This window comes from Podarcis muralis, chromosome 1 (assembly GCF_964188315.1).
Source record: "Podarcis muralis chromosome 1, rPodMur119.hap1.1, whole genome shotgun sequence".
NCBI classification, from domain to species: Eukaryota; Metazoa; Chordata; class Lepidosauria; order Squamata; family Lacertidae; genus Podarcis; species Podarcis muralis.
The window spans coordinates 104,911,740-105,030,185 of NC_135655.1; the positions used below are offsets into that span (position 1 = coordinate 104,911,740).

Sequence of the window (118,446 nt, forward strand, 5' to 3'; positions counted from 1 at the left end):
TTGCCCTGCGCACGCGCGCGCGCTCACCTGTACGCACTCTTCTAATTCTAAGGGTATAAGGCAGTGTTAACGTGCGTTCGCCATTATATTTAATTATTTGCAGGTGATTCGCACACATTGTCTTTTGTTTACCGGCAGGTCACGTTTTTTCCTGATAACTCAAAAAGCGCAGTAATGTTTTAGTACCCAGGAAAAAGCTTTTCCCCCAGGAATGCGTTCCATGGGATGGCGATGCGTTACAGGCAGTAATTGTTTGTTTTGAGTAAGATTTCATTGAATCTTTTTTTCCGTAATACAATAAGAGAAAAGAAACTATTCTGAATAAAAAATAAAGACAGATAAACATGCCATAGTAAAAAACAGTGGTACCTCGGTTTAAGAACTTAATTCGTTCTGGAGGTCTGTTCTTAACCTGAAGCACCACTTTAGCTAATGGGGCCTCCTGCTGCCGCCATGTCGCCGCTGCACAATTTCTGTTCTCATCCTGAAGCAAAGTTCTTAACCCGAAGTAATATTTCTGGGTTAGCAGAGTTTGTAACCCAAGGTACCACTGTAAATTAATAAAACACTGATACTAAGCCTTGATTTATAAGATTATTTAAATGCAAATTTAGAATTAGAGCACTCAAACAGTTCCAGGTGTCTTTAAAAGAAACACCACCACAAACATTTCAAGCGTTGGTTCATTCATTTAACAAGATTTTTTCCCACACAAAGCAAAGGTGCTCGTGGGGGGGGGTGTAGTAGTGGTTAGAGTATCAGAATTGAGACCAGTTTCAATCCACTGAAATAGAAATGGAGCACAGGTTGTCATTGTGTATCAGAGCTATTTCTCATATCCTTTCAGCTGTATCTGTGTAACTGGCAAATATTTACAGTGGTACTTCGGGTTACAAACGCTTTGGGTTACAAACACTTCGGGTTACAAACTCTGCTAACCCAGAAGTTGCAGGTTTCAGGTTAAGAATGGACTTCCGGAACGAATTAAGTTCATAATTGGAGGTACCACTGTACTTGGAACTATGAAATCCTGAATTAAAGTGACCAAGTGGAACTTGTGTCATGAGATAAACAGACACAACTAAATAGGGAGAAACCCCACCATGCTTCCTGGGTTGCTACAGATATCTTTAAGCTAAGTGGTTAGTCTGTTGGATGAGGACCCAGGAGACTAGGGTTTAAATCCTCAGAATTTAAATCGCCCAGAATTTCACTATTCATATGTAGGTTAGCAAGTAAAAAAATAAATGTATCACATCTACACAGGAAAACTGTAAGGTTAGAGTTCCATTTTTTTCTACCTTGTTAAAGTTATGCTTGACCCTTACCATTAAAGTGAATTAAACACATGGGAAATGTTCTCATTTCATCTGTGCAGTTCAAAAGTGAGAGCAGTAATTGTCAGGGTAGCAGAATTAAAATCTGTGTCACTGTTCATTCTCCTACCCACCCACCCTCTTACGTCTTTGACTCTCGCATCCTTCCAAGAATGGCCTCTGTGGTTGCGTCCATGCAGTAGCAGAAGGTTGAACTCGTCAGCTAGAGAATTAAACTTGGGTGCCAGAGTTCGTGACACAAAAGCAGCACTATGTTAATCGCTGTGGGCTACCACTGGCTTCTGCCCCAGGGGGGAAATAACGTGCATCCTTCTTATATTCAGTTCTTGAGACTGGTAGTTGCCTTCAAAATCTCCTTAGAAGTACAAAGCCACTCTGGACACCCCAGCCTACAGTTCTGCTTGGGAGCATACCTGGGGGTTTTTTTTGGGGGGGGAGGCATAGCCAAACTGTAGCAAAAATTAATGGTGGTGACTGGAAAGCACACAAATTGGAGACACTGTGTTTGCATAGCAAATGCAGAAAGCACTAGCAACGTTTAGCAAACTGCTGATCCTCCCTAGACGCTCATTGGCTGTTCCCTCCAAGGTCTCAGTGGCCTTCAAATAGTGAAAAGTATACTCAAGCCATTTTCTACCAGGTGTAAAACCCAAGAAATCAAGTTGTTCTTGTTAAGTTGTGGGTGAACATATCAAGACGACACAGCGATTTTTCAAAGAGCTCTTGTTTATTCACAGGCCAGAACAGAACTGAAGGGTTCAGCCAGCCTGCTTATATAGAGCTCCACTACAACGCAACAGTAACCACTTTCTGTAACTATCCAATCACTGAACGTCACTTTCAATCCCTTATTTGCATATGTGGACCTGAGTGAAAACTATCTACAGTATCCCCCTGCTGGCCCAGGGTGAGAACTTCAGTACATAACAGTTCTGATGTTTTTGTGTGTTTGTGCAACCAAGCACCCATTCCCTATAAACATCAAGCATGTAAAATGGACACAAGGACAACGAAGCCCTCTCATATTCCTTGCTAGTTTGTGAAGCACAGTCCTAATCTCACAGACCTAATGAAGTCTGGGATGAACCTAAAATGTGTCAAGTATCAAGTGCAGGAGGGACAGGAAACGAGTTACAAAGGGCAGGTTGGTTATTGGTTGGAACAGAACAAAGTTCACCTTTCTAGCTCACCGACAGCCAGTGCAATTTTAAGACTGGTGACACCTGGTTCCATTGGGTTGCCCAACCTACTGGCTTAGCATTCTACACTAGCTTCAGGCTCCGGAGCATCTTCAAGGGCAGCCCCACATACAGTGATTTACAGTAGTCCATATGGGAGGTCACCAGAGCATGGATAACTGAGGCCAAGGCTATCCTGATCTAGAAATGACCATAGTTGGTGAATCGTGTGCCTCCTCGAGAGGCCTGGAGGGTGGCAACACAAGAACAGGCCTTCTCTGCAGTGGCTCCCTGTCTGTGGAATGCTCTCCCCAGGGAAGTTCGCCTGGTGCCTTCATTATACACCTTTAGGCGCCAGGCAGAAACGTTCCTTTTTAACCAGGTCTTTGGTTGACCTGATTTACATCCTATGCCCTTTTAAAATGTGTTTTTTGGGGGAGGGGGGTAATTAGGTTGTTGTTTTTATTTTTATTATGTATTTTGTGGTTTTATATCTTGATTTTATTCTGTGAACCGGCCTGAGACCCCTGGTTATAGGGCAGTATATAAACTCAATAAATAATAAGCACTCTTGGCCACAGAAACCACTTGTGATTTCAGGACACAGGAACCACCCACCCACAGCACTTCCATCCTATCAGGATTCAGCTTCAGTATATAAAAAGGAACCTCTTCCAAAAGATAAAATGTACAAATAAAAATAGGTATTCACTCACTGAAGCTATTATACATATTATAATAAATCTTTGAAATTAAGGCAGAATATAAATATTTTGGGGACACGGGTTGCGCTGTGGGTTAAATCACAGAGCCTAGGGCTTGCTGATCAGAAGGGGTGAGCTCCCATTGCTCGGTCCCTGCTCCTGCCAACCTAGCAGTTCGAAAGCACGTAAAAGGGCAAGTAGATAAATAGGTACCACTCCGGCGGGAAGGTAAACGGCGTTTCCGTGCGCTGCTCTGGTTCGCCAGAAGCGGCTTAGTCATGCCGGCCACATGACCTGGAAGCTGTACGCCGGCTCCCGTGGCCAGTAAAGCGAGATGAGCGCCGCAACCCCAGAGTCGTCCACGACTTGACATAACGGTCAGGGGTCCCTAACCCTTCCCTTACCTATAAATATTTTAAATACATTGCACCAGACTGAAACAAGGTATCTTTAGAATAATGAGCACTTTTCCACATTGAAAGGAGCCGTTGGGAACTTTTAAAGTAAATACTTCAAATTCAGCTGAATAAAAATGGCACCACTGAACATCTAGTCTGAATGATATATATTAGAGTAGGGACAAAGGGACATAGTGGAGAATCTGCTTGGCTTGGAGACGATTCCAGGTTCAATGCCCAAGGGCATCTCCAGGTAAGGGCTGGTAATGTCCCATCTGAAACTCTGCAAAGCCACTGCCAGTCAAAGGGGACAACGCTGAGATAGATGGACCGATGGTCTGATTCCGTATAAGGCAACTTCCTATGTTCTTATGTAAACAAAGAATGGCCATTTCACACCTTCAGCTGAGGAAAAGCTATGGTCCACAGGAAGCTACATACTGTCATGTTTCCCTGTATAATACCTCCAATCCAGCGTTGACCACAGTCACACTTTTAGGTGCATGCTGACAATGTCCAAGGTTGCACACTTTTTAAAAAATGCAACGCTCTAGGAGTTCTTGCAAAATGGAAAATTTGGTCAATAATAAACAAACACTTCATACTACCCATTGCATTAAAGAGCTAGGAATCCATTACTACCATCCATTTGAAGCATTCATCTCAGTTCCCAGAAGATGCTCCTGCACTGCTGTGCAACTCAAAAGAGGCGTCCTTAAAATGCTGCCTCCTCATTGGCTGCTTGCAATCTTCTCTTTATGAAAACTTCCCTCCCAAGATTTACAGCTCTGCCTATCTGCTCCAGCTTGCTTAGGGAATAAACCTTGGACTCTGGAGCCTAGAACGATTTTGTTTGACTGGCATCTTGAAAATAATGGTCTATTGATTTCCCCTATGAGACACATTACTTATCAGTGTATTTGTTTTGGAAAGTTTCTGGTGGCCAGCTCATTTTCTGCAAGCGTGCTTTCCCCATGTGTGGTGATTGGGGAAAAGGGTTTTGCAAGTGCCAGTGCAAAGAAGGGCCATGAGGAGAATGAACAGAGAAACAAGAGGAGACATAAAGCTTGAACACAAAACAGTGCACATCAGTGGAAAGGCTATATCACCTACTACAGCCGAAGAACTGATGCTTTTGAATTATGGTGCTGGAGGAGACTCTTGAGAGTCCCACGGACTGCAAGATCAAACCTCTCCATTCTGAAGGAAATCAGCCCTGAGTGCTCACTAGAAGGACAGATTGTGAAGCTGAGGCTCCAATACTTTGGCCACCTCATGTGAAGAGAAGACTCCCTGGAAAAGACCCTGATGTTGGGAAAGATGGAGGGCACAAGGAGAAGGGGACGACAGAGGACAAGATGGTTGGACAGTGTTCTCGAAGCTACCAGCATGAGTTTGACCAAACTGCGGGAGGCAGTGGAAGACTGGAGTGCCTGGCGTGCTCTGGTCCATGGGGTCACGAAGAGTCGGACACGACTAAACAACAACAGCTAAGAAAAGACAATTGCTTGGCATTTAAGTTGGACCACAGGCACCATATAACCTGGGGCATGACCCTCCAGAAGATGTTCAACTACAACTCCCATCAGCCCTCCAGCCAGCATGGCCAATGTTCTGGAACTATGAACATCTGGAGAGCCACAAGTTCCCCATTTCTGATATAATCCTTTATGAGAATGTGATAATACATTTACCACATATGGTACTTCCATCAGCTTATTTAACATCTAGTGGTTAAGACACACAATGCAATGGCTGCCCTGGTTAATACAAGTGACCCCATTTAACAAGTTTTCTTTTTTTAAGGGAGATTAATTATTTTGTCACTTGTGAACAGCCCTGCACCCCTAACCATTTCAGCTGCAAGAACTGAAAGTTGAAAACAATCCTCTTCAGAAATAAAAGCAGGCTTGCATCATTAGGAAACAAGGGCAAATATAGGCCCCATCAGCATTATGCAGTTAAAGCAGTATTATACCTCCCCTACCCCGAAGAATCTTGGGAACTGTAGTTTCTTAAGGGTGCTGACAGTTAAGAGGCACCAATTCCCCTCCCACAGCTACAATTCTCTGTGTGGCTTAACAGTCAATTCCACTTCCCAAGGAATTCAAAAAATTGTAGGTCTGTAAGAGGCAAGAGACAGGACGCGGGTGGCGCTGTGGGTTAAACCACAGAGTCTAGGACTTGCCGATCAGAAGGACGGCGGTTCGAATCCCCGCGACAGGATGAGCTCCCGTTGCTCGGTCCCTGCTCCTGCCAACCTAGCAGTTCAAAAGCACATCAAAGTGCAAGTAGATAAATAGGTACTGCTCCAGTGGGAAGGTAAACGATGTTTCCGTGCGCTGCTCTGGTTTGCCAGAAGCGGCTTAGTCATGCTGGCCACATGACCCGGAAGCTGTACGCCGGCTCCCTCGGCCAATAAAGCGAGATGAGCGCTGCAACCCCAGAGTCGGTCACGACTGGACCTAATGATCAAGGGTACCTTTACCTTTTAAGAGGCAAGAGGGATTTCCTGAAAAATTGCAAGGTCACTTTATCACTGTTATATCTATTGATTTAAAGTAACCTAAATTGAAGAATGCTACGACCACACATTACTGCTAAAAAATACTGTACAGCAAGAGTTCAAGCCACCAAGTTAACACAGGTTTTTTTTTAAAAAGCAATACATTTTAACACCAGGTTTAAATGAATGCAACTTTACACTTGTCTTCCCTCTTCCACTCCTGCTCAAATCATCAAAACTAGTGTGGCCACCTGCCTATTTTTATTCAAATGTCCAATACTATGGAACCAAGCAATTCAATATTTCCGGGGGGGGGGGGGGGGGCTTTAAAGCTATCAATGTGTCAAATGCAAGCTACAGAGGTTTCAGAATTAGCTAGCCAAGTTGGTTTGTTTCTTCTTTTTCTTAAAAAAAAGCCCCCCAAACTCAGTGCTTTAATCTGTAGACATTGAACAATAATATTTTCCCTCCCTTTCACTGGACCTCAAGTTCTATTTTTATATCTATTTTGCAATATGAGCAATTGCAATATCCATCTAGAGTAACCAATATGAAGGGGGAAAACTGCTCTACTCTGCCAGTCAAAAGGCAATTTCTACCCGACCACTGTCATTTTGTAAGTTTTGAACATTGTACTCTGGCAGACTTTGCTTGTTAACGGCTTATCCATTTGTGATCCCAACACTTTCCCAGTTTATTCCATGTATTCTTGCCATTGACAACATTTTACCTGAATGCACACATTTCTCAACGTATTTTCAGAAGCATTTCATCTTGAAATACACATTTTTTAAGAACACATATTGTTATTGATTTTTTGAGTGGAGAACTTTATTGCAAAATTCAGAGAAGTGTGAAATCCAAAGGATAACCACATTCCAATATGTACATCAGCCCAGGAAGCGCAGATCAGATCTGTTCACATTGGAATTCAAAGAAATTGAATTTCTCAAGCATCAGTTAGAACTTCACTCTCCCAAGGAATTGTACACACCCTTAGCTGACATGCTTGTTCCTGTGGTGTAGGGTATCAAATAATCATGGTGTAAGTGCACTGAATAAAGAAGAATGAGTGCTGAATTTGGTTTTTTTAAAGGAAACATTTTTGATAAGGGATAGAAGGAACTGCTAGCCTAGCCCATCATAGGATTACCAGAATCAGGGTTTAAGGCAGAATTTATGTCCACACACATTTTATTATTGCTGGGCAATTGAGCCTCCTCTAAACAGATGCAATTTTATGTCCTCCAACACAGTCCTGCTGTGCTTGTACTATTCCTTGGCACTTCCCATGTTTCTACCATGCATTAGCAATCCTGCAAACACTTAACTTGCCACTAACAAGCAGTAGATATTGTACTACTAAGTAAGCAAACTTGAAGCAGTAGTACAGATGTGCCAGAACACCCACAATTCATTTAAAAATGTTTAATATCACTTTCCTTGATGAAGACTTTCATACTGTTAAAAGAGGACCTCATCATTAAGAAGACATTCACAAATTAGGTTATTTCAAATTAACCATACAAATGGTAGAAGAACTAGAAGTTTGCTTTTTAAATATAGATAGGTAGTCTGGCTCACCCACCAACACATGGAAAAGTTCACTCTGATTAACCAGACAGGAGGAGATTTTTTTCTCCTCTCCTCCACCTGCCCCCAGTTTCCTTATCATCATTTATTATTTTTAGCAGGATGAAACTTTCTGCGGCAAGCCATCATTCTCCAAGCAAATACCAAACTTCATCTCAACACCCTGGAAACCTTAGGGACAAATGCATCCAAACACAGACTCTTCCCAGCATTTCTTCGCAACGTGTGACCAGATCATATTACCGATTCTGTTTCCAGCCCAGCAAATCATGGCACACCTAACCCCGTCTCAGAAGAGGGGCCATGGTTTGCAGCCAGTGTTAGACGTGCTCAGAGTAGACCGGCTGAAACTAAGAGCATGACTGAGTTCCATCAAGTTCAATGGGTCCAACTCTAAGAAGAACCGAGTTGGAAACAACCCCATATCCTCCCGCCCCCCTGTATACAGTGACAGGCGCAGCAGTGTTCCATGGAGCAAAGGCGCACAAATCAAAGCTCTTACAACGCTTCTCCCAAAAGAGCTTTCGTAAAGCAATCTGAAGGAGAACGGGGGAAATGGAAGCTACAACAGGGCCCTGTCTCGTTTGGAACAAAGTCCATTCAGCTCGTTTCCTAAGCTCGAGGCATCGTGCTGGTTTAACGGTTGTTAGGACACCCACTTACATTCAGCATCCATCGTTTTCACTATGAGGGCTCCACAGGGAGAACAGCTACACAGTTATAAGGCAAGGCACTCAGATCAAAACTCTTTACTCAGGAAACTCAAGATTATTATTTTTTTAAAAAAAAACAAAAAACACCACGGTCAGAACAGCATGATCTGATTTGTTCATACATCATCACACAATAATTTGTGTCCTTGCGAGGTCATTGCTCCAGCACAGACCCCAGCTCCCCAACAACAACTGCCCGGCACCCAAAATCAGCATCACCTTTATGAAGAATCTCTCTGGTGTTTTTCAGTGGCGTTCTGTCCTACACCACCAGTTTGTTGACACTGCTTCTGACTTGCAGAAACAGCAAAGGCAGGGAGAAGATAATCAGTGGATATACGCTGGTGATGCAAAACTTTACGGCATTTACCTCGAACCACAAGAGGCACTAACAGAACGAGGGGACATTTTCTTTCCATTTGACTTGAAAATATTCTATGTCATTTATACAAATAACTGCTAAATACAAAAAAAGGAAGTAAAATTTAAAAAATAGCTTTCTCCCCGCCCCGGTAGAGTTCATATGCACATTACGTATATAGCTTAGATGAAGAAAAATGCACTTTCCCATAATACGATCCATGGCCTACCATTCTGCCATTTTCTTCTGCTGCTGCTCCCCTTTCTCTAGGATCAATAAGGTACTAGATGTGGCATCATTTGGATAATGGCTTTATATTTAAGAGATATATATATATCTATATAATATGCTTTCGTAGATTTTCACGGGTACAGGAATGCAGGTTTTGGTGTCCTCGGGTGTCTTCCCGTGTAAAAGTTGGGGTGTCTAGGCGACGTTTCGACGAGGTCTCACTCGTCATCTTCAGGCTGGTGCTTTCGGCTTCTTGTTACTGGAACAGAGCAGGATCTCAGTGTTTGAGTTCCTATAAATACTGTTGAGGAGGTGTGGCCTCTAATGTTCTTGGGCAGAGAGGAAGTTCCCAGGCTAGTGTGCCTTTTCTTCTTTTGTTTCTTAATTACTTGAGGGATATCTTGAGTGATTTCTTGAGTTGTATCCTGAGTACCACTTAGGTGGGTCATTAGGTGTGGATTAGTTGCTAAAGCCTTTGTGTCTTGACCTCTTGAACTTTGTGAAGAGTTTTTCTGGGAAGATGGTTGTACTGCATTTTGTTGTGCTCTGGCTTGGCTTCGTGTATAGGGGCGAGCTGTGGTTTTCTGGTCTGTGCCAGCCAGATCTGTGTAGGGATTGCAGGGGGGTGCAGCATCCGGAGGTGCCACCATGGTTTGGCTACTGGATGGTATCTGTAATTCATCTGTGGAGAGGGTCTGGGTTTGGGTCTGGTGTGGTTGATTGGTGATGGCGTTCTGTGTGCCTCTGGCTCTGGTGTCAGTTTTTGTGGGGAGGGCTAATTTCCAGATGTCTGGCAAGCGGGATGTGTCGTCACGCTTGTTCATGTTGTGAGGGTGTTTCTCTATCTCGATGGCTTCCATGATTATTCTCTTGTGGTGATGTTCCATGTTAAAGAGCAATTTGGAATCTGCAAAATTAATTTCGTGTCCTGTTTCTTTCATGTGTTGGAAAAGAGAGGAAGTTTTTTCTTCTTTTTTGACGGCATTCTTGTGTTCTGCGATACGTGCATTTATTCGTCTGTTAGTTTGTCCAATGTACGTGGCTGGGCAGACTTTGCAGGGTATTTCATAGACCCCTTGGTTTTCCAACTGGATTTTATCCTTGGGGTTTCTGAGGATATTGGCTATTTTTTGGTTGGTGCAAAAGGCTGTTTTGATATTGTGTTTATGGAGGATTTTGCTAATTTTATCTGTAGTGCCCTTGATATAAGGAAGGAGGGCCATGCCATTGTTTTCTTCTGTGTCTTGGTTTTTGGGGGGTGTTTCTTTTTGGATTAGCTTCGTAACCCTGTTTTGCTGGTATCCATTGGCAATTAACACATTTGAGAGATTCTGTAACTCAGTTGTCAAGTGGTTTTTGTCAGCCAGGCGTTTGGTTCTGGAGATGAGAGTCTTGGCTACGGAGTTTATTTGTGCAGGGTGGTGGTGTGATTGTGCATGTAAGTAGCGGTTGGTGTGTGTTTTTTTCCGGTAGATAGTGTGTCCTAGGGAGCCATCAGGTTTTTTGTAGATTAGGACGTCAAGGAAGGGAAGTTGGTTGTTGGCTTCTATTTCCATAGTGAATTGTATTTTGGGGTGTAGGCTGTTGAGATGTGTGAGGAAGCTATCCAGTTTTTCCTTCCCGTGTGGCCAAATTACAAAGGTGTCGTCAACATATCTGAGCCAAAGTTTGGGTTTGTGTTCTGACTTGTCTAAGGCATTGGTTTCAAAGTGTTCCATGTACAGGTTTGCGATGACCGGTGAGAGGGGTGATCCCATAGGTGCTCCTTCTATCTGTTTGTATCTTTGTCCATTGTGGATGAAGTACGTGTTGGTTAGGCAGTGCTTGGTCAGGTCCAAGATGTATTCGGGGGGATTGTATTTGTTTTGAATGGCTGTCAAGGCTTCATTAATGGGCACTTGTGTGAAGAGAGATACAACATCGAAGCTCACAAGTAGGTCATTGGGATGTAGGTTTTGCTTCTTTATTGTTTCTATGAACTGGAAGGAGTTTGGAACGTGTGAAGAGATGGATTCTGCATAGGGCTGAAGTTGCTTGGCGAGAAATTTAGCGAGATTTTGTAGAGGTGAGCCTATGGAGCTGACTATTGGTCTGAGTGGTGTTCCTTCTTTGTGTATCTTGGGGAGGCCGTAGAGTTTGGGGCATCTGGATGATTTTTCTCTGGGGATGATTCTTAGCTGGATTTCTTCACTGATAGGAGAGGCTTTTATTTTGGATTTGGTGGTTTTTTCCAGATAGGTGGTGGGATCTGTTTTTATAGGTTGGTAGGTAGGGTCTTGGAGTAGATTTGATAGTTTTGCTTGGTAGTCCGATGTGTTCATCACAACAGTGGCATTACCTTTGTCTGCTGGGAGAATGATTATGTTGTTGTCTTTCCTCAGGTCGGAATGATGACCTACTTGTGAGCTTCGATGTTGTATCTCTCTTCACACAAGTGCCCATTAATGAAGCCTTGACAGCCATTCAAAACAAATACAATCCCCCCGAATACATCTTGGACCTGACCAAGCACTGCCTAACCAACACGTACTTCATCCACAATGGACAAAGATACAAACAGATAGAAGGAGCACCTATGGGATCACCCCTCTCACCGGTCATCGCAAACCTGTACATGGAACACTTTGAAACCAATGCCTTAGACAAGTCAGAACACAAACCCAAACTTTGGCTCAGATATGTTGACGACACCTTTGTAATTTGGCCACACGGGAAGGAAAAACTGGATAGCTTCCTCACACATCTCAACAGCCTACACCCCAAAATACAATTCACTATGGAAATAGAAGCCAACAACCAACTTCCCTTCCTTGACGTCCTAATCTACAAAAAACCTGATGGCTCCCTAGGACACACTATCTACCGGAAAAAAACACACACCAACCGCTACTTACATGCACAATCACACCACCACCCTGCACAAATAAACTCCGTAGCCAAGACTCTCATCTCCAGAACCAAACGCCTGGCTGACAAAAACCACTTGACAACTGAGTTACAGAATCTCTCAAATGTGTTAATTGCCAATGGATACCAGCAAAACAGGGTTACGAAGCTAATCCAAAAAGAAACACCCCCCAAAAACCAAGACACAGAAGAAAACAATGGCATGGCCCTCCTTCCTTATATCAAGGGCACTACAGATAAAATTAGCAAAATCCTCCATAAACACAATATCAAAACAGCCTTTTGCACCAACCAAAAAATAGCCAATATCCTCAGAAACCCCAAGGATAAAATCCAGTTGGAAAACCAAGGGGTCTATGAAATACCCTGCAAAGTCTGCCCAGCCACGTACATTGGACAAACTAACAGACGAATAAATGCACGTATCGCAGAACACAAGAATGCCGTCAAAAAAGAAGAAAAAACTTCCTCTCTTTTCCAACACATGAAAGAAACAGGACACGAAATTAATTTTGCAGATTCCAAATTGCTCTTTAACATGGAACATCACCACAAGAGAATAATCATGGAAGCCATCGAGATAGAGAAACACCCTCACAACATGAACAAGCGTGACGACACATCCCGCTTGCCAGACATCTGGAAATTAGCCCTCCCCACAAAAACTGACACCAGAGCCAGAGGCACACAGAACGCCATCACCAATCAACCACACCAGACCCAAACCCAGACCCTCTCCACAGATGAATTACAGATACCATCCAGTAGCCAAACCATGGTGGCACCTCCGGATGCTGCACCCCCCTGCAATCCCTACACAGATCTGGCTGGCACAGACCAGAAAACCACAGCTCGCCCCTATACACGAAGCCAAGCCAGAGCACAACAAAATGCAGTACAACCATCTTCCCAGAAAAACTCTTCACAAAGTTCAAGAGGTCAAGACACAAAGGCTTTAGCAACTAATCCACACCTAATGACCCACCTAAGTGGTACTCAGGATACAACTCAAGAAATCACTCAAGATATCCCTCAAGTAATTAAGAAACAAAAGAAGAAAAGGCACACTAGCCTGGGAACTTCCTCTCTGCCCAAGAACATTAGAGGCCACACCTCCTCAACAGTATTTATAGGAACTCAAACACTGAGATCCTGCTCTGTTCCAGTAACAAGAAGCCGAAAGCACCAGCCTGAAGATGACGAGTGAGACCTCGTCGAAACGTCGCCTAGACACCCCAACTTTTACACGGGAAGACACCCGAGGACACCAAAACCTGCATCTATATAATATTTATATATAAATGTTCCGCTTATTTTGAACTGAAAAATATATGTTACAGACCACACGCATATAAAATGTGAAGCACTTTAAAAAAGGTGATTAAAGTGTATAACTGATAATACGAGGGGGGGGCAGGGAGAAGGACCATTTCAGGTTATACCGTGTTAAACCTCCCCCCCCCAAAAAAAATACGTCTGTAAGAAATAAATGATAGAAGCCACATAAAAATAAGCTTTTAACTATTCGCACTTTCCTCAGTATTTTAAAACTGTTAAGTGCACTAATAATAAATAAAAGTTCGCAGTTTCCATATAAACAATAATTCCTAGCGTCCAGCATTATTGTAAACGGTACACATATGTAAAATGCAGCTTTAAAATAATAATAAAAAGAGTCAGTTACAAGTTCAATTTCCCAAATTGGATTTCCCATTATTATTATTATTAAAAAAAAAAAATATCAATGAGTACAGGGCCAATCATATTTTTGGCAAGTCATGTCTTTCAAATTAAACCGTAACAGTGCAAGTAAGGAATGCAAGGAATCCCTAGTGCAATAAAGAGAAGCGCAGGCAATATTGCTGATTCGAATTGACCACTTCCACTTGGGAGCGAGAAAAGGAGACACTTTCCTTTTTCTTTCTTTTTATGAAATAAAAAAAAAAAAAGCCATGGTTTTAATGCCCCAGTTTTGTCTTAGGACTTCTCTTCTTTCCTTCCTTCCTTCCATAGGCCACCATAGATTCAGCATTAAGTCTTTACAGATTGGCCATTTGTAAAATACCACGGACAGTCACCGATTAAGGCTCACATGGGTCTATTTCCTTTTCAATGGCTGGTTAGGTAAACAACTCTGCCTCTGTTTGAAGCCACTTGTGGCCGGATCCTAGAGTTCATCAAGACACTCTTCCATGCTGGACACAAGCCATGATGTCCTGTCAGCATCAGGTGTTGGTTATCAACAGTCAGCTTTGAGCTTATCTAAGGAATTGTCGATTTTGGTCAAAGTCTTTTTAATACGCAGCGCTGTTAATCTGGCTGATGGGTTGTGGTACCAGCATTCTTTCATCAACTTGGCAAGGGAAGTTAACGTCTGAAAAGGAAAGGTAGATGGGTGTTCAGATCAGATCAAGTTTTGAAACACTGTCCATGCAAATCTCAGTAGACTTCAAGAATCTATATAAGATCATTTCAGACACCACACCAAACTGTAGTCCAAAGGTGGGGAACAACCAGTCCTGGGTCATTCTTGGCCTGCCAAGGGGTCCAAATAAACATGCAAAGCAGTTTTCTGCAAACCACACCCACCAACCAGGTGACATCACTGATGATGTCAGCTGATGGGCTAAAGGGCATGATTAATCTTGCATGGCTGGAAATGCCTGTTCCCAGCAGGAAAGAGGCTCTTACAGGCAAGGCAGCAAGACTCAACCCCAGGGCATAGGCAAACTCCGGCCCTCCAGATGTTTGGGACTACAATTCCCATCATCCCTGACCACTGGTCCTGTTAGCTACGGATGATGGGAATTGTAGTCCCAAGCACCTGGAGGGTCGGGGTTTGCCTATGCCTGCTCAACCCCCTACTCATGACAAACAGGGGTTAAATTCTGCTCAGGAAACAGGTGTGCGCAGTCAAAGAAAGGGGCGAAAGGAGGTGAAAGAAAGGGGAATCTTTGCTCCTTCATTCCCCTGCCACTGCTGTAGCAGGGAAGGGGAGAGGGGAGGCAAAGCTTTGAGCAGTAGACGGGACAGCCCACCTGTCAAGTCTTGTGTCATACTGACATTGTCTGAGCGGCAGATGAGCACTCCCACACACCTGTCAAACATCACCTACAAGGCCAAAAAGGTTTCCCCACCCCCTTCTATAGTGATTGAAGCTTAATGATTTGGCATCACTGTTACATAGTTAGCCCCCACCCCACCCTGAGAAAAATAATAGCTGGATTAATTTCTGTGACCATGCACCCCATGTCCCTTAAGCCTTGTCCCTTAAGAGTAAACCCATTCTTAAGGGCACATACATTGCCTTTTAGGAACACACAAATGTTCTTCAGCCTTGAGTCCTTAGATGTTACTGGACTACAACTGCCATCATGCCTGACCTCTGGCTAAGCTGGCTGGAGATGATGGGAGTTGTAGCCCAATCCCATATGGATCCCCAAGGTTTAGGAACACAATAGCAGAGGTCGTTTTGTTTTTTAAAAGATGATCTATAAGAAATATGGCAGGATGTGATGGGCTGGGCACTTACAGGATCTGAAAACCATCTGTTGGGAATGTTTGGCCTCTGCTGATCCACACAGACCACTTTTCTCATGTCTTCAAAGCTGGGGTCATTAGGCACTACGTCATAAAATGGAGGTTTGTAGTCTTCGACAATACCTACGGCCAAAACACAACATAGATCCTGTAGTTGCATCGATACGTTTCAGAATCTTCATTAGCGAGACAAAGTTCAGTGCATTATTACATAGCATGGAGCCTTAGCCAAAGCTAAGTCCTTGTGACATCTCACCGATATTATGAAACGAATTTCTAATAGCACAATACAATCAAGACATTAATCAGCCAGTTCTCCCTGTGGGTTAGAATGCAGTTCCTTACTCTGCAAAGAAAAACATATGTACAGAAGGCAAATACAGTCACAAACAAGGCTGCAGAGTCTTGGTAAATAATCTGGAGACAGAGGGGAGGTGGGGGGAGAAAGAACAGAAGAACTCAAGATTCCAGGACAGTACACATATGCTTCTAAATCCACACTAGACAACACAGGGCCTGTGGAAAATCAGAATGGGATGGGGCAGTCATTCAGAAAACAATAGAATGAACCCCAATTCTATGCCAGGCATCAGGCTCCCTAAAAACCTGTTTAAAACCATCTTCCAAGTATCAAGATGAGTTTCATTGGTATGCTGGCAGCAAATACGAGATTTATTTTGCACTGTGTGATTTAACCATAAAATTAAACCAGGGTATCTTGGATGCTACTTGGGAAACAAAAATAAAATGCCTACCTACAGTATTCCATTTTAAAAGCACCTTAGTCATTTTGAACAATGAGCAAGTCATTGTATCTCATACTATTAAGGAAAGAGGGGGGGGAAACTTGGCAAGAATAATCCAGGAAGGAATTCAGAAATGTTCAGAAACGTCCCTTTGAGTGATATTTTGCTCCATCTACATTTAAGAAAACAGGCTAGACATGCAGACAGACAGTCAGACAGACAGGCATACATTTAAAAAAAAAATACTATTTTGTTTATTTGCTTCCTGGAATCCTTTGAAAGAAAGGACAGGATTGAGATTTACTAGAAGGGGAAAAAATCAGTAACAACAGAGAATAAATTAGCACATCGGATCATTTATGTCATTGCCTTTCAAAGCTTAATGACTCATTATATACTCTATATTGACAACTATTTGTTTACACAGTTCAGCAATGATAACGATTTGTGCATGTGTTAGGATTGCTTTTGTCTGTTTATAACTTGATCCTGAAAGTTTTTGCCACTGAAAGAACATTCATTCGTATCTGGGGAATTTCCCAATAAAACCCGGACATCTGGCAAATCTAGACTCACAAGGTACTACAGTGGTGCCTCGCAAGACGAAATTAATTCGTTCCGCAAGTCTCTTCGTCTTGCGAGTTTTTCGTCTTGCGATGCACGGTTTCCCATAGGAATGCATTGAAAATCAATTAATGCGTTCCTAGGGAAACCGCCTTCAGACCAGGTCCGGGGACAGTCTGTCCCCCGACCTCTTCTGAAGGCTGGGGGGGGGGACAAGGGCCTTTCTTCCCACCCCCAGCATTTTAAAAAACCCCGGGACAGCGGAGGACGTCTCCGCTGTCCGGGGCAATCTTAAAATGCTGGCGGGCGGCATTTTAAAATCGCCCGGGACAGCGGAGGACTTCTCCGCTGTCCGGGGCGATTTAAAAGCCCCTGGGAAGGCAGGCAGGGGGGACAAAGACTTTTGCCCCCGCCTGCCTTCAGAAGAGGTCCAGGACCTCGTTCTGATGCCGGGCGGCGGGGTGAGAGGTTCCCGCCCCGCCGCCCGGCATCGGGGCATCGTTCCGAAGCCCGGCGGCAGCGAGAGAAGGTGTCCCCGCCCCGCCGCCAGGCTTCGGAGGAGGTCCGAGGACAGCGGGGAAGACGCGCTGCGCTTCCCCGCTGTCCCGGAGATTTCCCTATGGGCTGTCGTCTTGCGAAGCAAGCCCATAGGGAAATTCGTTTTGCGAAGCGCCTCCAAAACGGAAAACCCTTTCGTCTAGCGGGTTTTCCGTCTTGCGAGGCGTTCGTCTTGCGAGGTACCACTGTACCTGAGAATCAGAAAAAGTAGTAGAAGGAATGCTGATTAATATGATGATTTATATGCTACCCGTCTGGCCGAGTTGCCCCAGTCAATCTGCACAGTTCCCAACAGAATATTAAAAACACAATAAAACATCAAATATTAAAAACATCAAACATTAAAAACTTCCCTGAACAGGTTAATGATGTTCTTGCCCACCAAGACAACAAAATGACCTTCACACCCGTAACATCAGATGCTGTTGTAAATACACTTGACACTAATGCATAGAAATTTTCTTTTACGGTTAACCAAGTCTGCATTAATTCCTTCTAAATGCCTCCTCCTTTGCCAGCCTTTTGTATCTACTGCCTTACTGAAGAGTCCTTTGGGGACAACGGCTCGTCTATCATTTTTGACAAGTCCACAGGATAGGATAGGCAACACATGTAAATAAAATCCCCAAGAGTAGGGAGCTGGCAAGAGCTGGTGGTGACCCCTGGTGTCTCCACCAGCAACTCCACCCAGCACTGCAGTGCACATACAACATGAGTCACGTTTCTGCCAGGTCAGTGAGGCCACATGTATCTATGCCAACACTCATATTCAGCTGCCAGCTGCACTAAGGCGCAAGGTTCATGGCGTTTTTCTCTCCTTTTCACCAACTTCCCTTGGCCCTTAAGTTCACCTATGTATGCTGAATCCTCGGCCAAGGGAAGCTCTCTTCCTGGTTGTGACTTGTTTAAATAATAATAATAATAATAATAATAATAATAATAATAATAATAATATCCCACCAATCTATCTGGGTTGCAACACTTCTGATAGAAAATTGTAGAAATCTAGAAGGTAATCTCTTAAAAGCCTAGCGGTGATGTTCATAAATTATTTCTGCATTTAATTTAGCTCATACAAATCCTTACGTATTTATTTTTACTTGGACTGGCCACACATTTATCCCATTCTTGTGCATTCATGCTGGCATCTAAACTAATCTGCAGCTGTCCTTCCTTTCTCCTGATCAGAAAGACCTAGCAGTGGTATTTTACCAAAGGGAGAAAAGGTACCCCTTTGCAAAGATGTGAAAATATGCCTGATTTTGCTAGTACGAGTGCTGACGACTGCTGGACAGATCACTGATTAATATGTTCCACAATGATTATCAAGATTATACCTCGATGCAGGCTTCAAGGAAGGAAACCAAGGCACAAAATGAACACTCAAACCCTTCAAGATCCTATTAAGTGGGATTGCTTCCAAATGACTCTTAAGGACAATCTATCTGCTTTGAGGAACAGTGGACCAAGCTCAGAACATCCATTATTGCAGCCTGCGAACAAACTATTGGATACTAAACCAAGAAACACCAGGACTGGTTTGATGAGAATGACAGTGAGATTGAATGCATTATTGACAAGAAAAGGAAGGCCTTTCAGATCTGGCAAAGAGATAGAAAGTGTGCCAATAAGAATAAAACTTATGCCAGCGCTAAGGATGAGGTTCAAAGAAGAACCAGAGAACTAAAGAACACTTGGAGGATAAAAAAAAGCTCAAGCAATCCAGCATTTAGCAGACACTCATGATTTACAGAGTTTCTTTAAAGCCACAATGACCATCTATGGGACAATAAATCATGGCATATGCCTCCTACACTCAACAGATGGTACCACACTCCTAAATGATAAAGAAGCTATTGCACAGTGCTGGAAAGAACATTACCATCATCTCCTTAACCACAACTCCCCTGTAGCTGCTGAGGTCCCCTCACAAATTCCACAAAAACAAATTGGAGATGAGCTTGCAGTATCTCCAAATCTGGGAGAGTTGTGTACAGCTATTAACCAAATGAGAAACAACAAAGCCAGCGGATCTGATGGGATACCTCAAAGTGGGCAAAACTGAACTTACACAAGAACTTCACAATGTCATCGAAAAATATGGGAAAGAGAGAGGAGATCCCAGCAGACTTTAGAGATGCCAAAATTATCACTCTCTCTATGGCCTTCAACACTGTAAATCATAATGACCTGTGGACTGTCCTTCTGAAAATCGGCTGCCCAGATAACGTTGTGAACATCATTCGGCTCCTCCATAGTAACATGGCAGCAACAATTGCAGATATCAACGGCTCTCAAAGTGGACCAGTCACAGTGGGATCAGACGTTAAACAGGGTTGTGTTATTGCCCCAACTCTATTTATCATTTTCATTACCATGATCCTACACTTTGTTGAAGGGAAACTCCCCACGGGAGTAGAAATCATACATCGAACAGATGGAAAGCTCTTTAATCTGAGTAGGCTGAAAGCAAAGAGTAAGGTTACTATAACTTCTGTCATAGAGCTTCAGTATGCTGATGATAACGTAGTGTGTGCACACTCAGAGGATGACCTCCAAACCATCCTAAATATATTTGCAGAAGCTAATGAAAAGCTTCGCCTTTCGCTCAACATCCAAAAAACCAAAGTGCTGCACCAACAAGCACAAAACAACCCCTCTGCAGCGCCACAAATCCAACTAAATGGTGTAATGTTGGAAAGTGTCAATCAGTTCTCCTACCTGGGCATTTATCTTTCCACAAGGACCGACATTGATGCCAAAATGCCTGAATTTGACAAGTGCAGCTTTCTCCCAACTGAAGTGCAGTGTGTTTGAGGACTGGGACATTCATAGGGATACCAAAATGCTTGTTTACAAAGCTAATGTACTATCCACCTTACTGTATGCTTGTGAAACATGGACCACTTATAAACACCATCTCCAACTCCTCGAAAGATTCAATCTCTGAAAAATTTTATATATCACTTGGGAAGACAGGTGAACTAATGCCAGTGTACTGGAAGAAGCAAAGTTCAACAGTGTAGAATCAATTATTCTTCAACATCAACTTCGTTGGACTGATCACTTTGTTCAGATGCCTAATTATCATCTTCCAAAGCAACTACGCTATTCCGAACTTGGAAAGCATAATGCTGGTGATCAACAAAAGAGGTTTAAAGACTCTCTTAAGGCAAATCTTTTAAAATGTAGTATAAAAGGTAAAGGGACCCCTGACCATTAGGTCCAGTCGTGACCGACTCTGGGGTTGCAGCGCTCATCTCGCTTTACTGGCCAAGGGAGCCGGCGTACAGCTTCTGGGTCATGTGGCCAGCATGACTAAGTATCTACTTGCACTTTGATGTGCTTTCGAACTGCTAGGTTGGCAGCAGCAGGGACCAGACAATGGGAGCTCACCCCGTCGCAGGGATTCAAACCGCCGACCTTCTGATCGGCAAATCCTATGCTCTGTGGTCTAACCCACAGCGCCACCCGCACCCCAAATGTAGTATAAACACTGGCAATTGGGAAACACTGGCCTGCGAACACTCCAATTGGAGGATAGCCTTTACCAAAGGTGTCATGGGCTTTGAAGATGCTCGAAACCTATGTCCCCACTGTGGAGGGACGTGTTGATCCAGAATTGGCCTCCACAGTCACTTACGGACTCACTGTGAAGACCGTGTTCATGGAAGACAATCACTAAAGAAGAAGGAAGTGGCTTGGCAGGCAAATAAGGCCCATCAGAGATGGGTTCACTATCCCCGCTAACAGAGACTTGCATTTATACAACTGAATATTCCTATGCATATTTTAAACTTTCTTGTTGACTGTATTACAGTAGAAGAAGAAGAAGCTGTTTGGCTTTTACTCCAATGTGTTTTTTTGGTGTGTGTTTTTAAAAAATACAATTAACAAAGCCAAAGTTTTAAGGCTCCTATGGGGCTGCTTCTGGCACCAGACCTACTGAAGAAAGTCACCATAACCTCTGATCTACACTGTCATAACACTGTCATAATGAACCCTGCCATAGTTTCCTTCTATTCAACCAGAATAAAATGGATTATTTTTAAAGATAAATGTATTTGAACTAATGAAATATAATCCATAAAACCAGTGATAAACAGAGAACTTAAGGCTCAACAATTCTAACCTATGTTGCAGGAGATGAGAGGAAATGCACCCTCATCTCATCCTCAATTCTAGTCCTGGTATGCTTAGACAGTGAGGAGGAACAAGAGCAGCTGACCCCTGGACTGAAAAAAGGCAGCAGCAGTCTGAGTGCCTCCTCTGAAGGTTCCAAAATCATAGTGGAAATTCTGGTTTGGATTTGCTTTTAGTAGATCATTGTCTGTCACTTCCTCCATGTCCGCACCTCCAGGATGCCACAAATTGTTTCAGGGGTTCTTGATTCATTTGGATCCAAGGCACACCCTAACTTGGGCATAGACAAACTCGGCCCTCCAGATGTTTTGGGACTACAACTCCCATCATACCTAGCTAACATGACCAGCGGTCAGGGATGGTGGGAGTTGAAGTCCCAAAACATCTGGAGGGCTGAGTTTGCCTATGCCTGCCCTAACTTCACCATGTTTCTGAGAAATCACTCGGAAACTTGAGAGTTCTCTATAGATGAACAATAGGTGATGCTGTGTTTCTCTGATTTTGTTCGGCACAAAAGAAGATTGGTCATTTAACGGTTCTAGGAGGACCCATACCAGTGTGGAATTCCCCCTTGTCCATTTCACACAACAGGTTCTGGCAGCACCTTCCAGGTGAATTTTGTCCTATGTTCCACTCAATCCCTACTCACTCACCTTTCCGTGGGGGCAAAATGAACCTTTTAAAGCCAAGGTGCTATTAAGGAACATGCAAAATGATGACTGGCTATGCATGACCATCATCAACTCTATGGCTACTTTTCTGGAAGCAAAGTATGGCTGTCTGTGTATGCTCTGAAGGTCACCACCTTTCTGAAGATATGTAAGTCTGGTCAGTGTCTGGATAGGAGACCACTTGGGAAACAAATGTATGTTCCATAATGGAAGAAAGGTGGGATATAAATGTAAGAATAAGCAATGGCCATCCTGGGTCGACAGGTACTGTGTCAGCCACATATTCTCCATGTGTTCCTCCCAGCTCATCCAGGCTTGCTGCACTGAGGCTTCCATTACCTCTTGAATGTCATGAGCTGCCCTGTATACCTTTGTTCTCCTTTCTCCATAAAAGCAGGGAAAGTGCTAGCTGAAAACAGGTACCATCTTCAATGACGAATGGGGCTGCCTTGAGTTGGGGAGCTTGCTCTTTTGACTGGCAGAGGAAAATCCGGGTGGAAAACCACTGCTGCGCTTGTACGGACACAGGATGGAACGTGAAACCAAGCAACTGAATGTGAAACAAACTGTACTGATTCCTGCATGTCTTGTAATATTTCCAAAGAAATGGGGAGAAACTGACCTATCACACACTTAAAAAACAGCAACTCTTGTTAGGGGAGAGAACGATCCTGTTTTCATCTCCACAATACTTGGCTGCTACTTTAAAATAGGGGGAGGAAACTCACTCCTGCGGGCCAAATCCAGCCCTCCAAGCCTCTCTGATCAGCCCTCAAAACTCCACCCAAGCCATTCCCTTTCCCAAGGTCACTCTACCCACAAGATTTGCTCGGTGCTGTCCTTGAGTGCTTTTGTCCCTGGAAAGAACTGTGATCATGGCTCTTTCTTGCCTTGATAGAGGATGGAGAGGTCCAAGTGAGTGCAAGTGTAGCGAGGCCTCTGACTTTTCTGTAGCTGGAATGTGCCCAGCAGTACAAAGAAAGAGTCACAGCCATCGCCTCTGGCGTGTGGCTCCCATACAACCCTCCAAGGGTTCCAAGAGCTAAGAAAGGTGATCACTGAAAGCTTATTACACACATCCGCAAAACAAAATGTCCGCCAATAAGCATGTAAGAATGATCCACGTACTACTTTTGAACTTTCCAATAGGGTGCTGCTCCAATTGGTCTTAAAATGTATTCTCACTTCTACAGATGCCTTAGGATTCAGTACACTGTTCTTTTAAACAGCTTTACTTCAAAGAACTCCTATACCATATAGATAATTGAGATTGTACAATGTTTAAAATGCCACCGACCCTGTACTAGTGCTGATGCTACCAAAAAAAAGCAAAGAAAAAAAGCTGATGCTACCAAAAAGAAAAGAAAAGAGGAGTCTTCTCCATGGCAAATCCATCTCCATTATTCCGCTGTCAGGCCATGCCTCAGTAGGAAGGCAAAGCAATCCTCCTTAAGCCATGTTGCTGTAAGGATGAATTCTCCCTGCCACAGGCATGGGATTCCATGAAACCCCAAGGGGATTTCCTTTCCTTACTTAGAACTTTAGCAGTGAAATGTTAATTATCAAGGAAAGTGTTTACTGACTGGGGCTGGTGAGAGATACAGTCCAAAACATCTGGAGGAGTACCAGCTTTTCCCCTTACAGAACTTGCTGCCCCCCTCCTGATCATTTAAGGTACGCCTCAGTGTGGTCCCATGTTTACGTTTCAGCTATATAAACTGAATGAATGAATGCTTAAACAGAGATGTTGTAAAGGCAAGTGGGGTAATCTGAACAGCTTTGACCCACTGTCATAAGCTGAGAAATCTGTTGTGATCTATGAGTTTCTGTATATCACCTCACTTTTTTTTTAATGCAGTTGGCGGCGAACGTAATAAAGAACATTGGAATTTGACTTGGAATTCATAAAGTACCTACTTTCACACACACACACACACACACACACACACACACACCCAATTTGAAATAGTATATGGGGGGGGGGGGGAGAGGCACATCAAGAAAAGCGGCAGCCCGAATCCTGCAAAGTAGGTAGGAGTTCAGTGCAATTTAAGGCACAAATACCAGGAGAGAAAACTTGAAACCACCTACTACTAAGGAAGATACAAGAGAAGCTTTTCACCTTTAGTGGCCAGTGGATTAATGCAACTAATTCTAGAAAGGAACAGATACTCACCATTGCTCACCATACGCCTGGCTACTTCCCAAAGGACCAGTCCAAATGCCCAGATATCAACCCGTTTGTAAGAGTCAAAGCAGTCCACTTGGATGGTTTCATCTAAGACTTCTGGCGCCATGTAGCGCTTGGTACCCACACGGGGGTTGTTTCCTACATCCAACTGATTGGTGCTTTGGGAGTGCATGACTGCAAGGCCTGTAATTGCAAACAGAAGACCTGTGAAGTCAGTGTTGGTCTTTCAGCTTGAGGGGAGCCCACCTGTTACCATTGCCATATATTTTTCAGCTACAAAGTGCCATCGTGTCATGGTTTTGAACATGAGACCTCCTGCATGGTAAGCACTGGGATATGGCCCTTTCCCCTATACCTACTCTAAGAGATTAGGAAGGCCTTTGTAAAGCAACAACACCTAGTCGTAGCAAATCTAAGCAGCGACAACACAACACCACTAGACTAGCGTTTATGTGGTGGGAATATATTGTGGTCCAGCAGACTGAGTGCTACATAGCCACTATCCTTTTCACACATCTGCTATAAGGGGGGGGGGGATAAATCTTAACTCCCAAGGTTCAAGGTGAGCTTTTGAGGAAATTGATGGAACCAAAAGTGCAGCGAAGGCTAACGCAAGGACAGCTGTGACCGTAAAAATGGGTCAAATCAAACACCTTCCAAAAATAAACCACAGACACATATGGTCACCAGAAAGTAAACACCTTAAAAAAATACAGTATGCAAACTACTCTACACAGTTTGCATTCTGCTCCAACCACCAAATAGCTTAAAATTGATATATATTACACTGCAGCCTTCAAATAGCAGCAATTTTAAGTAAGTAAACTAACCACCACCGAAAAACGAATGACAGTTTACAGTAAAGCAAAGGCCAGACAAACAGACCTTTCATGAGCCCATCCATCAATATAAATATTGCTGGGCAACATGGAGCACTTAAAAGTGAAAACATCTTTACTTTGTATCTCAGATATGCCAATTAAATCTTTGTTGAAGGGGACAACTGTATACAGTAACTAAGCAGCCCCATATAAATTCAAAGGGATTGCAAGATCCATGCATACAAAGTTTTCAGAAAGATACAATCCTGCATGGGACAGGGTAATCCAACTGACAGGCTATCATTTGGGCAGTGCAAATAATATATCACACATAAGGTCCCTTGGCTTATTCATAGTTTAAAGTGTCCTGTCTAGATGTGGTGAATACGGGGATTGCCCTTCTGATAGGAGACATAAGAGATTCCATGCTGCATTTTCTTTTTTGATAATAAAACATTCATTCAAAAGTCGCAATGCAGCTTTGTCCACTGCCATAATATCACAGAATGATCATTCCAATCCTCAGCCCTACATGTGATAGTGCCAGTGCAGATCTGCAGTGCGGATGCTTCTATTACCCACAATCCCCATGGACCTGGGGTGGTTTTGCTCCCATCTAATGAGCAGTGCAGTATGGGAGGGCAAGGCAAGAGTGTGAGCATGACAATCCAAAAGCCAGGTTCACAGGCTCGCCTGCTTCTGCCTTAGAAGTGCTGTAAATCCCTGATGCCTCTACCACAGAATGGCCAACCCACACTTTAATTTAAGCAGTAGGTGGCAGTGTTAAACTGGACCTGAGAGGTGTTGGGAAATATCAACCCCAACAAGTCAGAACATTATCCCAAAAGACAACAGGCTGGGTTCAAAGGAAGCTATAATCACAGTTGTGCCCTGGACTCTAAGCTGAAACCTAGAACCACACAATGGCAGTGGTAGCAAATACTCTAGCTGGTGTCTTGAAGAGAAAAAAGCCTTCATTCATGATGCCACTGGTGGTTCTTCCCCTCCTGATTTTTTATTTACTCCAACACATGTGTCTCTAAAACCATGTATGAAGGATATCTTTTACAGGGCTGTACAAACAACATCAGAAAACAGTATGCAAGATTCTGCAGACAGGAGCGAGACTTAAAAATGATGTGCGCCCTCTAGTGGATGAAGAACAATTCCCCCCCCCCCCCATAAACTCTTAAATCCAAATAAAGAAAGGTCCTCAAGAATTGCATCGGGTTATTTGAGGACTGCATATTTAAAATGCAAAAAAGAAGGAGAAGGGAAAACCACTCACCTAGGTCTGCTATGCAACACTGTCCGTTTTTCTTAACCAGGATATTTTTACTCTTCAAGTCTCGGTGAGCAATGGCAGGTTTCCCTTGGGTCCCAAATATCTCTATGTGCAAATGTGCAAGGCCACTAGCTATAGACAAGACTATCCGCAGGCAGCTCACTGTGTCGAGCGTCGTGAGTTGCAGATAGTCATACAAAGAGCCCATCTCATGGTAGTGGGTGATTAGCCACAACTGAGTGCTGGAATTCCGAGAGGTCATATCTGAGGCAATAAACCCTGAAAGAAGGAGAAGAAACACCAGGTGAACGATCAGGGGTTTCCTTCCCCTCACTATCTAAACTCTCTCCAGAATTAGGCCATGCAAGATGCAGGCTGCAGCGTCGTTTTCCTCAGTGTTAAATTCTAGCTTTCAAACCCACAATCTTAGCTTGCTGACTGAAAAGGCGTCTACAAAATGGCAATGCACATACAAGTCCGTTACTGCCAGTACTCTGAACCCATGCCTACCAAGGCCTCAGCTGCACTAGGCATTTAAAGCAGGATCGTGGCTTCCTCCAAAGAATCCTGGGAGCTGTAGTTTGTTAAAGGTGCCGTGAGTTGTTACTCCCCCTCACGGAACTACAGTCCTCAGAGTGGCTTAACAGTCCATCCTCCGTCCCAGGGAACTCTGGGAATTGTAGCTCCGTGAGGGGAACAGGGGACTCTCAGTTCCCTTAACAAACTACAGCTCCCAGGATTCTCTGGGGGAAGGCATGGCTAATTAAAGTGGTATGGTACTGCTTTAAATGTATGGTCTCTTCTGAAGGTATGGTCTGTTCTGAATATACTGCATGGGGATAGGGAACCTCAGACCCACAGGGGCAAGCCGCAAACCACAGCTCCTCTGAAGGACAAACCACACGACAGCCTCATCCTGTGCACTCCTCAAGTGATTTCACCTGCCTGGAATGTGTCTTTAAAATGTGGTAGTTATTGCTTGCCTGGATAGACAGAAAAGATGCTAGTATATGTATGTATACAAACATACATGGGGTGGGGGCAGTTAGAAACTTTTGCATGGGCTGGAATGTACAACATTTAAGAACCGCCTCAGTTGCTATGTCTCTGGTCCCAACCAACCACCAGCACACAGTCCCTAGATGGTTGCCCATGACAGGATGAGGCTGGTGGGCTGGGAAATATTCCCCATCTCTAGCAAATATAGTCTGTTTTTAAGAGTCTGCTTCATCTTATTTGCAATGGAAATGTGTACTGAAATGACATACAGTGGTACCTCGGGTTACATACGCTTCAGGTTACATATGCTTCAGGTTACAGACTATGCTAACCCAGAAATAGTGCTTCAGGTTAAGAACTTTGCTTCAGGATGAGAACAGAAATCGTGCTCCGGCAGCACGGCAGCAGCAGGAGGCCCCATTAGCTAAGTACTTAACCCAAGGTACCACTGTAATGCTTAATACATAGGATTACACAGAGGTATACTTAAAAACATTTTTATCATGGTGCACATATGGTATTTGGTCGGTGGGGGAATCATGCTCATGAGTATGGTTTTGCTAAGAGAAAACCGAATGCAAGGATATATTTCTGCAGGAGTCAAGTTTTTCTTGATGAAGGTGGATCAAAACTTAAGGGGGTGGAGAAAGCCTTGCACTACAGCGTTCAGTAGACTCAGGGTCCAGGTCTTTTTTAACGCTCCCCACGCCCTTATCTGTATACAAAAGCCATTAAGAAAATATCACTCACCTAAAATGTTTTCGTGCCTCAGCAACACAGTATTGTACAATTCCGTTTCCCTGAACCAGGACTTCTCGTCTCGGGAAGAAAATATCTTTACTGCAACATTTTCTCCTTGCCACTGTCCTCTCCAGACCTCACCGTATCGACCTTTCCCTAGAACAGGCAAACAGATACACAGGATTTGAGCAGCAGTCTTCATTAAGCAAATAGTAGGATGCTTCCAGGCTAGACCAGAGCAGAGACTTGAAACTAAATCAACATTTTAAGGCACTTTAAAAACAAACCCTTCATGGTGCTCAGGCTCCAAGGCAAGAGATTCTCACTTCAGGATGTAGTTGGGTGGAGAGGAAACATAGCAAGGACTTTGGCCAAATATTACCAATAACGGATGTTTTAAGACCAACTTCAGAGGCACCTGGCTCTGAGATCAATTTAGGCCTTTTTCGTGGTAGCCCCTCTTCTGTGCAATTTCTTCCCAAGGGCTATATGGCTGACTCCTTTGGTTCAGAGGTTTACAGAAAGTTTTTTTTAATACCCACTTGTTTTCCTTGGCTTTTAATGCTTCATTTTAGAGGAGCTAATTGGGTGTTTTGTTTTTCTCACAGGTGTTGATTTTATACAGTACATTTAAACCAGCTGTAGGGTTGCAATTTTTATGTTTCCGTGTTTGTTTAACAAAACTGTTCATTTGTTATTAACGGAAGCAGCTTTGGGGAAACTATAGGCTTGACAGCTAGCTCAGAAATATGTGAAATAAATAGATCCCTGGCTGTACTTCCCATTTCTTTCTATTTCAGCAAGCAGGCACCAGCAGTTACTAAAGGCTTGGAGCACTGGGAATGCTGATATCAGTTCCACCAATACCCTGCCATAGAACAGATTCAGGTGCGTGTTAACTGTGTGGCTGCTTTTGGAAGCTGAATCTCATATGCCTTATATTCTTGCCATCGGCCCACAGTACTGCCTACCCTCCAGCAGTTTACCAAGTGGAGCTGCCATCCCCACTCACCCCCAGCCCTTGTATTGAAAATAATTCAACAGGTGAGGTCAAAGATTGGAAACTGTGGGCAAATGCATGCACAGTACACACTCCACCACTGAGCAGGGGAGACTTGCTAACTGATTTACACATGAAAATAGCGTTGCCCGTTTGCCACGCAGGAAGTAAAAGACATAATAACAGTAATAATGCATTGATGTATGTGGTAAATGAAGGCGACACAGTAGAAGGGAGCAGTACGTGAGCTGTACACTGGGGACCCTGGGTTCAACCCAAGCAAACTAAAATAAGCTTAATTCAACACAGTGCCACCTGCTTTCCTTGGCAGCTACACACGACTGACGCTGGTCTCTCGTTTCTTTACCTCGCCTTTGGCACATGTTCATCAGCAACAGGTGTAATCCAGGGTAACGGGACACACGACACCTTTGAGGCTCTTGGCGTTACACAGAAGGGACTTCCTGTCCAAGGATTCCACTCGCGACTCAATACAGACCAGCCGCTTAACCATTTGGCCTCTCTTTGAAACACAGACACACCGTTTCTTGAAAGTGCAACCCTATACGTCTCTATTCAGAAGTAAACCCTTTTTGAGTTTAATGGGACTTACTTCCAGGTAGATGTGTACAGGATCACACCCTTCTCCACAGCACACAACACAGAGGAACCATCAGGTCCCTGTCCCAGGTAGAATAAGATTACTAACCCACACACTCCAACAGCGTAATCTGGCGAGCCACCGTTCTTTGTACCAGGAAAGGAAGGCCAGAGCCACTTCCGGATGTACAGGTATGGTCCAACAAGTCCTGTGTGGAAAAATAAGACCACATGTTTGGAACTAGAATTGAAATGGAACAGAAGCTGGCATTCTGCCACCTCCCTCCCTTCAATTCATTTATTGAAGGCATTTTTCTTCCATTTACATTGCACTCAGGGACCTATTTGTCTGCTGTTTGGAAGGCTTAATCCACTCTGCAATGGCCTCTGTACCTGTAAATTGCATCCACTTTGGCCCAAAGGGGGTGGGGGCTATAGCTGTTTTCATAGTGAATGGAGAGCACATAGTTTTGTTTGTACAGAGCAGCTTGGACCACAAATTACAGATCAAATGTGAGAGAGCACGGAGTGACTCAGGAAAAAAATCGCAAATTAAAAAATGCACAGAAACAGATACAAGGTGGATCTACAATTTGCTCCCTGGTTTTCTGCACCAAAAAAGGGAAATCTTCCTGCTAGGGAACGGTAGGCTAATAATTCCAGACCTTCCAAACCAGTAATCTACATTACTTTGCAATTATAGTATAGTTGATATATATTTTTAAAAGACATCCACCATCCAAACCAGTAAGAGGCTGAACTCCAGGTGCTACTGAAAACATATACGCAGCCATACATGTGTTGAAAAAAAGTACATATAGGCTGTGTGAACACATGCTAACAGAAGCCCCCTTCAGGCATTGCAATGAAGAGTTCAAGTAACACATGGGCGGGGCATTGGGGAGACAAGGACCCCAATGACCAACTATTAAGAGAGAAAGTGTCTGCAGCAGGGAGTCTTCAGTACAGGTTTTCCTGGGTTCTAAAAATACACAAGCAGCCTCCACTGGGACAGCTCTGACGGTACAGCATGAGACTCCCAATCTCAGGGTGGTGGGTATTTGCCCACACTGGGCAAATCATTCCTGGCTTGCAGGGGGTTGGACTAGATGACCCTCGTGGTCCCTTCCAATTCCACAGTTCCATGATTCTATGAACCTGCACGAGGTGCAGAAGGTTCTCCAACACAGAGCTTTGAAGGAGGACGAGGGGAGCAGAGCTTGACACACTCACCCCCTGCTGGCCCCTCCTCCACCTCAAGTGGGTTTTTTCTTCATTGTAATGCAAATCTTCATTGTAATGCCTGAAAGCTTTTGTGACTGGCTTAACGCAGAGATTACTGAAATGTAATCCCCTTCTAACTGTCTATTGAGGTTTTAATGCAGTTTATCACCCAATTTGGAGAACTGCTCCTACTCAGCAGTTTTATATAATTTATGCCACTGGGGGAAGGTGGGGGCGGACTGATGTTCCCTCTTGGTTGGGAAGCTCATCTTTTTATAACTAGTTTATTAGAACTGTGGCATTTTGGAGTGGTGACTTCATCAAAAGGGGGGAGGGTGAGATACGAAGTTCAATAAACACTGCTTTAATTAAGAATTATAATTACATCATTATCATTATTATTTTTATTAGAATCACCCTTAAGCAAAAACACATGTAAGAGTCCCTAAAAGGAATGCCACCCTTAGATACTGAACTTTTAATAGGATTTGATAGAGTAGTCAAAATAGAACCGTTTACGGCTACATGCCTACGCACAGTGACCAAGGAATAAGTCCCATTTAACTCAACACAGCTTATCTCTGAAAATAAATATACAGGGTTACAACTGTTAAAGCCCAAAGAGGTTACTGAAATTTGACTGCTTAGAAACTTCCTGTTTTGGGCTTAAGCACTGAGCAGAAAACCGCTCAGAATAACAAAATCTGTAAATAAATAAAGTGTGTGTGTGTGTACACACCTTTGATATAGAGGTACACACCTTTGATATAGAGATATTAGCAAGTGCCATTAACTCAACAGGAAAAGGATTTGTATTATTCTACTACAATCTTGTCCTGAAAAATGCATTTTAAATCACTCAGGTACAACCACAAGGTGGCAGCAAAACAATTTATATGTTCAGTTTTAAAGCATTTACCAAAGGAATGATGGATATCCTACTGATCCTGCCTTCAAAATATATAGTCATACCTCTAGCTGCGTTAAGTTCAGGTTGCGGATTTTCGGGTTGCGAGCGCAGCAAACCCGGAAGTGTATACTTCCAGGTTTCGCCATGCGCGCATGCGCAGAAGCGTTCTGCGTGCTTCACGCATGCGCAGGAGAGCTCTACTGTGTCAGGCGCAGAAGCAGCACTCTACTTACTTTTCGGGGGGGTGAACGGCACCCTGGAACGGATTGTGTTCGTAAGTAGAGGTACCGCTTGTACAGCAGTCTTGAGGCCCTTGCGCCATGCCAACACTAGTACGTGTTCATGCTATCAACTGTATAAACACACCACTTGCACATTGTGGTTAACTCACTTCTAATAAAAGCACCAGAAGACATACAAGAATGAATGAGCTCCATCAACAGACTTCCTCCCTGTGTCCTAATTCTCCCAGTGAAGCTGAACGTCTCAGACCCCTCTGCTGAGAATCAGAATCAGAAATGGGGAGTGCGCTCACGTCCTGTTTGCAGGATACCCATAGGTATTGGTTGGCTGCTGTGAGAACAGGACAGTGGGCTGGACAAGGTTTTGTCTTGAGCCAACAGGGATCTTCTTAAGCGAGCATTAAAAATAATCCACAGAAGGTGGTGGTGGGAACAGAATTCAGCTCCTAATGACATTTTAGTTTTTAAGAGAGTGGGCAATGCCTACTCCAAGCTTATAAAAAGGTAGTTGGAGAAGGAGACTGTGTGTAGTGTTCATATTTCACAAGTAACATTTTTGGCAGTCTGATCAAAAAATAAAAACAGCAGAATGCTTTCATAGGAATAACAGCAGACGAGATTTACTTACTGCCAGGGTGCTGTCACCAACGTTTGATGCTATGAGTCCCTCAATGGTTCCATATTCTGGATCCCTTGAATTGAGCCTTTCCATATGGTACTGTTTCACTTTTCGGATGATCAGCAACGTCACTGCAGAAAATATCAGGAGCGCCAGAACTGATGCTACAACAAATATGATAAGTGTTTCCGTGGTGTAACCCACAGCTTCCCCTTGAAGTGGGTGCCCTTCACATAAAAACAAAAAGAAAGAACAGAAGGTAAGTCAAATCTTAAATGCTGGGAATTTTGACAAAAGTCCATTGAAAAGAAAGATAGAAGGACACTCGCTTGTGTACATTTACTGTAAATCCTTATTTAAAAAACCCCACACAATTTAATTGGAGAATTCAGCTGTCTCAGAAGGAGTTGGTGTGCTGAAGAAGGCTTTGGGGAGGAGGGAGACTCGGCACCTGGCCATCTAAAAAACCGGGAAGCTAAAACCTAGAAGTGTGAAATCTTTCTTTCCAGCTCTGGTGTTAACTCCAATATCTGGTAGACTCTTAAAAACAGCCCAGCAGGCTAAATGGGAACCCAGCTGGAGCTCTTGAACTTTGTGAGGCCAGCTCTTCCATGGATACTTGCATTCTGTCAGAATACAATACTCTATATTTCTTATTTTTAATTATGTATTTATTTTCTTACATTTATATTCTCCTTTCTGACATCATGGAAGTCCACATGGATTCCAACCGATCACCCATCCAGGCCAGGTCTGAACCTACCAAGCTTTTCTCAAACAAGTGGACCCTGATGGCCCCACTGGTGCCTCACAACGTGCCTCTTTTTTAGGGCCTCTCTGCACTTATCATTTATAAGTGGTACAACTGCTCTTTGAGTTAATGTTTTCAAGAGTGAATTGGGAGCTGATTGCCTGCATCTCTGGTCACATGTCATTGTTATTAGAGAGCGAGTGTAGGGTTTTCTTCTCCACACTAATGGTGAGTTGTGCCTGAACTGAGATAAGTTCCAGGGTTGTGGTCACACCCCTTAAGGACCTTATGTGGTAGCAACTATACCACTATGAATAGGAAGTGTGGAAGGGCCCTTACACTTGTATCCCACCTGGTTTGTTACATTCATAGTCCCACCAACTTCCATCTCATTTTCCGTTTTTAGATTTCAGTTTGTTCTTCGTAGAGTATAAGCTACTCCTGGTTCCTGTGGGGAGCAGTTTTGTATCTGTGGAATCTCCCTGTGTTTTATAAAACCCTGATTTTCCAGTGTGGAGAATCTCCACAGATACAGGAGCTTCTTGCTTCAAGAACTCTCCAACTTGGGAAGCCAGATCTAGAACTCTAATTCCTGCCACACCCCTCACATGTCCACTTTCCCCTATCTGGAATGCCTGGAGAGGCCTATACACTTGCCTCTCACACAGAGATTGAGGTCCTTAATTTTCCAAATCATCACTATTGGTCAATATGCTTCCACACACCACGACCAACCTTTCCTCCCTTCTCTTTCATGTACAGTGGTACCTCGGGTTACAGACGCTTCAGGTGACAGACTCCGCTAACCCAGAAATAGTACCTCGGGTTAAGAACTTTGCTTCAGGATGAGAACAGAAATTGGGTGGCGGCGGCAGCGGGAGGCCCCATTAGGTAAAGTGGTACCTCAGGTTAAAAACAGTTTCAGGTTAAGAACGGACCTCCAGAACAAATTAAGTTCTTAACCTGAGGTACAACTGTATTCAATTTCCGGAGATGTCACACATGATCCCATAAGATCATAGACCTCAAGTCAAAGACAGTGAGCTTATTATAAGAAACGCTTTGCTAATAATATGAAATTTGTTTGCCAGAGAATAAGACTTTCACCTTTCGTCGGCAGCTGTGCTGTGATGTTCATGTTACACAGGTTACCCTGACAGCATTCGACCGCTTGATCAGGGGAAGGAGGTGTTTTACATGTCATTTTCCCTTGTTCGTAGACTTGGAAGCAGCCCTTCTGATACACTTTAGCGCCATTGTTGATGCTCAAAGAGGCAAAGCACTGGTGGCCTCTGCAGCGGTCGCCATTCACACATGACGTGCCTTCACACACACAGTCGTAGTTAATCAAGGTAGGTTTGTGCTCTTCATCTGCATGGGGGAAGAAGGAAGGAAAACACCATTTCATTAGGCGACCTATACACGTAACAAATGCATTATGGTTTTTTGAAAAATAAAAATTAGCTGGCTCTGCCAACTTTTGGTTCATTCTCCCCTCCGAGAAGAGTAGAATCATAGAACTGAAAGGGACCCCCGAGGGACATCTAGTCCAACCCCCTGCAATTCAGGAATCACGGCATGTGGTTCCCCATTCAGTTTAGAACCATACCAGGCCCTGCTAAGCTTTGCAAATGTGCCAGCAGTTTTATTGATGCACCACTAGGAGGAGAATGAGAAGAAACTGCAAGCTCATCAACATTTCACACTACAAAGAAGGCTGGTGGATTCTGATGACTTTATGCTTTTGAGTGTGTAAATCAAACATTTGGGGGTGGGGTTGTCTCTTCACAATGGGTGATATTTGTACACAAAACTGAATGGAGCTCAACAGCAACTAATACAAATTGGCACAAAGTCTTTATTTCCAAAGATTACAAATACATCAACCTCTTTAACAACTTCCAAGAGTTGGGAAGTGCACTCTGGAAAGTTTTGAGCAAACCAAAAAGACCTTGGTATCTCTAAAATGCCCCCCCCCCCCGAAATATGCATGGCCCCACTCTTTAGGGAAGGGATGAGAAACCTTTTGGGCTCCCTGGGCAAGATCCTTACAGGATTGGCCTCGCAGCCAAAACTGACAGGTGAGTGGAGGCACCCAACTGTCAATCACTTAACATTACAATGACATCAGATGCAGGGTGCTTTGAAGTCCCAAAGTTGAGCTTTCAAAGCACCTTGAAAGGTGCTGCCAAAACAAAAGTGTTTTCCCCTCCATTTGTTTTAGCAAGGGATTCCAAAGCAAGCCCCTTCCTGAATCAGTTGAGAGGTAGGGGTTAAATTCTGCTCTGATGACTGGGAAGAAGCAGACCCAGCCAAAACCAGATTTCACCCCACCAACCAACTGATGCTACTTGTGGTTTGTGAGAAATGGCCTTGCAGGCCAACTTGGAACACCCTGGAGGGGTCAAAATTGGCCCACAGGACAGAGGTTAAGGAGAAGTCCCGAAAACTCTTTTATTCTGGTTTCTGGCTTCACTGAGGTGCTGTTATGGCCATTAAAAAATAACTGTTCTATTGGCTGACATTTTTATGTTAACTGTTTTTACTGCCATTTTAAAACCTTGGGGTGTTATCCAACTAAGTCAGAATAGGCACCATGGAATCAATGAATTTAAGTAACTTAAGCTCATTTATTTCAATGGGTCCACTCTCAGTATGACTAGTATTGGCTATCACCCTTGAATTTTAATGTAGTATTTTATTGATTTGTTGTAACCCTCTCTGGAAGAGTATACACTCTAAATGGCAGGCTAGAAACCCATTAAATAGTAATAAATAATACATAGCCACTCAGAATCTCTCTATCCTATAAAGGTGTCAACGTTGCTGATGTAAAACCTAATTACCCAATCACATTAGGCCTATTCTCTAGAATGCATCCCGCACATCTTATCAATTCAGATGACATGCAAACTATATTTAGCAGAAACCAATGTTTAGAATCCAATTTCAAACCATAGTTTATGATTCCAGTTTGCCATCCACACACAAACTGTGGTTTGTCAATTCAGACCCCCTTCCTTAACTGCGGTTTTCAACATCATCTGAAATACGCTATTTGTGCAAAACTAATAGCCAGCACAACACACAGAGCCTAGGACTTGCCGATCAGAAGGTCGGCGGTTCGAATCCCTGCAAAGGGGTGAGCTCCTGTTGCTTGGTCCCTGCTCCTGCCAACCTAGCAGTTCGAAAGCACGTCAAAAGTACAAGTAAATAAATAGGTACTGCTCCAGCGGGAAGGTAAACGGCGTTTCCGTGCGCTGCTCTGGTTTGCCAGAAGTGGCTTAGTCATGCTGGCCACATGAACCAGAAGCTGTACGCCGCTGGCTCCCTCGGCCAATAAAGCGAGATGAGCGCCGCAATCCTAGAGTCGTCCACGACTGGACCTAATGGTCAGGGGTCCCTTTACCTTTTACTAATAGCCAGCACAAGACACTGCCTACAGGAGATTTTATGCTTCTACACTCTTCCTTTCTAGTCCAGATGTTCCTGAGAAAGAAGTGCTGAATCCTATCGTAGCAGTTTGTGTCTGGAAAGCAGCCAATCTATCACTTATCACTTTTGCAACAGGCTAAAAAGGCAATAGCAGTCAATTGTTACACAAGAGAATGCATGTGTATACAACAAATACTCCACCCAAAGGATAAACCAAAATCTTATCTTTTTTTATAACTATTTCAGGAGGAAAGCAAAGTTTGCTAGTTTTTATGCAAGCAACCAGCCCGAACACATCCAGCAGAAGTGGATTTTCAAACAGAGTATGGTTGAGGAGTAACTGCTTTTAAAAATGTACAGACTTCATTACATATTAATTAAGAATCACACAGAACAGAGAGAACCAAAACAATATCCAGGTGTGCTTTGGTCCATTTTCAACATAAGTCTCACCTTTGCATACCAGGCAGATCTTTTCGTTCATTAGCAGCCCTATAGACTCCCAACCAGCTCTTATTTGTATTTATTCATTAATATATAGCTTTAAATCTGATCTAATATATGTACACATTGGGAAAGTTTATGATGCCGCCTGAAAGGGACACAGTGTTCCCTTAAACTTTCCAGGACACACCGGCTGCTCTAAAATCATTAGTCTTACCATTTGGTGGGTGGGTGTGTGCACATGCTAGGTATGGTTGCACCTTCAACAGGTTTGTGTGTGAACATGGATAGAAGACATAAGATGAAGTGCATGCTCTCCATGACACCATCCCCTTTTGGCCATTCTATTGGCATATAGTCACCAGCAGAATGGCTCCTCTATCCACAGTATCTGGCATGTTCTACCAGGTTATATTACAGCTATGCTGTAGGCAGCATAGCTTGACGTCCAGTGGCACAGCAGGGCTTCCACCAAACACTACAGCTCAGGGATGTGGAATCAGTGGCCTTGTGATGTTGGACTGCAACTCCCATCATCCCTGATCACTTGCCATGCTGGTTGGGGCTGATGGGAACTGGAGTCCAGCATCATATGAAGGGCACAAGGTGGCCCCATCCATGATACAGTCTCTTAGCCAAAAGGAAGGATCACCAGGATTATGCCCTAAATCTCCAGCTGTTAAATTCTTTCAGCCACTGTTCAATACCTCGCAAGATCAGTTGCCACACCAACCAAGGCACATAACTAGCCTTCTAAATTTTTTTGGTAGTTTTTTAAACACACACAGAGACACATATATCACATTTGGAAAACGTTGAGAATATTGCTGGAAGCGAAACAGATATTTAGCAGAGTTATATTTTTATATAACAAAATGATTGAGCATCCTCTGGAAATGGTGAAAGGAAAGCCATTCAAGTCAACTTGTCTTGTTAGCAAAGCAAAGCAATTTCTTTCTTTCTTTTTTTTCCAATCTAGCTTTAATAGCAGCCATACTGGCTTAAACAGGAGGGGGAAAATAGCATATGGTCACTAAGCAAAACAAAGCTAATTGCACAAAGCAGCATCTAAAAATAATTCACAGCATGGACCCTGGTTTTCGGTTCCAGCACAGGTTTTATTTTCGAGTATACAGCCTGTAATTCAAATGGGCTGTTGTTGTTTTCTTTAACGGCAGTTCTACCACCACCAATCATTCCAAAACACTTTTCATCTAGAGAATGGCACCCCCACCCCATTTCAATACACAAATTGGAATATCCATCTCAAGTTGGGGAGTAATTAGAACACAGTTCAGGCATTCACATGATCTAAGTCTTTTCATCACTACTGAATTCATGTGCAATGGATCAGGCACTGATATCTGGGGAGGAGAGGGGGAAATGGGTCTGATCTATCCATAGAAAATTCTGGCCATCTAACGACGTCTTCTAACCATTAGATCTGGATTGGTGTCTGAATGCAGTGGTGTGTAGGATGAGGATCAACAACTCCAGGATTGCAAGCATTTATGCATTAATACAAATTATTCATTTGGGAGAGACTGAGCTACAGTCCTCAGTTTATTATAAAAAACTGTTCCTAACATTGTCTTGAGACCTGCAGCCATTGGCCAAAGTTCAGGCAAGGAGACTTTTGGGAAGCCTGGTGACACACCACCAAAAACCCAATTCCTTCCTGCAAACCCATCCTTGGGAACATACATTTCAGATTAAGTGGCTCCTGGGTGGAACACCTAGGCGAGGGAATGGCATCACAGCAGACCACTGCAACCATGCTCCCAGGCTTAGGAGGCTGCTGCCACACAGGAAGGGAGATGGGCACAACCACTTTGTCTCTGTTATAACTTTGCATTTTATGAAGGATATAACAATTTCTGAACAGGAAATGCATTCACCAATGGTAAGAGGAGCCCTGCCAGATCAGACCAACATCCTCTCTTAGCCCAGCAACCTGCTCGCCATCATGGCTGATCCAACGCCAAACGGGAAGCTCACAAACAGGAATTGATGGCAATGATCTTAACATAACCATACCGAACCATTAGATAATGACATTTCCCTTCATCCTTTGGTCTTGGCCCTCAACACCTTGGCCAGCCATCCAGACCAAATGTGCACAAAAGCTGCCGAAACATCTACCCACAAGAGAACCAATGTGATCTTTCAAAGCCAATTTTCTCTTGATAACAAAACAATTTTTCATGTTAAAAAAAATTCATATGTGAACTTCCACAGGATATTTCTGATTCCTTAGGGTTAGGGTTAGGGTGAACCTTCTTCTCTCCCCGCCCATTTATTTGACGGTGAAGTTCAAACACAACTGGGAGATTCTTCTTTTACAGATTAAAAGGGTAAAGGTAAAGGGACCCCTGACCATTAGGTCCAGTCGTGACCGACTCTGGGGTTGCGGCGCTCATCTCGCTTTATTGACCGAGGGAGACAGCGTACAGCTTCTGGGTCATGTGACCAGCATGACTAAGCCGCTTCTGGCGAACCAGAGCAGCGCATGGAAACACCGTTTACCTTCCCGCTGGAGCGGTACCTATTTATCTACTTGCACTTTGAGGTGCTTTCAAACTGCTAGGTTGGCAGGAGCAGGGACCGAGCAACAGGAGCTCACCCCATCACAGGGATTTGAACCGCCAACCTTCTGTTCGGCAAGTCCTAGGCTCTGTGGTTTAACCCACAGCGCCACCAGCGTCCCTGTTAAAAGGGTACGACAGGCCTAATCCAAATTAGGCAGGACTTTCTACTCTGCTTTGTCACTATTCCCTAACTGGGAACTCTTTTCACATTCAGTTAATACACAGGAAAAACAAGAGTGTGCGCCAAGACAGAAAATGAACGTAAGCAAAAAGGATAAGTTTTTAAAGTGTGCATGAATGCTACAAGCTGTGTCATAGCATAACTGCTAGGGTAATAGGGCTTTGCAATGTCCACTGTGTAATTTTGTGTGCCATTTATTAGTTAAGATGCTGGGTCAAGACAGGTTTCGTGGCTGTTTGAGTTACCACATTCCAAAGAGTAGTGGCATGAAAATCACAAGTGGAAACCAGTAGCCGTTACAGCTTCCTGCCATCATGTTAAAGACCAGGTGTTCTTTAAAAAATAAAAAAGGAGGGAAGGAAAGGACCACCCCACACATTTAAAGCACTATATTCATGGACAGTCCATCAATCTTTACCAGACCAGACAAACAGCAGCATTAACAGCAACATATACTACATCGGCACCAAGGTGTAATGTGTAATATTCATGGAGAAACCTGGGAAATGTAGTTCCAAGTCTGCTGACCACACAGAGGTTAGACTTCTGGTAGCCTTAACAAACTATAGTTCCCAGGGTTATCCATTACTGTGGTATAATAGTGCTTTAAATGTATGGCGTGGATGTAACCAAGTAGACTATGTCCTAAATAGGGCTGTATCGTAAATAAGTGCCTATATGGACAAGAGCAAGTTAAGAAGAGCTCTTGCACACTACAAATATATTTGAGGTACCTTCATTATTTCACCCTGCCTAAGAGAACAAGAAAGTTCAACAACCCAGTCTTAAAAGGATATAACTTAAGAAAATGAACAAGGCAAGAGCACATAGGCCATGGTTATGCTGCAAGGCCCAAGATGTCAACAAAGGAAGTGGGGGGGGGGGGAAATGTCATGGATTGTTCCACTACCCCCCAGTTTATTCAGAACAGACATAAATTTCCTCCCTGTGCACAGAATGCACTTCTTAGAAAACACCCGCACAAACATCTGCTTGCTTGCAAATGGAAAGAAAGAGATAAAGGACAAGGCCAGGGCAGTCTCCTCAATAGGCTAGCTTTCCAAGAAGTTGATAAGGGCACTTCCACACAAAAGCAATTGCTACGTACATCCTGGGAAGCTACAAGTCCTAGATATTTCACTTAAGAGTTCAAATGAACTCCACAAAAAGCGTAGCCCTGGTCCTAACCAATGGGTGGGTAGCAGGGCCCCATTCCAGTTCCTGGACCAAATGCAGATATGTTGAATCTGGAGGGGGCAGGGTTAGGGCTTTCCCTTCCCATAGGAGTTGCTCAAAGTCCCACAGCACCTTATAAGCAAAGCAAGCTTCGCACCTTGAGACATATGAACTAATTTATTCAGGCCATCACTAAAGAATAGCTCTAACTTGTGTTAAAATCCTTTATCTCCCCCTAATGATGGTTTTTGTGACCAGTTCACTCTTTTGAAATAGTTTTCCTGGCATTGCTCCTTGACATCTTGTCAAGGAGATGACAGACAGCCTTCTCAATAGTGCTGCCCGCCCTGTGGAACTCCCTCCCATCAGATGTCAAGGAAACAAACAACTATCTGACTTTTAGAAGACATTCGAAGGCAACCTTGTATCGGGAAATTTTTATGTCTAATGTTTTACCATTTTTTATGTGCTGTGTGTGCTGTAAGATGCCCAGAGTGGTTGGGGAAATCTGGCTGGGTATAAATATTTATTATTATTATTATTATTATTATTATTATTATTATTATTTCTTCACGAAGATTTTTGTCTCTCTGCCCTTCGACTATTCCCTGCCACTGGCTGTACTGGCAGAGCTGACAGGGGCTGTGGTCAAATAGCAATTCAGGATCCAAGCTTTAAAGAGCCGAGTTGGATTTTGTTAACCCACAGAATAGTGCCTCTTACTGGGGTCAAGTAATGCCTGGCTTTTCAAGCACGAAGAATCTATACAGATAACAGAAAGACTGCATAATGGGTTCCAGAAGACGTTCTTGGGACTTTCAGAGACTTTCGCCTGTATGTTCACCTCTGACCAAAGCAAGTCTGCAGGCAAAGCATAAGTCCTATCCCTAATCGAAAGGGAGGGGAGATAGGAAAGCAGCTCTCCACGCAAAAAAATAAAATAAATTGAACATCTCAAGACAAAAACAAAACATGGAAGGGATGCTTGACTCATGCTGATCCACATTTTCCATCTACTTTCTACCCTAACTTTAAGGACAGGCCAAGTGTTCAATGCTTCAGTTTTTGGGACATGTTTTCCTCTCAGTTTTGCAGCCGGAAAAAAATGGTGTTGTGTCAGTGATCTATTTATACAGCTAGACAGGCACACTGAGGTTGAATTACCTCATCTTCCTCCCCAAATGGTTCTCTTTCAGGAAAATCATTACAGCAGCAGCACTCAAGAGTCCACAGCTACAATCCCCTCATTTTGTTTGAGAAGTTCTATCATACTAGAAGGGCCAACTGCAGGGTAATAAAAAGGGGAATAATCCCACTCATCTTGAAATTCACCAGCTCTCTTAAAGCAATGTTGCATGCACACATTATTCACTGTACATTTTTAAAAATAATATTTAGAACATGGGTAGGGTTATCCCTCTGGTGTGTTTTTTTAAAAAGCAGCAATGTATTTAATTTCCAAGTAGCTAAACCACAAATACATGAAATGTTATCAGATTGATTTAAAAATAAGAAGAAGAAGCCAACGTTTTATTTCTGAAATGTTCCTTTTGCTGAGGTAACATACACAATTGTATGTGGCCATATGTGGCCATTCTATGTCCTCTCTCGGAGCTATAATTCCCGGAGTTGTTTAACAGGCAATTCCTCTTCAGAAGGAACTCTGGAAATTGTAGCTCTGGAAGGGGAATACAATGGTACCTCGCGTTACATACGCTTCAGGTTACATATGCTTCAGGTTTCAGACTCCACTAACCCAGAAACAGTAGCTTGGGTTAAGAACTTTGCTTCAGGATAAGAACAGAAATCGTGCTTTGGCAGCGCGGTGGCAGCAGGAGGCCCCATTAGCTAAAGTGGTGCTTCAGGTTAAGAATAGTTTCAGGTTATGAACGGACCTCCAGAATGAATTAAGTACTTAACCCGAGGTACCACTGTACTAGTCTTCTAACAACTCTCAACACCCTTAACCACAACTCCCAAAATTATTTGGGGGAAGCCATGGAATACCACCAGAGTAATAGGTCCTGTTCTGTGTATACTCATGACCATAGGTTTTGCAGCAGAGATTAACTTTCCTTTCATGCAGAAAGAAGCAAATCTCCGTAAGTCTATCTACTTCTCTCTGCAGCTTTTGAACCTTTCTATCAGTATCTTCCAATTCCAACTATAGAATCAAGCAAAAAGTTGGTGGTAGAAGGGAGTTCCTGTAGAGAAGATCATGCTATAATATAACCTTCTAAATCAAAGATGGGGGGTAATTTCAGGAAGCAGCAATCATTTTTGTAGCCTCCCTATAAAAGTTAGGAAAGACTAGCAGAAGTCCATGTGCAACCCCCCCCCCCAATTAAAACCAAACCCATGCTTCTCTCTACTAACTCTAGTTAGTACCATTTATGTATTTAAAATGTTTTGAGACAGCCCTTCCAGGGTGGCATACAGTAAACATAAGAATTAAAAGAAGAAGTACAAACACAATAGAATCTGTCAGACAAGCAACAGGGAACTAAAAGGACTAAAAGCCAAAGAGACTTTAGCACAGTGGTGTCACATTTCATTTTGCATATATGGAAGCCAGAGGAAAGACTATCGGCAATGAAACCATAGCCTACAGTATGCAGTGGTGCAAAAGCAGACATATATTTCATTCAGAAATCTTCGTACATCTCAGCAAGAGATTCACCAACAGGTTCATATTGAATAATCTTACACTGGTGCCACATAAATGAGGAACCACACACTGTCAGCTATCTAAGTGGGCTTGTCAACAGTTTGCAGCCACTATGGAAATAAATTTGTTCTCATTTTCATTTTCTTCCCTTTGGATCTGACATTAACACACCTACTTATTCACCCACACTTCTATATGAAGCAAACAATGAACCAAAGAATGGAAAGAGAAACAAAATATGAACAAGGGCGAAGTCTATAAGGAAGTATCAAACTGGAACATGGACCAGGGTAGGGTGGAAGAGGAAGCATTTGCCCAAGATTTAAAATGCATAGACAGAGATACTCTAGAGGGGCTTTCAGAGGGGATTAATATTTTTTGCTAGTGCAGATTATGTCAACCAAGTATTTTTTCACAAGTCATTATTCTGCCATCTAATGAGATTCATTACATAAATATATAAAGGCAACCAACATATGTTCTCTTATTAGCTTTAATGCTGATACCTTGCTACTTTTAATGTGAGGGTGGTGGAATAAGAGAGTCTGGTGAAGGGTAGATAATAATTTTTTATAATTATTATCATTAAATTGTGTGATTTACAGGTTTCAAATTTGGCCCATGAAGCCAGAAAGGTTCCCCAACTGTGGTCTAAAGGGATTTATTTGGGGGGGGGGGTGAGCAAAGCAAGCAAGTGTGCAGCCCCTATCCTTGTAAGAACTTTCTGTTCCTTGCCTCACAAATATTCGCACTCAGGAGACAGCAAGTGTGCCGCAGAAGAAGAAAAGTACTTGGGTGGTAGAGTGAATAAGTCAGAGGGAGGAAAACACTCTTTGTCCTCTCCAAATTTATGGTACCCACTAGTGTACTCCAAAATTTACAACACACACAAAAACCCTGTAGTTTCTGGCTTCCTTGCTCCACATTTGCACTTTTCCTCCCAACAGCTTGGCTTCTTGATTGCCCCATACAAGAATGTATGCAAAAACTTGGCATCTGCTCCCTGTGACTGATGAACAGCCACAGTCCTTCTGTGACTCGTCAGCCACTAAAATAACCAACCCAGGTTTTATACCCCCCTCATAACTTACCTTCCATGCTGGGTGAAGGAAAAGACACCATTACTAGAAGAGGAATAAGCAGAAGTCCATTTATCATTGTAGACCTAGGGAAAAGGGAAAGAAAAAAAAGATTATTGCTTTCGAAATAAAGAGAGAACTACTTGACTCAACTGCATACCTAAGATTAACACTGCCAACTGCCTGAGCGTCAATTGCCACTTGTTGGGTTTACCAAGACCCCAACTCTTTTCAACAACGACCTCTTAAGACAGACTCCAAGAGCCTTCAGAAGAGGGTGGATTCTGCAAGGAAAAAAGGCTTCTTCCTGAACCGAAAAGCTAAGTGTGTTCATAAGTCAAAAAGGGAGTATACATGTCCACATATCCTTGGCCTTTTCCAGTCGAATACATAACTCCAAAAGCGGTTTGAAATTCACATCACGACGACAGTATCAGAATATTTGACCTGGGAATATATCGCAAACCGTGTTCAAAACTCCAGGGAGTGATGAGATCGCTGTCTGCTGCCTTCCCTTCCGACTCCCCTTCCGTCTGGAGGAGGAAGAGTTCCAGCCTCAAGAGTGAGATAGGTGGCTGCCAGGCCTGCCTTCCCTTTCCCCTCCCCTCTGCTCAGAGTGAGATTGCTGCCTTCCCTTTCAGCTCCTTTCCCCCTCCCCTTCCCTCCAGTGGATGAACAGTCCCAGCCTTGGCATTTCCCCCACAACCAAAGTGTCCTGCTCCCTCCGTCTCCCCTCTCTGGCTGCTCCACTTCAGCTCAAGTGGGAACAAGCTCTCGTTTTGTTTCTACCCTTGGCTGCTCATCTCTCCCCCTCTCCCCAATAGGTGGAAGGAGGACAAGGAGAGCTCATTGGTCCTCCTGTCCTCCCCTCCCTGGGTCCTTTCCACACAGGGTGAGGAGTCACCTCAAAATGGGGTTTGGGAGACAGTGTATAGGGAGGGGAAGGCTTCTCCTTATGAGACTCTGGGTTTGGGGGTTCCCGTTCCAGCATCTCATTCTTCCTCGGCTGCTGCTTCCTCCCCACCTCTCTCTGTCTAGGTAGCAGTTGCAAGGACGTTACCCCATTCACCTCTATGTAGTTCCATACTTATTTCAGATATCGTGATATATTTATACAGTAGTACCTCGGGTTAAGTACTTAATTCGTTCCGGAGGTCCGTTCTTAACCTCAAACTGTTCTTAACCTGAAGCACCACTTTAGCTAATGGGGCCTCCTGCTGCCGCCGTGCCGCCAAAGCACCATTTCTGTTCTCATCCTGAAGCAAAGTTCTTAACCTGAAGCGTATGTAACCCGAGGTACCACTGTATGTCACAATGTTTCGCTGATGATATATCACAATGATGAAAACTGGATTATCACCCAGCCCTACCAGCCAATCCTACAGAAGGTAATATGAACAGGGGCTTTCACAATCATGTAATAATTTATTTTATTGGAAAATTGCTTGTATTGAGTTGTCAAAAACGTACAACAAACCAAAAACAATATAAACAAAGAAATTATCTACAACAGCATTTGGAGTGGTATTACAAACGTTCATATCACAGAATATCTGAGCAAGTGCTCAGTGATTCAGAATAGAATTCAGAGAGTATGTCCCAATAAAAGCAAATGTTCGTAAACAGAATGCAAGCCATTTAGATATGCCCTACGCAATGTAACCTGACTCATTGTAGGTTGCAGTAAATGTCCATTCTTGTTTACATAAGAAGTAAAAGGCCACCATATTGCAACAGATTCGTCTTCTTTACTTTTTTCACTAACTGCCTGATTCTGTTAAGCTAATCTTTCTGACAACATGTCCCATGTCAGCCAGCCTTTTATAGACAATCCAGCCAGCTTGGTCTGCTATCTCAACTAGTGAAGTATCTAATTTGAAGAAAACCAGGAAAGTTGCAGCATGCCCAGTATCTGCTTCTATGTAAGAGGCGCACTAGTCTTGTATAAACTGTGCAGTCTATAAATGCCTTTAAATATTGGCAATATTTAGCCAAATGTTTGAGATATTTATGCTCTAGGATGGGTATCAAAGGGGATTCATATGCCACCAACCATTTAGCCTAACTTTTCAGAGTGCTAACTGAAGTTCTAGAAATGGGTTTTCAATAACACAAGCATGTATTATTAGGGCTCCAAACGAAATGTCTGGTATTGCTTGAGGTGTTCAGCTTGCAGACCCAGTATATCAATAAAAAGGACTCCAGTAGGAAGCCATGCTGAACTGTATGTGGCATTAATATTCTATCAGTCAATACTGTCCAACAACATCTGGTTAAAATTGGGAGAAGAGAGGAATCCGTATCTGTCAGAGATGTCATTCCACAAAAGCAGTTCCAAACAAGTGTGACTTTCGTGAGTTGCTGCACCAGTGATCTTTGTTGAATGGTTTCTTTAAATGTAAAGGTTAATCATTGTTCCACTCGATGTGTATATCTTAAAGGGGCCAGAGCAAGGGCCAGAGCAAGATAACGAGACCCAACTTTAAAGCTGTGAAACATAGCAGGTGCTGCTGAGTTGTATTTGATTAAGGTGTGTCAGCATTTGGGTTTAGTATATAAGGAGCAGCACCTAGCTCTCCCATTACCCTGGGGTTTGGGTTGGTGGTTGGGTCTGGTTTGGTTGTTAATGTATTTAGTGTAAATGGAGTTTTTGTTTTTCTTATTAAAACCTTGTTTAAGTTATTTTTGAGTCCTTTTCATTTTTAATGCATGATCTCCCCAGCAAGCTATCTGCAGCGCTACCATACTGCAAATAGCCAACATCTTTGGTTATGGGCCCAGCTGCTGAGTGGATGACTGCATATTTTTGGACTCTGAGAAAGGTTTGAAAACTCCTTCTCCTGTTAGTGTAATTTTTTTGTGGGTCTGGAAGAGTTCCAGAATGGTTGACCGGGTTCCTGAAGCTGAGAAGGCTCTGGTCTTCCCACAGCTAACAGATGAGAACTATAGTTTATGGTCTTTTCGGGTGGAGGCGCTTTTGACCTCTAGAGAAGTATGGACCTATGTAACTGATGACCCTCCTGACCCTGTAACTAATGCTTGGTCGAAAGGAGATGCAAAAGCCAGGGCGATAATTAATTTGGCAGTCAGCGACCAGCAAGTAGTCTATATAAGAAATAAGAAAACTGCCAAAGAAATGTGGGACAGTCTTGCAGCAGTGCATGTTAGAAAAGAGTCAGCATCTGCATTGACGTTTTTCAAGCAGTTGTACCAGACGAAGTTGCAGCCTGGTGGCGATTTGGCAGCACACTTGAGACGTCTGGAGGCAATACGCGGCGAATTAATTCGAAGGGACATGGTGATACCTGATATTCAGTATGTTTTTATCATCCTTTGTTCCCTTAATGAGGACTTTGATGGTATAGCTAGCCAGGTATCTGCCGTTCCACCAGCACAATTAACTGTGGAAGGGGTAACGGCAAGATTAATGGGCGAGTTGGATAGAAGGGAGGCTTGTGCCATAAGCACTCCTATTTCCAGAAAGAATGAGGAACGCCATATGCAAACCTGTGGTGATACAACTGCATTTAAAGCTGCAAAGCGTTGTTGGTTCTGCAATAAGCAAGGACATTTTGCAAAGGACTGCAGAGCCAAAAGAAAGCAAAGTACTCCCAAGTCTGTTTCTGTTCGTCAGTCACGGTTGTCAGCCCAACAGCAGACATCGTATAGTAAAGACAGAAACGAGCCGCGAGCATTTCATGCTTGGACTACAAATCGTAAAAGAATTAAAGATGCCAAGTGGAAGTCCTTTATTATAGACTCTGGAGCATCTCAGCACATCTGCAATGATCGAAGCTTGTTTATTTCTTTCGAAGAGGAAATTGGTAATGTACATTTAGCCAATTCACAAGTCTTGCAGTCGCTTGGCAGAGGTACTGTTAAACTTGACTCTTTAAACATTACAATAGCAAACTGCATTTACTGCCCATCAGTGGACAATTTATTGTCAGTAAGGTGCTTTGCTCGTCAAGGCATAACTGTGCGTTTCTTAAAATCAATGTGTGAGTTTTTTGATGGGAACAAACGTTTATTGTATGCCCGGGACTCTGATGGTTTATATAGACTGTATTTTCGCACCTACTCCCAATCGCCTATAAATTGCAGAGCAGCACAGTCAAGCCAGGGGTTGAGGAATGTAAGGCCTCATTCCGGGTGTGTCCATGAGGCGCACAGAATTCTGGGACACCTGAATTTTGCTGATGTAATTAAGACAAAGAATATCGTTAATGGCCTCAACTTAAAACCATGTAAATTCTTTATGCAATGTCTATCCTGTTGCAAGAATAAGATTAAGGTTGCACGCAAGGGTAGGTGCTCAGATAGGAAAGTAACTGAACCATTTGAGCGTGTACATTGTGATTTAGTTGGGCCACTCCCACCATCATTAGGAGGTTCTAAGTACTGGCTTACTCTGATAGACCAGTATAGTAGATACTGTTGGACTTATGCAATAGCTGAGAAGTCCCAAGCATTTGAAAAGTATAAAGTTTTTTGCAACTGGGTAAAAACGCACTTTAACAAACCAATTAAGAACCTATTTTCTGACCGGGGCGGGGAATTTGTTTCTGAGGATTTTGAGAAATTCCTGGAAGCGCAGGGGACTACTCATGAGTTATCTTGCCCCCGAAGTCCCTGGCAAAATGGGCTTGTTGAAGTTGTGCAGCGTGACCTACAGGCAGGGGTTAAAACGTATCTGCATGATGCTAATCTGCCCAAAGACTTTTGGGCTGAAGCACTTAATGCATTTTGTTACGTTAGAAATCGCAGTTATCATACTGGTTTAGATGTTACCCCCTATGAGAAACTGTTTAAAAAACGCCCTAATCTGAAATACCTCCGCATTTGGGGTTCAGATGTAATTATGCATTATCCTGCTAAGCAAAAATTGGGTGAACGTAGTGTCCAGGGAAAATTAATGGGCTACCAGCAGGGGGCGTACAGAATTTACATACCAGCAACTGGCAAATTTCATATTACCAGAAGCATGATACAAACTGTAAATTGGAATGGAGTTGCTGTCTTCCAAGATACTGATGGTATAGATAATACTGAGGAAGAAGAGGAAGAAACAGCAGAAGAAGCAGCAGGAAATAGTGCTTCTGAATTAATGGGAAAAGACAAAAAGCCTGTTGAGTCTGATAATTTGTTTGATGATTTAAAGTCACAGGCACCCGAGGGGAGGTTAGATTCTCTTGATTTTTCTGACCGAGAGCTTAGCCTACAGGCACCTCTTCAATCTGACAATGATTTACAACCTGAAACTAGTGGTTTACTTAGTCCCATTAAGTCTGAGAAGTCTGACTCTCCTTCTGGACTGAGACGTTCAGATAGAAAGAGACAGAAGCCACAACGATTTGCAGATGAACATTTTAATACTGTGTATGCCAATAAGGTAGTTTTTGAGCCAAAAAGCTACAGTGATGTTCAGAAATTACCTAAGCAACAAGCTGCAAATTGGTATAAAGCTATGAACTCCGAGATAGCTTCTTTAAAAGAGCATAACACTTGGTCTCTTGTACCACAAACCCCAGATATGAGACTTATTGATTCGAAATGGGTTTATAGAGTTAAAACGAATGACAAAAACGAAGTTGTAAGGTACAAAGCAAGATTAGTTGCTAGGGGTTTTCAACAAATTCCAGGCGAAGATTATGATTTGTGTTATTCACCAAGCGTAAAATATGAAACAGTTAAGCTTTTGTTAAAAGATGCATCACAGCGTGGACATTCCGTTTATCACCTAGATATAAAAACTGCATATTTGTTTGCAGATTTAAAAGAACAATTTTTTATGCGTGTTCCTGAAGGCATAGACGCCGCTGAAGGTTTGGTATGCAAATTAAACAAATCCCTTTATGGTCTGCACCAAAGTGGAAGGAATTGGCACCAAACTTTAGCAAAAGAATTGCTGGATATTGGTTTTTCACAAGGAAAGGCAGACAATTGTGTGTTCATAAAGGAAAGGGCAAACTCTGTAACAAAAATATGTGTGTATGTAGATGACGTATTAATTTCTACAAAAACTAAACAGGAATATGAACAGGTGGTATCACAGTTACAGAAGAAATTTGATGTAGTGGAATTAGGCATAGCTAAAAATTACTTATCCATGCAAATTGAGAAAGGCAAAAATGGATCTTTTCTGGTTCATCAAACTGCAAAAATTGATGATCTTGTTGAAATGCTATGTTTAGAAAATGCAAATGGGAAGGAAACACCTATGGTGTGTGGTTTCACCTTTACAGGTGAAGACAAGCCATTTCCTAACAAAACTTTGTATCGTTCTGCTATAGGCAAGCTAAATTTCATTCAAAGAATCTCAAGACCAGATATAACTTATGCTTTTCACTTTCTGGCAAAATTTGTGGAAAAGCCTACTACACAATGTTTCTCTGCTCTTAAGAGAGTGGTAATGTACCTTAAACATACCAAACATTATAGGTTGCAGTTTACAACATGTATTGACAAAGGTTTTGAAATTTTCTGCGATGCATCTCATGCAATGGAACAAAATAATTGCAGGGGTGTGTCTGGTATGGTGTTTTGTTATAACGGTTGTCCATTTGAATGGAAGTCCCAAACACAAACCATTATTTGTCTCTCCACAACAGAAAGTGAATTATGTGCATGCGTTCAGGCCACTCGTGATGTAGAATGGTATCTGCAAGTGTTTGCAGACCTACAGATGCTAGTAACACTACCAGTAAAAGTTTACCTTGATTCCCAGAGTGGACTTGCTATCCTGTGCTCAGAGACCAATACGCAGCGCACTAGAGTCTTAAGGTTACGTTTAGAATTTGTAAAGCAACTAATTGCTGATGAAATGGTTGTATTTGAATATGTTCCTGGTGACAGTCAAATTGCGGACATTTTTACAAAAGCACTTCCAAAGGTTACACATGAAAAACATGTACAAAGTATGCTTTCTGTTTTTGTTCCACAATGATGAACCGCAGGGGAAATGTTGAATGGTTTCTTTAAATGTAAAGGTTAATCATTGTTCCACTCGATGTGTATATCTTAAAGGGGCCAGAGCAAGGGCCAGAGCAAGATAACGAGACCCAACTTTAAAGCTGTGAAACATAGCAGGTGCTGCTGAGTTGTATTTGATTAAGGTGTGTCAGCATTTGGGTTTAGTATATAAGGAGCAGCACCTAGCTCTCCCATTACCCTGGGGTTTGGGTTGGTGGTTGGGTCTGGTTTGGTTGTTAATGTATTTAGTGTAAATGGAGTTTTTGTTTTTCTTATTAAAACCTTGTTTAAGTTATTTTTGAGTCCTTTTCATTTTTAATGCATGATCTCCCCAGCAAGCTATCTGCAGCGCTACCATACTGCAAATAGCCAACATAGCCTCTGGGGAAGGAGGGCACACCCCACCAAAAACTATGAGAGCTAGCTATATCTTATCAGACACAATTTCTAAGAGGCAAGTCGGTGAGCTCTGAATTGGATAGGACCCTTGCTCTTCCCCCTTTCTCACTAGGGGTCTAACCCACTCACCACTGTAGTCACAGGCAGATTATAATCCAGACTGAGAAAAGTGCTCTCTCTCATTTCTCATAAGATGGGTTGAGAACCATTGTGCCTTCTTTTCTTTCTGATGCACAATAATAAATTATTATCTCTCCCTGAGAAGCTTGACAAATGCACGCACATCTCTGTCAGCACTGGAAAACCACTGGCGGGATAAGAGCAAATTGATGCTGTTTGAATTAGCTCCTATGCTTCCCAAATTGCTTGCGTGACAGCACTGCATAGAACCTGAAGGGGAGGAGAAGAAGGGGGCTTGGCAAGGAAGATGGCAAAACTGCATCCATCGTGAACAAGTCCCACTCACCTTCACAACCCACCCACAAGTCACTGTGTAATTACTTCACAAAGCCACAGATGTCCCAACTATAAAAATACCCCAGCAGCAGTGGTTTAAGTGTTTTTATAGCGCAAGGGCAGATAGGCCTTAAATTAGCTCCCATCCCAAATCCATACTCCCCACACAATTCAAACACAGTTTACTTTAAAAAACAAAAAAACACCTACCTCTCCTCTGTTCCCACAACATTCAGGCATGAAACAAACAAGAACACAGCCCTCCCACTTTCTATTTTCAGGTGAAGGCCTTACCTCTGTGACAAAGGGCATGGTTTGCATGCGAAAGGCTGCAGGTTGAGAACCCAAAAAGACCGGGCATTGACCCTTGTTTGAAACTCTGGAGAGTTCTGCCAGTCGGCATAAAAAGTAAGGTAAAGGTAAAGGGACCCCTGACCATTAGGTGTAGTCATGACCGACTCTGGGGTTGCAGCGCTCATCTCGCTTTATTGGCTGAGGGAGCCGGCGTACAGCTTCTGGGTCATGTGGCCAGCATGACTAAGCCGCTTCTGGCGAACCAGAGCAGCGCACGGAAAAGCCGTTTACCTTCCCGCCAGAGCGGTACCTATTTATCTACTTGCACTTCGAACTGCTAGGTTGGCAGGAGCAGGGATTGCTTTCGAACTGCTAGGTTGGCAGGAGCAGGGATTGAGCAACGGGGGCTCACCCCGTTGCGGGGATTTGAACCGCCAACCTTCTAATCGGCAAGTCCTAGGCTCTGTGGTTTAACCCACAGCGCCACCCGCGTCCATAAAGGTACTGTGAACTAAATATATACTGTACAGTATAAGGCAGTTTTCTCTGTTCACACTAGTTCTTGTATCTTCCCCTCCCTCCTGTAACATCAAGTCAGAAATGAATTTGCTATTTGTTTCCTCTCCACAGAGAGCAGCTTTTTTTAATGAACTCCAGAAGATGGCGATTAGATTTGAGCGTTCTCCGAAGGTCACATCCCAGAAAGAACATCAGCATGTAAAAGTGGTTCCAGACTTCATTCAGCTTTCTAGGCACAATTTGGTGAAGAAAATATTGAAAAAAAATTACAGCATGCACCAAATTGCCCACCTGATTGCAAAGTTAAATAGGGGATCCATCCAAAAGGAAAGTAAGCAAGTGAGAGATATAACCTCCTTGGTTAAAAGATGCATGGCTTTGGCTAGAGTGATTAGGAGCCATGATCAGGCATGCCATCCATATGCTGTACAATATACATTTTAAACAACTATTTAAAATCATAGTAATATATTATATATTAATTATTTATATTAGAAAGACTACACACAAAATATGGAGTCCAAGGAGATACGAGGGATTTCAGTGCAAACCCAACTGATATAGCAAAAGTCATGCAAATTCCTTTGTGAAAGAAAGCCTTATTTTCATTTTAGATGTCAAGCAATACTTTTTGACTCTTTAAAACGAATCAGGCTTTGGCCTATATGCTGTCTAAATACTGTTCCTTCAAATGCTGCACAAATAATTACCAACTAAGACACAATGGGTAATAATACCCAATGTAAATCATACTCAGAGTAAGCCCATTGAAATGAACAGACTTAAGTCCACTGATGATCATTGGGGCTACTCTGAGTCATCTAGTCCAACCCCCTGGCAAATAGCCATTCTGGTGTGGCAACCGTAACCTAGGTTTAGGGTGCCATTTGGCACCTAGCTTATATATCGAAATTTCTAACATTGAAGAGCCTAACCACAATCCTGGATTTGGAGAACACACTAAGCCAAACCATAGCTAGTTGCCACTGCTCCAAGCTAAAAGGTCAAGGGAGGAACAAAAGGAGTGGAAACTCATTTCCGGAAGCCACCAAAACTACATGGTACTGGTAAATCCTAATTTAGCTTACTGTGCTGTGTGAACCAGGCTAATAAATGCAAACTAATTGTGTTTTTTATGCACCTGGAGAAATTATCAACACAGCTTTCATTGTTAAGTTGCTGCACAGATTTCGCAAGAACAGCAACAAAAAGAATAAGGAGGAATTTGCAACATCAGCTTGCCTGAAATTCAGATTCTCTGTCCTAGGGATATGGAATGAAATACTATTTGTCTTATCAATAACCTTCCTTTTAATCAGAACAAATGGTTTAAGCAAGAATTGAAACAAGAAGGTCGACAACATTTCTTGTCTTAGTTCCAAAGAAAACAAAGATAAACTAAAACGCTTATTTTTCAAAAAGAGAGTCCAGCTCCTTTCTACTGTATGAAGTTTTCTAAAACAAGCCAACACGCTGCCTAGGCAGTTGACAGCCCACCAAGAAACTTTTGGAAGGGATGTCAAGATCTCTTCCTGGCTGCCATTTTGCTCAGAGAAGGCGGGATCTACTGTTAAGACTGTTAATTCAAGCTGGTTAAAAATAAACCTTGAAAGAAAGCCTATTGATTTTAAACACACACACACCAACTCCAGGCAAAGAGATGCCAAGAATTTCAGACAAAAAAAAGTGAGGTTCCGCCGCTACCTTTCCCTTAGATAAAAAGGAAGCCCTTGGAAAGGATGATTGTTAAAGAACGGGAGATTAGAATTATGGATGTTTGGAGAAGAAACACAACCCTCTGGACATCAGTTAATTGAGCAGCCTTCTTCTGCAGCCGGCTGGGGGAGGAGGGAAGAGGAAGGGGGTCAAAGATATAAAAGAGGTGGCAATGAACCAAGACTTGAAGCTTGAGAGATTCCTTCAGTCCTGCTTTCTATTCCTAATAGACACAACCTCTAGATATAGTATCTCAGTAGAGGCGCCCCAACTCTAACCAACAGGATTACTTACCCAGCTTTGATTTCCTATCTTGCTTGCTTTGAATTTAAATATGAATACTTCCATCTTAATGTGGCCATGGCTGTTATGTGTGCGTACAATTCCCACCCACCCCCTCCCAGGAGAGACTTACAAGCAGTCCAATAAAACCCACTTTCTTGAAAGAACACATTCAATTTCCCCCCTCTACCTTGCTATGGCCTCTTAATCAAAACTAGTTTTCTACACACATTGCAAAAAAAAACCACCCCAAAAACATAACAGACCACTTTATATCAAACACTTTTTCAAGTCTCAAGGCTTGGATTCTGACAAAAGCGGCTTCTGTTAAAAGAAACAGTGTTGTGCTCACAGAAGAGACTCTTCTGCGACGGCCACTCGCTTTCCATTCATGAAGTGACGTTAGAATCCAAGCTTCATACGTCACTCAAGACACAAATATTAGATAGTGGCATTCCTCACAAGAAAAACAGCACTGTTGCTATCATTTGGCTCCCCCCATCACGTTTTAGATATCTCTGCACACACAAATCTATGAATGATTTTGTTTTAGAAGATGAGCAAACAACCTTCAGTAGCTACAATTGTGCAAGATTACCAAAGCTAAACCTTTAGTATTGCCTCACTGTGTTGGCTTATATGTCTGCACTACACAAAGGTTTTGAGTAACTTGTTTCGTCAACTCTCTAAGCTTTGTGTAAAGCTATATATCTTGTTTGCATTGCTAGCAATGTTTCCATCTGATGAAGCAAGGACATATGATGAGGTGGACTCTGGTCCACAAAACCGTAGGCAGTAATAAATTTGTTTAGCCTTTAAAATGCTACTTTGTTCTTTTTTCAGTTACAGACTACAAAAAAATTATCCCTCTGGATACAGTTAGAAAATTGTATAAAATTGCAGCTTTAAGAGGGGTTTTTTGGGCAGGGGGAACCCTCTAAACCAGGGGTAGGCAACCTAAGGCCCGGGGGCCGGATGCGGCCCAATCGCCTTCTCAATCCGGCCTGCGGACAGTCCAGGAATCAGCGTGTTTTTACATGAGTAGAATGTATCCTTTTATTTAGAATGCATCTATGGGTTATTTGTGGGGCATAGGAATTTGTTCTTTATTATTTTTTAAAAATATAGTCTGGCCCACCAAATGGTCTGAGAGATGATGGACTGGCCCATGGCTGAAAAATGTTGCTGACCCCCACTCTAAACTCTATTTTCTAAACCCAAACGCTACCCCTGGCGTAGTAAATGCAGCATAAACTGTACTCTATTGTAGCATCAAAATGTGTATCAATATTTGCCAAGCTGCCCTTTTTTAAAACAAGGAAGAAAGGTCCAGACAAAAGGCTTGTGTTTGATTTACTATCATCAATTATTATTTAAAATATTAAAGTTTGGGATATTTCTATGATATCATTTAAAAAAAATCTTACAGCTGATAGTGGGTGGTACGCAAAACCAATCTATAAACTGCCTTGAGTCCCTGTGCAGGGGGCGGGGAGCTGGGGCTTAAATCTTAAATAAATGAAGAAGAAGAAGAAGAAGAAGAAGAAGAAGAAGAAGAAGAAGGGGAGGAGGAGGAGGAGAATACAGGTTATTCAGTTTACAAATGTGCCCATGGGCCCAAAACAGTTGTTGACTGCTATAAAATAACAAAGCATACCATGTGCACACATGTTCACTGTGTCTATACCCCAGAATTTTGGTTGGCTTCACTTCCTAAAGTGCAAGTAAACACACACTCAATGGCAGATCTAGGCACCCTTGGAAGGAGAGAACTGCTTCTCTAACATTTGTATGGCCATACAATACTGGGTTTAGAGTACTGCTCCTGTGTAAAGAGTTCATATTCCTACTCATTCCTCACCTTGGCCCAGTATACCTGAAGGAGTATCTCCGCCCCCAATGTACAGCCCAGACACTGAGGTCCAGCTCCAAGGGCCTTTTGGCAGTTCCCTCACCGCAAGAAATGAGGTTACAGGGAACCAGGCAGAGGGCCTTCTTGGTAGTGGCGCCCGCCCTGTGGAATGCCCTCCCATCAGATATCAAGGAAATAAACAACTATCTGACTTTTAGAAGACATCTGAAGGCAACTCTGTTTCAGGAGTTTTTTTCCTGTTTGATGTTTTATCGTGTTTTAATGTTCGGTTGGGAGCTGCTCAGAGTGGCTGGGGAAACCCAGCCAGATAGGTGTAGTATGTATGTATGTATGTATGTGTGTGTGTGTGTGTGTGTGTAAGTAAGTAAGTAAGTAAGTAAGTAAGTAAGTAAATAGATAGATAGATAGATAGATAGATAGATAGATAGATAGATAGTATTATTATTATTATTTTCAAAGTAAACCATCGGTTAAGCTGAAATAACTGTGCAATGTGGCCTGTGTGTTGCTGGCTAAGGAAAATTAAGACCTGGATCACTCCACCGAAAACACACACAGCTCTGCCATAGAATGTTCTCATCTTGGCTAATGCACTGCTAAAGTATAATAATAATAATAATAATAATAATAATAATAATAATAATAATAATGTGTGCCAGACTCTTGTGCTGCATCCCCCTCACATTTCAACAGCTCAACACACACACACACACACACACACACACACACACACACACACACACACAGCACTTATGGCAGTTACGATGCTGAGCCAGCTGCAACCCGTGCAAGACATGAGTAGGTCTTCAATCAGCTCTTTCGTTAACTTTTGTCCATTTTTATCAGGGGCCCCGATAGCCCTTTCACCTGCAGCCCTTGGAACTGTAAGGCGATGTAGATGAAGGACATGCTGGTCTAACCACCAAGATACTTAAAATGTGTTAACAATGCGTTGCATTCACACTTACAGAGGAACTGATGCCATAAATAGAAGGGCAGGAATATTTCTAGCTGATGGAATTTCCACCCCTCCTCTTTCCAAGAAGTTACCAGTTGCTATCTGTGTGTCTTACATGTTTATGGACGATAATCAACCAGAAGAGGGGCATGTTGGTTTTTTTGGTTTTACAAAAGAGAGGAATGAGGTAAGTCAAGGTACACTTTGTTTTCGAATTTGTAAGGAAACATGGCAGCTGGCCCGAGAGGCCAGTAGAGAAAATCCCAAGAGTCCCTGCTCTTTCTACTTGACCAAGGACAGCTGCACATTCTGGAAGGCAGGTCCCCTAGTTCCCACATTACAGTGGTACCTCAGGTTAAGTACTTAATTCGTTCCGGAGGTCCATTCTTAACCTGAAATTGTTCTTAACCTGAAGCACCACTTTAGCTAATGGGGCCTCCTCCTGCTGCCGCGCCACCAGAGCCCGATTTCTGTTCTCATCCTGAAGCAAAGTTCTTAACCCGAGGTACTATTTCTGGGTTAGCGGAGTCTGTAACCTGAAGCGTATGTATCCTGAGGTGCCACTGTATTATTGATCCCATATTGTCCACCAATTTTTGAAGAGGAAGGTGGGTACAGCATACAGCAGCCTCCCCTCAATCTGTTGTTGTTGAACTACTGCAACCCGCCGCTCTTGACTGCTGCCCATGATGGAAAGGGCTGATGGGAGTTGGGAGTCCCAACCAAATATGGAGTGTGGCAGGCTGCAAATGACCAATCCCATGAGCGGTAAGTCCATTTTTTAAATATAGGTTTTAAGTTTTTTTCCCACTTCTGCCACCCTGAAATTATTCCAGAGGCTTAATATCAGACAGAATACTTCAAAAATGAGAAAATAAAGTCATGAGAAATACTTGAACCACTCTCCTGAGGTAGCCCTCTCTTGGTGATCTGCCCTCTACCCAAACACTTTCTTGCCAGTCAGCCAGTGTTCATCTCTGCAAAAATTCAGCAAGCTTACTGCTTGTCAGGTTGACTGCTTTCCTCCTCACTCTGCTGTTACAGGGTTAAACAAATGCTAAACCAGGAGGAAGCCAGAAAATACTGGCCCACAAAACTGCCTTATGTTTGAAATTCATACATTATAGTCCTCCCTCCTTCTCCTCCACCTCCCATCCCGGACAGTATTTTTCTTTCAGTTAGCTGGGGGTGAGGGGGATGTTTATCTTATTGGTATGGAGGGGAGGGGAGAGAGAGAGAAATTGGATAATTTGCAATGTGACTCAGATGCACAGCTGTTCATTAAATATATCCACCAAAAATACAAATATAAGCAGGGAAAGACAGTATAATGTGCTTGGTGGGGGGACAGCAGGCTAATCGTAAAAAAATAAAGGGGGGGAGAGCAAGTTTAAAAAGGTTGCAGCAAGTCCCCAGAGAGTAGGCCATCTGCAAATATGATAGACTACGCCAAGAATACATTTAGAAAATTTAAGCCAAACATTGCAGCGCAGTATGTGTGCATGTTCCCCAGGCTCTTTCTGTGCACCTGAAAATAGGTTGCTCTTTTTTTTCCGTATTTGCAAGCAGAGGCTGGTTTGCTCTTTTTCTTCCAGAAAAAGCAAGAAGCTGAGGGAGAGCATCCAAACTAAAAGTTCAATTCTTGTATTTAAAAAATGTAGGGCAGTTCCTACAGGTTATTCACTCCAGCAAATCTGTAAGTATCCACACTCAAGTAGTTAATCTGACAAAATGAATTACCCTTGAATTACCGGCATCTCATATTTTAACTTCAGGAGACTTGTGGGTTTTTTTTGTACTCCTGCCATATAAAACAGTAAAGTTGAAACACAAGGGTTTAAATAAACAAGGAAGAATCAATATCCCTGTCACAAATAGGCAGCATATATATGTAAGCGTTTACATCTCCTCAATTCACTAATCATGACAACAGCCCTATAATGTAGGCCTCTATCATTATCCCTATATATTGCCCCCAGTATGTGATGGAATATGAACCAGGGATTTGCTTACAGTCCTCATGCATACCAGCTCTGAGGGGAATCCATTTTACAACCATTCCTACCGTTCACACCTCTACATCAAGTGTTTGTATGGACACTTAATTTTGTATTAGGAGTGCCCCGGTGGTTTTAATTTGCAAAACGAATCCCACCAAAATGTATTACTGCAGTTTCAGTCTGGAGGAAGACAAGGGATCAAAACATCTGCAAGTCACAAATGGCAGCTTTTCAACCACACACTATGTAAGGATAAGCATGTTTACTTGGAAGGCAGCCCCTTAAAATTCAATGGGTCTTATTCTCCAGTAAGTGTTTAAGATGACAGTCTCCGTGTCTCAATTGAAATCCTGCTTCAGTTGCTCTCAAGCTGCACCTCTCACTCTTCTTTGCTTCCTTATGTGCTCTCCTTATGCGCTCTCACTTCTGCAGGAGAAAGCAGTGTTCTGTGTATATCCAGTCACAGAAAATGAAAACACACTAGGCCTAGTCAGGCATCCCTCCAAACTGTGTAGACGCAACCATGTGGAAAGGCATGTGCACTGGCCCTGCCACCATCCTCAACCTTTCTGCATTCAAGGAGCATGGTCCTAGGTGGAACATTTTTGCACGTTCAGCTGAACACACTTTTGAGTTCTCCCCTCAACAGGGAACCCTGTGCAAATGGGGTTCTTGGTCATGGCCAAGATGCTGATCAATGTCCAGCTGGACATGCAAACAATCCTAATTAAATCCACTCCATTCAACATGGAGATATATACACACAAACACCAGTTCTGGGTCAGGGATAGCATGCATCATTGACCATCATTGACATTATTTCCACATGCTGTCCTATACATATTTGGAATAATGCCTTAATAACGTTGCTTCTGTAACACATCACAAGTTCACATAAATGACAATTTCATGCTCATTACATGAGATGAAACAGTGTACATGTATGAGTTTGTCTGTCACATACCAGAGAAGTGACACCCAGGTAGGAAAATGAGTGTATAAGGTAATACTTAACACAGACTCACAAACAAGCCCACAAACACTGCCCTATATTGTTATTTGATCAGCTGCTGCAGAATAGGTTTTGTTTGTTTCAATGAGATATTAAAACACCTTGGGTATATATGACGTAAACAAGGCCAGAAGGTGGGTTTGTTTTTGGTGTGTTTTTTTACAAATAAATATATTTCATATCTATTGTGTTAAAATTATGCGTTATAAAGTGTTATATGAACAATAATTTTATATATGCTCCCTGCAGATGAGCATTAATTAAAAAACTGAGAGGTTGCTAATCAGTTGCATTTTTAAAAGTAAATATATTATTTTCACAACCAATGTAAGCAGCTCATATCTCTGACTAGGCAATTTTCACACTGTTCACAAGAATAGAGCCTGAAATAGATATATATAGAGATGACAATTTTTATCTCTCAGTACCTTACCACGCAAAATCATGCTAACATACTTCAGACAAACTTCAACTAACTGCGGAGAATACTGTAATGTTTTAATTATACACCTCTGTCATTGGTCCCCAAAATCTAAAATGGAAATTCAAGCATTTATTACATTTTTATGCCATGCATGCTCCAAAGAACACAGAGCAGAAAACATGATTCTCCTCTACTACCCTCATTCCTAATTTTATCCAGAATATTCCTGTGAGGTAGATTAATCAGAGAGACAAAGAGCGGTCTGGGATCACCCAGTGTGTCTTGCAGAGTGGAAATCTGAACCTAGGTCTCCCCAATACATAGTCTAACCACTACAACATGCTGTAGAGGACAAAGCGTTTCCAAGCAAGTTGGTCCCAGCATGAGCTGTCCAAGCAAGGTAGCTGTAGGCAAGGAAACACACGGGATAAAAATGAGAGCATTTGCTGGGGATGTGATTATAAGATGCTAAGAGGCCAGACGTTACCTATACCAGGGGGTACCAGTGTGACACAGACAAGGGAGATAGGTCAAACAGACACAGTATTTTTTGCTAATCAGATACAGTATTTTTTGTTACTACACCATTCACCACTTCCTTAAAAATCTTTACATGTATGAAATTGCAGTAATAAAAATAACTTCTCTCCTGATCTGCATGAAATGTAATACTCTTTTGCAAGAATGGAAGCCAAATTACCTTGCTAGAAGAAAAGTGATTTCCTGGGGACAAACTTTGGGGGGAAAAGTATAAAAGTCTCTTCGTTATATAGTGAAGTCTTTTTTTCTTAAGTAGTGCAATTACCCAAGTATAAAAGTAACCCTCTTTGTCTTGTAAAATGCCCACCCTCTTCAAAATAACCTCTTCATTTTTTAAAAAAAAGTCTCGTTATTAGGATTGCCTCTTTTTTTAAAAGGCAAAATTATAGTCAGCTCGAAATGGTATTTTAAAGTATTGACCTTTACTGTAATGTAAGGAATCCTTTCACAATCCATCAAAAGCTTTTAAAACCGTGCAGCTACTTTGCTTTCAACAAAACCTATTAGCCTTTGATTGAGAAGTCATAAAAAAACCTAGGTGGGTGAAGAGGCAGGCAGGAAGGAAAATACCCCCCCCCAAGTTTTATCAGAATGTTATATTAAAATATGAAAATAGTTGGTCATTTGACTGCTCAAAATAAATGGTGGAATATTAAAAAAAAATTAGAACACACACACTTTCTAACTACAAAGTTCAAAAGCTAATTACTTGCTAGAAAACAAGTTATAAACACCTTTCATCTATTATTATTTAGAACAATGATATGCAAATAAAAACATATGTGACTCATCAAGCAATATATCAGGAATAGGCTAAAACTGGAAATCAAAACATACATATGAACAGGAAATAAAGAGACAAAATACGAGATTTGAGCTGTAGTCCAGAGCAAATAAATCCTTTGTCATTATCTATCAAACATCATGGTGAAATTAAAAAGGTAGGCTACCAACTATACAACACTGTTCTCTGTTTCTCAAATATCTGTTCTCTGTATTCTCAAATATTGAAAGAATTGTCAGTTGCAGCTCATCCCTAGGTGGGAAGGAAAACGTACTCTCCACGTATCGATTACCCAGAATCGATTACCCAGAATAACTCTACATTGGTTTATTCCTACACTAAGCAATCACATGCCTGACAAGGAGAATGTATTTTGTCCACCAACACATTAAATGGATTCTTTTATGAATCAAGAGCTCAATTTCACAACTGGAAGAAAGTTAGCAGGAGCTTGAAACACAAAGTATGTTTGATGCAGTCACATCAACACAGAACCACAGAATTGTAGAGTTGGAATTGACCCCCACAGCTCATCTACTTGCAATGCAGAAATCTCAACACATAGTCCTCCATTCAATTTGAAAACATACCAGACTCTGTTTAGCTTACAAATGTTCTAGCAGTTTTTGATTGTTAACCTTTGGTAGCAGACCCCCAACCCACCCCCAGTAAGAATTAAAGTAGTAATGTTGTTCATTTCCTGAGTTATACATCCCATCACAAACAAAATCTGCTTGAAGCCGGGGTGTGTGTGTGTGTTTCAGAATTTGTTAACATTTCTGATGCCCAGTTTGGGGAGCATTTCCTGTTGCTTGCCATGAAGTGAAACTCCCTATTCACCCTAGGGCAAAAATAAGACACTGAACTTGCCCAAGCTTGCAGAGCAAGGCCCAGCTCTAGAGTGCTGAGGATGCTCTCTTGCAATTCCAAAGGTTTTACTCAATTTTTGCTTATACAGTTGTACATTAGAATCCGTTCCGGAACTCCCCTGAACTTCCATAATGTTCAGAAACCAATCTGCAGCTTCTGATTGGCTGCAGGAAGCTCCTGAAGCCAATCAGAAGCCACAGAAGCCCCGTCAGACATTTGGATTCCAAAGAACGTTTGCAAACCGGAACACTTACTTCCAGGTTTGCGGCGTTCAGGAGCCAAAACGTCCAAGTACCAAGGCGTTCGGGATCCAAGGTACGACAGTACGTGTAACCCTTGGAACCAACCGCTTATGGTGTGTAAACTGCAGAAATTGCTGGAGGAGAGATTATTGTATTGGTGTGGCCTGTGTGCTGATTTTATTGCTTTTTACACATAAATGGTATGCTTCCCAATTTTATTTGCTCTTCTCTTCATATTATACTGATTCTTTTTTACAGCAATTTAGTTGAACCACTTCTGAGCTGCTCTGGTGGCAGATGGGTGGCATATAATTTAAAAGATGAAATAAGGAAAATGGGAGTTCCAGTTCTAAGGAAACTGCATATCCAAAGTGTTTTGCATTCCTTTGGTCTGTGTAAAAAGAGACTCCAATAAAAATTACCACCAGTGCGAAACCTTTGATTAAAAAGGTGCATCAAAACAACCACCTGTTTAAAATGTATTACACGGAATGGGATGACTCAGAAATCACTTCTCCATCCCCAGGGCTGAAGAAGATCCCAGCATGTTTAGTCAGTCCTCTCACTGCAAAAGAGATCTTTCCTCATCTTGCAAGGAAAGTCCCATCAGGCCGCCATTCGAAACAGAAGAGACCCATGGCCAGCTAAGGTGCTTTCTATTGCACCTGAAAATGAGCTCGGAATTGTCATCTCCCTGACAAAAACTGGGGTAAAGGAAACAGAACATGCCCTTCCTCTTGACTTCAGGAAACTGCCTGCTTCTTAGTACAATAGCATTCAATTAACCACCAGTCATGCCTCACCAAAATGCAACACTGATCCGTATACAGTTATACCTCAGTTTGAGCGCTTTTGGGTTGCGCTCCGTGGCAACCTGGAAGTAACGGAGTGCGTTACTTCCGGGTTTCGCCGCTCACGCAGACACTCAAAATTTTGGCACGCGCATGCACGGAAGCAGCAAAACGCGGCCCACGCAGATGCGCTGTCGCGTCTTACGTTATTGTTTTCCATGGCTGAGCACATACTCTGCATGCAAAACAACCCAGAAACTCATTCCCAAGTACGGCTGAGAAAGACTCCTATCTGACACCCTGGAGAGTAACTGCCTGTCAGAAATCAACAGTACAGTGGTACCTTGGTTTACGAACTTAATCCGTTCCGGAAGTCCATTCTTAAACCAAAACCATTCTTAAACCAAGGCGCGCTTTCCCTAATGAGGCCTCCAGCCACCGGTGCCCTTCCACCGTTCAGATTCCATTCTTAGACCAAGGTAGAGTGCTCAAACCAAGACACTATTTCCGGTTTTGCAGAGTTTGTAAACCAAATCGTTCTTAAACCAGACTGTTCTTAAACCGAGGTACCACTGTACGGAGTTAAATTGACTAAAGGTCTCACCCAGTGGCCTGGTTTGCACATTACACTAAGCCATGCAATTGCTTAGCATGAATGCACAAGCTCCAGGAGAGAGTGCAGACACGTTGATCCTCTCCTGTTGTTTCGCTGCTTCCCCGTGCAGATATTAGTTTGGCAAAGTGTGTCATCCAAACCTGGGCTCATGGCCCTCCTGGACCAGCTACAAGCCGTAAACCGTGTGACAAGCCGTGGCTGCAAAAAACACAACATTTTTGTGCTCCAGGGCAGCATTGGCGTAGGAGCAAGAATGCACACTTCTGTCATCTGAACGCATCACAGCCAGCAGCTCGTGGGAACCGTAGTAGCCAACAGCATGAGGCTGCTGCTCACAAATGCCCTGGAACAGCTCTGACTATGGACGGAAAACAAGCCAGAGACTACAGATGCAGGTTTGTATTTATTGTTATGCAGACATTTGGGAAGAGTAACTTTGCAGATGTTCCATTTAAATTTTGGATTCCCCCCACCACTTTTTTAAAATTGTGCCCCCCCCCCAAAATGTAGGGGGGAAAGCCCTTCTGTGAGGCAGAAGCACAGGCCAAACTCCTAAAAGTCATTCCACAGCCTTCCCTTCTCGCCCACCATTCTCCTCCTCCTCCTCCCTTCGCCAACACACATTACTTTCTCGGCAATCTGTGCAGCTGCCTCTTTGTGCAGTTGGCACCGATCACTGCCAATCTGGGACTTATTTCCAGTGAAGACGGCATTGTTTTATTAGCTACTTAAGCAGTGCATGCACCATTAATGGAGTTTTTATCTCTCCATTTCCCTGACAGGGCAGAACCAGCCAGTCTGACTCTGTTATTATCATTAGGAAAGCTCACCCCTCGCTATCTTTAATCCAAACAACATCTGGATTCATAGCGGCTCTCCGATAAAGTGAGGCGAAAGTGCACACTGCATTAGCTCCCAGAGAACAAAAGTTTATGCTTTTGTACATGAACAAGTGATTAGATAAAATGTCTCCAGCTAGCCAATACAGTGTTTTGGTATACATTTCCGTTTTTTGCCTTGTACCCCTTGATAAGATTTTCAAAATTACACATTATACAATTAAGATCCCCTCCCCGCACCTTCAAACAAATAGCAAAGCTAGCAAACAAAGCAGTGCTTCCTATTTCTGCAGCAACATTTACACACAAGCAATTTTACAGGGGGGAGGAGCCGCGGGCCTTTGAAGCCTTGAGTAACATGCCAAAGACTTCAATAAGAGGAAATTAAAGAGCCCTTCACTGAAATATTATTATTAATGTGTGCACGGATGACAAAACAGTCTGGCGCCGAAGTAGCCCAATAGACATGTCCCACTGTAACAGACAGCTGTCTCCAGTGTCATTTAAGTATGCTTTTGCTCGAAATCAACCCCTCAGTGTCTCCCAAGAATCAATAGAGAGAAGAGAACCGTGAACTCCCCCTCCCCCAAATACATGCAACTAGGAATCTGGAGCGTCATCTTGATTATATTCAACCCGCCAAGCGGTTTTCCAGGCAAAGTGCAGCCCAAAGGATACATACTGTACACAATTATCTCTCCTCTCTCTCAGAGAAGGCGGCCATCACCACAGCAAGATCGATACAGCCCTGTTGAGTTCAACAGGACTTGCAAGGAAGAAATGGGTGTATTATTGGGTTGTCTTTGTTGTTGTTTATATTATGTATTTTCTGTTTATTATGCTGTGATTTTATGTTGTGAACTGCCCTGAGATCTATGGGTATAGGGTGGTAAACAAGCTAATAATAATGATGATGTTGTGCTTTTTTTAAAAGAAAAAAAGGTTGTGGTACTCGCCATGAAGTTGTTGCAGTAAATGTCACATTTTAACACGGGGTTTGGGATTGGTGCTGGTACACTGTGTACCCTTGAGTGCACCCTTAAAAAAAGCACTGATAATAAGGTTGTAGCCTTGGGGGGGGGCTACTAGCAAATAAGTCCTACTGAATTTAGTGGGTCATCCCACTCCCAAGGAAACATGTATACAGTGTTTTTTTTCTTTAAAAAAATGTTTAGGGGTACAGTACTCTCATTTTCCTACTCACATTGAAATACTGCTCCTCAATGAGGCCAAATTTAGATTCACAAAATGTTTAGAGGTATGCGTACCCCCAGAAAAAAGCACTGCACATACACAAACACACACACATTATATATATATATACATACAGTGGACCCTCCGGATACGAACTTAATTCGTTCTGGGGGCCCATACATACCCTGAAAAGTCTGCATCTAGAGGCACCGCTTCTATGCACGCACGCGACACGATAGAGAGCTTCTGCGCATGCATGAAGCACGCAAAGAGCTCCTGCGCATGCGTGCGCCGCAAAACCCGGAAGTATACACTTCTGGGTTTGCTGCATTCACGACCCAAAAGTTACGTTACCCTAAGGTAACGTAACCCAAGGGTCCACTATATAAGCTAGATGATAAAACATAACAACAGGGCCTTCCACCAACAAAGAACCCTAAGGCAAAAGAAAAGCACAAAAAAACTTAAAATCTATGTTTAACCTTTATAAGAAAAGAGAAGTCCAGCTTTGATGAAGGGTTTCAGCTCCACAAAGACATGTCAACAAAACATGAAGGCGGAGAAGTGTTTGGGAAGGCACTCCAGAGCAGAGAAGATTTTCTTCCTCGTTGTTCAACAGAAATACCTACAGTCTGAGCCACAGGCTCCACGGCTCAGATGCGGAAGCAGAGCTTCAGATTAGAGCATCATGCCATGCTGTTAATGACAGGCTGCGTAACCCGATTCTCTCAGTGGGCGTCTGGAATAAGCACTTCCTCCTCCAGCGCCCCTATCCCATTGTCCCACCCCACTGCGCCAGCTGTTTCTGACAGCCAAATTGCTGCACATTAAGCAATAAAGGCTGTCAAGAAAAGGAATTTTCATTTCTGTAACGCATAGGCCTCCTTGGACAAATTATACAGTTTACAGTCCTAGGCTACGGGAACCTGCTTTCATGTTGAAATGCTGCCAAATGTAGTCTTAAAAATAAAAAATTCCAGTTGATAATTGCATCAAACAAGTGTAAATGACCAGCGCAGAAAGAAGCCGTATGTTTCACAGAGTAAGCACCAAGCACTGGAAATACTCACGTGGAGATGAAAAGATTCTCAAGATTTCCTGCATTTGTTTTCCTCTTTTTCTCCCCAATGAGCTTCAAGATGGTGCACATGAGGATTATCCCGCTGTATCCTCACAACCACCCTGTGTGGTACATCGGGCTAAGGGACTTGCGACTGGCTTGTTGTCACTCAGCAGGCTTCATGGCTGCGCAAGCCCAAGGCCCTGCCCACTACACCGCACTGCCTTTCTAACATAATAGCACAAAGGAGACTTTCAACTGATACAATCCTTATACAGTGGTACCTCAGGTGAAGTACTTAATTTGTTGCGGAGGTCCGTTCTTAACCTGAAACTGTTCTTAACCTGAAGCACCACTTTAGCTAATGGGGCCTCCTGCTGCTGCCGCGCCGCCAGAGCCCGATTTCTGTTCTCATCCTGAAGCAAAGTTCTTAACCTGAAGCACTATTTCTGGGTTAGCGGAGTCTGTAACCTGAAGCATATGTAACCTGAGGTACCACTGTATTATTTTTTAAACTAATTATCTGAACGTCTTAACGTACAGCAAAAATAGTATAATAGCAAAACCCAAAAAGTAGAAAAGTGTGTCGAGGAGGCAAAAAATATGTCCTGTGCATATCTATATATATACGCTTAATTTCCCCCAATCTCAAACAAATACAAATGGTTTTTTTTCTCCCAGCTGGAACTTTCTAGAACTCAGTTCTCAGGTGGGCACCATTGCCATTCTAAGAGAACAAGACAGGTGTTCGTGGTGACTTCCTGCACCACTTTTTCTAGAAAAATAGCACTGCATAAGTCCATCTATAAAGTACTCCAAGAATTCAGCTACTCTTCTAGGGTGGCAGCAGGGAAGGAAAGTCTTAAAAATTTTCTGGACATAATATCCCACTCTCCATAAAATATCAAATGAAGTGCAGCTGTATGCTTTATTGGGCTGAGACATCTCTGGCAGGAGATCCTACTGTAATAGTTTTCTGCAAATGCAGTTCTGCATGGTCTGCTGACAGATGCAACACCGTCCACAACACGAATACCTCCCCTTCCAAAATCCCATGCAAACCAGCAGCATAACTCAAACAAGCTGTACAATAAAACTCCTAAAATCAGAGCTTCTCTCAAGCCAGATCTGCAAACTGAAGCAGCCCAAAAGCTGCACCACTGTTCATGCAATATTCATAGTACATCCTATTCCCAAGGTACAGGGACATGATAACACCCCCTTCGTATTTATTTTTTATGCAGAACACAGGTTTTTTCCCATTCACAAACAACCGATGCTGGGTATGTATATATGTAACCCATGCAAGGTTCTGTGCAGCCCAAAGTATAATTCAAAAATAATAATATAATAATAATTTATTATTTGTACCCCGCCCATTTGGCTGGGTTTCCCCAGCCACTCTAGGCAACTTCCAGAGAGACCAAAAATACACTAAAATGTCACACATTAAAAACTTCCCTGAAGATGTCTTCTGAATGTCAGGTAGTTGTTTATCGCTTTGACATCTGATGGGAGGGCGTTCCACAGGGCGGGCGCCACTACCGAGAAGGCCCTCTGCCTGGTTCCCTGTAGCTTTGCTTCTCGCAATGAGGGAACCGCCAGAACGATGGGGGTTCTTAATGGCACAACCACTTCCTGGTTGGGTGGGGGAGATGTTGAGACAACAGCAGTCTATAAACTGGAACAAAGTCAGGCTGGTGTGCAAATGCTCCATACCCAGGGGCCAGCTCACCATTTAAGAATCCACAACTCCAAGCTCTGCATAGGTAAGTGCTTTAAAGCACACCCAGCACCTGATTTAAAGTTGGAATTTTTTTGGAGAGGGGAGGAAAAGTAGAGAGGATTGTGCCAAACCAAGCCAAGCCAGGGTTAGAATTACAGTCTCACATCTAAACAAGCATGCTCAAGTTAACAATGGATTACAGTGGTACCTCGGGTTACATACACTTCAGGTTACAGACTCCGCTAACCCAGAAATAGTACCTCGGGTTAAGAACTTTGCTTCAGGATGAGAACAGGAATCGCGCAGCGGTGCAGCGGCAGCGGGAGGCCCCATTAGCTAGAGTGGTGCTTCAGGTTAAGAACAGTTTCAGGTTAAGAACAGACCTCCGAACGAATTAAGTTCTAAAGCTGAGCTACCACTGTATTTGCCCTTTTACCACTCTAGCAGAGTTACAACTAGAGAGCAGGCCGCTGTGGTGCCAATTCTAATACATCAGAGCCAACCTCAGAGTTTGTAAATAGACAGGAAAGGGGTACAACATGGAATACAAATATATAATTTTGCAACCATGAGGTATTTTCATCTAGTGTATTTGTATCTACAAGCCCAGGTTCAAGCCAGCCAGATGGGCAGGGTATAAATAATAAATTATTATTATTATTATAAGGCTCTTGTGTTGATATACAAAGCCCTGAACATCTTGGGTCCAAGGGCACCTTAAAAACTGTCTCACTTTTGCATTTTGGGCATCTCTTGATGCTTTACTGCTGACAGGCTTTTGCAGTTGTTTAAAATTTTAATTGAATAAGCTGTCATTTTAGCAATTATCTTGTATTACTTCTAAAGTTTTTTTCATGTTTTTATAATTGCTGCACACTACGGATATATTTTCTGAGAGGGGAGTACAGGTATATGAGTATTTTAATAATAATAATAATAAACAACCCAGTGGTTACTGGCTATTCAGAACCATCAATATATCAACTCAGTGCTGCTCATCCAGTTCTTAGAGTAAAATTGTGTTGGGGAAAAGTGCTTTGAGCACAATGGCGATTTTATGTCAAGGTAAAGAGGCTGCGGGGGGGGGGGGGGAGAGAAAGAGAGAGAGAGAGAGACTGAAGATCAAAGGTCATCAGACATGGAGCCCTTGAATAAAAGATCCTATGCATTCCACATTCTTAAACTTATCCTTAAACTTAAAATCCTTAAACTTTCGCTTATGCATGACTGTTAACCCTATTTCAGCATCCCACATTCACAGATTTTCCCCAAAGGAGACATGTCTCAAGTTCACACCTTGCATGTCCTCCAGGTGGCCAAGCAAAATCCACCAATGCAATGAGATTGCGGAAAATTGAAATGCACCCAAATGTCTAAGCAACTTGTAACAACCTTACCCAACTCACATCACCTTCGTAATTCTCACAGGAAGCATGAACAACTAAGGTAAAGGACCTATTAAGAAACACGGTGAATAGATTCATATTTTAAAACTGGAGCTAATTTATGCCTCTCAAGTTCGATTTTCAAATGAATTCTTGGGCATTGTCTGTTTAGAAACTTTGTCCCCCATCCTTCCTGACAAAAATTGATTCAGCGTTAGTAAAAGATCACTTCTGCACAATAATAATATTGTTCTTATTTCAGAGGAGGAGCTTAGATGACAAGAGTTGAAAAACAAAACTCCCCTCCTCTCTTCCAGACCCTTTTAAGCAACTCTTATAGAACTTTCCACTAACTTTAACAGTGAAAGTTTGAAATCTAAACCTACGTAGCTGAATTAAAAGCATACTGTAAAGAGACTCTGTTGTTCCAGACACAATTGTCTCCTGCAGCCAGACTGAAGCAGGAAGAAAATGCATGCACAGCAAAAAAAAAAAAAAAAAAAAAAACAGAAAGGGAAGAGAAGAGGGAAAAGTTTTGCATACCTCTTTAGAGGCTCCCTTGCACTACACATTTTAACAGTGCAGCAGGCTGGTCAGAGGGACAGACAGCTGTGATGAAACTTGATCTCATGACTCAGTTATAGCTGTAACTCAGACAAGGCCTAAGGGCCTGTTCTCACCACCGAGCTCAGCTATATGCAAGCACAATTAGAGAGCACCAGTGTTACAACATGTTTTGGTTTCTAACAAGGATGCCCCAGCATGCCCCGTGTGTCTGGATTATGGTTTCCAACCTGCTTTGTACAGTGTGGCTGCACAGCCCTTATCCCACCCAAAACACAAAGCTGTGATTAAGACAGAAGCACCTCGTCCGTGCCAGGGTGTGATCACATTTCTAGTGTGGGTTCAAAACAATCAAATTCCCTGCTGCCACCCTCTTCGTTTACCGCTTTCTTTGATGTGCTCCTGGTGCTGCTAAAAAAGCCATCTTTGCAAAACCAACACTGGCACTTGCAAATGTGTGAAGATTAACCTTACCATTTTCTGCCTTTCTCGGGAGTTGTCACATCCAGCTCCAGAAAACCAAAATACTAAAATCCTTTCGAAATGCTAAATATGCATACAGGCAAATTCAACCGTTAAACCCCTTGGCTCACCATCTCCACTACATACAGTTCGCAATTCCTAAAACAGTGCCGCATCAGCAACAATTCAGAGGGGCCGTGTGAACGACCAAGTCTACGAGCCTCGTATCAAATGCCATTTTTCATAGTATACCGTAATTTGGTGCGTTATTACGACAGTTCTTGCCTACTTTGCTACATTATAAATCATCCCTCTTGAGTTTAAAACAGGGCAGTACGGCATTGCTGGCAGCCCCAGAGTTCAAGAATACTAGTGCTATTACCTTAACAGTTGTGGCTTGTGCCATCAGGTGCCACGCACCACAACAGGCCTCTCTACAAGCATTCAAAAGAACACTAGAGCGCTCAAACTGTGTGGGCTGCAGAGCTGTGCACACTGGCACAACCACCTCCATGCCACGCACACCTAATCGTCCCTCTTGAGTTTTTGCTTGTGAGAGAAGCTCAACATGTGTGCAGGGTTCCTGATCATGGGGAGGATTCTGACACTGCTCAACTCCACACAAATACAGCTTGCACCTATGTGCGTTCTCTGAATGTCTGAACAGAGGTTTGGCTGCCAGCAATAGCGGTCACAAACGTTGACTGATAAATCAACTCAGAAGGAAGAACAATCGGTATAGTAACCACCATTCAAGAATAGTTTTGTACATGCAGAACCACCAACCCATTTCCGTAAGAAGAGAATCTGTTTCAGTAGTGCTAATTTCAGTGATATGAAAAGTTGTACCAGAGCAAAATGTTTGGAAGAGGAACCATTAAAAAAAAAGAAATCTGTTCACTGGTTGGATGGACATCTTTATCCCATAATAAAATGCTGGCAGCCTGGAAAAAATAGTCGGTGGGCTCATGTCTACTTATTGCTCCTTTTTTACAATCAATGTTTGTTTGTGGCAGGACATTAAACATTGTTTTTGTTTCATTAAGCACCTAGTGTTCCAATGGACCCAAGAAAGAATTTTGCCCCATCTTCGCTAATCATTATTTTCAACCTGCTATGGAAACACAGTATGGCAAAATTCACTTCAACACATGGCCGGAGGCTACAGATGACCAGTTGCCAGATGACAAGGCGGCCAGTGACCCAGAGTGACTTTTCAATCAGCTGTCAAGTGATAAACGGCAACCTGCAACCACCAAAAGTCCATATGACACGTCGTTGAATTATTCTCATCATGAACCTTGCTTCTAAGGGAAGCTGTCCATCTAGCCATTGATTCCTATAACTGCTGATTAGAAGGGCATTTTCCTGTTATTATTGTCTAAATGGAAAGTTTTCCACTTCTAAAAACTGCAGTTTCCTAATGTTAAAATAAGTAACAAAGGTTTGGGGCTGTAAGCTCCTGTGAGCAGCTTTCTCCTAGTGGGATGCTCCAGCTGGCTGAAAAGATCAAGAGTCTTCTCCTGTCCCCCTACACCACAAGTTTGCTCCAGATGGTTGGAGGAACCCTCTGAAATAGCATGGAAGGCAATGCTGGGGGCTACAGAGGGGAATAGGCAAATAAATAAATAAAAGTTATCTCCTCCCTCCAGTATAAGCCTCCACTAGAAAAGAGTCTATAAATGTGAGGAATGTTTCCACTGATGGAAAGGCAACCCAGGATTCAAGGTCAATGAAAGAATATAAAAATCAGTCTAACCCAGGGTTTCCCATACTTGGGTCTCCAGCTGTCTTTGGCCTTCAGTTCCTATCATCCCTGACCACTAGTCCTGCTAGCTAGGGATGATGGAAGTTGTAGTCCAAAATCAGCAGGAGACCCAAGTTTGGGAAACCCTGGTCTAACCAAACACTTTCAAAGTTGTATGTTAAGTTTTTGCAGGCAATTATCCCTGGGAAGCAAATATCAACCCTTACATATACATTTATATACAGTGGCACCTTGGTTTACAACCATAATCCGTTCCGGAGGTCCGGTTGTAAACCAAAACAGGTTGTAACCCAAGGCATGCTTTCGCCAATGGGGCCTCCAAAAAAAATTGGATTGTAATCCCCCCCCCAAAGGGGTTGTAATCCAAAAAAACGGAACGCACTTCCAGGTTTGATGTGGTTGTAATCCAAAACGGTTGTAATCCAAAATGGTTGCAAACCAAGGTACCACTGTACAGTATGAGTTAAGAGAGCTTTGCTACTATGGCTCATACCAGCGATCTCAGGATTGGGCTACTGAAGCTCGCTCTGTGTGGGGCTGCCCCTAAAGCTGCTCCAGAAGCCCAACTCCTGCAAAATGAAACTGCATTTTACACAGGGTTCCTGAAGACATGCTTTCTGCCTTACTGCCCCGTTCAATCATTGCCCCATTTGATTGCTACAATCAGCTGGTAAGACCCTCCCGGGATGTGCCCAAGCCTATGTGAGTGTGGCTGGCAGCAACTGGGGGGGGGGCCTTTTTGGAGCGGCACCCTTGCTATGGCATCACCTCTCCTTTGAGCTTAGGCATGCGCCAAACCTCCTGGTGTTCCAACGCCTTTTAAAAACGCATTTATTTTTTGAGCTTTAACTTTGATAAAGTTGACCTCCAGCTTTAGGAAGAAAAGGGGAAGGAGTAGCAGTTAACCAATGTGCCCAAGTGTGATGGAAACTTGGGTTTTATATTACACCAGTGTGCTTTTTGCTTGAGGTACTCAAGGAAGAAAAGCCATACACATACAGCGTGATCAAGGTGAACCATTTCTAAACATACCTAAATCAGGAAGCATGCATTCAAAATGCCACAATTAAAGCAGAGGAACACATACATACAGTGCCTCAGAATCAAGGGTGAGTGAGATGTTGCCCATAAATAATGTGCATTAATGCTACAGGAGATTAGCTGGCATGTTGCAACAAGAGCAAAAACCAGAGCATTTCCCCCCAAAAATAATTAAATAGCTTCACATGAACATGGATCACCAGCTTGCCATGACTAAACGCTTATTTCAACTGTTTAAAAATCACAATGGTGATTTTTTAAAATAAAAAATCACATTTATTAGGCTTTCCCTAATCTAACCCTTTCTTACCATGGCTCCACACAGCCAGTCCTCTCTCTCCCAGCTGCTGAAAAGATGCAAAATCCAGCTTTATTGAGCAGATTCAACTCATCTCAGGAGGAAACCATAAATACAGTGGTACTTCGGTTTATGAACGTAATCCGTTCCGGAAGTCTGTTCTTAAACCAAAGCTGTTCTTTAACTGAGGCACACTTTCCCTAATGAGGCCTCCCGCCGCCAGTGCCCCTCCACCGTTCAGCTTCTGTTTGTAGACCGAGGTAAAGTTCACTAACCGGAACACTGCTTCTGGTTTTGCGGAGTTCATATACCGAATAGTTTTTAAACAGGGTTGTTCTTAAACCGGGGTACCACTGTACACCGAAAAGCTCCACAAAGCAAGGAGTTTATCAGTCTTAACTGGAACAGTTAACCCCACCAGGAATGTTGATAGGAGCAGAACCTTACAATTTCTGGTATCAAAGCTGCAAATGTGTTAAGCGGGACAAGAGTGCTTCTGTTTCAATTCAGAATCTTGAAACCACCACCACCACCACACAGGTCAAGAAAGCTTGAGCACTGCCCTATCCCCAGGACAATTCAATTTTTATTGATTGAGCCAGGACAGATTCCTTGCTCTGCAGCATGTGAAAATGCCATTCAATGCCAGATTCCGATTTGCTGCATTCAGACCGACTGGTTTTCAAATCTGGCAGCCTAAAGCCCGAAAAGCAAATAAGACGAGACTGACAGGCTATTTATTAGTCACCAATTAAGAGGGTGGTAAAAAGAGAGAAGGAATATACTAGTGAGTTGGGGAATAGAACAGCACCACCTATGCTCGCCTATATCAGGTCTCCGATTTAAACAGCACAGGCCTGACGGACAGATCATTATTGCCCTTTTGTCTCCATACTGCCCACCAACATTTCCAGCTGAAAATCTCTCCCAAAGCCCCGTCTCAGATTGCTGCTCTGACCATAGATGATAAGTCAACTGCCTGCCTCATTTCCTCCCTTTACAAACGAATGAATACAGCTCTTCCAGTCTCTATTATATGCCCAGACAACTCCATGGAGGACAGTTGGGATGAACCCAGCAGGCTAAAATTCTAGGGAGGACAGGGGTGTGAACTTACTTCCTTTACACAGTGTGAAGTTAAACTATGGAACTCACTTCCAAGAGAGCTAGTGATGGCCACCCAACTTGGGTGGCTTTTAAAAAGGGGATCAGACAAATTTAGGGAGGATAAAGCCTCCATTGGCGACTAGCCATGATGGCTACATTCTGCATCCACGGTCAGAAGCAGTGCTGGCAAGCACATGTGGGGAGAGAGAGGGCTGTTGTAAGCATGTGCTGCACACTGGCTCCCCATAAGTACCTAGCTGACCAGTGGAAGAGCAAGATGCTGACCTAGATGGGTCTTTCACCTGATCCAATAAGGCTCTTCTGATGTTGGCAGCTACAGCCCATTTCCAACAGAAAACGACTTGGCCACTGCACTCCATACTCTGGCAAGACTGGATTGTTGCAATGGCTCTACATGGGGGGGGGCTGCCCTTGAAGATGACTCAGCATTGACCCAAAATGCAGGGGCCAGATTACTGGCTGGGGTTCTATTTTGATCTCGTATAACCCCTGTTTTAGGACAGTAGTTTGGTCCCGATTCAAATGTGTTCATGTTAAGAGTTTAAAGCAGGGTGGATAAAAATCAATGAAAAATCATCAAAAAAATCAGATTTTTAAAAATTTAAATCGGATTTTTAAAATAAAATGCTTTTGGTAGAAAAAAAAATCTTTCTAAACATAGTTTTCTTTTTAAGTTACATTATAGTCCAAAGGCTATTCATAAGGAAATAAGAATTTGTTTTAAGTTTCTCATGTGTGCTAAAACTCAGTCTAAGGTGTGTTTTTAATGTTTAAGCACATCAGTTAACAAACATGGATACATATGCTATAATGTTTTAGCTAACTAGTTTAAATTGTTATTAAGGAAATGATTATTTTTCTCTTTCCAATAAAGCACAGCAGAAAAGTTGTCCAAATATAAACAGTTAACTTATTAAACCTCACAATAATTTCATGATTATGTATTTCTAATAGTATAATCAAATCAGTAATTTTTGATACAACTGTAAAAACTACTCTGAAAATTTATTATTACAACAATGAAACCTTCATCTGGTTGTACATATTAAGATTATACCAGCAAGGATGAGTCTTTCTGTAAAAAAAGAAAAAGAAAAAAAAGATTTAAATCAAGTCTTACTGACTAGTGATTTAAATTGTGATTTAAGTCAATTTGATTTAAATCAAATCCATCCTGGTTTAAAGCCGAAAATTTCTTAGGCCTCAAATATCTCAAAGATGGCTTTGTTCCCTCTCAAGATCAGCACAGGAGACCATCTTGATAGACAGCAGTGTCCTAAGAAGCTAGGGGTGATGGGCTAAGAGGAAGCATTTTCCACAGCAGCCCGCAAGCTTTGGGACTCCCTCTCCACAGAAGTGTGCCTGTCATCTTCACTATTCAGTACTCCGCAAATGCTGAAGACAAAACTCTTTACCCAAGATTTTTAGGACCCACCCTATTCTTGAAATTTTAATTTGTTTTAAACTGTTGTTGTTTTTTAATGTTGTGATTTAAATTGTTGTAACCCACCCAGGGACCCCAGGGTGAAGTGTGGGCACTAAAATAAAACTGGTGATGGTGATTTTATGGGAGCACAGAAAACCCACAAAACAGAACTCTGGTTTGTAAGAGAGCGTCGACTGTAAACTCAGGAGTCAGAGAGATTTTTTTTGGAGGGGGATTCAACACCATACATATAACTAGAAAGGGCGAACAAAATAATGTGAATAATAATAATAATAATAATAATAATAATAATAATAATGTAAATTGACTTCAGTTGAATAATTCATACAGACCACAGAAGTGAACTCTTCTTGGTGCAGAATTTTACACTTATTTTGGTTTGCTTTTAAGATACACATAGCCCCAGCAAAGGGTTGGGGAAGTCATAGCGGCACCCTAAAATTCCCACTGCCCCCAACTTCTGGACATGTTAGCAAGAGTCCAACAACAACTTGGGGGGTAGCAAACTCACAATCCCTAGTATGAGTTAATTTGTACAATGTCAACTGTGATGATTTGGTAACCAAAGAGCTAATTATAACCATAGCAGGTCAGTTAAGACTTTAAGCTATGGAAAAGTAAACCCTGGTTTGTTGTTAGCTTCTGAACCATGGCTTCTCAGGGGGAAACAAACCACCATTCAGGTGTCCTGTTTGTGCCAGGGGAGGAGTGAAGCAGGAGCAATCGAGCCATGTGAACAGGCACACTACTCATTCATGGTCAACCATTGTTAAGCCACAACCCCTGGCTTATCGTTATCGTTATGTGCAAACATGGCCACTGAAACTCCCATTTAAGTTTGGGGCTCACGTTTAGGTTCTGTAACTTGGTTGCTCTCTGCCAGACAAGACACGCATTAAAGACACTGGAGAAAACCAGCCCTTCCACAAATGCAGTCGATTCTCATGGTCTGAGGAAGCCTGTTTAACACTTAACCAGCCAACATAGCGTAGTCCCACCCAAATCATTCAACACAGAGAGAAGCAGCACAGACAAAAATGACAGTCTTGTGCTAATTCAGGGGCTGATGCAGCCCTTTCTAACCTGAAGCTGCCTGGGGAGGGCAGTGGTTGGAGGGAGAGAAAGCAATACAGTGGTACCTCTGGTTAAGTACTTAATTTGTTCCGGAAGTCCGTTCTTAACCTGAAACTGTTCTTAACCTGAAGCACCACTTTAGCTAATGGGGCCTCCTGCTGCTGCCGCGCCGCCGGAGCCCGATTTCTGTTCTCATCCTGAAGCAAAGTTCTTAACCTGAAGCACTATTTCTGGGTTAGCAGCGTCTGTAACCTGAAGCGTATGTAACCCGAGGTACCACTATACTCAATTTGGCACATTCAAGGGATACAGAGCCACTGCTTCCCAAGGGGGATCTGCACAAAGATAGCAGCTACAGCAGGCACTTAAATTGCTGCCAGGGAGAAGTAGCTGTATTCATGGAGACATCAGGCCAGACATTGCTTCCTTCATGCACCTTTGTCCCCTGGGCAAAGCAGGTTACAAACTCCCCTGCCTAGAGGGAAACAAACAAACAACAAGCAAAACCACCCTGGTCCAAGGCGCAAGTCACAGATACCACCACTCTGTGATGAAGGTAGGAGTACAAATGGATTCAGAAAGGCTTTGCCACTTCTCCCAAAAAAATCATTTAGATAATTGTTTAGAGATGGGGAGGGGGGGTCAAAGTGACTTATGAGACGCCATCCTTCAAAACGCTTCCCATAAGCTTTGCAGCAAGGACTGAGTCAGCAAGCGATCTGTCTGACATCACCTTCTCTAAACGCCTGGGACCTCAAAAGCCGCCAGCCATCAGTTTGATAGGGGGAATATGAAGCTGTTAAATACATTTCTGCAAAAGTTCACGCGGAAGAAAACACATGCAGAACTAGGGAGACACATACAAACTGACAAAAAAGGGGCTTTTTTTTATATCACAGTTTCCATGAGACAGCAGATAAGCAATCAAAAAGCAATCTTGCAAACCAATGGTTCACGGGAAATAAGCCTTGATTTGTATTTTAGCCTCATCTGTAAGCTACTTGTCCTGGTTTCAGTCTCTGTCTGTCAAATAAACACCAATGACTACCAAGAAGAAGCGTATATCCCTTGTGTTTAACTTCACTGCAGTTTTATATAATTTAATCAAAGTAGTAGGCCTTGAAAGGATCAATTTCCAAACAGGCCTAAGGGTGATTTTGAAGGTAATCAAGCAATCATCACTGGGCAGGGCAGTGGAGGGTGGGGGCAGATGTTGCACTTGCTCTATCCAACTCACAACCAAATCTTGCAGACAGGTTTCCCATAATCACAAGGAGATCTTTATTGCCCCAAAGATTCTAGTAGGAAGCACCTTTGTGCTTCCCAAGAGGCAGAGGCAACAAACACGTGCAGAGACAGAATAAAAACAAGGATAGGTTTAGATAAGGCAGCAACAGAAGATAATGGAATCTGGGCACATATTGGCCTAAGGACTGAGGAAACATGAGGAAGAATTTGGGAGTAGGGTAGGCAGACACAGTGCGTCAGGAATTGGGATGACTTTATCTGGTTGCGTTGAGTGCACACATTTAGTTAGCTGGTATTTCAAATCTGGGGTACAATCCTGTTTTTGTTACAATAGCCCCACCCTTTGCACCAAGGTAAGCTAAGGATTTGACAACATTTATATATTGAAATTTGTATACCGCCCTTCATCTGTAAATCTCAGGGCAGTTCATGACATAAAAATACAAGATAAAAACACAAAACACATAATAAAATACAAGGGGGGGGACACAAACCAATAACCCCCTTCCCTTCCCAAACACATGCTTAAAAGGTATAGGAGCCAAAGGCCTGTTTGAGGGGGAATATTTTTGCCTGGTGTAGAATGAAGGCACCAGCCAAACCTCCCTGCGGAGAGCATTCCACAAACAGGGAGTTGCTGCAGAAAAGGTCTGTTCTCATGTTGCCGCCCTCTGGACCTCTTGCGGGGGGGGGGGGGGGGGGGAGGCACACAAAGAAGAACATGGAAGCTTATGCCATAATAAATATGTTAGGGCCAAATTTAACCAACTGGTCCCACTAGTCGAATCCCATGCACGGATTTCTTCTAATGGAGCATTCTTCTAATGGAGCAAGCCTTTTCACCTTCTCCTTCTCTCACCTGCCCCTCAAACTGGATGAGGGGAAGGGGGAGAACTCCCAAAACAACGCACAGAAGGAGAAAATTGTTATTTCAGATTCCAGTTATCTTACTGATTGTAAGCTACATGGGATCCATATCCCCAGTAAGCCTCAGAATTGCACGTGGAGCGAGTTACATCTGTGGAACACTTGGAGGGAAGGGGAACACTCCTGTGCCTATTGCACTGCAAGTCTTTTTCTCTTTTTCACCGCCACATACACCAGTTTTCAGCTCACATGTATAACTGAGAAGGTAAAGAGGGCCTTGCTGGATCAAGCTAAAGGCCCATGTAGTCCAACGTTCTGTTTCCACAATGGTGAAACAAATGACTATGGGAGCCTTCAAACGAGACATGAGTGCAGCAGCAATCTCGCCATTCATGATCAACTGGTATTCTAGCCATCATGACTAGCGAGATGTGTGTGCTCAAAGAATCATACCAGATAAAAATCCTGGGCTGGGAGGCAGCTTGCAGAAAGCTCCCCATTGCTGCGAGTGTGAGGCTTTCCTAAATAGCTCCTCAATGAAAACAACAACAGGGCAGGTCCCTTGATCACCTTGGTAAATGCAACCTCCTCAGACCAGCCTACTGAGAGAGAAAGAGAGTGTGTTACCCCACACTTCCCCCCCCCCAAAAGCATGTATGTTTCATCCCCACAACCTCTCTTGAATGATGAAAGAAAACCTCTGTTAAGGTTCAGCACATAACTCTAGCTCACACACTTTCTAAACAGCCAAACTTTCATCTTACAAGCAGATGAGAGCACGGGCAGCTAGCAGCCTTTTGTCTTTTCGATTAAATGGATGCCTCCCAAATCCATGCTTAGGCCATAAAGCCTGCAGTGTCTCAACACATGCCACTTACCGTAAGCAAAAGAGAAGGCTTAGATGGTCATAAGGGTCCACTTTGAAAACCAACTGTGATATAGCTTTATGTGATTGTCTGTTTTCTGTGCACTTCCTGGGAAGAAGTGAAGACTGCCAAACTCCATCTTTTTACCAACCACGTTTTATATGTATCAAGTTACTCCCATAAGTTTATAATATGCTATACCCATATAGTGGGAATCTGGGCTAACACAGGATTAGGCTTAGATCGCCTCCATAATTTGTGGGCACCACCGATCTCATTCTTTCACCAAGCCAGAGAATTCAGGGGGTGGGTTATCAGATTACACTGGACAGGCTCTGTTCCAAAGCCCAGAACAAGTAGACAACCCCTCCTCTCTGAAAGTACAAGTTCTGGAAAAATGTGAGTTCTAAAATGAGAAACCTGACTGAAAATCAATCCATCTTGATTGCCATAAAATATACTAGACATGCACACACAGCCCACGCATAAAACCTTTGACTCCTCTGCACTTTATGAAGGGTGCAGTATACATATTCTGAAAGGGGGTGGCTACCTGTGTAGCCCTCCAGTTGTTGTAGATCAGTTCCCATCACCTCTGACTACTGGCCATGCTAGCTAAGAGTGATGGATCACCAACACCTGGGTAGCTGAAGGTTAGTCACCCGTGTTGCAAATTAACAAACGAATTGAGTGTGTAAATAACATCCTCCTGGTCCTTGTCTTAAAAAAAATTAAATGCCACACACACACTCCCCGTTTTGAGTTAAGAGACAACCTTTGAGCTCTTTGAAGTGTACTGCAGTCCCACCACAACATACTGAAACTGCGCACAGCTTGCACACATAGCCAAGGCCTTGCTGCTCATTGTCAACTACCACTTCCAATGTCCTGGGTGAGTGCTCTACAGTCTTCATAAAGTGGTTTCTGTAAAGGGGAGAGGTGAAGCGGAAACAGCACCCATCAACCACCACTAACGTCACAAACAGCCAAAAAGGACCTCTGATACTCCTGCAGCAATGGATGTAACCACAATTTCTCTGTGGCTTTCTGCATCAGGCCCCAAAATGTGATGCCAGCCTGTTCCTAGGCCCAAATTCTCAAATATAACTAGATAACTATCTTGCTGTCTTGTGGAACATCCACCTTCTTTCCAGATACACTCTTCCTTAAAACTTTTGGAGAGCAAGCAAATAGTATATTTTTTTCTAATAAACCTAAACTGCCGTAGAGTGCTTAAAAAAACAGAACTACTATTTAGGGATGAGATTCATTTACCAACATAGCTCCACGGACTGACCTCTATGGTTTGTTGACAAACACACAGCTAGAAAATCACACATGCGTTCTGCATGGGGAAGGACATAAATAGATGTTTAGGCCATGACAAAAAGTGGGGAGCAGACTGTCAACAACGCTGACTAGACAAGACTCTCCCACTTATGTCAACATCGGTGCTACTCTAAGTTAATGAGAGGAAGGTTGGGAAAACAGGGTTAACCTGTGTTACTCAAGGTCAACTACTTGAGATGCACAGAATCAATCTGGGCTATGCCAAGTCCTCCTTCATCATACTTACAGATTATCACTGCTCTTCAAATGTACAGACTTGCAATAAGATGCACATTACCACCAAACATTTATAAAGTTCAAAGAGCAAAGAAACAACCAATATGGTACTGGCAGAACAGCAGCATATTATATGTTACAAATGAATACATACTGTGGCAGTTTTGTAGAAATATTTTAAATCAGTATGAGTGCATCTGATGAAGTAGGCCAGGCTTCCTCAACCTTGGCCCTCCACATGTTTTGAGACTACAATTCCCATCATCCCTGACCACTGGACCTGCTAGCTAGGGATCATGGGAGTTGTAGGCCCAAACATCTGGAAGGCTGGGGTTGAGGAAGCCTGAAGTAGGCTGCTGCCCTGCCCTCAGCTCATGCCACAACATACCAACCAGCAAACAGTTTATATATCAGTAGCAAATATACATTAAATGTAAGTTACAACATGAAAAAGTGAAACCTAAAATCATACATACAAAATAGACATACAATGACTTCACTCTTTCCCCTCCTCTCCTTCTAGTGAAGGAGGCTGAGTACTCTAACAATTAACTGTTAGTTCGTTTGTTGACAAAGGGGGAGGGGGGAATTGTGCACTGTCTCACTTTCACACGCAAAAGCCAAAATTAACTTTGCAGAACTGGACAGTGTGAATTCTCTAAATGTGTGGGTTGGCTGTACAGACCAACGCACTGTTTTTCATTTTTGTTTTATTTGAATAAACCAAATAAAGGACTCCCCCACAGAGTAGGCAATTTCATACCTCAACATTTTCCATAGGATTTGGAAAGGGAGCAACTGCCAAACATCGTGTTTGTGGGTTAAGTATTTCTTTCACCAACTGAAACCACGAGCCAAGAGAGTAGTCAGACAAGTAAAAGATGCCAACAAAGAGGCCTATTTTTTATTTTTTTAAAATAAACACAGAACGAGTCTTCCTATGTTCTTCAGAGAACTAAATCAAAGCTTTTAATGTACCGGTTCTTTAAGGTGTGCAAATCACCTCCAAAGCAACAAATAAAATCTACAAGGCAACTTAATAAAAAAAAGGTACCAGAGCCTTTGGGCACCTCCCCAACACTTTAGAGGTATAATCAACCAGCAACTTAACAACAAAGACCAGTCCAAACACACACTCAAAAATAAAAATAAAGCAAGGCTCTTGCTTCAAACCAAATTATCCATCTCCCTTCCATTTTTATTTATGACTTTGCCAAGCTGCTCTCTTTCTCTTTTCCTGCAAGAGCTGCAGCTTAAGAGGGAAGGGCTTCTACTTGGCAAGGTAATGAGTAACATCTGTAACCACAGTTGCCCTGTGGGCATCTGAAGATGAATCCCACATTCCTGCCTTTGATGCTGCTGGAAGACTATAGCCAGGAAAGGAGGGAGGGAGCCAAGGAAAGTTTACAGATTCTCTTTCCTCCCTGACCCCCTCCTCCTCCTCCTCCTCTCCCTCTCTTCCTGCACCAGAAGAGGCTTGCCTCCCAGAAGTGATTAAAGGATGTACCCCCTCCCCCCACCTCAAATCTCCTCTTAAGTTTCCGCCTCTGGAAGCAGAGCTCAGATGTAATATTATTGGCTTTGGGAGCTTTTCTGGAAGGATTCTTAAAGGCGCGTCCGAAACGCCCATTTACACAGACAGAACAGGGGCAGGCACTGCATGAACCACACATTATTGTACAGTATTCCGAATCGAGTTCCTGGCTTGGTTTTTAAAAATAAATAAATAAATTCTACGTATATTTATATATATAAAGAAGGGGGGCTCGTGTGTTTTTTCCAAACAAACGTCGTAAGAAGGAAGGGGGTTGGAAATCGAGATCTTTTTTAAAAAATTAAAATAAAATAATAATCGTCTCCAACACAGTTCCAGAGACGCAGTAGGAGGCGGGTTTTGACCCATGCGTGGGGGAGAGAGGGGGGAGGGAAAGGACGCATTTTGGACCCCGAGGAGAGAAGAGGGAGAGGCTGCTGGATTTGGGGCGGGAGTGAGATCCAAAGGGCGAGCCTCCGCTCAGACAGGCAGCAGCTCCACTCACCTCTTCATAGCACCGCAGACAAAGGCGAAGAAGCAGGGGGGAGGCGGCGGCGCGGGATCCCCAGGGATCCTAAGGGAGGAGGAGCAGGAGGAACTTCCCGTCCATGGGCTTTTGCTGCTGCTGCAGCGGCTGCTGGTGCGGTAGCTGCAAGGAGGGCTGGTGGCGGCGGCGGCGGCGCAACCCCTTCCCGGAGACCCGCGCTGTAATCACGGCGCTGCGCCCGGCCGCATCTTCCCAGCGCCCGGCCCCCTTTCCGGCGATGCCTGAGCTACCCGCAGCGGCGCCTTTGGGGAGCCCGGAGGAGGAGGAGAAGTTCCCGTCGAGTCGCGACGGGGAAAAGTTGGCAGCGAAGAGCGAGCCAGGCGCAAAGTTCCGAAGAGGCAGCCAGGCGAGCCGAGGCGAGGAGGGAGGAGGAGGAGGAGGAGGAGGGGCTACTCAGCCGGGGATACAGCTGCAGTGAGGGAGGAGGAAGTGGCTGCTCCCTGCTCTGCCAATGGGAGTCTGGAGCTGTAATTAACCAGGCAAGCCAGGCACATCATTTCCTCCCGGCGCAAATCCAGGCGCCAGAGCAGAGACGCCCCGCCTCGCCCCCTGCAGGACCGAGCCGGGAATCACACCCGGCCCCAGCGGGCACGCACGAGACACCCAGACGTGGCACGCCCACAGGGCACACGCAGATGCCCCCACACCTGTCTGGGAGCCACCCGGGTGGCCCGGGCTCGGTTTTTTTTGGGGGGGAAATCAAGCAAGCGCATGCAAGCCGCCTCTTAAGTTACGATTTTTTTTCTTGCCCTAATGGACCACGCGGCACCACAATCTTCACCCATCGCTCTTCCTAGCCGTGTTTTGATCACACACACGCGCACGCACAAACCTCTTTTTAGCAACGCGAGGGGGAAAGATCGCGCATTCAGGAAGGGTCGGATCCAGGCTGCTAGGCCGTCATCACACCCGTGTCTCACAGGAAACGGATGGGGTGGTTCAGTTGTAAGAGAACAGCACACTGCACATGATCAGAGACTCTTAGTACATCTCAGGGATGAGCTTTGCCACTAAAAATAGACCGCGAGTTCCAATCACATTTTTTATTTTTTTAAAAAAGAAAACCTTTGGCCTGTCTCGCCAACGTAGAAAAAAAATGTTTCGTACAGGGGGGGGGGGGGAGCTTTCTGAGCCTTGTGTATGAGTGGTTTGAATAAGCTGAGGTGATATTTTTCACTGTTTAAACTAGTGAACAAATTGAAGCCTATACTGTTTAATTTAAATACCTGTTCTAATAGGAATTTATCTTAAGGAAAGCTGTAGCTTAGGGGAAGGGGTATAGCACAGCGGTAGACAGAGAGCATCAGGCAGGCGGTCCCAGGTTCGCTATTTCACATTTCAGTGTTTCAGATTTACATAATTTTTTAGAAACAACACTGGAAATAGTGAACATTGCTAGCAATTCTTTATTCACTTACCTGGGAGTGAGCCTTGTTGAATTCAATAGGACTTGCTTCTCAGCTGATGTATAGACTTGTATTGTAACCTTTGAAAGATTTTTACCGCTTCAGTTTGTAACATCAGCAGATTTCTTCAAGATATATTCCTTTGAGGCATTTTATTATATTTTATTTAAACAATCCCTGCTCCTGAGTTTCCGCTTGTGTGCATAAGGAGAGAAATACGCTGCCCCCGTGGCTCCCTTCCTTCCCAACATTAGCGGGCTGCCTCTCCCTGTTTCTGTCAGCAAAGGGGGCCCTCAGGGCAGGGTGGCAGGAGCTGAAGTTCAAAGGTGCGCTGTGGCGTCCATCAGAGGGGTCAGGCCAGACTCACACCGGGAGAGCTGCTTGAGGGATGACAGGAGGTGGCTGTCAAGGTGACTGTCAGGAGCAGGTCAGCAATAGCTCACACTGCCCGTGAAGTTAACTTTCTTCAAAGAAACAAAACAGCTTAGGAGGCCAGGCCTAGTGAGCACAGCAACTCTTCCTGGTAAATCTTGCCCCAATTAGGCAGTTGTGAGCATCGAAGGTCCCCACCTTCCCACAGCTCCCTAAGTCTCCTCCTCGCCCCCCCTCCGTTCCTTCCCACACAATCTGATGCCCCTTAGTCTTACCTGCCTTTGCTCTGCCCTCTTCAGACCTCCAGAGGTCCACAATGCATTGCAAGGTGGATGAATTATCTCTTTGTGGCAAAGGGATGGCAGGATGATATAAGTTGTGCTGCAGAGGTATAGCCTTTCATTTGTATACTATTTTTCCCCATTTCAACCCTGGTGGTTTTCAGGAAAGGGGGTGGAAATTGGAAAAGCAAACAGGAGAGCTGAGTGGAAGGGGGTGGGCAGAGGAAGAGAACAGAACTTCTTTGAGCTGCAGGGATCTTTCCTGCTGATGCTTGTTCCTGCATTTTTCCATGTCTGTTCCTGTAACTCTATTTCTAACCCAAACTGCATCTTTACAGTACTTTCATATATGTTTTTGAAGGATGCAACTGTTTGCTTGTTGCTTGTTTTTTCTTTCTTTCCCCCCCCCCCTTCTTTTTTAAAAAAGATACATGGTCCTTTATTGTAAGAAGATACTTTAGCAAGGAGATTTCTTTTTTTTCTTTTGGGTACATATCAAGAGCAGATTACATAATTTATGAACAGCTTTTTGAGCGGCACTTACATTACTCTGCTGAGTCGATATTTAAGGATACTGGAGCACGGGTTGAAGAGGAGTCCAGCCAACCAATTTTGGGACATGCATATCCCAGGAATATGACCCCATTTAGATCTTGATGTGAATTGTGAGCAGACAGGCATTCCTCAGCAGCAAGGCTTTGTAGCATTTGGGAAGCTAGTGGTGCAAAATTGCAGCTTTGGGATCGCCCACAGCCCTTTGAAGTTAATCTACTTTACAACTTCTTAATCAACTGCTTTCTTCTACCAAGAAGGTGTTACCATTGTTTGCATTACAAAAGGAAAGGCAATGGATATGGAGATACACAAGAAATACCATGCAAATCTACCCTGGCAATCCTCATTGCTCAGGAAAATCACCAAAATGTAGCTGTTTGGCATTGTGCTTGTGTGAGTCATTTGTGTTAAGTTTTGGCCATTTGGAAGAGGTGAAGCAAGGGGCATTGTTCTTCCCTAGCCCTCTTTGTGTGTCTTCAGAACCACCCTAAGAAGTAAATAAAAAAAGTAGAAGAAACCATGCTGGTCCATAAAAAAAATTCCCAAATCCACCGCTGGGCAATACCTTTAAGAACTGCCCTGGGCTCCTTCAGGGGGAAAGGCAGGATATAAATCAAATAAGTAACAGCAACCAACGTGTCACAAAGTACTGTTGCTGTTATTTTATTTCATGTCCACCAGACCTCTTCATCAGGGCTAGATGTTCTGGAAAAACTCAAAAGCTTGCTCAATACTTCATGGCATTTTGGTTGGTCCCAACTGCCCACTTATGAACCTACAAACACGGAGATGCGTTTTGCAAATGGAGGTTCTGAAGCTGAGAATAGTTTCCCCATTCCCTGAGCACAGTTACAAAAGTAGGAGTGGGAGACAGTCATCTGGAATTAATGTTGACTGACAAAATTTCCCAAAGTTGCTGCTTTAGGATCAAAGTAACCACTCCAAGCTGAAGTGTACAACATTGAGTGTCATAAGTGCTAGGAAGGAAGGAAGGAAGGAAGGAAGGAAGGAAGGAAGGAAGATGCAGAGAGACCATAGTGTGTTCTATTAGATCCACACAGTTCTAATATAAATTGAAAATGTAGAGTACTGTAAATAGTTTTCATTGCTGCATGGGAAAGTTCAGCCTGTGGTGGAAGACTGAGCAACTGCTAAGGCCTGGACCAGAGATCCTCCAGAGCATGGGTAGGCAAACTAAGGCCCGGAGGCTGGATCCGGCCCAATCGCCTTCTAAATCCGACCCGTGCACGGTCTGGGAATCAGTGTGTTTTTACATGAGTAGAATGTGTCCTTTTATTTAAAATGCATCTCTGGGTTATTTGTGGGGCATAGGAATTTGTTCATTTTCCCTCCACAAAATATAGTCCAGCCCCCCACAAGGTCTGAGGGACAGTGGACCGACCCCCTGCTGAAAAAGTTTGCTGACCCCTGCTCCAGAGATTCAGGCCCCCTGAAGGGCCAAAACTAGTGTTTGCAAGAGAATTAACAGTGGCAACAGTAGTCATAATTTTTCCTTAGTACTATACACATATGAGGGATGCCAGTTGAAAAATTCCCTCTTTGCTTCAAAGGGCAAAAGACCCCACAAATGTCTTGCTAGATTGCGAGGAGGAAAACCCTGGGATTGTATTAAAAAAACCAGAATGATTTGGTAGGTCATATAGTGCAGAAACCAAGTGGCAGCTGTCACCAGGAGTGCCTTTGCTCAGCAGAGGCTAGTGTGCCAGCTGTGCCCATTCCTGAAGAAGTCAAGCCTGGCCACAGTGACACATGCCTTAGTTACTTCCATTTTGGATTACTGCAGTGCTGTCCACATGGGGTTATCTGTGAAACTTCAGCTGGTCCAGAATGCAGCTACATGAGATCACGTTGCACCAATCCTACAACAGCTGCACCGGCTACCAGTTTGAGAGCCAGTGTGGTGTAGTGGTTAAGAGCGGTAGTCTCATAATCTGGGGAACCGGGTTCGCGTCTCCGCTCCTCCACATGCAGCTGCTGGGTGACCTTGGGCCAGTCACGCTTCTTTGAAGTCTCTCAGCCCCACTCACCTCACAGAGTGTTTGTTGTGGGGGAGGAAGGGAAAGGAGAATGTTAGCCGCTTTGAGACTCCTTAAAGGGAGTGAAAGGCGGGATATCAAATCCAAACTCTTCTTCTTCTTCTTCTTCTTTCCTTCAGGTCACAGTTCAAAATGTTGGTGATTACCATTAGTGTCCTACATTACTTAGGTCCAGGATACTGTAGGGATTCATCTACTCCCAAGTCATTCTGCCCAGTGTCTAAGATCAGAGGGTCCCTCTCTGTGTCCTACGATGGAAACACGGCTGAGTAGCATAAGAGATGGGGCCTTGCTTCAGAGTGGCTGCCCTCGGTTGTGGAAAACCTTCATCTGTAATGAACTATGGTTGGTTCTCTCTCTCCCTATTTTTCACCAGTTATTTTAAGTCCTATTTATTATTCCATCAGGCTCACTTTTTATTTATGCTTTAACATTTGTATCCTGCCTTTCTTCCATCATGGAACCCAAAGCAGCATGCCCATAGTTGCCAGGCACTACTGACCAGTCCCAGAACTGCATAACTTCAGCAAAGTGCTAACCTCATGTCTCTTCAGACTAGACCCTGAGAGTTTTAGGAGACAACACATTTATAATTTAACTGCTGGCCCTGTCTCTTCTGTAATTGCACTGCATTCTTTATATGAACTTGTAATGTTATATATGCTGTAAGCCACCCTGAGTGGTGTATTTACCCAAGAACTGAGGGGAGAGAGGTTTTTTTGCAACCAATGGCTTTCCAGTGGCCTTGCCCCACCCTCCAGCCCCAGACCATGACTTTGAGAACAGCAGAAGCAGCTGGGAATAGATTTTAGGGATAGATTTTAAAAAATAATTTTATAAGTTGTGTGTCCTTGTTTCTCAGTTTGGTCCTTGTTCGTTTTTGGTCCTTGTATTTGGTTTTGTGCGTTTTCTGATATTTTATGCATTGTGCTTTGCTGTTATTTTATTGATTATATAGTTAAAATATTATTTGCTGATGTTTAATTTACTATTGGATTCTAATTGATTATTGAGTACAGTGGTACCTCGGGTTACGTACTTAATTCGTTCTGGAGGTCCGTTCTTAACATGAAACTGTTCTTAACCTGAAGCACTTTAGCTAATGGGGCCTGCTGCTGCTGCTGCGCCGCCGTAGCACGATTTCTGTTCTCATCCTGAAGCAAAGTTCTTAACCTGAGGTACTATTTCTGGGTTAGCAGAGTCTGTAACCTGAAGCGTATGTAACCCGAGGTACCACTGTATTGCTTTATTTGATACAAGTTGTTTATTATAGTTATTGTGATTTTTTTTATATAGGATCTGATTATTCCTGTTAATGTTTGATGTTTTATTCTTATTTCTGTATGTGTTGGAAGCTGCCCAGAGTGGCTGGGGAAACCCAGACAGATGGGAGGGATATAAATAAAAATTATTATTATTATTATTAAGAAGGGAGGGATATAAATGCTGTTATAAAATAAAACTTAAAAACAGGGGATAAACACACACACACACACACTTGTTTTGCTCCAAAAGTGACTTTTTTTGTTTTTGCAATTTTAACGCCTATGAACAGCCAAGTTTAATTTGTTGAATAAATCATATCAGAAAACATAACATTGCTCGATATGGGCACAGAAGCTGTTTCAGGCGCCAGTTTTCAGCCTATACGACCTGAGTCACAGCTTGTGCAGTTGAAGAAGAGGCTCAGGGTGGAAATGCTATCACCAGAAGGTTTGCTTTTTCAAAAAGGCACAGCTATACAGTAATACTAATTTAGGAGGTGCTCTTTCGAACCAGCTTGAGACAATTGAGGGGCACTTTTCTGTCCAGGAAACAGGTCCTACACCTCTGCGCCACTGTGTCAGCAGCTTGCATTGTGAACATCCGATATCAATTACATGCCAGCAAAGAGCACCACCCACCCACCCCTTTTTATGCACGTAAAAAGAAAAGAAAAGAAAAACAAGACCATATAAGGTTGCAGTTGTCCTCCTTGTTTGTTCCTGTATACATTCTGCGTATCCCACAGTGCCAACCAAACATGGATTGTTTGTTCGTCTCTGATCCTTTTGGCTTAGTTTATGCCCATTCCCCACTCAAACTTGGCTAAGGGAGAATACTTTCCTTGGCTACTGTTTCCATCATCTGGCATTTAAGCGTGCACTTGATCTCTCTCCCCGGCAACTTCCCTAACAGCAAAGCCATTTAGGTTCCAAGGCTTCTTTTAAAGCATATTATTAATGCCCCTTTGGCAAGCGCAAGCTGAACACTCCGCAAATTAATTGCCATATTCACTTCGGATCCTTGCCAACAAAAAGAGCATCAAATTTAGTCATATAGTGAAAAGTGAATTAATGTATTCATGTCCTAATATTGCTCATGATCCAACCAACTGCTGTTCGGGCAGCATCTGCTAGTTGGAGGCTCTGCTGGGCTTCTGTACAGCGAGTGAGAAATGTTAAGTTTGCTTGGTGTACTAGTCTTTCCGCCCTAGTACATCTCCATTTGATGGAAATCTAAACCTAAAATGGTGGCAGTGGAGGCTGGTGCATTAGGGTAAATGTGGCCCTGACTCATCAGTCTCAGCCTCCCGTCACTTGCCCACCTCCTTACTTCAAACCAGTCCAAGGGAAGGCACTTCCTGACAGCTCTCTCTTCCTTGGGCTCAGTGTTTGCCTCTTGGAACTCAACAAGGAGGAGAGTGAAGACAAAGGTAGAATGAATTGGCTCTGCTTTGCATTGGCTCTGGCTCCAGCTACAGCCAAGGTCTCCGCCTTGTGCCCCACCAGCTGCAATGGGCAGCAGCCACCATTGATTAATGCTCAACATGGAAATCTTGAGTGGAAAAACAGTCACTGTGTATATTACGGCCCGCCCCCCCAACAAGGACTGTGTTTGCACTTCACAACTAGCTTGCAAATTGAACTGGTTTGAAGTACTACAGAAGGATCGGCCTTTTAGTGGCACTTGTTCTGTTTTGAATCCTAAAGGCCAATTGCATGGGAAGTGGGGATGAGGGAGATACTGCTGCCGCTGCTGCTGGCAAACCTTTCAAATACAAAAATGGTGCAAAGACGACAGACATACGTGCCATATCTGGAAACTCAGAAAGGGCCAGTCAAATAGGGTCTGTGCCTGCGTTGGCATCAGTGCCGACGTGCCACCAATACACGAAGTTGATGAACGCAGGATGATAAGAGTGACTTGCCCACACCCCTACCTCGCCACGGACACAATAGGAAAGCTAACACAACAGTGCACAGGTTGCGTGCACTTCATCAAACCTAGTGGCGTAGCTAGCAACAGCCTGGGTATAACCGGTCCCCAGGCATCCTTTATGCCTCCTTTATGCCCCTCCTCCCTCCCTCCGCCATCTCACCATAACTGAGTGCCTCATATGTCCAACTTTCCAACTTTTGTTGCACAGTGCCCCTCCAGAAGACAATAATGCAGTAACATTGAAGAAGCATTATGGAACTAATAAAATGGAATGAGACACCACTAATGCAATATTATTGTGTGAATGACATGTTGCTGAATACACCCACAAAAAACCCACCAGTCTGGAGGGGACCCTACTAGTCACATACCCACAGGTTCGCACACAACCTCCCTCCCTAAGGAAGAAGTCTGACTGAAATCAGCAGGACTAGGAGGCGGAACTGACAACTGAGTCAGAGCAAGTCACTGCATCAACCCCAAGTTTTGTATCTGTGTTCCCATGCCTTCTCTTCGTACAATTGGCTTAAGGGCTAGAGTGGATTACATGACCAAATAAATAATTTTGTTTCTCTAGAAGGTGATTGAGCAGCTGGCGGGAATGAGGGGAGAAGTTTAATTCATTGACTATGTTGTTTTTAAATTAAATAAATATAAATTTAAAAAGTCTGAGGTGATGTCTTACTGTGATGTCTCTGAACAGCTGGAAAAGAAAAGACAGAAAATGCTTGTGACTAATTTAATACTGGACGTGACAAGAATAACCCAGCCATATATCAGACAACAGACAGAGTGACCCAATGAAAGGCGGAGACTTCTGGGAGACCACAGTGATGATTGTACCTCAAATGAAGTGACTGAAAGAGGCTGCATTTCAGAAAGTCTCTTTCGATGAGCACAATTATGAATTGCTGCAGACTTATCTCCCTCTCTTCCCACAAGTAGCAACAGCAGCAATCTGCAGACCTTCTGCAGCCCATCTCTTTCTTTGGTAGGATCAGTGTTCTGTGGCTAATAAATTAAAGGCAGAAAATCCTGCTCTCTGTACCAAGCTGTTGCTGCTGTTGCTGCTGCTCAGCTTTGAGTGTTATTTGGGTAAGCTTGGACTGAAAGCAGGAATGGCTTGTTAACATCCATGCAACATGTCATTCTTGCGCGCACACTCTCTGTCTCTCTTCTGCTCCCACTGCCCACAACCCAAGTCCTCAGCATCAGCTGTTTTCAGCTTGAAACAATAAATGGATATAGCTCAGCTCTATCAAACCAGGTGGCTTTCCCCACAAATTTAGCTTATGTCATAGAAAGTAAACAAATGCAATTGCAGACCCTCTAAGTGTCCCTATTTTCCAGGGATAGTCCTGGATTTACAGAAGCCGTTCCGGTTTCTGGTTTGATCCCATAATGTCTGGCTTTTCCTTAGGACGTCCCTATTTTCATCAGTGAAATGTTGGAGGGTATGGTACAATGTCCCTGTTTTAATCCCAGGGTATGGAGTTATGCAACATCCCCCCCCCCCAAGTCAAGGAGATAAGTAACTATACAACCTTTAAAAGACATATGAAGGCAGCCCTGTATAAGGAAGTTCATAAATGTTTAATGTTTTATTACGTTTTTATATATGTTGGAAGCTGCCTAGAGTGGCTGGGACAACCCAGTTAGATGGGCAGGGTATAAATAATAAAATTATTATTATTATGGAATAGGACATCCCTATTTTCATAGGAGAAATGTTGGAGGGTATTGTGAATCACCAAGGATACATTATCAGCGTGCAATCCAGTCTCTGGTAAAACAGAAATAATTTCTGGCTGTAAATTCTATTAGATGACCACGATTAGAGTTTTTCTCTGCTGTTTAACTCCTGGGCTCCCATAACATCCTTGTACTGGGGAGCATGATTAGTACATTCATTCATTCATTCTGCATTATAAATACACATCAACAGTACTTTGGGTGTGATGATTGTCTATAAGAATACAGAAGTGGTCATTAGAAACAGTAAGTGTCACAGTACAGCTGCACCTTAATTTCAGAAGCATGGATTGTAACAATCAAGGCACACTGCTAACGCTATAGGGACGCAGGCGGCACTGTGGTCTAAACCACTGAGCATCTTGGGCTTGCCAATCGGAAGGTCAGCGGTTTGAATCCCCGTGATGGAGTAAGCTCCTGTTGCTCTGTCCCAGCTCCTGCCAACCCAGCAGTTTGAAAGCACACCAGTGCAAGTAGATAAATAGGTACTGCTGTGGCAGGAAGGTAAATGGTGTTTCCGTGTGCTCTGTTTTCTGTCACGGTGTTCCGTTGCACCAGAAGTGGTTTAGTCATGCTGGCCACATGACCCGGAAAGCTGTCCATGGAAAATCGCTGACTCCCTCGGCCTGAAAGCGAGATGAGTGCCGCAACCCATAGTCACCTTTGACTGCACTTAACCGTCCAGGGGACCTTTTACTATAGGGCACAGCATATACAATGCACTTCCTAGCTACATGACTCCACTGGCAATGACACCGTAACTGCTTTTGCTGGCTATGGCAAGCTTGCCGCACTGAAACCTGTACAGGCTTGCCCAGAATTTCAGGCGACGCTTTCACAGCTTAGAGAAACAATCCATGTGCCATCAGAACTCTGTGCCGAAGACAAGAGTAGTAGAATCTGCTGTCCTGCAGGTATAAGCAGTCTTGTGCTTTACAGATGCAGATTGGTGCCATCAGATGGGGGCTTAAGCCTGCATCCTCTGCACTGTTTTTCTAGATAACACCTCTCCCTTCTCAACTGCTATTTACCCTGTTGGTAAAAACCACATGTGCATACAAGCTGTGCCTACATGGTTTTTACTACAGTGGTACCTCGGGTTACATACGCTTCAGGTTACATACGCTTCAGGTTACACACTCCGCTAACCCAGAAAGTGCTTCAGGTTAAGAATTTTGCTTCAGGATGAGAACAGAAATCGTGCTCCGGCGGCGCGGCAGCAGCAGGAGGCCCCATTAGCTAAAGTGGTGCTTCAGGTTAAGAACAGTTTCGGGTTAAGTACGGACCTCTGGAACGAATTAAGTACTTAACCCGAGGTACCACTGTATAGTTGATATATATTTTTAAAAGACATCCACCATCCAAACCAGTAAGAGGCTGAACTCCAGGGGTTACTGAAAACATATATGCAGCCATACATGTGTTGAAAAAAAGTACATATAGGCTGTGTGAATACATGCTAACAGAAGACCCCTTCAGGCATTGCAATGAAGAGTTCAAATAACACATGGCTGGGGCATTAGGGAGACAAGGACCCCAATTACATACGCTTCAGGTTACAGACTCTGCTAACCCAGAAATAGTGCTTCAGGTTAAGAACTTTGCTTCAGGATAAGAACAGAAATCGGACTCCAGCGGCGCAGCAGCAGCAGGAGGCCCCATTAGCTAAAGTGGTGCTTCAGGTTAAGAACAGTTTCAGGTTAAGAATGGACCTCCGGAACAAATTAAGTACTTAACCTGAGGTACCACTGTAATGGGGCAAATAGCAGCTTCAGGTGAGGAGACATCTTCATTCAGAAAACAGGGCAGGGAGAATTAAAAACCTTTAATTGGTCTTAATCTTGATAGGATCACCCTGTGGCTATTTTTAAAAAAAAAACAAAAAACATGTAAAAGAAGGACTTTTTGTAATGTGAATGGCAGTAGTGGATGGCATGGGGGGGGCAGCAGTGCTCACCCAACATCCAGTCACTGGTGTTAACTGTTGTTTACGGGGAAGTAGAGGGAAGCTAGTTGTAGTGGTGAGGTTAGTGCAGCATTAACACTCTGCCACTGCGCCCAGGCCTTGTTGGAAGGGACCTCAATGGTCATGGCAACACAGGAAGCCTACAGCTACAATATCCCTGATCAGTGGCTATCCAACCACCTCTGCTTTAAAACCGCTAACGAAGGAGAGTCTGCCACTTCCCAAGGTCATCTGTTCTATCGCTGCAAACCTTGTACAGCCAAGCTCTTCCTAATGTTTAGTCAAAATATTCTTTCTTGTGACTGTGTAGCCTGTTGTTTGGGTTATATCTTTTGGAGTAACAGAAAACAAATTGGCTCCGTCACCTATTTGGCAGTCCTTCAAATATTTAAAGATGTCAATAGTCTCTAGGCTAAGCATGCCAACTCCTTTAACCTTCTGAAGAAGGCTATAATAGGGAATGAGAAAATATATTAATGATGGACTCTCCTTCCACCCAACAATGGTAGCTTTTGTTTATTAAATTGCAAGCATCTTCCTGCAAACCCCCCTCCCCCACAAAGGCACTTAATAGTGAGGTTTTGGTGATTTGCACAGTTACGTAAATATGATAAATTAACCAGTCAGTAGGTTAAAAGGAAGGTGCTTGATCAGCAAAAAATTCTTCAGTCTGTTGACACCCCTCCTTGTTTCTCCTCCAACCAGACATCCTCCCATTCAGAACATTCTTTTCAGCTCCCACCCAGGTAGGTCGTTGTGACCTGCATTCCAGGCTAGCTTTCAGCCCATTAATTAGCACTCTTTGCTAGTTGCCAAGCCACTAGGCAGAACAACATGACTTATAAGAAGTTGCTTTATATGAAATTAGACCATTGATCCATCTCGCCCAGAATCATCCCTCTTACCTGGCAACGGAGAAGCATCTGTGAGCCCTACATTTTTGTCAGCTCTGGTTCAAAGGAATCCCTTGTGCTGCCAGTAATAGCTCCTCAATATTACTTTTACTGTAATTTAGTTTCTGGGCATGGAGCAAAACTTCACCATTTATAATAGTTTCATATGGTGCATTAAAACACACACAAGCTTTATTTTGCATTAAAGAGACTAGAAGGTTTAAGTAGGCAGAAAAGTAATTAGCCACACTGGCATTTTGCTAAGACACCTCCCACTAGTCTTCTGAAAAGCAACATGGAATATTAAATAGCCACAGATGGTCAGGAACTGAATCCTATTTCTCATCTAAAAATGGTGCTTCCAAACTCCCATTCAGCGCTGAGTCAGAAGACAAAGTGCCACTTAACAGATGACAGCTCATCATCTCCTCCATGGGTCTCTTTGAGGGACTCCAACACTGATAAGCATGGGAGATGTTGTTGTTGTTGTTGTTTTAAAAAAAATACAATTCAAGGATATTTAGGGCACAATCCTAGGGTAGAGGCCGATCGCCTGATGGGCTGTAAGGTTTAGAGGAAGCATTGCTACATGGGCAGAATACCAGATATTCTACTGGTGAAGAATACACCTCTAGAATAGCTGAAATGAGTCATGGGTGAGATGTGGGTAGCGCAGGGGAGGAGCACACCGTCATCTATACTCCCTTGGTATCACCATGCACTCATTGACAGTGCAACATTACTTCAGCCCCAGATTTGGCACAACATCAAAAAATTCTAGAATAGGTCCATGTCCCCACCCCACCCTGCCCATGGCAGAGCAGAGGATAGTATGCAGCTCAGAACCCAATCACAGCACACCACCACCAAAATATAAGCCAAGCACAGGGAGAGCACAAGTGTGACAAGAGAGTACGTGGCATGCTGCTAAACCTCACGGGGTTCGTGATAATGCAAACTTAAGAGCTTAGGTGATGGGGATGCTATGGAAAGACGGAACCTAGCACAAATGCTTCAAACCCAAACAGCTTCTCTCCAGAACACACGGGGAATCTGAGGATATTGCTAGCACTTCTGTGCACAGAATTGTACCAGGTACCCTTTGTCTCCGGACTCTAGACACAAACACCCAACACTAAATTCCATTCCAACAGCAGGAGGTGCCAGGACAAAGTACCCCACACAGGTAAGCAAAAGAAAGGTGAACACATTCTGCAGCTGTCCCCCATGTCTCCCCATCATCCCCTTTTCTACTTTTGAGTACTGCGTCTTGTTCTGATTTACATTACTCTAATATACACAGAGTGGAAAGCAGTGCCCTACGCCAAAGGAGAGCAGGTATTATTCATCCCCACATGCAGGTAAGATCTCGGTTGGTAAAGGCCAGGCACCCCACACTACTGCAGGCCAAACACTGAGAAGCACTTTTGTTTTGCAGGATCATGGATACGCCAGGCAGAGCAAACTGTGTTTTCCTTTAAAAAAAAACCAAACCCATGGCAGAAGTGATAATAAGCGCCTGCCAACCATGAAGGGGAAGCTAAGGCATGAGTGCAGGAAAAGTTCTTGAAATACTTTTATTTATTTATTTTAATATTCATTTATCCAGCTGCTATTCACAGTGTCTAATATGGCTCCTCCTTCTAGAATAGGAGTGGGGAACCAGTGGCCTTCCCAATGTTGCTGGACTCCAGCTCCCATCATCCCTGACCATTGGCCATGCTGCTGGGACTGATGGGAGTTGGAGTCCCACAACATCTAGAGGGCTTCCCCACTCCTGTTCTAGAAACCACGGGAACATCTTTCTCCCAGCTCCATCCAGGCCAAGCACACCTCCGCAACCAAGATTAGGCAGTAACCATCCTAAAATTCAGCTGATCATGATTAAATCAAAGGAAGAGAAATGAACCGAAACCTAAGCTAATAGTTGCATTGGTTGCCACCAGCAACTATATTGAGTTAGAACTGAAGGGTACAAATTGTTTGTAAGAGGGTGGGTGGTTGTAGCTGAGTAATATGCACAAAAGAGACAGGGGAGTATAGGGCAACTGGAATTATTATTATTATTTTGCTATGTGCTCTATCTTTTCTCTCTCTCCCCCCTCCATTATATTATTAGAGTTTTACATGTGAGTAAAAATTCAGTTGGGTGTTCCAGAATAGACAAACCCAATATTGCATAGCAGTACTTGTTGCAAAGACTCCTCTTTGTGTAAACTGCAATCTTCCCAGCCTATGGGGAGGGTCATCCCTGCATACCAACTTCCCAGTGTAAATCACACGAGTTGGTGTATGTGTGAGTGTGGATGGCTCCAGCCATGCCCTCTGTCACATGGTCCCAGACCAATCAACCACCACCTCTTGGGACTCTTGTGGCCAAAAGGATTGCCAAACCTACTGAAGTGACTGAATGTCATGCCGTGACTGCTGTGCAAGATTAGAACAAATATGTTTTATTACTTTAAACCCAGCTTGTTTGAATTTATACACCCTTCATTATGATCCCTTGGTTTTTACGGTTGGAAGAGTTCTGAAGGAAATTCTAACTCAAGGGATGCCTGCCTTTGGGGAACAGCGAGCACATCTGGAATTCATAGCAAAATACCACGGGCTCCAGTCACAAAACGGCTGCTCCGGGGGCACGGCATACCACAATGGCCACTGTGGGGTACAAAATGACTGCCACATCTGAAAGGGCAGAAAAAGAAATGGGACTGAGAAAAAGAAGTGGTGCAGGCACGTGCCCCCATCAATGGGGAGGGAGGCATCAGCCACAGCCATACTCACAGACAGAAGTTCTTTCACCTCTCCTCTGGTTCAGAACAAATGGGAAGGTTGGGTGTCTTGTACTGACCCTCTCTGAAAGCCATATATTGTTCGATATATGCAAACACGAACTGAGCAGGAAGAGCAAACAGTCTCTTGTATGTACAAATTTTTAAGGGGATCTTTACTGAGACCTTTCACAAGCACCATAGGAGGAACTGGTGGGAACAATTGGCACTCACAGGAGTTTGTACTAACCCTTCCTGCTAGATGCTATCAACTGGCAGAGACAAACAAACAGTTGGTGGGCCACGCTCCCCCGAGCCCCTACCTGTGCTTGTATTCATGTGCAATATTCCCCAAATGGTTAGCCACCCACTGCAATCCTCCCTCGTCAGCCTTTCTGTAATGAAGGAATATTTGACAAGACTTCTTTTGTTACATGGTTGCGTTGGGGAAACTTGCCTTTCATATTTCTTTTCATTTCACGCCATGAAAGGCACAGCTACGCTCGCTTAATTAGTACAGTGTGTGAACAGACAGAATAATCTAGCATCAGCTGGAGTACATTGATTTCTAAATTAAATTTTTAGTAACTGCCTGCAGTATTGAGCAACTCCTTGCAGGCGTCAGAGCTGCAACCTTGCTTCAAGGCTTCCCTTGCAACTCACAAAGCTGAACAGGAGCACCACCAGCCTCCAGCAGCTGCCCAATGAAGGCCCTATTTACTGCCCGTCTAGCACTGTGCAAATGTTGAAGGCTGCCAAACACCTGCCAGGCCACAATGCGTGACTCATAGGCTGCAACTGTCCTCGTGTTCGGGATGGGTGGGGGCGTCACAAGGTGTGCTGGCCTGCTTTAAGGAACACTATTTTTGTCTCTCAGGTTTTATTTTCAAAATCTAATTTAGTCAGGCCTGAATAAAGAAAGCAGAGAGCAGTAATTTACTTTAAAAGTATCACGAAGGGGAGGCCCCACAGAGGATGCACAACAACAACTTTATTGTCAAGCATTTTATGGAGACAGAAAACCACACAACAGGTCACTGCTTGCAATATAGAATTGAAACTACGCAGCGCACTGCCAGAGAGCTGACTCAGCAGTTTCTTGGTATGGAAAGCCAGGAGGCCCAAAATACACTGCATTCCTGGTCCATACCTTTAACAAAGGGAATATAGCTCAGTGGCAGAGCACTGACTTTGCATGCACAAGGATCCTGGTTCAGTATCCATCATCTCCAGTTAGGGCAGGGAAAGACTCATGTCTGAAACCCTGGAGAGCCCCTGCCAGTCAGTGAAGACAGTATTAAGCTAGATGGACCAATGGTCTGGAGTGGCAGACGAAAATGATGGAATGTGCAGAATTGGCAAATGAAACTAACAGAATAAGAGATCAAAAGGGCATTTAAGGAAGACCGGGAAATGTTTATAGAATATTTGAAGAATCACTGCAAACAAGTTAAAAACGTTAGCAGGATTAGAGTAAATTCAGCAGCAAAAATCACTCTAAGATAAAATGAGAAAAAGGAAAATATGGAATATTTAGCAGTAAGGGGTAATCAGAAGGAACCACGGAAGAGAGGGGGAAGGGAAGTCAATGTTTAATGTTGTGCATTGTATATGTGATTATGTAAAAATTCATAAATAAAATTTAAAAACTAGATGGATGAACGGTCTGACTGAACAAGACAGTTTCCTATGTTCTAAGGTTTTCTCAGATACATAGCCAAATCTGGTAAGAGCAAAAGCTTGTCTAACAAAAAGGCTTAGAGCCTTTAGGCGAGCCCCACCTGGGGGGGGGCACTTGCACATCACAAAAAAGAGTCCACAAATTTACATACAATTTGTATGTGCTAATTTAGAAATACCATATTTTTCCATCTATAAGATGTCACCATGTATAAGACACCCCCTATTTTTGAGGACTCAGATCTAAGAAAATGGGGAGATACACTATCTGTGTATAAGACACCCCCTAATTTTTGACATTATTTATTAGGGAAAAAACCTACCAATAGGAATACAATACAATCTCATCATAGTGGGGAAGTCTGTGACCAGGGGATCTGTGAGCCAGTCTGCAGTCCAGTCAGGACTGGCCCAAGACATTTTGCTGCCTTAGGCAAAGGACAAAATGGTGCACTTCTCCATTCCACACAGAGGCAGTGACTCTTACTTCAACACCCACCACTACCCCTGAGGGTAGAAAGAAAGCTTAAAGGGGAGGGGCACACAACTCTGTCCTCGAAGAGAGCAGTTTAGAGGGCTGGATCCACTGCCCTCCTCAGCCTGCAGTATTTGCTGCCTCAGACAGCTATTTCACTCTGTCAGGTGGTAGGGCTGGGCCTTTGTCCAATTAATTAAATAATTATGTTAAAATCCCTCCTGCTGAAATCTGCCTTAAGTACACTAACGTTTATCCGACTCTTGCCCATGAAATTAAAAATTCAAAAGTTAGCATTCTATGCAACTCAGTTGTATGAATCTGATTTTCTTTTTATTTGTTTCATTTCCCTTTCTGCAGTGTTAATTAGGGACTCCGTGCTTCAGAAGGAAAACATCGCATTTTTCAATTCGCCACAAGATGGTGCAATTTAGCACATCTATTTTTTTTAAAAAATGGGAGGGGGTCCTTGGCAATCAGCGTACACTGTTAAATTAAAAATGTACTTTGCTTTTAAAAATGATTTAAGCCTGAATGATTTAGTAGACTGAGAATGCAAGGTTAGAAAAAGAGGGGAAGATCAGAATTTCCGCACAAAATGAATGCTGTGTTTCTCAAACTATCAGATGCCAAACATATAAGTGTAAGCAAGTGTAAACAATGATAAACCTATTATTATTATTATTATTATTATTATTATTATTATTATTGCCGTTTTACAAGATCTAGCTCACTGGGGAAAGGCTGTTAAAGGAGCAAATGCCTTCTTAGGAAGTTGTGCTTTATCCTGAGGGATTAATCTGATAAATTTGATTTGTTTGTTTTAAAAATAGAAAACTCACTCTGCATCAGAAAAAGTAGTGGGGGGGGGGGAGACATTTAAATTAAATTGTAACTGAAATCTTGTAAATTACAGACTCCCAGAGGCAACAATGCCAAACTGTAGCATTGCTGTCCACACTCTGATTTTAACATTCACATTGCTTCAATTACAGTAATTTCCCTGGAGCAAATAAAAACCATCCAACTCCACACTTCTCTTGTGTACCGTACTCAAAGCAAACTGGGTAGCAAAGTAAACACACTATGTGCCTCTGTAGTATGACTAATGAAAACACCAACAAGCAAGAAGGACACTTCCTCCACCAGACATGAGGGGGATGAATGACTACCCTGGCTATTGGCTCCCAAAGGGATGCCAGGCACTTTGCTCTTGCCAGGACTGCAGTAAGATACAGATTGGCAGCTTAGTACTGAAGCCTTATTTACCTAGGGATCCATCAGCCTCGCCATCCCCGGACCTTGGAGGGAACAAAAGTACCAGGAAAGCAAAATCTTCTTTGGAGAAAAAGAGTTTATTGAAATCTGTGCACAGAAATAATCTGTACACAGAGACAACCAGCAGGATAGCTCCTGAAAACTGGCTGTAAATACATGGCATTTGGCAGGCATTCTTATACTGTAGGTACACATTTCTCCACCAATCACCAATTGCCAACCTATAGGTACACCTTCCTTCCACCAATCACCAATTGCCAACCTATAGGTACACCTTCCTTCCACCAATCACCAATTGCCAACCTATAGGTACACCTTCCTTCCACCAATCACCAATTGCCAACCTATAGGTACACCTTAGGAGGATAATCACGTTAAGCACGTTCCTCACCCATTTCCCTGTCTTTTGGGCCTACGTGGCTTCTCTTATTCTTTACTTGACCAGTGTCACAAGCCAAACCTGCTCAAGCAATCTTTATTGGAATCTAAAGCCAAAGCTGCTCAGGCAATCTATATTGCAATCTATATTGCGACAGAGCTAAACCGTCCCTTCCTTCATTCCCTCCTCTTCTTTTGGACAGCCTTCTGGCTCGTCCAAGGCAATAGGCTGGTATTCACGCCTCAAAGCTATCACTCGGGGACCCATCATGCGCGACATTGTTTTGTGCACCATATTTTGCAAGCATTGCACCAAGCAGGGAATACAGAAGCAGAAAAGCAAAAGGATTATAAGTGTACTGTCAATACCATAATATGCCTGATTCAACCACCATCGGGGAGCCAATAATATAACCAATTCCATGGATCATGGATCACCTTCTGTAATTTTTAGCGGGTTTTCAGCTATCATTGTTTCCATGTGGTCAATTGTGGCCGAAATGCTGATATTTTACTCAATAACCTAGTCTCCATCTGACCATGTTCACCAGGTGCAGCACCTTCCTTGTCTCCTGCAACTAGGAGAACGAGGAACACTAGGAGGATCATCAAGGGGATAGAAGGATCGGGCCGTCGTCTCCCGCAGAGCCTATGACGCTCATGCCAGCAGAAAAAGAGACACATCCATGTGGCAAGGGCAGTTGAAATAACTCCCATCCACCAACCCCAATCACTCCATGGTTCCTCCCAGCAATATTCAGGGGGTGTGCTCATTGTTGAAGAGCCCACTGATATTTGTGCCCGATTACCTGTTGAGCCTCAAGGATGAGAGCCCACCGGTGAGCTGATGCTCCCACTATGTGGGTCAACTTTTCTACTAACCCTGTTGGGTGGATAGAACTCTCGTGCTGCCTCCCTACTGACCAGGGCATATGGAGGCTGAAATCCTGGGGTGGCAATTCTTATTTTGGGAGGCTCGAGCCACCACGATTGTCAGAGGTGGTGCTGCAGAATTTACTGGCACTTGTTCAGCAATTTCAATGCACACCTGGTTAAGGCTCCCACTCCTGTAATACTTGCATTAAGATAGGTTCTGTCCCATCTATTGCCTGGATTAAGAGTAGGACCTGGTCTATCAAATGAGGTTGGTACAGTGCTCTACCCCCCGAATGACAGTTGGTTACTTCCCCCAACAGCAAGAGCAGTCCAGAACTTGATAGAATTCGACCGTCTCTGCAACTTCCCGTAGGAGCACTACCCACGCGTGCTGGATAGTGGTGTGGAAGAGGAGCCACAACGGGGAAGCGGGATGTTTCAATATGGTAACCTCATCAAACCCCTGTTTCCAATAGCCAATGAGCACGCCATCTCTTACCACCGGCAAGACGAACCAGTCATAGCAGAGGTCAGCAGGCCAGTAAGGGCGGTATGGCTCGGTGGGGTCAGGGCTGTGGGACATAGAGCAAATCAATACAGAATATAACAGAAAAAAAAGAAAAGAGAAAGTCCTTATGAAAGTAGAACCTGGTGGACTTCCTGGATTAGTCCCGGCACGGGTTTTCACGTAGGGGACGCTGCCCGCGGGCGCCCCTCCCATCCAATTCTTCAGCTGTGCGTTGAGATATCAGCTTCCGGTGTGATATCAGCAGAGCGGTCGTCTGCCAGGCATCTGGAGATAGTCAGCCGAAGGGAGTTCTCTGGATCTGGTGTAACTGTCCAGTCTGAAATGGCTTTCTTCATTGAGTATGGTGGACCCAAGGGGTAATGCCGGCAACTTTCACGGCCGTGGGTGTGGAGAGCAGGACGGTATAAGGTCCCTTCCAGCACGGTTGTAGCGGCGTCCGTGCCCAATCTTTTACCCACACTTCATCACCTGGCTCGAACTGATGCAGCCAACACACAGGGGTTGCGAGCCTGGGTCCACCTGTTGAGACAGAAAACTCGGAAGAATATCTGGACTTAATTATTCAATTGCATATCTTGGCTAGCATATGGAGTTAACATTCTAACATATGGGACTGGTCTCCCAAACACCTTAATGGGAGACTATGGACCCTGAGTAATGCCAGGGGTAACATTGTCACCCAATTAGACCCAGTTTCCTGTGTCAGCTTGGATGGCTGATTCTAGGGTCTGTATGCTGTATGCAACTTTCAGTTATAGTGCCTTAGCCAACTCCTGCAACACTGAGTGAACAAAGGCTGGTCCATTGTCAGCTTCTGCCCCTTTGCCAGGTTTAAGGCTCTGGTGAGCGCTGTTATTTCTGCCAATTGTGCTGATGTTCCAGGTGGGAGTGGCTTTGCCTCGATCACCTGGTCTTCCAGGGCTACCACTGCGTAACCTGCCTTCCGGTGTCCAGCCTCAACAAAGCTGCTTCCATCCACAAACCGTGACGGCCACTGGGGGTCTGCTTCATCTTTAAGGTCAGGTCTGCTAGAGTACACCTCATCCATTACTTCAATGCAGTCATGCGTGGGCTCCTCACCTTCTCCTACCGGTAATAGGGCAGCTGGGTTGAGGGCTGTGGTGACTTGGAATTTCTAACGCGGATGTAGTAGTAGCATCTGACATTTCCTCATTTTAGCCTAGGAGAGGAAATACGTGCCGTTCGGCAGATGGCACGCTGACTCTTTCCTAAGCGGCCTCGCCCTCCTCCCCGGGCGGTTTCTCCCAACGGTGGACCTCCCGTCTTCAGGGCCATCAACTTCTCTGCCTGGTACTTCTCCTTTTTTTTTTTCTCGGCCTCTTCCTCCCTCTGATTATAAGTGGTCTGGGCTAGTTCCAGCATCCATTCAAGGGTGTGGCCCATAAAAACCTTCAATTTTTTTTTTAAATTTTATCGGGTGCTGCCTGGGCTACAAAGGCCACTTTGAGAATTGGGGCGTTGGCAGCCTCATCTGGGTCCACAGGGGTATACTGGCGGTAGGCTTCCTTCAGCCTCTTTAAGTAGGCTCCAGGGGCCTCCTCTGTCCCTTGCACTCTCATGTGTGCTCGGGCTTCAGCATGAATTCGCCTATCCTCCTCTGTAGCTAGCAGGGCATCCATCAAATATTGCACATCATAAAAAGTGGGGTTGTATGTTTAAAAAAATTCCCTCAAACAGCTTAATGATTTTGGCAGGGTTTTCTTCAAATGAAGGGTTTTGGTTCTTCCCATTACAAACATCTGCACTAGAGAAGGGGACATGTTGAACTGTATAAGTTCTATTGGGCACCACCCCATCAGGTCCCGCGGGGGCCGGAGGGTCATATACTCTATGGAGAGGCATCACTCTGGCCGCGCCCTTTTCCTGTGCTTCATGTGCCCTATGGAGGGTCACTCTTTTCACTGCCTTCCCCACTCTTTCTGCCACATTCTTCTCTGTTCCCCTATGCATCCTGCTGCTTTTAACAAATGGGGACTGACGTCCACTTCTTCTGCATAAGGTTCCACATACTTTCTCAAACGTTCTGCCTGTTCCTCTGTTCATATCTTTCCATCACTTGTCAACTTAGTCAATCTTCCTACAAATGCCTCATCCTCATCATCCTCTTCTCTTTCCTCCCTTTCTCCATCTTCGCCCAGGTTTAACAATGCATTGTCCACAGGATTGGGGCTGGGCCATCTGCTCCCTGTGGCAGGGGTGGTGCCAGGGCTGTTGCCGGGGCATAAGGCAGTGGGGGCATTAAAACTTTATCTTCTTCCCTCTCTAAATCCTGGAGGACTGGGGGGTTGTCCTCCTGTCTTCCTGACTGAGCAGATACGGCTGCCTGAGACTTTTTGGCAGCATGACTTCAGCCAGGGGGGGGGGGTTCTGTTCCACATTGGTCTTCCATATGGAAATGTAGGGGATTTGATCAGAATGGACATTCAAAATGTTCTGATCTAATAGATTAATGAGTTGCAAATCAAGGGTCCTGGTGGACGGCCAATTTATTCTTTTGGGTGGGCCAATCTAATTCACACAATGTCCTCATCCTCCCCTCATCAGCTTGAATCCCCAAAAGCCTTCCAAAGGGGTGCTTTTACTTTGGCCAGAACCCATTTCTTCCAGATACCCCGCTCCTATTCACAGTAAAAATTCTCTCACACTTCACACACAACAGACCTGCCAGAAAATGCACAACCCTGCAATCGCCCAAGGGGAACGCTAAGCCCCGACCTTCACACATCAAGACAAACACTGGAGTATCCGGTACACACACCACACAGAATACACCAAAAATCACAATATATATATATCCCTCCCTCTTCTGTTCCAAACTTTTGCTGGTGGCACTCTAATGCACAACCCTGCAATCGCCCAGCCAAGGGGCACCAATACCCCGGTCCACACTTGACAATTCAATCACCGGAGTATCTGACATGCAACATACAACATACAAATCACAGCAATATAATTTCTCCTCTGTTTCCCTTTTATTTAACCTTACTGGCACACTTCTACCACGGCCAGTTCCCTTTTCCTGGCGGCACCTTTATTGCCACGGCCAGGTGAGGCTGATCAGGCCTCGCCCATTCCCTTGGGCTTACCTTGCTTCCGCTGCGGACCTGTCCCCTCGGCGCCATCCTCTTGTTCTCCCTCAACTAGATGTCTCCACTCCAGAACAGTGTGGCTGGCTCCCCCCCACGAAACAGGTGGGGTGCGCACGGGAGCCTGCAAAACGCTGCTGAGCTGTTCACCTTGGTTGAGCCTGGCCCTCCGGTCCGTATTGGGGGGGGGGAGGCTTATCCCGGACGAGCCCCCAAAGAAATGAAGCCTTATTTACCTAGGGATCCATCAGCCTCGCCATCCCCGGACCTTGGAGGGAACAAAAGTACCAGGAAAGCAAAATCTTCTTTGGAGAAAAAGAGTTTATTGAAATCTGTGCACAGAAATAATCTGTACACAGAGACAACCAGCAGGATAGCTCCTGAAAACTGGCTGTAAATACATGGCATTTGGCAGGCATTCTTATACTGTAGGTACACATTTCTCCACCAATCACCAATTGCCAACCTATAGGTACACCTTCCTTCCACCAATCACCAATTGCCAACCTATAGGTACACCTTCCTTCCACCAATCACCAATTGCCAACCTATAGGTACACCTTCCTTCCACCAATCACCAATTGCCAACCTATAGGTACACCTTAGGAGGATAATCACGTTAAGCACGTTCCTCACCCATTTCCCTGTCTTTTGGGCCTACGTGGCTTCTCTTATTCTTTACTTGACCAGTGTCACAAGCCAAACCTGCTCAAGCAATCTTTATTGGAATCTAAAGCCAAAGCTGCTCAGGCAATCTATATTGCAATCTATATTGCGACAGAGCTAAACCGTCCCTTCCTTCAGTACCACGTCCTGTTTGTTTGCCTATGGTCACTCACATACCATTTTTCAGGCCAGACCAGGAGATCTCACTCACATTTTTTCTCAATCTGGAAAATCCTCTGCTTGCAGAGGACTAGCCAACGTAGGACAAGGCCTGCTTTATGATGAAGCAACTCACTTTGATTAGCAGATTCTGGAAAGTGGAATGTTATGCCTCCACCTTCTATCCCTATGTGCCTTTTAAAAAAACATCTGCAGGACATCTTGCCAGACTCTAGGGTTGTGCGCTCATCTCACTCTAGAGGCTGGGAGCCAGCGCTGTCCGCAGACATTTCCGGGTCACGTGGCCAGCGTGACAAGCTGAATCTGGTGAGACAGCGCAGCACACGGAACGCCGTTCACCTTCCCGCTGGTAAGCGGTCCCTATTTATCTACTTGCACCCGGGGGTGCTTTCAAACTGCTAGGTTGGCAGGCGCTGGGACCGAACGACGGGAGCGCACCCCGCCGCGGGGATTCGAACCGCCGACCATGCAATCGGCAAGTCCTAGGCTCTGTGGTTTAACCCACAGCGCCACCCGCGTCCCTACTAGTAAATAATAACCACATTTTGTATGTAAGAATGTGATCATGACAAACTTCTATGTTGTAGACCAGCCTTCCCCAAGGCTTGCACCCTCCAGATGTTGGGCTATAACTCCCATCATCCCTGAGCATTAGGCAGGTTGACTTCAGCTGATGGGAGTTGCACTCCAAAACTGGGGCTGGAAAAGGCAAATGTGGGGGAAGGCAGTTGTAGACTCTTATATGGCATTGCTTGTGGGGTCAGGAGACCCACACAGTCATCCAGCCTTTTCAAGATGAATGAGTGGGGGAGGGAACTGAGATTGTGTATGCAGATCCTGACTCTGAATTCATAGTTCTTTTTGCCCAAGATCATAGGCATGCACGGTCCCCATGTGCAATCTTTCCCTTCCAAAAGCTGAGGGTATTGATCATGGAGAAGGAGCCTCCGTATATACAGGTATTCTCATGTTGACACACTGCAACCAGGACCAGCCCAAGACATTTTGGCACCTGAGGCAAACCACAAAATGGCGCCCACCCTCCCTGCCAGGGAAGAAGGGGTGAGTGAAGATCTACACATCATGAGCAAAGCGGAGAATAAAGATCTACATTGGGGTGTGCTGCACCTATGAAGCTTGCCACCTGAGATGGTCGCCTCATGGGCTGGCCCTGAGTGCATTTCACATCTCGTTGCAAACACATGCACGATTCCATCACCACCCTCCTTTTCCCTCTCTTTTTCTGCATTTTTAAAGTCCCCCTCTTATTATTATTATTGGCAGCGTTTGACTGCATAGGTAATTGAAACAAAAAAAAATTCCTTCCAGTAGCACCTTAAAGACCAACTAAGTTAATAGGTAATTGAACTTAGCTTATACAAATGTGTCTGTTGGAGGTATTGTTTTGATGTTGTTGTTATGCATTTTGCGTTTTTATACTGTAAACTGCCCATGTGATCTTCGGATGAAGGGCAGTACTGTATGTAAATTTAATAAATAATTATAATATACTTTAAAAAAAAAGTTATATATGGCATCAGAATGTCAAGATTTTTTGACTAAAGAAAATAAAACAAATATGAAAAAATATGACACAATGACAAATTACACCCAGAATATTGTAAAAGTTAACTCGTCTTCTTTCTATACTTTCCTTGTCAGCAAATTCAGAGATGGGATTATCAGAAGAGATTTCTATCAGAAGGTCTCATTCTATGAATAGAACAGATAAGGGTGACAGCCTTGACTGCAGTGATGTGCTGCGCAACTTGTTTCAAATAAAGAAGAACTGTAGAACACTCTTTCTCCTCCACAATTTCAAATTGGCAAAGTTAAAGGTGGAGATCTATAATATCGTTCAGAAAAGTAACCAGGTCCTTGCTGAAAATTATCTTCAAGCTACTAGGTGCAGTAGTCTCGGATCCATCACATCCCTCTGCAGTATCTAATAAATTAATGAATTAGTTTGGAGGACAAAGAAATTTGCAGATCATTTGAGTAACCACTCACTACAAGTGCTACATGTCTTTCCAGTGCACTAAGATCTGGGGAAGAATGGTTCAGTCTTGCTAGGAATCCAAATAGATTCACAACTGCTGTGTAAGCACAGTAGCACTTCTCCAGTTCTATTTGAATTTTATAACTAAGACATTGTAGTATGTTCCCAACCTCAATTTGTCTATTTTAGTTTACAGTCACTTTTTCCACCTGGGAAAATGGATTTGTGTCTTCGAGCTGTTGATCTTTCACCTAAATATGTGGATTCCACGTGATTACTTCTTTGTCTCTTCTTCAACGATGTTCCCTATGTCATGGATAAAAGTGATAAAGAATGATGAATTTTCCTCTGACACAACATCAAGGCCTGGTTTCTGTAGAACTTTCCTGACCCAATCAAATCTGTGAAGGACTTTATGCTATATTGCTATAAAAGATATTTCAAATGTTTTCATTTTCTTTACCCAAAACTTTGCTTCTAACTTAACCACTACTTTTTCTTTGGAATCATTAACAGTCTTTGTGAAAGCTTCCAAAACGTAGTAGCAACGGACGACAAGAGTTTGTATGGCATCTTCTCTGCATGACCATCTTGTTTGTGACAGGTTTTTCAAGGTGATCTTTGGTTTACTGTTATTAATTTTGAGGTCCAGTGATCAATATTGCCTTGTGGGTAGATCCTGAAAAGAAAGCATAAAAGTAATTTGAACAGCTTAAGTGCATAAAGACTATAATCCATGCTGTTTTGCCCAACTAGGTTCAGTGAATGACTTGCACAAGTCACAAACACAGCATTGTTTATACTTTTTATGCAGGCCCTGGTATTGACCACGCATATTCCTTGTTTTATCATAAGTCTGGTCCCCTGCCATTCGTGATGTCAATACCGTTCTTCTGAAGAATACTGGTGAACATTTCACATACGTTTTCTCCAGCACAGATGCCAATAGGCACAAAGCACAAAAAGCACTCCTTCACTTCTCCATTCAATATGTACTAGAAAACAATGTATAGCTGATCTTCATGAGAAGTATCTAGTGTAGTGTCAACAATAAGAGAAAAATACTTTGCCTCTTTCGCCTCCTAGATGGTTTTCATATGAACTTCATTCCCCCATTAGTTCAACCTAGTTCATCAAATATCTGTGATGAAATACGGTGTATGAAACATGGCCTTTTCCTTTGTTTGCATGATTTCTCAAGTGCTGCTTAAGAAAAGGATCAAACCTGGCAATTTCTTCCAATGTACCAAGATAATTTCCTTCGTGGGGTGACCCAAAGTCTAGTTGCCACCATGGAAATGAAATTCTATTTCTGCAAGAAAGATCATAACTGCATCAATATGCTTCAGTATTTCTTAACTGCATTTGATCTCCTTGCATATCTGGCTTTGAAAATGTTCCCACTGTGTTTGTTTTGCTCTTTCTTAAAATCCAGGTCATAATACACTATCGGTGTGGAATGCTGTTTTCATGCTCAATATTTTCTTCACATTTCCCCCCTTCTAATTTAAGAAACCTCTTTTCCCAAAGGCAGATTTCATCCCTCTGTATGAGTGAAAAAAATTGCAGGCAAAACAGAAAATGTTTCCTGTTCATACATAGCGTAACAGCCGCTTCCAACAATGTTTCTGTCCATTTTCTAATACACAAATGTGGATTATGACAGATAGCAGATTGATTTTGGATCGATGCATGCCAGAGCTTCCATCAATATTATGAAAATATTCAGATCCTCTGCTGATACAGATTTTTTTTAAAAAAATTCTTCAGTAATTCCTTTGCTGTGTCAAATCCCTCTTTTCCCTTTCTGAGTTCTTAACACAGAAGGATAAATACCAAACTCGCTGAAAGTATATTTGAATTATTCACCATCCAAGCCTGCCTGTGAATCTGTTGGGAAATGTTCATATGATATAATATTCTGGCAGGTTTTTTTTTATAGGCACTTCTTATCTCTTATCCCAATAAATCTACCTGGCTGATTTAAGAAAAGAAATGGGTTTGCCACTTGCATTTAGTGTTCATTCTATCTAACTCTTATAGGGAATCAACTCCTGCTAAATCCCCTATTCTGATGCTGAAGCAAGCAAGGATTTTCCAGAAGTCCTGTTGTTTGGATTTTCGTCCAGATTTGTTGGCAGAAAGATTAGACGATGCCACCTATTTAGTGAGCCTTTAGCCTGATTGGTTTGCAGGGAGGTTAGATGAATGTCGCATCAAAACAAGTGTTTCCTCATCAGTTCCTTAGTGCCAAAAGTCTGCTATTTGCAGGGAGCATATTTGTTGCACAAGACCTCCCAATGAACTATAATTATGCAACCTGGATTTGCCAGTATGTGACTGAATCCCACCTGGAAACAGCAACAGTCTGGAAACACCCATTCTGTGAGCACAACCTGAATGAATTTGCCCCATCTTTCTTGACAGGGTAAATCATGACTAATGCATTGTCTCACAATGAAGCTTCTTTGTGAATAGGTCCACAACAGAATCATATAGATATAATCTACATAGAGATATAATTATCTACAGTGACTGACAACCTTGCATCATACATGTTAACAGACATAGGAAGGAAATGAATCTATCTGCTGTCACTTGGACACATTTCCCTTTTTTTGAGCAAACATACTCTCCCCCCCCCCTCTTTATGTGTTTAATCAGTTACAGAATAACACAGGTCAATGGAACACTGCTGGCCTAATCTTCTCTGGGAACCTCGAGAACATCAAATATATTTTTTTTGCCACAGAGTCTGGGCTGCATGATCTGTTTTGCTCCCTGCTTTGGTTACAAACCTCTGCAATAAATACAATGCCCTGAGGGTGTCCTCCTGACACAACACATCTCTCAGTCTTTAGACATGCAGTATAATTAGAATGTGACCTCAGAAATCCTGGCTAAGAGAACCTGAGGTAAACAGAAATGTGATTATTAACAGCATTTCGTAGAGATATATATGTTGGGATTTGTTTTTTTGGGGGGTGGTTTATGTATCAAGTCAAAAGGTTACCATTGCTCGCTCATAGCTAGAACATTCATGAAGTATGCTATCCTTAGAAATGTTTATAAGGTTGAATTTGAGCCAGGGTTGGGGGTAAGGAAATATGCTGTTCCAGGAGACACACCTTTGTAACTCAAAACTGTTTTCTCCCCTCAAACCGCCCAGTGGGTGGACTTTGTCAGGATTTAGTAAGAAAACAAATATTATAATGGAACTAAAGACTGAAAAGGGAAGTTTATCTCCCTTTCTCCCCTAAAACATTCCAGGGTGTGGACACTTCGGCACAGAAAGTTTGGCATATTCCAAGGGCTGCCTAAACCTTCCCTGACCCGAGAAGCAGATGAGTTATTTTGAGAAAATAATGTATCTTTTGCAATATTTATGCTGCCCTAGAAGCAACTGATGCTGAGAGGGGGGTTCTTTCCCAAAGCATTTGGACTGTCCAGAGGGTACTAAAGTTAATGGAAATCCTTAATACCACTTTAGATAATTAGGCTAAGTGCTCTGCAGAGACAAAGTGAGCATCTTTTCCTAAATTCATTGTTGGCTCAATATTTTATTCCACGGAGTCACTATGAGCTGCTTACACACTAAACATAATCCTGTTATCCCATGGTATATAACACATTTTCAGCTGGTAAGATAGTACTTCAGTTGCATCTAAGTGATATTCATCACCTTTCAAGAAAGCAGGAAGGCTAGATGCCTACTAGTCGTAAATTTATGTGAAGACAATTATGGGCCCATGAGTCACAATTGGACCTCTATCCTATTTCCTTAGTCACATGGACTTTCCCCACTTATTTCCTGCAACAGTTGTGTAAAGAAAAGTGCACAGAAGGGCTTTTTAACCACAAAACCACAACATCACTTTTCCCTAGTAATTTCCCTAGCAAGAGAAATTTGGTCAGAAAATGGCAGCATCAGGGGTCAGCCTCAGTGGGCACCTGCCCGTGCCCCTGTAAGTGACTCTCTGCTGCCAATCCCTGGAGAACCCTGGTCCTCATTCCTGTTCCTACCAGTTAGTCTGTCCACTCTAAAGCAATGAGAAGAGTAAGGAAAAGGAAAAAAAAGAAGAAGAGTTTGGATTTGATATCCCGCTTTATCACGACCCTAAGGAGTCTCAAAGTGGCTAACATTCTCCTTTCCCTTCCTCCCCCACAACAAACACTCTGTGAGGTGAGTGAGACTGAGAGACTTCAGAGAAGGGTGACTAGCCCAAGGTCACCCAGCAGCTGCATGTGGAGGAGCGGGGAATCGAACCCGGTCCCCCAGATTACAAGTCTACCGCTCTTAACCACTACACCACACTGGCTCTCGAGGAGCCAGTAACCACTGCATACCTTGTCCTTAAAAGTAAAGGTAAAGGTACCCCTGCCCGTGCGGGCCAGTCGTGTCCGACTCTAGGGTTGCGTGCTCATCTCGCTCTAGAGGCCGTGAGCCGGCGCCGTCCGAAGACACTTCCGGGTCACGTGGCCAGCGTGACGAAGCTGCAGCTGGCGAGCCAGCACCAGCGCAGCACACGAAAACGCCGCTTACCTTCCCGCTATAAAGTGGTACCTATTTATTTACTTGCACTTAAGAGTGCTTTCGAACTGCTAGGTGGGCAGGAGCTGGGACCGAACGACGGGAGCTCACCCCGCCGCAGGGATTCGAACCGCCAACCATACGATCAGCAAGTCCTAGGCACTGAGGTTTTACCCACAGCGCCACCCGCATCCCCATACCTTGTCCTTATGGATGAGCAAATCTGTCTATTTTCAACCCATGGGCATTGTCCAGCTAAACAGTTCTGCTAGCACAAACATTTTGGGCTGTGCAGTGGAACTTCTCCTCCTCCTCCTCTCTCTAGGTGTTCCACTGCCCAATCCCGTGAACTTGTTGCAGCTTTTCTTCCAATCCACCCTGCAGCTAACATCTGCTAAGAGCCTTGCCACTGTATTTCGGACCAAATGCTAAACTTTGGTCAACTAGGGCCAGGGCCTTTTCAGTACTGGCCCCAACTTGGTGGAACGCTCTGTCACAAGAGACTAGGGCCCTGCGGGACTTGACATCTTTCCTCAAGGCCTGCAAGACAGAGCTGTTCCACCAGGCCTTTGGTTTGGACTCAGTCTGACCCTTATGTCTTCCCTCCCCTTACGGTTTTCATTTATGGACTACTTTTAAAATGAGGCTGCTTTTTAAATTGCATTTTAACCTGTATTTTAAATTGGGGGGGGTTGTTTGTCACCCCCCTATTGTGTTTCCATTGTAATTTTACTGGTGTTAGCTGCCCTGAGTCTGGCTTTGGCTGGGGAGGGTGGAGTATAAATCAAATTTATTTTTATTCTTATTTATTCAAGGCCACCCAATGTAGAAGACATTACAGAAGAGGCAAATCTTTTCACTTTAGCATTGCATCTTTTTTTAGCCCCGAGAACCATACCTATCAGTAGAAACTGTGCACAGGTGTGTGTCTGGCACTTTCACAGTTTTCTACCAATGCCAAAGAGACACCTCTTTCCCCAGACTTCCAACATTTCAGATGTATATTTCTAGGACCTACCCTATA

The 118,446-nt window shown here is 43.5% G+C and overlaps 1 protein-coding gene and 1 long non-coding RNA gene across 3 annotated transcripts; both read right to left on the minus strand.

The window, feature by feature from the left end:
* Positions 1-13,657: 13,657 nt before the first annotated feature.
* On the minus strand, positions 13,658-86,855 carry ACVR1 (activin A receptor type 1). Of its 2 annotated transcripts, none has more exons than XM_077936351.1 (10): positions 86,425-86,855; positions 45,117-45,190; positions 34,641-34,904; positions 32,792-33,009; positions 29,897-29,996; positions 28,197-28,343; positions 26,451-26,726; positions 24,327-24,524; positions 15,461-15,591; positions 13,658-14,302 (listed from the first exon to the last, which is right to left on the minus strand). In XM_077936351.1, the coding sequence occupies exons 1-10, from the start codon at positions 86,430-86,432 to the stop codon at positions 14,168-14,170; spliced, it is 1,551 nt and encodes a 516-aa protein (XP_077792477.1). In that variant the 5' UTR covers positions 86,433-86,855; the 3' UTR covers positions 13,658-14,167. The 2 variants fall into 2 exon arrangements, with proteins under 2 accessions (XP_077792477.1, XP_077792486.1); XM_077936360.1 differs by lacking the exon at positions 86,425-86,855 and adding an exon at positions 45,552-45,660.
* Positions 86,856-105,214: 18,359 nt separating this feature from the next.
* LOC144329223 (uncharacterized) lies at positions 105,215-110,854 on the minus strand. The gene is made up of 2 exons (XR_013394704.1): positions 110,047-110,854; positions 105,215-107,458 (listed from the first exon to the last, which is right to left on the minus strand). It is a non-coding gene; the product is annotated as an uncharacterized LOC144329223 (long non-coding RNA).
* Positions 110,855-118,446: the final 7,592 nt, after the last annotated feature.

What these genes read in the sequence shown, in the direction of transcription:
- ACVR1 (XM_077936351.1), bottom strand. An exon ending in AGCACAGCTGCCGACGAAAG is followed by an intron (nt 33,010 to 34,640) that starts GTGAAAGTCTTA and finishes TTTTATGTGAAG; the next exon opens with GGCACCCACTTCAAGGGGAA. An exon ending in ACAGATGGTTTTCAGATCCT is followed by an intron (nt 14,303 to 15,460) that starts GTAAGTGCCCAG and finishes TTTCCTTTTCAG; the next exon opens with ACGTTAACTTCCCTTGCCAA.